Source organism: Rhopalosiphum maidis, chromosome 3 (genome assembly GCF_003676215.2).
Source record: "Rhopalosiphum maidis isolate BTI-1 chromosome 3, ASM367621v3, whole genome shotgun sequence".
Lineage (NCBI taxonomy): Eukaryota > Metazoa > Arthropoda > Insecta > Hemiptera > Aphididae > Rhopalosiphum > Rhopalosiphum maidis.
In genome coordinates, this window is record NC_040879.1 from 24063452 (window position 1) to 24207630 (window position 144179).

Below are 144179 nucleotides of genomic sequence, written 5' to 3' on the forward strand. Positions count from 1 at the left end.
TACATCATCACTCTCTTATTATTAACTATTCATTTCCTTACCTTCATATAAATAATCTGATACATCAAGAAATTGTATATAATGAGAACAAAGCTAATTACAGAAAAATTATTCTCAAGTTAAGTGCTATGAATTGACATAATATTTTTCAATTTCACCATGTATTATTATTACTATGTATACCTCTGGAATCATTTACTGACTTTGGAACTATGTTTGATTCTAATCTATATTTTAATGAACACATTGTTAAAATGACCAATAAAGCATCCAAAATCTTGGTTTCAATACAGAAACTTGTAAAAATTTTAATAATTTAATTGCCCTTAAAAGTATTTATTTTGTATTTGTCAGATTTCAATAAGAATATGCGTCCTTTATTTGGTCTTCTAATAACATAGAGGTAACGAGTAACTCATAATCTTGAAGCATTTAAATTTAAAATTGATTGTCCACGACATTCAGGTTATAATGGTTTATTATCTTATTTTAATATACAATCGATAGATACAAGGAGAAGTTTATTTCATATTCATTTTTATTAAAACTATTAAATAATTCTATAAGTTGCCCTTATTTACTGGAACAATTACATTTTCAAATTAATACCAAATTTATCAGAAATCAAGAAAATCAAAAATGTTTCTAAAATTATATACCTCAAACTATGTTCTTTGTTCATTAAATGTGGATTTTTATATTATTCTTACCTAATTCTATTGTATCTGTGTTACGACACAATTATATAATGTATATATTGATTTGTAAATAGAGCTTTTTCCGTCAATAAAGATGATAATAATAATAATAAAAATATTAATTTAATAAATATAGGTACATCCGTGTTATCTTGAATACCAAAATTAAGTAATAAAAAAAATTATATGTTTGTTTTATATTATTGACTTCTAATTAACATTTAATTAATAACAGTAATAATTCTAGATTTAAATTTATTCTGAAACATGATCAAATGTAATAAAATGAACATTTAGATAATATCTAAAAAATTGTTTTAAAAAAAGAGTATTTATTTATTTAACTTAACTCAACAAACTTAAAAGAATATACAGTATATATAAGAGCTGATTATAATATTATAATACATTTAGTTAATAATTTTTTTGAGGAGGTAATCAGGTTTATAGATCCATTAAAAATCTATTAAATAGTGGATTGTTTGCAAGGTTTTGTAGCCAAACAAATTTAGTCAGTTATAAATATAGAAAATTGTAAAATACGATTATACAAATTATAATGGTGAATATACATTTATAACTAGATTTCTGTACAAAGGAAGTTGAGATACCCCAGATGATTCTAACAGGTAGCATTGAAAATATTTGGGTAGCCAAGATAACATGGAAGTATTTAAATATAATATGTAACTACCAATGATATAGTCATAATTTAACGGTATTTAAATTTTTGTAACTTAATTCCAAGTTACAAATACATTCAAAGACTATTTAAATTCATAAATTGGTACAGCTAATGATTGACAATCTAAGTACATTTCTATCCTATAAGAATAATTTTAACATATAATTTGTGTAAACTTTTAGAAATTTTTCATTTTAATTACTCATATTGATATGATATGAGTGAAATCATTCTTTTCTCAATGCATGTCTTGGAAGTTATATTAATAAGTTATAACGGACATCCAAACAGATTTTGAATTTTGTATTGACAGTTGAAAAAATGTAATTATTTATGTTTAATCTTAGAACTGTTCTAAACATTATCTATATTTTCTCCACGCAAAGAATATTGAAAAGATTTTACGGTGCTGCAACAATTATAATGTAATTGTAGTCCATGGTATTGTACTCCATTACATATTAAAGTTGTTAAGAATCTTTTATATTCAATATACAATTCATGATCTATTTTACGTAGACCTAATATATTTTCTTCACGTTCCAATACTTTACAATCATTGGTGTGACTTTTATTGGTATGTTAATTCTTATTGAAAAAGTCTATTAACAAAACTTATAGTATCTCTTGGTTATCGATTCTATTTTAAATATATTTTATTATTTCTGTTTTAATTAATTTAATTTTTCCATTTCAGATCTGTCCACAAGATAATATGCAGATGAATGCAAATACTACTGCAATCTTGTTGACACAAATATATGGTGTTATCAATTCAAGTTATATGTGGCACATAAAAAAATATTGAAGTCAAAAACACCTCAACTGAGAAAACTGTATATGAAGGTGTGTGTATCAACAGTGAAATACACACAGAATCGATAACATAAGATATAATTATAATTTTTTTAAGATTTTAACAAATTCAAATTTGTGTAACTTGATTCCAAGTTGCTGACACATTCAAAGACTATTTAAATCCATAAATTGGTACACCTAATGGTTGACATTCTAAGTACATTTCTATCCTATACGAATATTTTTAACATATAATTTATATATACTTTTATAAATTGTTAATTTTAATTATTCATATTGATATGATATGATATGAGTGAAATCGTTATTTTCTCAATACATGTCTTGAAAGATATATTAATAAGTAATAACAAACATCCTAACAGATTTTGAATTTTGTATTGACAATTAAAAAAAATTGATTATTTATGTTTAATCATAGAACTGCTCTAAATATTTAAATTTTCTCCATGTAATCAATGAATACTCCTTAATAAGTTAATAATAATATAAGAATATGGTATAAATATAATAAAATTATAAAAATGTGTTTGTAGTAGTTAATTTTTGTTTTGATGAAAGCAATAATGTATTAGATCAGGGATGGCTGCACACGGGCCTTGGAAAGTTTTTTGGCCCGCAAGATTTATCAAATAAAAAAAATTTGGTTTTACGCCAATAGAATATTGTGGAATGCCCACGGGATCGTAATGTATTCTCTAAGTGGCCCGCAAGATCATTTGGGTTGGCCACTCCTGTATTAGACTATTAGATTATCAAGCTAATCAAAATAGATAATTGGTGCATTTCAATATGTTCTATGAAAGATCAACTTACCTAACATGTAAATTTAATAAATTATAATTGTATATGTACAGTGGCAGCTTAAAGAGAGTATATTATTAGTATATTATTGGAGTTAAAGGTCCATCAATAAACCACATTTCTGTATAGTGTATAAGCCTAAATATATTTTTTTTTAATATTAGCATAATAAAATAGTTATTAATACAATAATACATACTTGAATTTAGATATTACACAGTGTTCTAGAAAACTAGGTTATACGACTAATCTTAGAGTATTAAATTTATTGTTATCTAAATAGCTACAATTAGTATATGCATGGTCGTTTGCTATTATTTATATCAACAAACAAGACAACACCTAGTATAATAAAACATATAACTAAAAAATCTCCTCTTAAAAATTGTCCTGAATGTAAATATTATTTTGAATTATCAATATATTTTTTAATGGTTCTATTTAATATATTGTTATTGTATTGAAAGTATTACATTTTTATCCATTTATGTCACTTCAGAATTTCACTATTCCACAAACAATTTTTTATTTAATTAATATTCACTATTATTTACAAATTATATAAATACATTATAATTTTATAATATAGTCAGCATATTCATGGCAATTTTTAGTATATAATCATCTTTTTTTCTGTAATGATTCTTTAGAAGATGCCAGCATAGTATTTGTTATCTCTCTCTAACCCAGGCGCAATATAGTAAATTATACGTTCACAAAAGTGACTAACCATATTAATTTCTCAAATTAGAGTGAAGTATGACCTATTATAGAATTTAAAGTTAAGAACATTATCTAGAACATTTCATAAGCGTTTTATTATATTTTTATTTTAAAGCGAGTTATGAGTTTTTTAAGATATTTAAACAATTTACAATTTTAAAATACTCATAACACGCAATGTTTTGCGTGGGTTAGAGAGAGAGATAACAAATGCTACGCTGGCATCCTCTTAAGTATATTTAGAAATAGTAGTGCTATACTGCTATATATAATCATATGAAAAAGTATTAGCTAGGAGTATCTATATTAAATAAAATACTATAGTCTTGGTCATTGGTCAAAGTATAAACAACTGCTCTTAATTGTTATATATGATATAATTTACATATTCAATACCCCACAAATTAGTTATTAATCATGAGATAAGTATAGTAACACTACGGAGTGTTGTTAAGTGTTTGGATACACTTATAAGTAATAAGTATACATATTTAAATAATATGTACTTTTATTATTAAATAATTTTATGTATAATTATTAATTAAGCACACAAAAAAAATATATTTTAACTCGAGTTCAAATATACCAGTATTCAGTATACCATGTATCAGTCTTAGTAAATGAGAATTGGTAAAAAAAATTGCAAAAAGTTTTCCTCCCCGGCGGGGAATCGAACCCCGGTCTCCCGCGTGACAGGCGGGGATACTTACCACTATACTACCGAGGACTGTGTTCTGATCATCGAATTATACATCTTTTCAATATATTTGTTATACCTACATATTTTGTATATTTATTGTTATATATACAAACAAACTAACTTTGTTTTTCAATATCGTACATTTGGCTTTTCTAACTAATGGACACGTAAGTAATATGTATGACTAGGGCATGGAGTTAGCTACAAATTGCATTATTCAGAAAACACTGCTTTCAAAGGACATAAAAAATCTGTTATTTTGCATATTTTTAAACAAAGTTGGGTACCTATAACCACATTTTGTATAAGTATATTTTAAAAGAACGAATAACTTTTTATAAAAAATTACCCATCATTAACAGATATAAATCAACTACACCGCTGAAAGAAAATATTTAAATACCTAAGAGTTACATTTATTTAGCTTTATCATAACATTTTTATTACATGTGATATTTTTACTTTTTCACTGTAATATTATTATACATATGTTGATATATATGTAGGTATACTAATACCACTCTACCAGCTAAGATTCGCGATGGCTGCATAATAGTCCCAATAAACAAAATTGCATGTTGTCACGCATATATGTAATATAATGCAATATAATATTTTCCATAACTATTTTATACATTATACATAGAAACTAAAAACCTTAAAAAATAAAAGTATACAAACATTTTTTATAGGCCTCTAAATAAGTTCAAATTTTAACAAAATTACATATTTTTTTTATTTGACATTTTTAATTTATTTTAAGATGTTATGGTATTTATACTATGAACATATTTTTACTGTTTTATGGTATTTACAGAAAGATATTATTACATGTTGACTTATACAAGTTGATATTATATGGTATTATGGTATAAATATATTCTATTATCATAATATTAAATACTAATAATATAAAAAATGCAATATTTTTGGGAATATTATTATTAACTTACTGTAATAAAAGTAAAATAAATGACTAATACAATGATATATAATTGAGTTCAAATTTAATAACATACCCATAACAGTGACCCAATCAACATAAATATACAGCAAATCGGTACCCACTTGTTTATCTTTTTTTATAGTTAAGTCTAGAAAATTTAATACTACAATATTTCTTGTAAGTAGCTTATTCTGAAATGGGCTATTGAGTCCTTGACTCAAAAGCTGATAAAAATAATAAATAATATAAATATAGATACAATATACTTTTATTATGATTTAATATTAATAATAAAATAAATGCAATGTTTTTTAAATTGAAAAAAAAAATTAAATCACTCTAATAACCACCATACTTTTAGAAACAAATAGATCAACTAGTGGAGACACTTTATATTTTATATTAGGGGCATTACATAGGCAATCACAATTGTAATTATGGACACTGAGTTGCGACTATATTATCCGTGTCATAATTTACGGACTTAAATATTTGATTTCGTTATTAATATTCGTTAATGTTGTTATTATACTTGATATTTTTGTAGCTATTTTGACCATGTAGTAGGTAAGTAGTACCAATCAGTACAACAAGCCAATGTCGCTTAATAATATATTAAGTGATAAAATAATATTTTGCAGTCCATAGTCGGTGACAGCGACAATCACCACCGTTACCATTTATCATTGCCACTGTCACCATGACTGCAATATTTATTTCGCTGTGATCTGCTTGGTTACCTACTTCTTCCAGTTCACTAGACACCAATGTACCCGTCATTTAATAATTTAAATGATGACTAAAAACTAAAAATTGCAAAATATAAGTTCAGTATTTTACTATACTAATACGATGCACGTACATATGTACATTATATTTAAATATAATATATTTATAATTTTAGATGTATAATTAACAAATAATAAATAAAAATCAATTTAATTTTAAAACTTATATGATAAATTATTAAAGAATAAATAACTTATATTTATTCATTAGTTGTTACCTATAATAAAAGATTATTTTTTAAATTGTTTCTTGTTAAATACCTATATTTTATCTCCAGCATTATAGTATTTCATATGTCTTGTTATTAAGATGATTCTTTCAAGATATTAAAACTTGAATTACTCATCTGAAAAATTCTCACTAGAGTTGATGATATAACAGTACTGTTGTATTTAAAAAGAACTTGAGTTATAGCAGAATGGTTTTCAAACATACAAATGTTTTTTTAAAATTTAAAAAAAATCAATGGTCGGACATAGGAAATATTTTAGAAATTCTCAAATTATTTTGATTTGGTAATGCATTGCCCATCGGAGAAATATGTAAAATTGATTTCGTGTAAACATGAGTTAAATTTATAATCACTCAAATATCTATCACTTTTATAAATTGCTTCAGTAGCTTCTTAATAGTAGGTATTATAGAAATCATAATAACTAGGGCTGGGATTAATATGTAATAAGAAAAATTTTAAATTATGTTAACGTGTAAAATTAAAGTAAAATTCTAAATAATTTTTGAATAATATCCAATTAATTGTTTTTAATTTCTAATCAATTTAATTTAAAAAATATAAAATATTAAGATATTTTCACAACCATGCGAACGCAAGTACTGACATTGTTGAAAATTCCTGAATATATTTTGTCTAATAATTGTTGACTATAAAGTATAATTTAAGATCATTAATTTATGGTTATCGAACAGAAACAATAAACACAATACAATACAATACAAAAAACAATCTGCCCTTTACGAATGCGTTGACGAGACGACCACCGGCTGCAGATATACGCCGTATATATTAAGAAAGGCAACCAAAACTTCACTTTACGATGACAATACGACCAAGACGTTATACGAATAATTTCAGATGACGACGAGCAGATTAGTTTACAATAATTCATACATGGACGAGAACAGACAAAAACTATAATTTAGTTATTAGTGAGGGGGGAGGGGATATTTCTAGTCAAGTTTGTCTGCTGCAATTATTAAAATACCACAAAGCTTACAGAAAATCTGACATAATACTTAAAATGAAAATAATATTATGGAAGTCGACGGTGACTCGACGTAAAATCGTACCCCGGAACAGAAATGCTTATATTTTAAAAGAAGATTTTTATGTTTTTACATATTTTTTGTTGATAGTGTGCGGCTTTAATTAGATACGTTTTTTCAACGATTTATTTTCTTATGAACTTAATATACAAAATTTTCACCACGTAAAAAAACATATTTCAAGATTAAAGAAGTTTTATACAAAATAATACATTTTAGGAAGTCAGCATATTGGGGTTTAATTTGAAGGCTGCATACTATTTACGTCCCAAAGATATTATCTACGAAAAAAGGTATAATCCGAATTGCGGCCCGAGTTTATTTTGGGTACAGACGAGTTGCGGCCCGGGTTTTTTTAATTCTAGATAATTTTTAATCTTCACTGATACAATATATAAACACAGTATAATGTAGATACCAATAAGTACACCTTAGTCGTCGCTTTACTACCGCTAAAGACGTAGGTATCGTCGCTTTTCTGTTTTAATTTATTTATAATGTCGAATGACATTTTGAGTGAAAAAAATTGCACTTTATTTGTAATCGATGAGTATAAATTTCGTTTCCATAACAATTTTATAAATAATGTTAATCGATATTTCTGTACTAAAAAGACTTGTTTTGCATATTATATTCATTTAAATAATAACATATTAGAAATACTATGAAACGGTTAGAAGAAAACCAAATTGACATACTTGAATTTATACAAATATTATCATACAAGTTTTTACTAGTGCCATAATACCCACAAATTTTACTAAATTATACTAACATTTTTAACTTCAATAAATATCATATACGTTTTTACCAGTGCTAACATAAAAAAAAAAACAAACATAATTTTTAACCTACTATTTACTGATGCGCTACAGACAGTCCTAAGTCTGTAATCTAAAATGTGAAGGAAAATTAAGCTTTTTTAATTTTAATTTACATATTTTAATGAATTTAATTTTAAATTTCGGCAACAATTCAGAAGAAATTTTTATCGCGAAACGAAACTAGAAGCCACCCAATTTGAATATTTTATTAAAAAAAAATGCGATTGTTTCCAAAAAAATGCAAGAATATTTTTGAGGTCAGTTTTTATCCTTAACATAAAATTAGTTTTTATTTTTATTATTCCTAACATGTTTTTATTATTGTTTTTTAAGTTGATGAATGTTAATTTTAGGTATATATAACCAAACTATGGGCTACAATCACACATGTAAAAAATAATTAATCATTATACACTAGACCATCAGTATAATAAAACCACAGTATAGATTTAATATCTTATTTTTAAGATAATAAACGCATATAAATCCGGTTTCTACTTAAAATAATTATGGCTCGTAGTCAGGAAGCTCTATTTTATCCCAGATATAAGTAATTTATTTTACTATTATAGTATTATGATTTACGGTAGGTTAATTTCATTTATTATGCCTATATATTATGTGTAGCTCAAAATGAGTCAAAATATTTTTAAATTATACAATGCATAGAAAATACTAATATAAACATTTGGTAAAAATTTTTAGTATTTCGAATCACAACAAAATAAGAATATAAATTTTGTCAAAAACTAGTTTTGTGTAAAAATTCTCGTTTTTCACTAAATTTATTTTTGTTTATTTTTTCACATTATTTTGAAAATGTCGAGAATTTCGACCTTTCAAAAGTATCTTTTTATTAAATTAATTCTCCTACTAAAAAATGTATTTAAGTTGAAAATTAGAGAATATTTCTGCTATAAAATGAAAGGTTGGGTATTAACGAGCTATAATAATATTAAAATAGAGTTAAAAAGTTACGAGTACTTTTAAGTATTAATTAATATTCTTACATAACCAGTTTATTTGTAAGTAACTTCTAACTGAACGATTATCATCGAATTTTTTTAAAAATTTTTTCCTAATATAATCCACAAAGTTGTTTATACTAGTGATTTGGGCATTTTATATAAATACAAATTGTTTTGTTGGATTTCATAATTGAATTTAATAATAAAAAAAATAAAAAATAGAAATTCATTTTAACATTTATATATATTAATATTTTTTTGAAATTTTAAGATCTATTTTGAGTTAATGATTTTTAGTCAAGTCGAATTACATTTTATTTTAACTAACTTGCACTTTTTTTAAAATAAAAAAAAATATTTAACTTTACTAACCGTATAGAATCATAAACAAAAACACATACACACACACACATACAATATTGTAAAATATATTGATTACCAAATGAGCATATAAGTATTTTCTAGACACGAGGAACTTTTTAAATTCAATATATACTAAATAATTGCTATCCAATTTGATATAAATAAATACATAAACAATTTTATACCTTTATTAAAAATAACATTGAAGTAGTTATTAATAAAAGCGCAACAACAGGAAGGAATGGCAATTATTAATGATAGAATCCTGCTATACCAACGGAAAGTGTTCATAATAAATTATTATTTTCTCATAAAACGTTAATCTCTGTTAAACCGTAATGTTATTATTGAGAGATTTAAAATTTACATGATCGGGTAAAATTGTAATTTTCTATAGAAATTATGTCAGGTTTTATTTATACGTGCAATCACCACTTTAACAGCTTATATAATACGTCATATATACATCAAAATTTATAAACAAAATTTTTGATTATTGAACTTCCGCCATTATAAATTTTATATGCATTGAAAACATTTACAAATGATGTATTTTTCATAGATACTTATCACATTACATAGTTACACCTTAGTATAGTAACAGCAACAAAAACCGTATAATACGTCTTATATTGTAGTACATTCTAATGGTGATGTAAGAATAAATATCTTTATATATCATATCTTTATGAATAAAAAGAAATATATACACATGAACAATTATAGATATTTTTCGTACGATAGCACAAAGACTTGACGATTGTATAACAAAAATAATTGTAAATAAAATAATACATATGTGTGCATTATATAACGACTAGATGTGAGTATAATAATGAATTTTGGTTCGCGCGAATCGTGATTTAAGCAGCTCAAGTCTCCGCCTACCCAAGACTCGATAATTATACGTTATTTTTATTTTGTCCCGAGGACAGCCATTATTATAGCTCATCGTGTACGTACATTATTAGACTTAGGCAGTCGAGGTTGCCGCCACACGCGCGGCCTCAGAAGACGTTAATTTTTTCCACGGACAACCGTTTTTGTGTGCTTACTGCAGACAATCTGTCCCGCCGATGTTCGCCGACTCGTCGATACGGCGAACCTTCAGCAAATCACTGTCTCAGGGACATGCGTTTCTGTGCACGTGCACGCCATACAGTCCATATTATGGTACATTCCGCAGTCTCGGGGCACGTCGTTTCCACCCGCGTGCATACTTTGTCGTGCATGCGTGTGTAAAAGGCATTGCAGTTTTCGAATGTTTATTTCCACAAGATGAGTACGCGGTTGTCAATTCATTAGAAAGGCCGATCTGGTGTTACTATAAATACACACTACATGAAAATGATTATTCTGCGGGTGGCATAATTCAACTCCTGGGAAATATAAAAAACAGAAATTTACATTTTGAATTTACTAAATTATTAGTAAAAGCATAATATAATTTGCCAAAAGTCTGGTAATCGTCAATCCATTTAAAATCGTTATATTTAAATGTGGGTTTTCGACAATAAATACTAAATATATGATATATGATAAATCTAATCGAATAGTATGTACAATTTTTTTTTTTAAACTTCAATTAAAAAAAAAAAGATTATGAAATTTAGATTTTTAAATTTTTAAGATATAGAATAGAAAAAAAAATACTTATACTTAACGAAAATCAACTAAATCACTTAAATATTAGTCGTAGTACGATTTAGCAGCCTATAGTATTGATGAGTTATTTTATTAATTTTCTATTGTCATTAAAAACTTAATTTTAACTCTAACGTGATTCAAAGAGGGAAATATGTTAGGCAGATTAAAGAGCTCAACAAACTATTAACATTGGACATTTTTAAGAATACCGGGGTTCAAAATGGCAAGTTGCAACTCTATATGTTACAAATAAATAATATAGGTCACTTCGAAACATTTATAAAAATAAATTTAATAAATTATTTTCGATTTTATATATTTTTTATGAATTTTTGAACATTATGACGTTCAATTAGAAGTTTTTTGTACTACAGAAAGAAAATCCGCATTTAAATAATATATTGATTTTCCACGAAGATAATAAGACTAATAAGAGTTATACGGGACTTTGGGACGAACTAGGTAATTTTTATTTTTTTGTTTTAAAGTTTTTACGCTTTACAAATAGAAAATTAAATTTTTATTTATTATACATTTTTTACGCAAATATTGACAAGTATAAAATATATAATATCTAATTAATGTTAAATACATTTTTTTAGTATGACGAATTTCTTTCAAGATATAATTTAAATAAACTTGCATTATATTTATCATGTTTGCTGAGACCGTCTTCTGTAAAATGATGAAAAACATTTTTTCATTGCCCCTACCCTCTTTTTCCAAGAAGTTTTGCCATATGTATTTCGCCAAAATAAAAATTATACGCGAAAAGCGTATTTAGTTTAAAATAATCGTATATTATCCTAGAAAAAATTACATATTTACCATGTAAGTCCGTGTTATATAGTCACAAGCTGTAGAATCCAGAAAAATATTCACATGGTAATGTTACAGACTTTATAAATCCGATATCTGAATCTTGCGTGACATTTATTAGTATTAGTGATTATTATATTAATACGGTGGTAATACCACTAATACAAACAGTTTTTAAGGAGTTCAATATAGGCATTATGTTCTACGTTTATATATTTTTTTTATAGATATTATTTTATTATTAATCAAATTTAATTAATTTATAGATTCACAATGGTGGTAAAGTTTCTGTAAGTAGTCCGAGGAAATTTATATGCTATAAATGCATAAAAGAGATTTCAAAACATTTAATTTTTATTTTCAATAATAAATTACTTTATTTTATATTAAATTGTTAAACACAACTTTCTGTTTATTTTTAAAAATGTGTTTGATAATATCAATTTCACAAGATAAATCCACCATAGATCATTGAGTAAAATTTTTCTCCGGTTACGTTAGGTCTTATACATATTAATATTACGTCACCACTCACTATATTATGTAAATTTATGTCGTACCGGCTTCACGAAATCGATTTGTTTTTACACTTTGTAAAATACAAAAACGGTCTCTTTTTCATAATAAGTGACTTTGGTTTGATATCGTGGAAATTTTTTCAAAACGTTGTTATTTACATAGTAAAATAATATATTCACCGTACACAATATAATTATTGTTGAGCACATATATTAGTTTATGTTGGTTTCAGGACTTCTTGTATTTGCATATTTTTTTTTGTAATGGTTGTAATAATTATTCTTAGTTAGATAATACATTTGTTTTGTGAAAATTAAATTAAATTACAAAATTTGATTTTGAATAATTCCACATATTTCGTCATATTTTAGGAAAAGAGCTTATATTATTTGAACATTTATATTGGGATATTTTTTAAGCATTGTATTATTCTTATAAAATATGTAATATAGTCGGTTAATACTGAGATTGGATTACGTTTAAAGAACAAAAATACCTAAAATAAATTATCTTTACACAAGATTATGTCAAGAAGTATCTCTACACTAATTAATAATAAATTGTTATTAAATTGTATGAAAAATTAACTATCAATACGTTCCGTGTTTTGTGGCGATTGTTTTTCATATCTTAGTCTAACGCACGGCGTTATATAATTAGGAATTACTTATAGCTATTTATAATTTAATATATATATATTTATTTTATTTAATTCGAATATTTTTTTTTTTAATTATAAATAGTTTGAAGGATCGAGGTCGTTTATAATATAATTTAATGTGAATATGCAATTAAATAATTTAAATAATTAGAGATATAATAATTGAAGAATAATACATAATATTTGAATTATACATCAGTGTTTCTTAAAATTAACAAAACATTAAATTTAAAACTGTCATTACTTGATGGAAAAAAAATCTAATGAGGAGGTATTTTATTAGCTATTTTTAGTGCACGAGCGTAAAATGAATCAGCTCTAGATTTATTTTTTCAATTATGGTATAACAAATAATTTTTTATTTTTATAAAAATATGAAGAAACGTAAATAAATAATATTGTACCAATAAATATGGACAATTAATATTCTCATTTAATAAATTTAATCATATACATATATTACATTCGCCAATTGTCTTCTAAGGAACAAGAAATCTAGATAAATTAAACACTGAACAATATGATAAGCTTCTCTACAAATAAGAATATTAGTGATATTTGCTACTCACTTTACAAAATCGAATTGAATATCTTGAAGATCATTGATATAAATTGATAAATTTCGTGACCAAATTCTAAGAAAAAACGTACAAGGAACAATATAAAGTTTCTAAGAAATATATTAATTAAGTTATTAAAATTTCGAGTATTTCTGTTTATGAAACTAAGCATCTTGTATGATTAAATGATTTAAGTAATATTAGCTTATGATTAATTTTAAACGACAAATCATGTCCAAAACTAATACCCAAATATTTCATAACATAAACTCTATTTTATTATTGTTGATTTTATATTTAAAAATAATTGGATTTTAAGAGCGAGTAAAGGAAGTAACCTTACATTCTATACTATTTAGAGGTAGATAATTCGTTTTACATAATGTAAAAAACGAAATAAGCGAGAAAATTCATCTGAAATATGAAAAGATAATTTAACAATCTAAGAACGATTCAAAAGATTTGATGATAATTAGGATATTACTGTGTATAACTTGACGTATCTTTACATAAATACAATTTAAATGAATATAATATTATTATTTAAAAATGTTTATGGTATTAAAATAATATGACTTAGATGAATAATAAGATTAATTTTTGGTGATAAATGCTTCAAGTTAGTTGGTTTTGAACGTATGGTGATTTTTAAAATTCACTTTTATAGTATTAGGTCAATCAAAACCTTGCATGTCCGCGACAAATAAAAAAATTACATTCGTTTTTTATAACAAGCCCTATTTATACAATAAAAACGTTTTAATTACGGTAAAAGAAAAATTAAATGACCTAAAAGTAGTAAATTATGTAATTTATAGAATATTTTACAAATAAATTAATTACAACACTATATAGACAAGCAAAATATTTTTACTCACGTTATTATATTTTGAAAATTGAAAATTTTAAACTACCCATCTCTTGTAAAATTGAGTTTATGTGACTTACAATTTTTGTTGACCTCTAAGTAATTATTTTTATAAAAAGATAGACTTCACGAAATGGCTATGACATATTATATACTTACATAATTATGATAAACATAAGTAGAATAGATTATTTGTAAATTTTTTATGTGTTAAAAATGTTGCATTTTCTTACTAAATACTAACCACATTAAGGTAAGTATTTATCAATTATATTTACGAGTATATTAACTAATAAAAGGACGTTCCGATAATTAATTAATGGAAATAAACTAGTGTAAAAGGTATTATAATATATATACTATTATTTTTCAAATTAATTTTAATAACAAAAAATTAGAACTATTGCAAGTATGATGAAAAATAAAATAGAACCATTTATTATTATCGATTAATTTTTTAGTTTCTGAACGGAGTGATTAATGTATTGATTTTACAACGATGTGTGTTTATTTTTTTATTTTTTTTTTTTTATGTTTGTTATCACGTTTTGGAATAGTAGGTAATAGTGCTTTGATTTTTAACTTAAGCCCCTCTTTGAAAAGGAAAATTCATCTAGTTGGTACTTTGGGGTAAAAAATTTCCAGTAGTTTTCAAATGCGTCAGGAAAAACCCTAAAAAAGTAACAGAAAAACGGGAATTATTACGCATAACTATTTTTCGACAAAATCGATTTTTTTATTTTTCTGTAACTCAAAAAATATCATTGTAAATACTTGAAATTTTTACTAAATGTTTATATTAGCAGTATATATTTATGAATATATTTTCAAAATATTTTGATTTTTTTAAAGCTATTTATAAACAATTAAAATTTTCGATTTTTTTAATTTTTTTTTTTGAAATACCGATAAAAAAAAATTGGTATTTCAAAAAATCTTTAAAATTTAATAGAAGATTAATATAAGTTGAACTTATCGTAGTAAAAAAAAAAAAAATCAAAAATCGTTCGTCACAATTTTCGTTTATAAGCTTTTAAAGTTCAAATGTTTACGAAATATGTCAAAATTGCGAAAATTTGCAAGGATTTTTAAAGTTGAAAATTCATAACATTTTTGTGATTTATACCTAAGGTTAAAAAACTCAACACAAGGTTTTTAATAACTTTTTTTTCAAATAACTGTAAAAAAACTCCAACGTCAATATAGAAACAATTTTATGAGCGTATACAATTTAATTTTTTAAGTAATCGCGTAAAATAACGATATATCCTAAAACGATTTGAAATATATGTTGTTATTCAAAAAGTATAATACGTAGAAACTTATAACTTTCACCAGTAGTTGAGAAAAATAAATATAACAATTAAAATATAGGTAATAATATATTATGTATATCCCCTAGACTGACAAATCATCTTTGTTCAGAATCGTTTTTCATATACAATGATACCTGTCACTGCATTCAAATTTAACAAATCTATTATAGTGACCTAATCTCTATTAAAACTCTATTATATAGAAGAGCTATACCCACTTTCTCACCCTTTTTTTTAAATTTAAAAGTCAAGTATTAAAAATTGAAGTAATAAACAATGGTAATACATTGAAATGTTTATTCATTTATTGTTATATTTATTATACAATAAGTGTATTTATAAGAAATAGGTGTTACTTATTAATATTATATAGGTAATATATATTATATTTATAAATATAAATATATGGTCGAGGACTAACCTATGTTGGCGCTGAATTTTGTATATTACCATGAGATTAATCTTTTTAATGAGTAAAAAAATAGTCCAGTTGCGCATGCTCTTAGATATCCTACTATGTGCAAAAATAAAATACAATTTGCTTACCGGAATGTGTGATGTCCTTCACCTCACTTGTATATAATTCTAATTCTCTTCATCGGTTCATTGGCTTTAGTTGTCGCAGTATAATACAATGCAATTTTAATTATTTTTTTTTATATTATCGATATTCATGATTTATACAATTTACATTCGTTTTAACGGGAAAGTATATGTTTTTTTATGTTGTGCACTTGTTTGATTAAGTATATTTCCTATTTTTACATTAATTTTCCAAGGATTCCGCGATTGTCCAAAACGGGCGACCGTCGGTGTTCTGATAAAAATGTTCATGATATAATCTATTATTTTAACAAAATAATTTTCGTACACAACGTGGGCGAAACTAATAGTTTTGGCCTCCGTCAAACTGATTCACGAATCACGAAGGCGGTTGTCTCCGCTGCCCCTCAAAGAGTCGGCCACTGTACGATATATCACAACGTTTATTGTCGTATGCCCTGAGTATTGAATCATCATCATTCGACCATTCTCTATACATTATTGTTTTTCATTTTTTTTTTCGCACTAACGAATCATTCATATAATTTAACTTTGCATTTTTTATTTACACCTGTTAACGACTCGAAATCATATTATATTAATTTATGACCTCAACACATCTCACTAACTATAGAGATTTATGTTAGGTATTATAATGTGTTATGTTCTTGTTTAATGTTTTATAATATGTTTAAATGATTAAATAAAAACGTAAGGCATGTTTAACACGATACGTACTAACGTACTCACAGTATAGTCTATATATATATATTATATTATTATTATATTTTATCATTATTGCATTATCGTGGTTCATGACACGCACCTATTACACACGGCTTTATTTTATAAGCTACCCACATAATATTATTATACAACACGCGGGTTTCACGTAGTCATCATATTTTTTTGTGGAAATGTTATGTTTTTCTGTAACAGATTTGGACATTGCATTGTGAAATTTCTTCGATAAGAGTCGTACCGGCTAATAACTAACAAGTATAATATCAATTTATTATGACCTAATTTGTAATATACTGGTCATCGACCTGAACAAATAACCTACTAATTAAAACTATACATTTTAATAATAGCGAATTATAGAAGATAATTTGCATAATAGTATACAACTAATAATATTATATAATAATAATAATAATACTATAATATAATTACCTATAGACGATTTAAATTTTGACCCTAATCATTTCTTTATATTTTTATACAATTACGCGTATTTTTGATTGATCATATTATGTTGAAGTGCGGAAAACAATTTAAAAAGTTATAAAAAAAATCCTTATACATAACTATATGTAAATAATTAAAAAAATTACTGTTTAATATGCAAAAGAAATATTTAATGAATGAATTGGTCGTTAATAGTAAATAATGTGTAAAAAGCAATAAATATTTTTAATATAAGTACACGTCATCTGCTTAAGATCATCCAAATTATTACCTCATGTATAATAATAATAATAATAATAATTTAATTTTTATTTACTTAAAATATTGTGATGCAAAAAACTTAAACCTAACAAAAAGCTAATAGGAATAATCGGAATTAGAATAGTTTAAATAATATAAAGTTAAAAAAAAATACATATATCTATAACTTTACATGGTTTTTATATTTTAAGTGTACAGTGTTAATATAATACATTATTTACATTTATTTAGTTTGAATTCGTTAAAAAATAACTATAATATTTATTATTGCCATTTTTTATGTTTCCACTTTTTTCCACTTTTTAAGCAAAATATTTTTCTTGAATATAAAAAAAAAAAAAAAAATAGAATTTCAAACTAGTACAGTAGTCAATAGTCAATATTATTAACTATCATTTATTAACGATTAACAATAACAAATGAGTATTTAAAGTTTATTTATCAGCGGCTTGGAGTGGCACGGATCCAACTAATCCAAATGCTAAACTTTGATTTATTTTACAAACAATTAAATAAAACATAATTATTTTTTTATAAAAAACAAAAATACGATGTGTAATTAAATTCAATAAAAAACTCTGGAAGTTAAAAAAAAACTTGTCTTGTAAATATTATAATATCTATGTACAAATATTATAAGAAAAAAATAATGGAGATCAAGATTTATATGACAACTATATAATATGGTAGGCTAACCTTGTATTAAAATGTCAAGTTTTCGAAAGTACAATTTTAAATTTTATCAAAATCTGAAAATTATAATATATATCATCAATCACCTTCGTGATATGAATACTTTTAAATGACAGTTTATATTTCTTGAATATAATTAGAGTACAGAAAACCGACGAGTCTTAAATTTATTTAATATTTATACATATTATGAATTATGGATTACCTAGTATTAGAAATTAAAATATGTCAAATCTAAAATCTGATGACTGATAAATACCAAAAAGTATATAAGTAAGTATAAAACCTAATCTAAATAGTTTTTAAACGAATAAAAATAATTACCTCATGATAAAAAAAACAACCTTTGAATTCTATTTAATATTTATAAAATTAAAAGTACTGTTAATAATTTATTTATTTATTATTTATATACAGTAGGTTAAAATATATATATATATATTTAAATCACTTATTAATATTATATTATAAATTATAAATTATAGAACGGTGTGAATCATACTCAAGGCCGTAACTTAAAGGAGGATCCTTTAGGAGTCCCTCCGAAATTTTTAAAAGTAGAAACATTTTAGTGGTGAATATAGTTTATTGACAATACATTTTCAGTATTTAAACTAAAAAAAATTGTTGAACCCCCAATATTTTTTTTTCAGTTACGGCTTTGAGTATAATTACTAAATTAATAAATTAAAACAAATCGAAATATTTTGAAAATTGTATTGTGTATATAGTACTTGTTTAAATAATAATATATAGGTAGTTGTCTTTTTAATTATTAGAAAAATACCGAAATCGTTGTTTTTCATTTAAATAAATTTGTTTCCCAAATTATTAACTAGATTTACTTTACTACCAGAAAAAATATTTAAGCTAAAAATTGTATAGTATTATTATTTATTTTTACTACTTAAAAAGGTTATTACAGACGCAATAATAAATGATGATAAAAAATAAAAAAATAATATTTTCTGATAAACATAATATAATTGAATTGTATTATCTATGTATACTTAAATAAAAATGTAAATTGGAAAATATAATGTAATGCGTAAATACTAAAATACTTTATGTAAGTATAATCGTCAGCTAATAACCATGTACAATCAAACAATAAAAAAAAATAATAAATAATAATACTTAAATATTCATTTAAAAATCAGAAAACATTTGGATTTCACAATAACATAAATCTAATAATAATAAACAATAATCCATTCAGTGGATACTGTATTATGTTTATTTATATTAGGCTCATTAGTAAATAGGTTTAAAATCCAGTTACATCGTCGTATTTTTATTATTTAAGTATATACTTGAAAATTAATTAAAATATCAATTAATTTTACATTTAACATTTAACCATCAAACTTATGCAATAAATGATTTTACGATGTTTGTGTTTTTCTGAAATATAGAAATTACTCTATTATACTTACTTTAAGTATTCTATTTACAGGCCGCACAATTCAGCTGCAATAAATATTATGCAAGTCAAACTAGGAGAAATAATATAATATAGGACTATAAGGTTTCAAGAACGTTAAATATATACATAAAATATTATGATAAAAACGATAATAACCAATAATTTAATGACAGGAATTAAAAAAAAATCTGGAAATGTAAATAATTATTTTTAAAATGCATTTAATTTCAATAACAAAATAAATTATCGCAATAATTATATTGTACTATAAACAGTCTTGTTTAAATTATTGAGTAATATTGTATGTAACTTGATGACGTCATCTCAATAGTGATAATAACTTTATTGTTCAACATTGTTTATATCCCAGTAACTTTATATTTTGCCATTTTGGCTGAGTGTATTAATTTAGTCATTATGCCGAGTTTGTTCAACAAATATTATATATTAACCTTTTTCACGTAATGTATCTCTTTTGGCCAAGATCAGATAAATTTGCAATAACACATGATTTTATGTTCAGATGTCAAAAGAAATAGTTCTGTCGAGCATTATTATAGTTACGAAATTAAATAGTTTTATTTCTAACAATTAGACATCTATATTAATTTTGAAAAATTACTGGTTTCAAGGTTAAAAATATGGATTACTCATAAACTATAATACAACGAGATATAGTATAAAAGAAAAGCGATAAATAGGACAAAAAAAAAATGTTAAGATTTATTTTTGTAACCTTTTGGAGTAACTAATATGCTTCAATGTTCAACTTTAAAAGTGTTTTCTAATAGAAAATTGGATTTATAGTCGATACTTTTGGATAAGTTAAAAACAAAAATATTTATTATTTACCGTATAGTTAACTAAAACAAAATTACTGAAAAATGGTAACGTTTACGAAATATCATCTTTGACAATATCACTATAACAGAAAATTAAATAACTAATAACAATATAAAAATATATCATTTTATTTGTATAATAAAATATTATTAAAAGACGTATAATAGGTGGTCTCCGTTTAAGAGTTGTTTTTAGTGAGGAATTACTGATCATTAAATTAAAATTAAACTATTTCACACATCCATTAGACATTACAGTATTCAATGGAATGTATAATATTTGACAGTTTGACATCCTCTACGCAACAGAGCGAATTTCCCATTCTTTTTTCAGACATTTTATTTGTTGTGATAAAAGCCACTATATTTGTCTTAACCATATAAGCATCTGAGTAAATAATAAGTTAATGGTTTTATTTTTATATAACCGATTTTGGCAGTTGACTATTTGTTCAGAACAATCATTAACCCAAATATAAGTTAGTAAGTTCATTATATATTTATACATGAAGTTTTGTATTAACTTCCTAAAACTATGATATTATTAATATTTTTTTTTCATAAAAGATGTCTATAGTTTAGTAAACCATACTAACGGTATTTATAACATAATGTGACACAATGTTATAACAAAATTATTCATTTTGAGGAAACTATATTACTGAGTATTAATTATATTATACTAACTATTTTATTAACAATAATTATTAATAATCGATAAACAACTGATTGGAAAACTAAAAATGTATACACAATTTATTAGTAAACTGTTCTTATTTTCAGAAAGAATAAAAATATAATTTACCTAGCATAAATAAAATATTAAAATTGTGTTTAGAAATCGTCGAAAAAGTTAACCTCGGTTAAACTATAAGCTTAAATACATATAAAAATATACAAATATGTATTTAATTTTATTAACTTACTTACTTCAATAGGTACTAAAAATTACTACCTATAAATAATAAAATAGACTAGGTGCGAATAATCGGTGCTAGTGGAGGAACGCATTTTCCTATGGACTATACGGACGTAATGTGTATCATTGTATTTTGTAGTTATGCGTAATTGTTCTAAATAATATCGGAAACTATTATCCTTCGATCGTATGTATACGAAAATAAAATAATAGTTATAAATATTATAATACACAAATCCTACAGAAAGTACTAAGTATGAATAATTACGGGAATGGGGCATAATATAATGTGGGATGGAATCCATGGATTTGTTTTTTATTTTATAATATTTCTATATATTTTTATTACAAATAGATGGATGTTTGGTAAAGAAAATATAATATTATTTTTTGTCATCAGTTTATAATTGGGGGCGTATTTAAATACACCTTTAATCAATATTTATTAATCATTATATTATTAATATATATTAATCAATATTAATCATTCTATGTTTAAAACTACGCTTACGATAAGTATATACCTGTGGGCTGTAGTTTACGATTACTACTATTGTGGAAGTTATTCGTAGACTGTGGTACCAACAACCATACTGTTGTTTTATGGTTTATTTTATGTACATTAACATAGGTTATTGGTATATTATTATAAGGTAACTATTCTTAGGGTTGTGAGTATAGATAAATACATCAATACACGAGTACACAATCTTGTATTGCATTTTCAAAACGTGGATATAAAAAAGAAAGTTTTTATGAATTTTTTAACTACAAATAGTTTGCAATTATTTACGGTTTTAACGAATTTCATCAAAATTTTAACTTCAAATACGTATACAAAAAAATTATGCATAATATTTATTTTTAATATTTTTTTATAGACACATGAAAAACTTTAGTGGGATCTTGTATTAAATTTTAAAGAATTTTGACTCTGAAAATTTTTTTAATAAAATGTATAAAAAAAAAAATTTTAATTTCTCATGCCTATAAATAATTCGAAGGATATTACAAAAATTTGAATTTATGGTATATTAAAAATGATAGTTTGTACATTTTTTTAAAGAATTTCAAATATACCTATAGTAGTTATTTTTCATCAATTAATCACTTAAGTAGGTAGATACTTTAAATATACGAGATTTGATATTCATAAGTTCTAAGAAAAATTATGTATCAGATTTAATAAAACTATATTCAATGTTTCATCATTATTCGCAAACGCAAAGATTTAGTACAAAATTTATTTTGATATAATAATAAATAATTTATGATTTTGCAAGCATTTATAAACGTTGTAATAAATTTTTCTGTTTCTTAATGCTAATTATGTTTTAAATAAAAATGGTTGCAAGATTTATGATTATAGTGTAATATGTATTGTCACATTTATATCATCCAAACATCTTTTAAATACAAAACCGCAAAGCCGGATAATAAACTATATAAAATATAAATACGTATACCAGAGATACAATAATTTCATGAATCTCATCATAATGATTATTCAGTAAGAAACTTTTAAACGATTATACTAATAATACATTTAATAAATAAATCGTTTTATAAGAATAATATAAAAACATAATATAACCTATAAATAAGCGACAATATAATTTTTCATTTAATGATATAGCGGGTAACATACGTTTGGAATACCGACATTTCTGGCGTCGTTGTCTACATAGATATACAAATAACTGCTTTTAATAGATTGAATGATGAAGCTTATAATTTGTGCGTTTAGTCCAAGTATTTAATTGATACGACAAAAAACAAATACGTATATATAGATAATTATTATGTTTACAGGTTTTCGAGTAGGCAAATTAATTAACACGATACTACAAGATGATATTATGTCCGAGGTAAAATAAATCGAATAATAAATTATAGAATTATTCATCTATTTATTATTACTGCTGTGCCGTTCCGTTTATCTCAGGGATATCCATAAATAATATATATCAACACATCAAACTTTAAAAAACAATCGTGTGGTGTTTTTTTTTTTTTTATAAAGTGTTATTACAATACCGATGTACACACCGAGGAAATGTATTTACTCTAAAATAACCGGTTTACAAATTGAATTACCCGCGCAGATGATGAGGACGAAAGAGATTAACTCATTAGCGGTATAAAACATGTTGTATTACCCGCTTTTAGCTTTGATTGATTACAAAATAATTGCTCGGAGGTTATGAAGAAGAGATGGCATGTGTAACAACAAGAGTAAACTGGATACGCGATATCTCTTCACTTGTCACGGCACAGGATTACGTTACTCGTGTTTTAATTGTTTTATACTAAACCTACACGAATCAGTTCAGAGCGGTGTGCCGGAGCGTGCCGAGCGCGGCTAGATAACGCGTAGAAAAACGTGCACGAGTTGAGATGCCTTCAACATAATATATTATTGTTAGGACTGCGTGTAGTTTTCGTTCGAGATGGTACCAGAGGCACGATATAATTTACTGCGAAAAAACCTAAAATACTATTAAATTATATTTGTTTATATGATTTAAAAAACATAACTAGTGGAAACTATTATACCCATGGACAAATGCTAAATAATTGTTCGATATTAATTGAATTTAACCCGTAGGAAATACACATATGAAATTACTATTAACCACCATACGCACTACACATTCTACTCTGTATATAATAATATTATACGCGGTATACTATTTTTATGTTTGGCTCGGTTCAGTAATGATAAACTAAACATTTTGTGAAAAAAGAATAGCAGTAATGGATTGATGTAAATCAATAACACGTAATTGATCTGAACCACAGAGTAAAATTGGAAACGCATAATTTTTTCGATCAGTACAGATGTATAATACGAGTATAACACGATAATTTATATTATTATTATAAATCAACAGTTGTAATATTGTTCGTTTATAAGTATATAGTGCGTTCATCGAAACTATTACTATTCTCTATATTTTACACACATTTTTGATTGATGTACAAGAATTTTATTACATTTTATTTTACGAAAATTAGAGGCAAGTATAGTAATTTGACGTTTTATTTAGAACATATTATGTTTATAATTATTGATGAAACATAGGTCATAGAACAAAATACATGCTTAAACATACTTATAATAGTTTGAATACTAATTTGTTATGATTTTAAAAGTAAAATGTAAAATAATTCAAAGAAAAATTATTTTTTTAATTTTGAAAATCTTGATTTTAAGCGAAGCAACGAATGTATCTATCAGTTTTACAACTATGTGTGTTTTTATTAGTTGTTTTTGTGTTCACTATCAATCATAGTCTTTTAGAGCAGTAAAAAATGTCATTATTTTTCAAAATAATTAGGAAAAACAACAATGAAAGGACACAGGCATTTTTAATCAACTTTTTGACGTAATGAATTGTTTTAATTTTATTGTAATTTAAAAAAGGAATAACTTCAGTAAAGACTTATATTTTTCATATTTTGGCTCTTTTTTGTGTTTTTATATATCATATAATATTTTTGATTTCATTTAGTTAATTTTAAATTTTATTAATACTTGATAAAATTAATATTTGTAAGTAAAAAAGGCAGTGAATTTAATTTATTTAATAATAATTAAATTATTAATAATAAAATAATTATTGTTATCATTCAATGCCTATGACCCTCTGCATGAATATTTATAATACAATATTTGGACGTGTGGTTTAATGACTAAAATAATGTATTTAAAGTTAGTACTATTCTTTAATGATTATTGATAATATGTAAGTTTAACAGTTTACATGGCCATTTATTTCAGATGTCTGATAAAAAAAATAAATATAGCAATTTAATAGCAATGAAAATAGAGACATTAATAACACGACTGTAGCTGTCTGTGGCAATGCATTTGTTTAAATAATATAATAATAACATAGTTAATAACATAACACTGTGAATAATAAAACAGTAATATAAATAATAAGATTAGCCAGCTGGCACAGTTCAAAAATAATAACAATCTTTGGCTATTTAGTTATGTAATAACAACTAATAACAATTTGCAAACTGGTTCCTTCATTGAAAGGAGTTACTGATGCTTTTCAATGTTTTGAAATTGAACTGATTGTGATAATTAAATGGTTAGTGATACCAAAGTGTTCGATTGACTGACTGAATTATAAATTTCTATGCAAATCAAAAAAAAAAAAACAATATAAAATGAATATTTAATGCCCATACAAAAGATAACCTAAATAACTTAAATCTAAATGTGCGATTGAGTTCTGTAATAAATGGTAATTAACAATATAAACTGTAATCAGAAGGCTTTACAATTCAGGAACTTTGAAATATTCTTCATCTTGAAATTTTGGTAAATTGCTTGACTACTGAACATTTGATTTCATACCGGAAAAATTATGGATAGCTATAAATACAATTCAATTTCAAGTTTATGTAGGTTTTGACTACGAGCACTAAACGCCAGTGAATGGGCGGTAATGAATCATAATCCTTTAAATCTCTAAATGTCCAACCTGTACGTTGGAATAAACATCATTCTATCTTAACTTGAAGGCCTACAGGACTACAGCTGCTGTAGGAATATCTTGGCTTTGTTTAATACTGGAACGATTAAACTAAAATACTATTTATATCTGATAATAAACTGTTCTTAATCATGCATATTGGTGTTGGTTGAAACAAGTCTTTAACAGATTATCACACTGAAATAGATAATTAACAGTTTTATTATTAAGAGATTAAATTTGTATTCGAGGTTACCCATATTCCATATTATTTATAAAATATTAATAAAATAAGGTAAAACTCTAATTATTCATTAATTATTTTAGTAAACACCTTGCAATCATGCTAAATATAACTTTACCATAGATTTCAAAGATAACTTTTATATTAGATAAAAACATAAATTTGTTGAAGTGAACCGGTAAATCGTTTTGTTTGATGTTATCTTAGTATATAAGGAACCGTATGGTTTTAAGCACAAAACAATGACAATTTGTATTATTATTAAGTATATATTTTACTATTTCCATAACGAAAAGAAACATCGATATGACTGTAAAGCTATCAGAACTATCGGAGTGTCAGACGTATCATATAATTAGGTTTAAGTTTTAGTTCTTACGTGAATATTTTTTGGATTCCAGTAAGAACCACTTAGTATAAACTGTTTACAGATTAAGTATTAAAATCGGATACCTACTGATTATTTTAGTAACTTTTCAGCTAGAGTACTTCACGTTTCTATGTATACAAAGTAATATACTAGACATGTTCACAATCGTGTTTCTTTTAGTGTATACATTTAAATTATGATGTTTGGAATTTTTAAGTATATTTAAAAAGTATACTTTCAATTACGTATTTTAAACGTTTATCTAAATAATTTGTAAATAATTATGCTTTATCAATTGTAAAACAGCTAAAATGTTAATTGATAATTATCAATAAGTTAGATGACTCTGTTAGGAACACTTTAAAAAAAATAAAAATAAAAAAATGTTCATCCCATTTAAACAGTGTCTTGAGGTGATGTACTCTTCTTTTTACAAAACCGAAAACACCTGGCATTTGCAAAAAAAGTTTATATCACTCGATTAATTTTTTTATTAATATGGAAATATGGTATTTATATAAACTAAGAACTTAAAAAAATCAGAGTTTTCATAAATTAATTATTAATTGATATACGGAGAATAAAAATGTTAAGGGGGGGGGGGTGGAGATCACCGTATAGATTTTGAAAATCACCGATAAAACTCAAAGATTTACCCTCAGATTATGGAGAAACTATTTCATTTGTATATTTTTATAATATTGATGTTTGTGTTCTCTAGATGTGCACATATAGCTGTTGACGTCAATTGTCTACAGAGAGATAAAAAACATATTATCAAACGAATAATTAATAATAATAACTAATAATCTACTCGAAAGTCGAGAAATATATACGTAATACGTATATAGATATATCAATAACTATATATACGTAAATCTGCGTTCATTAGTTTTACGTATAGATAATATGTCATATTTACATCGAAGAAACGCGATGCGGTCCTATAATGACTAAAGTTTCCAGTTTCTTCTGTTTAAATTTGAAATGTTACATTTTAAAATGTAAAGAAGGCATTACTTATATAATATCGTATTTATTTTCGGGCCCCTGCTGTACTGCACATAAATACACACAACACACGCATACACTTACAGCAATACTTACATATACATGCTCAGGGAATAGGGACATCGAGTTTCTGTGCGTTTACTCGTGTATGTATATACCACTGTACGTCTCCGATATCTTGAACACCTTGACTACACATTTTGTTTTTGTAATCGTCAAAGATTTTAACTGCAGCAAAATCGATCGACTTTAAACACGTCAGTTAGGTTTTTATCTAATGTTCATTATTAAGTATACTTTTAGGCTATTTTAAATTGTAAATTTCACCATACAATTGATATAAGACGCGAGACTTAATATTGTTTAAATACAGAAGACGCATCACATTAAATAATAACATTTATTCTGATTGAAAAATACTTGACGCGCCGAAAAAATCTATTTAGGTATTCGCAAATGATTTTGATGGGCATTTGATAAAAAAAAATAAAAATTCCCTGTATCTGAACGCACAGACACTACGCAATCACCGCGCCATAATATAGTTAATTTAGCATAGTTCAAGATTTTTTATTTATACAAATGCAGAGAACGTATAAAGTAGACCGATCATCGATTCATAATTTTACGACATTTTAGTATATTATGATCACCGTCAAAGCATCCGAGTGCCAACTTATCTAACTTCCTTATTCAACGATTTTTTACTTATTTTGATTCCATGATAACTTTATCTTTACCTAGAACTTTTCTGTAACTATAACTCAAATTTCTACGTTTTTTATGTTTTTTTTTTTTTTTTTTTATAAACAATTTTTAGACAAATAGTAGATGTAATAACAATTATTGGCGAGGCGACGGCTGATGGTCGATAACTGCTTCTCGCTTTCAAATCTGAAATCACATTAGTCGTTGGTATGTATACGGTTAATAAATGTTTAAGTAAATAAATTCAAAATGTAGTCTTCATTCTTTATTCTTTAACTCCGTGAAACATTTTTAATGACGTATAGAATGTAAATTGTAGATAGTTCCATCTGAATGTTTTATTTTTTAAATAAATATTGCCACAAATGTTTGATACCACATTATTTCTAATCATTTTTGAAATTAATTATTATAATAAGATATGTGGATACAAACGTAAATATGTCCATCGATTACATTACATTCAAAACAACGATTTATGTTGTACTGAAAATCGAAATAATAATAATAACGATTTTGTCGGAAACCGAAACCACGTTATCGAGTCACGGACAAACGGCTAATCAAACGAAAAACATGTTCGTGATTTCGCTGACCCTACAATATGCCTACAGGTACGTTGTGTTTGGATTGGCTCCCGAGCAACGGTTCAAGTATAAATATGACAAAGTACCATACATTATTCTTTACCCATATTTTACGTTTAGGTACTACTGTTGACAGTCAGCTGAATATAATAAATCATCACAGTATTTGACATCATAATATAATTACGGCGTGCAAGTTGAATATTTTTTAAACTTCGTATCGCGATATAAAAAAATAAAAATAAAATAAAGCTGGTGATTAAAATTACAATAATTACAATTATTTTCATAAAAAATAAAATTACACTTATATATATATATATTTATAACGCAGTGAACAAATTACGTTTAAGTGGATATCCACTGTACACAATTTTAGATTTCATATAACATATTATTATGCTAATGTCTGAGACCGTTCACTGCAGGGGATGGCACGCAGGAGAGTACTCGCCATCACGGCATCACCCCACACAACTTTTCCTGTGCTACGCAGACCATCATGTACACTGCAGAGCTTGGCGAATATCTGGATTGTGTCCAAAATGTTTTCGTGGCGCCTAATCAGTGGCACGTCCAGGCGTTCTCGAATCAATGAATCCGGGACGCGACTACACATGCGAATAAAAACAAACAATTCGTTTTAGTTAATTAGTATTGCTAGTTATTGGTAACACATATTATGATAAGACTAGTAAGCATTGCATTACGATTGATAACGAGTTATTATTTATTAATTAATTATTAATAACGAACTTCAAAATATATAACGAACGTCAACCATCACAATAAATGGATAATGATTATTCGTGTTCTCCGATGAGCCGTGAGGTCTTTATTTGCGTGGGGCTCTGTACGACGGCACGGTTTGTCTTGACTTCAATTATACCGGCTCTGCACTACACATATAGTGATCATTGAGTGATAGGTTATTATAATATATTAAAGATTTAAACGCATGTTAGATTGATGGTGTGTAGAAGTAGATAGATTGATTAGATAACAGACAGTAAGTATAAATATCAAAATAATAAATATTTTCTTGCAAGAAATATTTGCTTTGTCATAATTATTCTCTCAGTATAGGTGGGTAGACGCTTTAGGTATCAGTACTGAAATTATGTGTATGAAATAATAATAATAACATTATATTTATCTTATATATATTTTATTCAAATGAATTATAATTTTATGGTTGATGAATCAGATAAAGTCTGTGATGTTGTATATGATACAATAATAGGTAAATTGTATTTGTCTATCCATCATTTTAATATTTATAGTCAACTATTTTAAATCGTGATAATATATAATATTGATTAAATAGTGTTTAAAATAAAGTGGTATTAATCTAATATTATTATAACGACTACTTATGACTTTAAAAATTCGTTATCGGTTTTTTTTTATTTCGATGAAAAGTAAGCTATAATTATTTTTTGATAGTACAATATTATATACATTTTTGTATAATAAGCATTATTGTTGGTTGTTATTAATTCGAAAAAGATACTCGTTAACAATTGCAACTATTTATTTTTAATTAATTAATTAATTAATTTACATTTATTAAATACTTAACTATTTTTACTCAACTGCATTGTGGATACTGGATATAATATAGTCGTATAAGTTTATACATTTTCATTTGAATTTAAAGCTACAAAATATAACGTTCGTGTGAAATAATTCGGCATAAATAATAAAATAATAAGTGGATAAATTATTTAGATGATATATAATATATTATATGGAAATATTCAATTTTTTGGGATTTATAAAACCTTTTTTGTGAAAATTTGTAAAAATTAAATACTAATTTTAGCCGTTTTAGGCGATTCTTTCTTTTTGAATTACTTTTTTTTTTTAAGAATTTTCAATTATATCGTTCAATTTAAACTTTTTACATACATTTAATAAGTTATTATTAATTTTTGTTAATATATTTTTTTTAAATTGGTTAAACGTATAATTTTTTTTTATTTTCAATAAAAATTGAAAGATTCTTATAATTTTTTTAATTTTGATTTTAAGATACATTATTGGGATGTGTAGTGAATTTTATACTGTATTTCTTTTTAGGTTTTAAATGGATTTTTTTTTAAAGTTTTTTATTACATTTATAAATCTTAAGAGTTATGACGACTAATTTTAGCAGATAATACATATTTTCAAAAAATTAAAATTTATTTAAAAAACTCTCATTTGTAGAAGACTATAACTATCTAAATTATTACTTATCGACTATTAACGTTGATTATTGAATACGATTTATTTTAAACGGTGTATTATTATTTTGACCATGTAATAAATAATCACTCCCTTCAAATGTCCAGCGATGTTGAGTTTACTGAAAAACAGTTCAGAAAAAATAATGACCTAAGTACTTAAACGGTAATTTTAATAATTTTTTGTTTTAATACCATGTGCCCTTTAAACGCAAAAGCCAATATATTTAATATATTTATGATGACTTTATCGTTATTTTAACGATTATTACTTTATCATAAATACAATATATAAATATCTTTATTATTTATTATTTATGGTAATATTGTCTATTTTATATAGACTATACTTACTATTTTTATTACAACCTATAAACGTATGCAATAATAAAACAAAATACTTGCCTAACTAATTACATTTTAAATATTTTTAACAGAAAGAAAAACAATCAATATAATAAAATTTTAAAATATTCAAATTTTTATGCCATTCTCTTATAATAGTTTTGAACGATCAAAGACAGGTGATTTGAACGTACCTATTTATATGATTCATCTGTTTATTATAATTTATGATTTATAAAATTAGATCCATATATATATTAAGACATTAAGTATATTATAGTGATTGTACAAAATATTTTATTATATTTCATAATTTAGAAACTGTATTATACACTGCTTATACATATTTCACGCAATATCATACGTACCTATATTCGAACTATGATTGTTCTTGTAATATCAACGTACGTGTAAGTCTCTAAATACCGTTTGCCCCAGGCTCCTAAAGTCCTAATCCTTCCTTGGGTGCGGATGTACCTACTTATTATTTTCTATATATACGAGTATATGACTATATTACCATATTATCTATGTAATTATATTGCGTAGTTAACCGCATTTATTTAGTGTAGGTACATATTATTACATATTTATAATTAATATTGTGTTTTCGTATATTAATATTATAGACATACCTATGCATATCTGTCATACAATATAATATATTATTAAAGTCGGCCGCACAATACGTGTAATAAATTATGTTAAATCGTCTAAAGATTTTATACTAAGATATAAGCTGCGAGTTCTACGGATAATACCGTACCTACGTTATTTCCACTGCATAACTTTTTTTCATTCGAACATTCGATAGACGACGAGTTGGTTATTTTGTATTTAGTTGTGATACGTGTCATAAGTTTTTCATTGCAGTTTAAATAATTTATACACGTTAGGTATATTTTTTTTCTACATCAGGACTTCGCAAATCAATACATATATATATATTGTATTATAATATAATAATATATATTCAAATATTATGTCGTGAACGATGATGGTACCTATATTATACCCACTCCTCCATACGTGACCGTTAATATAATAGAATGTCGATTCGTCAAAATATATAAGTATATTGTACTATCCGATAGAGATATGTTCATACCTACCGCGCGTTCATATCATTATGTTTATTACATAAACAATAATTACAAAGTCTGACACTACTGTCAAAATAAGAAATAAAAGAATTCCTGGTGATAATTAGCAACACAGTTGTGTACACCCGTCATTAAACTATAGTACAAGCGTCGATTATAAATAGTGTTAATTAGCATCAACAAGTAGCCGTGCGTATATTATTAATTATTACAGGTGCACCACGACGTCCGCGCCGTATAAAAATCAACGCATAATAATAACGATATACTCGCTTATATAATACGCGTAGGTACAGTGGAAGTCATTGAGAAGGATAACAGTAGCATTTTGTAGTTTTACGGGCTGCTTGGTGCTTTTCATTATTTTAGAATATCATTATGTTATTATTTGTTACAGTATTAAACATAATAATATTGTTATGGAGATTGTACTCGACTACGCTTATAACCGTGTGTACAACGATTATAATTACGTTCAACAGGTATACAACAACAGTAAACGTACCAGCTAATCAGCTGAGGTATTTGAATATTTCCTTGGTCGATTGAAAGCGCGTGTACGTGCGGACAATAATTATTATATTACAAGGAATCGTAGTATGCATGCAGTGCCTACAATAACTGCGAGTTTATACCAATTGCAGCAGGAGGTACCTCTACCTGCAACTATTTTATAATCAGACTGCTGTTTATAAAATATAGATATTTTAATAATATTATACTATACCAGCGCCTACAATATGATACATAATATTATACTTGAATATTATAACGAAACGTACCATCTATAATAACCTTGCGATCGTCGGCTGGATATATATAGTTGCGGCGCGTCGACGAAGATTTTTCGATTCAAAAGTGAGACTTATATAATATAATTATTAATCACGTAGGCGGGCCTACGTAGATAAGCAATACATTATATTTGGGCGGTTGGCGGTTCAATATCGTTCATCTAAATAGTCAAATGCCGTAGTGTCGCGTAAGCGAATAACGAATATTGCGCTTTTTCCTACCTATTTACGTATTACTGTATAATTATAAACGAATTTGACGTGAGCTCGACACACCGCGCTGGATGAAACCTGTCGGCGGCGGCACGACGTAGGTCGGTAGGATGTATATGATTATATTCCGCTGCAAAAACAGACCTTCGATACACGATTCGAACGAACACAATATCGAATAATGTTAAATCGAATTAAACAAGCGTAGGAATATTATTCCGTTACTGTGCAAAACCAGATTTAACGTGATTCAATGCAATCAACAATAACACACACATACACGTGTAATAACGCACACCGATGTAAAAGCGTCCGATTTCAGCGCGCAGCTTTGAACGCTTTCTCAACTCGACCAGCGACCGGCACACACATTTTATTGTTTTCCGTCGGCCGAAATATATATATACATACCTATATATATGTGTGTGTGTGTGTGTGTGTGTGTGTGCGCGTGTTAAGCGCGAGTCCGGAGGATGGAGCCGGCGATGGACCACAAGTTACTCGTGACCGTATATTATAATATATTATAATTTTTTATCGCACGAGGCCTAAAAACGGTTTATTATACGAAAACTTTATAATATATCGATTAACCTCTGCAGTTCCTCCACGTCATCAGTGAAAACGTACATTATTATCACACTGCGGATAACGACGAGACTGCTTATTATAATACGCGAGTATTAAAAAAAAAAAAACGGCATAAGAACACGTTTAACCTACTACCTACACCAACAACATATCTAATACTAAACACAGAACAGACATAATATGACGTGATGTGCGTTCGCAACAACGATATATTATTACGATTGTCTATACGATAATATAACGATAATACGCGCCATGCTAATTTTTTCGTTATTCTCGTCCGATTTCGGTGGGCGCATTAAACATATCTCATCACGTACCTTATCAGCACGCGCGAATTGGATCGATTTTTCGTCGGTTGCACAAGTTTTGAAATCACAATCGTACGTGCAGTGTACGAATTGTATACGCATATAGCGGTGCGATTTTCAAGAGGAATAAGTCCCGAGCCAAGCAGCGGTGACCGTCAAGGTTGTTTAGAAAAATATCCGTCGGTTCTCATCGAACTCACGTCCGAGTAACCTCCCCTAGGTCGTATCCGGTTGCACGCGGTTTGATTGTGAAACGCGCGAGCTGTTGTCGGCGGCGGCGGTCTGGTTTTCTGCCACGATCGTCGTGGTCGCGACCTCCGATGTCCAAGACCTTCGTGAAATTGAACAGAAAAAAAACGAGCGCGCGCGCACACGACAGCGCACGCTTGTTACATCTCTCCTGTGCGTGGTTTTTAAATTTTTTTTCATCGTATATTTTCGAGAAGGGGTTCCAGAAGACCGGATAGTGGGAGTTTGCTCGGTCCGGCGAGTCGTCGATTCCCGCTGTCCTACTGCCGTTAACATTGTTATTAATCATACTCGCGTAAATGATATGATATGTTCTCCACGCGCCATCCGACCGCCGGTTATTGATGAAACATAATATATACTGTTGCCCACAATAAAACGGATCGTGTAATACTATTATTTACATTATTTTCGTTCGAAGTGATTTCGGCGGATCGTATATATTCATAATATTTGCCACGGTGCGCGTATCAGCGTCGGTCCACATTCGCTACGATATAACCATACCCGTTTATGTCATATCGTTGTAAAGATCCATCGTACGCCGATGATCTATCTTCCCGAGTTATATAACATCGATCGGTATCGATCGCCACCGTCGCCGCCGTAACGCATCGTCGTAGTATCCTGCGAATCCGCGAGCCGTCTCTCGATCGGCGCGCAGCAGGTCCACAGCGGGGGCGCACTTTAGAACATCGATCGATCGGATAAATACACACATACCCAGAGTAACGGAGACTTGAACGCGCGGATCGTAATCATGAGGAACTTATTCAGCATGCTCGGTTTGTCGTACACGCCTTCCAAAGGCGACGGCCGGCGCGCCAGCTACAGCGCCGTGCCCGCCGATCACAGGAGACGTTCGTCGGCGGCCCGGCGTCAGAGCTATGGGGCTAACAGGCGAAAGAGCTTGGACCCGGCAGCGGTTCTTGGCCGACACCTGTTCGACGGCCGCCTCGCCGATCCCCGGACAAGACATACGTGTAAGTACAAATCACTCGACTTGCTAACATGTATAGTTTCCGTTGTAGTATACGATATTCTGTCGTAAATACGGTTCGTACATTATTTATATTATAATATACCGACGGGCATATCGCAGGGAGCATGCATGTTATCGTTTAAATGTCATAGCGAACGATACTATTACATATATATATATACCGTCGAATCGCTATAGCTCGGTATTGAATGTCGGTGCGGAAATATATTATAGGTATACTGCAGAAGTCAGTATATATAGACAGAGACTTGATCGAGTATTAAGGAAGGGGAGACTTAAGTTTCTTTGGCTTAAATTTAAACGGCTGACAACAAATCTATCTGATATTAAATGCTTATATACCAATATAATCGTCAAACGCGTAGTTTTTTTTTTTTTTTGGGGGGGGGGGATTATAACCTCTTAAAGCGCCAAACTTTCGATCGACGATCGCTTTCTATGAGAAATAGAAACTTGAACTCGTGTATCATAATTATATCCCTGTGGTCTTTGGAATGTTTTCATTGTCTTTCGGTTCCGTCTTCTATAGGATCCCAAACAAAATATTCTTCATATTCTTGTTACAAAAATAAATATTTAAAATGTTTAGGTGTGATTAGTTTCGACGCGAACACGTAATTGCGTCTTTGCGATACGCCCTGCTGTATGCTTACACCATAACTAGTGCCTGGTTTGCGTTTTGTTTTGCTTAATTTTTTTTTTTTTTTTTTGGTGCCCAGTAACTTAAAAACTTACCAAGGTTTATGGCAGTATTGATACAGGGCGATGATTATGATCTATGTCACGATGGTGACCACATTCCACGTCTAGATTGCCATTATATTATTGTATATGGCCCGTAATAATTTGCGTTTTGATATAATTATTTTTATAGATGTTTTCGAATCCAGATTTAAATGCGATTTCATTTTATGTCATCGTAAAAATAAATCGCTTTTCATCGGTTGTTCGCGATCGCTGTGATTATGATCGTCTATAATAATTTCGCAAGCACGATCATACGAAAGTGTTATCACGCAGGTTGGATTTGTGATAAAACGGTAATATAATAAGACAAGAAGTAAAATAATAACCATATTATGCACGCATATTATTACCATCGTTTATAAATATGTGTCATCGCGTAGTGTAGTATTCGTGATAAAACGGTTCGCAAAACGCACAGCTGGTTTACCGGAAGTTTAATATGTGACAGAGCAGGTTTTTTTTTTACAAAATACGTCTAATATGGCATTAAGCTCAACTATGTTATTATTATGTATATAAATATGGTATACGTATAGGTACAATATGAATTAACATAAACACCAAACACGTATAGCATTTTTTTTCTTTAGTCCTCGTTGGCGGTTTATGTTTTCACTTTACGTGTATATGCGTATTGTGGCCTTATAACATTATAACGATATTGGATTGTTTTCGTCAACTTAAAAAAAATCTAAATGTAAACGAGTAACCTATAATTTCTATGTTATAATTAATTTTTACGACGGTAAACGACGTTTAGGATAATACTGTAACTATAAGTATACTATAATATTGTGTGATGCATAAACCATGAAATGGTACAACGTACAAACCACGTATTATACACAGTACTTTTTCGTATACGCGCGCGAGATCAGAAATGATTTAAAGATTAAAATCAGAAAACAGTTTTTAAAAAAAAATTAATAAATATATCACCTTAAAGTTTACTCGATAATGGCCTTGGCATAACAATTTAGGGATTGACAATTAATCTATATAGTCTACCTAGTATAAACATATATAGCGATAAAAATTTATCAGTGATTTTTAGTTAAATATTATTTTGGTGAGACAACTATTACTAGTATCAATTTGTCGACGATAGAAGGGGGGGGGGGGGTAGCGAGACATATAATGATATTAATATGGTAAGCTTTTTATAGCTTACAGCTCAAAAGAAAAAAAAAATGCTTTTTGTATAACTAGAAGTATTGTAAAATATCAAACTATCAAACATTTATATCTTATTTTTTTATTCACTTAATATTCGTTAATCGTTATACAGTAACTGCATATGATAATGATCTCATCTAAAAACAAAATATTTTAATTTGAACGATCGTCTAAATATTGATAGTGGAGTAGAGTAATATTTTCATCGTGTAATAATGGTGAACAACACATCTTTATAATACAAAAATATGTAAATTTCAAAATATAATTGCATAATGAAATAAAAGCAGTTAGGTTTAATGGCACAGTGAAACATATTTTTTATAAGTGATCAATCACTGATATACCACTGTGTTTATTGAAAACCATAATATTGACAATTGAAATAGTATGCATTTATGAATTATTCAGTGGATTTTATATTATTTGGGAATAAAATGTAAACATTATACTATTACGCAGTGGTCGATAAAAAATTTATTATGAAATTAAATGTGAAGAGCGTATACTTATAACAATGGCCGAAGGTTTTAAATTGAATTCGTAACATATAATGTAGTGATGTAGTATTATTAAACTAGTGTACAAGCAATGTTAAAACTATGAATTTCTGTAGAAAATTTAAACTAAACATTATTTAAAACATATAAATAAAATAAAAACCATACAGGTTTGCATAACATTATGTTATTACAGCATAGCAAAGTCTGTACAATAGGTAACACAAAATACTAATGGACTTCTAAAGCTGTGGATTGGTATGTAGACTACAGTACTATACCACAAAAGTTTGCTGGCCAAGTTTATGATTTTGAACTTTTGATAATCAGTAATAGGTAATCTGAATATTCTAAACGAAACGATTCTATAATCATGTACATAATATATACCCGACCAAGTAAACAATATTATTATTACAATATTACAATTAAACGAATTCATTATAAAAATGTCGTTGTTTGAAATGTTTAAATTAAAAATTCCGTACGCAGTGTTATATAACAAATGAATCGATAAAAGTGAAAACTATAAGTAGGTCAATGCCCTTTTGATATACAGTTGAGAAAAATAATCAAAATGTCTAATACGATTTCGCGTTTGCCTCACGTGCGTATTTTTCATGTTGTTATATTGTTATCGGAGTGAAAAAAACAACCTGCGATAATACTACACACACACACACACACACACACACACACATTTACTCAAACACTCTATATTATAATAAAAATTATTTCTCTCGTAGAAAATCTGATCGAATCGTCATACATCAGTTTTCTGACGAGATTATTATGTATTATTTTACTAGACGATGTTGTCGTAAATATATAATATTGTCGTCGGCTCTATCACACTTCGATCTATAAGTACATAGATACGTTTAGGTCACCGGCATTCCGGACCGCATTTCGCGTCTGTATTACATTGGGTCGCGGCGGCGTAGATGTGCTGCGCGCACATAATAATAACCACATAAAGCCGGAAATCGCAAGACCTTAAAATAGATGATATTATTGTGCCGATGCCGTGTGCGTTGTCATGCGAACGGGTAAATTATAACGCACAGAAAAATTGTGAACTATCGATAGGTATGGTATAATTACGCGAGAGGTATATAAACAATTTGTGTCGGGAAGTAGTTATCAAACGATGTATAGCCAAGACCGGAACATCGGGCAAGGATAGCTTGTCCCGTAGACACGTGATTCAAGGCAGGCGACCGTGGTATTCATATACTGTGTACGGGGGACACAGTGATTAGTATCACTCCAACTTCATAATAATATGCAACATATTATATTTTATAGAACGACAGAGGTATAGTGTCGTTAATTTTTAATTTTATTTTCTTAGAAAAAAAAATATATAACCTCTTTCGTTCAATACAAATTGTGATTTAAAATATTCCGGACCAGTCAATAACATAGTATATTATAATATTATTACAAAATATATACAAGGGGATTTTGTTTTCTTACAGTAAAAACTATTAATTTTTAATATTTAAATTTTCTATGAGTGGAATATATAGCAGACCAACGTTTTGGGGAGGAACCCATTGCTACTCCACTCCGCTCATCTATATTTTAAATACTTATTATGGCGGGCTGTACTTGTTCGTAAATTCCATGTTTTGTATATTATACCAAAATAATAATTTTAGTAAAAATATAATTCGTTTAAACATTTTGTTCTGTATAATGATTTTAATCATGGTAAAAAATATGTATATTTTTGAAAATGCCGAGATAATGAATATTTTCTGTCAAAATAAACAGCCAGTTTACCTATATGCATAGTTCGATGCATAGCACTTGTGTGTTTTATTTCTAGACATATTATATAACATATTTTATAATATATCAACACTGCTGCGCAGTCCTTGCCGTCCAAAATGTTATTGCTCATTATAAATACAGTAGCTGGTTAATGTAATATTATACATCACAGGACATTAGCTCTTAAAATATTCAACTCAACCTTTAGGTATAGGTACTATATATTATAATAATTGGTCCGTAACACTATTTCCTCGGTAGATATAATTAATTCGTACATACGTGAATAATAATTACTACACAGATACATTAAAGTCGCATAATCAGCGTGACCTAATTTTATTCGCGATAATTATAATATTATATAGCTGTTTCCAATCGACCGATATTTGTATACGTACATTTATAGAAACGACGTAAGACGAGCTATGATTATGCACATACATAATATACGTATACCCACCACCCAACGCGATCTGAATGTTAAATAGTATAGTGTAATGTTCACTCTCGATTAATTTTACTTTTTAATAACGCATACTACTGGTTCTCTGTTGTTTACGAGAAACCGAAACGTCTTATAACGACGAAATTACACGAAGTAGCGGTTGTAAAGGCTGCACGTTATTTTATGTACGTGATGCATACACGACACATTTTATAATTTGTTTGTTACTTATAAACGCAAAAGTTTTTTTTTGTCGAAAACAACTTAATAACCAATACAATATTATCTACGATAATATCAATAAAGAGCAGGTACGATTGTAGACTCTTAATATATAATTTACCGAAATTAAAAACCAACGTACACTCTCGATGTAGAAAAAACAATGGGATAAACTAATTCGTTTTAAATGGATTCCATATTTGTCACATTAGTAATATATACTAATATATATATTATAGTTATTGTATTTATGTATTTATAAGTACCATTTGCATTTCAAGCTAACTACGATTAAGTCAAGTATTCGTAAATTTTCATTAAAAAAAAAAAAAGTGTTTGTCTTAAAACGAGCGGTTTACTTGTTTCTACAAATTTCTTTGTATAAAATATCAATATTGTCGGGTAAAGCTTCTACCTACAGTGAGGTATGTTACTATTTTCCATGGGAAAATATTATATTATTAGACATTTGGAGCTTATTAATACAATTATTAGCTAAAATAAATACTATTTCATGTGGATTCAATAAATAAATATCGATGTTCAAAATAACTACTATATCTTTAGTGATCGTAAACGTACTTTGTATTGTTTGGTTAATTTAAAATTGAAAATTACATATTATAATATTTATTATAACGTACTAGTGTACTGCCTATGTGGATATGTGATTTGCCACGACGTGCACTTTTTTACGCTATATAAACAAAGATACTAACAACAAGTAGTCAAATAGGTACTTACCAAATCGTTCATGACAGAATTGCTTAAAATACGAATTCGTGTGGATATGGTGGGCGCGAGCTATCGATGGTTATTATTTGGCAATTACCGATCGGTATTTACCGAGTTGTCTATAGGTGGCATAAGAATTGGTTCCAATGAAAATTTATTTTTTGAAATCATTATCATTCATTCAACCAATATCGACATTCTAGTGGCGGATCCAGAGGGGGGCGATTGGGGCGATCGCCCCCCCCCCCGTTCTCTCAAAAAAAAAAATAGTTTAAGTCCCTGATTTTAGTTTTTGACGTAAATATACTTCAAGGGTAACAAAATTATAGTGATATATTTTTTTATTACTATTATCTACTATAAAAAATATTGTTTTTGTTCTGTACGAGAGACGAGACTGTGGAAAGTAACATATGTATGTGCCTAAATAAATACTTTATCAAAATTAATGTATGCCCTTTAAAAATCGCCCCCCTCCTGTTATCTTGGTCTAGATCCGCCCCTGCGACATTCTCCCAGTTTTACACATACTTTAACTGTCTAGAATACCTACCTATCTATGTATAGTCAGTCTTATCATAGCAACCGTATAGGTATGTCCAAATTTTGGTGGCTGAAGCGGCACATCAAATTTTTAAACCAGATGACCTACTTTTTTAAAATATACATTATATATACTTGTGATATATATTATGCAGTTATAATGAATTGATAACAATTGAATAAAAAAATCAAAACAATCTGTACTGATTAAGTCATCTTTTTTTTTCTAAGAACATAACTTTTTTGGAGATACAGTCTTCCGAGGGGATCAGTGCCCTAAGTGCCCTGTTGTAAACACAGGCCAATGAATCTTATATGTATATTATGCATTATAAAATTACAAGAAATAATCTATGTCATACGTATTTGAAAATTATAATAATAATAAAATAAGTCAATAGTCATTTTTTTTAAATCCGCATTTTTAAACCTATTTTTTACGTAGTATTTTATGTTTCCACTCCCATTTTAACATACGCACTTAAATTACAATAAATATAGGTTCGTGTGACTAGCTGTTGTAGATTAACGTTGTCATAATACTGATGAGTTATAAACATAATATAACCGCAATCTATTATAGATATAATGTTCTATTTATATTTCCATAATAATAATATTAGATATACAATTTTTATGATAATACGAGAACTTTCCCAGTCATCGTAAAACCTATTACAATTTCTCAAGCTTCCGATTTATTTGTACATAAAATGGGAATCAATTTATTTGAACTACAGTTGTATGATGATAAGCAATTTTTATCGGGAACCAATTTGTACACTTTATTTGACCCGAGAACAAATTCCGTATTACCCATTAAGCGAATGAAATGTTACGCGTGATATTAAAATTATTATCTTAGGTATATATAGGTGATTTATAATAATATATTGGAAATGAATATTTCACGAGATAGCTACTTAATATTTGTGTTTTATTATTGTGTTGCGCAATTTATTATGTAGATATAAAAAAATCAGACACCGTTTTATTATTAACGTGTACTATCTGCTAGCTACCTATAATATTATTACCTATAAATTTGTTTGCGGTTAATGTGTTAAATATAGATGGTCGGTATACAATACGTAAACATTCGAGAACGTAAAACGAAGTTGGGTGCCTATATTATTAAAATGTATTGATGCCATCGTCATGACTCATGATATAAGAAACCAAATTGTACATTTTAAAACATCTATATAGATTCAAAGCTACAGGGCATTAAACTTAAGCAGGTAATTTAATTTAATGCGTAAAATAATCTAATCTGATTTCTGACGCATTAAAAACAAAACCTTTGTGGTTTTTCTTATTTTACCGTAAAATGGCAACTGGATAGTAATAAATAATTAATTAATACAGTTATATTTCTTATTAATCCCTTACTCTTTTTGTGATGTACGGGTGTGTAGACATAAATAGTACCTAATAATTGATTAATACACTTTACATTTGAAAAAATTGGTTTTTAAATTTTTGTCTTAAATTAAAAGAAAAATTAGCTTCTAACGTCTTTGCTAATTTAAGTTATTATTTTCACCAAATAATTTATAGCTAAATGATTTAAAAATTTCGGAAATTTCGGAAACCAACTTATATTTCAGCTTAATTTCTTATAAAAGTTACATCACTTTAACTAGTTGAAAAAAAATTACCAACTTGCCAAGCTTTATATAGATTGTAAAAAAGTACTGATGTTTGTGAATGCGCGATGATGATTGGACTGATTGAAGCACTAGAAATTGTCAACAGCGTAATATTCCAATAATATAATAATTGTGACAAAATAATAAATTCTTAACAAACGTACTATTTATAGACTATAGGTATTTAATACTTTGTAAGTTATGGTGGTGTCTAACAGGAAGCTTGAAAATGCAGGAGTTCACGGTTGTAATCTTGTAGATTGGAAATTATTGGATTTAAACATTTAAAGAATAAATTATAGATACTCGCTCCCATGTTAATATAATAGTAGGTATTCTGTTAAAAAATGTATAGAAAAAATAATATTTTTAATCATAGTAATAATAGTCATTAAAATACAACTTTTATTTTAATTTTGTCCAGTCTATATTTATTAACATTAAAACAAAAATATACAGTAAAATAGGGTGATTAATGGTTAGAAAAACAGAAGTTTTTATCGCTAAAGGATATCTCTTAAGTAGTATTATTGTATTAAATATCTCAAGAATTTGAAAATATGATCTTTAAGAGGACGCCACACACGAATGTGTTCTGATGTTAGCTTTAATAATAGCGTTAATTTCTAGAAAATGTTCTTACTTTTAAATTTGATAATAAGTAAATTTACTTTAATATTAAAGCTAACATCATAAAACGTGTTCTTCTGAACGCGAATTTGCTATGATGTACGTTAGTAAGACAGAGACAACACATGCGGAACCAAGTATGGTTAGTCCTCTTAAGTATATTTACAAATTAGAAAAAAAAATGGGGTCGAGATTGTTTGGCGAATCACACTGTATATTCTGCATATTATAAATCATCCTGATGTAAGTACGTCAAGAGAACAAACCCGCCAACTTAAATAATAATTTTGCACATATGAGCTGAGAACTATATGTGAGGATAATACGCGTTATGTTATGATGTTTTTAAACTGTGTATTGAGTAGGCAGACCTAACTAATACAGCTTTACAGCCAACGATGATCGCGCACTGGTGGGTAATATTATAATACTACGTACCTACTACCTACCTATTATAATATACGCGTTTTATTATGATACCACATACAGACCGGGATTACCCATGACGAGCATGCGGTTGGATCAAAATTAAAATTATAAAATACAATCCGGCATTCCGACATTCCGACATCCGAAGAACGACCACCGCGGTACAGAGATGATAATTGTAATAATAATAATAATAATAATAATAATAATAATAATAACAAATTGCAGTCGCCGAGGCGGTAATAAACAAATCGACTCCACATAATAATTTACTTCGCTGATATTCACTATATCTTTAAGTATCGATACGGTATTTAAGTATTCGCACGAACAGTTGAGAGGACAGCAAAAAAGAAAAAGAAAAATTTAAACTATTGAACAAAAAAGAGATCTCACTGCACGAATACGAACTAGCGGTATCGCTTAGGTCTCCGCAAGTGGTAGGAAAAAAAAAATAACATACTTTGCATAATAGGCACAGGCATTTCCAAGAATGGGTCTGTCTCCGACTGACAAACGATTATGCGCTAAATTTCAAAAATGATAATTTTCAAAATAAAATTTAACACGAATGGGATAATACATAGCATTCGTGGTTGTGATTTACATATTTTCTTATACTGTAATAAATCGATGAAAAAAAAAAATGGATTATGCTTCGTTTATACTCTGCTTCGTATACAATAGTTGTAAAAGTAAACATCTATAATAATTTACTCTTAAAGATTCGCCTCAAAATGGTATTTTCGGTGCGACCACAATATCATATTATTATCTTAACGCGCATCGCAAATAATGCCGTATAAATAGTTGGCGCAGCCGACGCATATCTATCTATCTATGTATTACATTACCATATGTAAAACGCGACCTCGCGGGCCGCGTTGTTCAGAATCGATTTAGCAGTCGAGCTGTGCACTTGTAAATCGCACGACAATATAATATAATAATACATAATAATTATACGCTCGTTGAATACAAAACGCTATCGTCTCTCGCAATGTGATAACGCGCAGTAGCTATATAATACCTATATGGCCATATCGGTACAGTCGTTATGGATCGTTCTCGTAATAACATTTAATATTTATATATTATCTATACGATGTAAAGGAGTCACATACTATCGATTTTTATAAAGTTTGCGTCAGTCAGTTCAGCGAGATCTGCAGAGCGTTATTGGTTCACTTTAAATTATATCGCTAAATATGTTTGTTTTTTCCATTAGGAATGAGTGTCTATCAACGAATATCCTCTATAAGCGTGCAACGGACTGCACTATTTTCAATAAAATTTAAATCGAATAGATTCGTTGAGATTCTTCGGGGACGAGTATATTGAAGTATATACTTTCTATCTCGAAATTCGACCTTTTTATACCAATCTTTTGACCGCGTTAAAAATCTTAATTGTTCGTTTTTGCGGACGTAAGGCACCTACGCGTAAGCTGGATAAACTGATTTTAACACACAGTCATTATATTTAGACATAACAATACATCGGACGGTGAGCGCTGTATTTTTGAATAGATCGTTTTTTCCCCGAGCAAAGTTACGAAGGCATTGTATTTTACATATTATAATATAATATGTATTATAATTATGTATGTATACTGAAAGATTCATTAGTTCATTACTAACACACAAGACACTCGACTTTATTACTATTACACTCAGATTATGTGTTGACAGCACTTGTTCCAATTTCCCCATTTCCCGCTTGATTGCGTGCAAGCTCCCCCAAAAAACTTCTTTAAAACGCCGGGCCAATATAAAATTTTAAATTTGTACATATTATGATCATATACATCATACATGATAATATAATGTATCGACTTATAGAATCTGAAAATGAACGGCCAAACGACTGGGGACTGTGGCGTACTACTCTCGGAAGAACGATCTATGGAGGTTGTCTGTCCCCCGACCGCATTGACTTAAATCTCATTGAAACGACAGATATAATCACCAACACGTATACCACTTTATTACATATTATCATTTGTCGGTATCTCATTGTTAAATCATCAATTGATCTAACGATAGTTATTGCGGGTGACGCCAATTATTTTCTAAATTTCAACTTTAACTATTACTGTATTGACTATTACGATTTGTCAACTATCATTTCAACACATAAACACATAACTATATTTTAAAATGTCTATTAGTTGACAAACGCATGAAGTCGGTAGGTACCTCAGAAAGTCGATATATTACATTATAGTTATATAAGTACTCTTTATTTAAAAAAAAAAAAAAAAAATCATGACTTTGACGATTTTATAGGAACGATGTGTGGTTGACTATTGATATTTGAAATTTTATTTTATAAATTATATAATAAATATTCATCACATATTAATGTATTTTTTGTATATATCTACTCGTATACTTTGAGTTATCAAATTTCTGTCCTCGAAAAATCTCTTGTGAACACTGATTCGGGATGCCGTAGACTTCTTATAATAGGATTCCCGCAATAACGCCATCATATAACGTATATTATAATATTATACCGTTTCATTCACACATATATTTACTTAAATTTATTCAAGAAATATGTTACCACTGTTGGATGTGGCGCATGCATATGAATAAAAAGAAACAGCTTAACACTCCGAAAATTCTTAATTATATTATTAAATAATTAATCCCATAGATACGAACCGTATTAATTATTATACAACATCGATGCCATCAAACGTAGCGCGTTCTGATGAACCGACCAATGACGACAACATCGGTTGAAAGAGAACCGAATACGATCTTGATAATAATTAGGTATGTGTATTATATAATGAGCTATTGTCTAACAATGGTTTTTTGGTCGGTTAAACACACGCGCGTTAATTTCCCTAGAACAACGATGAGAACATAAATTAAGGTTATTATTAAAATCAAATGTCATTATACGAAAAAATCCTAATCTAAGCGCCATTAAAGTATTTTTTATTTAACGGTGTTTTTACATATTATATTCGTCATGAGATATAATTTTCGTCATATTATTGGAAAAACTACACGGGTTACGTCACGCCGAGTTATACGAGTTATACGCCGAGTATTATATATTTATATACCTACTTGATAATTATTAATTACTAATTGCGATAAATCAAATTCGTGCGCGCATCGTATCATTATGAAATTTTAATGTGATTCAGATGTTTACTGAAAACGAGGTGTTTATCAAGGTTTGTTTTGTACCGAAAGTAGGCGTACAGGTTTTGTATTACTTTCGTGTAGCCACTATACACTATATATATATTCACTGCGGTTTTATGAGATTCATTCGTACGTCTGACCGAGAACAAAAATCTTCAAAGGTCACGGTGGACATTATACCATATGATTTAATATTTACATATTACATAGTGTTCGACTGGCGACAGTATATACACGCGACGGTCGACGATGTGATTTATGCAGTGGCGGTGACAATACGTATTTTGCAGGGACGCGAATCGCGTGAGATATATGAAAATAAAAAACCGTTTTCCCGGTGAAATGAAAATACCTTTGATAAATAAACGATAAATACAACAGCGGGGTACGCCGTATTTTTCGGGGGTAGGTTGATGACAGAAGTTTGTTTCGCGTCACTTAAAATTTTCAAACAGCTATTGTATCGTAACGTTCTTTATGCCGAGCTCGCTTTATATTTATATACGATATGAAATCAATCGAACTTAGCTATAATAAGCAGGACGCGAAAACATAAACACCTTGACACACGCTGTGTAGGTATGATACAAAAATTGCACTTTTGTTGTGCGTTTTGAATATATTTAATAATAATAATAATAATATATTAATAATATAATAATATTTTAATGTGCGTACACAACATCAACACTTATTTCGTGATGCATTTGTTCAATTGAATAGCGTGAATCGCAAAACGCGTATAATATTCGATTTTCCAAAAAAAAATGCTTCGATTCGGAATCCGATTTCTTTGGTATTATGTCGATGACATTGCAGTCGAGTCGATCTTAAACTATATATTATATCACCGATGTCCGACTTCTACGGTATTTACCGAGCATGGTCGTAGTTCTATCAAAGGTATTTACCAGAGAATGACGACATGTCGTATATTGTCTCGTTTTTTGCCGAATTCTAAACGTCATTATTTGTTATTACATTACACATATCGTAACTTAATGAGATGATACACATTTTAACGCTCGCAGGACGAACACAAATATAAAATATTGTTTTGATATAGCGAGCTGTTTCCTAAACTATTAGATATGTTTTTAAGTATACATATATTAACACAGGTGTAGCGTTACAACTTCATGCAAAACTATTAAACAGCTCCGCGATGGTCAACAGGAAATTATTTTCGAGTGTCTACTTATTTTGTATTTATAATGCATGCAGATAACTAATTTCATTAATTATATTCTTTTCAAATATTTGAATAGATTAATTCATTTTTAAATAGAATGGTATATATATATACAATCTATTTAATGATTATATATAATATTTATTATATGTTTTAGATTCAAAACATTTATTAAATTAAAAAATAAGTGTTTAATAAAAATCGGTGTAAAATTTTGATACAATGCACAACGATTTATTTATGATTTGTAAACACGTTTTATGATAAATATATTATATTGATTAATTTTGAATTTCAACAAAATATTATACACTGTGGTGTCTTGCCGTGACGGTGGTCTATAATAGTAAAAAGTGTGTGTTACGCACTAATAGTTATTAGAAAAGTAAAAACGTTCTCCCTAATAAATATTTCACCAAATAAGGGAAATTTAAAAAACTCCTATCAAAAATTATTTTAAAATATACTCATTGGATAGGCATAGCCAAATAAATGTTGTTTTTATTTTTAGATTTAAAAATGAATTGTTTTGAAAATCCTAACTTAAACAATATATATATTATAATATCTATTATTTTAGTTTGATTTATTTTATTAGAGAGAAAAATGTTTGATTTTTAAATTCAGTTGATTTTTTCAGAATGAAAATAAAGCGAAATTATATTTTAATTTAACCCAACATGATGTTTTGGTAAAATTATGATATTCAGCTTTTAACGGAACTAGTGTTGATTTAATAATCTGAACCTCGGAAAATTTGTTCCATGCGTACCTAAAATGTCAACGTATAATTCATTAAACACATAGGTATATAGTATACATATCACCAATAGCATATTATTAAGGAATATCATACAATTTAATATAACGCAATTTTCTAAATCATTGCATATTTTTTTTTTTTTATTAACACTTGTATAGCTCTTTTTATTCACACGAGTTTAGATTAAAAGCTAATAATTGATTATCCTCGATAATACTATTCACAGGACATTTTTTTTAATAGACGATTTAGCCTATACACTCACCGCAATAGGATATATATTTCAACAGATTTCCGATAACTGGTTTTTGTTGTGTTCTTACTAAATGTTACTTGTAAGACTGACACGTGAATCCGGGACTGTGAATTTATGGAATTATGCATGGTGTTTTGGTCACTTCGTTAAAAATATTATAAGTTCAGTTGAAATTTGTATTACATTTATTACAAATACATGATATAATATGCAAATGTGATAATGAATTTTGCCTATACCTGACTTCTGCATACCAATTAAGGTTTTGAACATATTTGTGCGAGTCGTACGTTTATGTTATAGGTGCTTTATATTTTTAAATATTCTTTGAAAAATATTTTTCAGATATTATACTACAATAATTTGTAGTTTTTATTTTTATGGTTAACCTGGCAATGGCTGTGATGAATATAATATTAAATAATAATTTTGACATCCATGAACTCGCCTCCCCTTCCCTTACACATGGTCGGTCAATCTTTAAACTTGTATGAATGTTTTATACATCAAATATAACAGCTCTGTTAGGTTTATAAATTTATATTTAATTAAAATGCAAATAAATTGCATGTACGTATATATATATAATAGGTAGAACAAAATTATGGAATACATTTATTTAGGCACTTAAAACTGGCGGTTGAAATATACAAAGTTATTACATATATACAATTTTTTTATCAATTATTTGATGTTAAAATCCAAAATATCAACGTAAAGAGAACTAATAAGAATCGAGTAAATATTTACGGTACGCGAAATTGATATCTGCAGTGATTGCCGCTATACGCAGTCATTTTGTATTTATAATAATAAATTATTATTAATAACATCAAGATTTTTTGCTATATGCAATGACCTCATTATATTTCAACAATGCGATGAAGTACTATTATGTAACCTTACTTCTGTTAATGGTCATTTAAGTATTTTTTAAATTGCTGTATTTTACATACTCATATAATTCGATTAAATTTCATAAAAAACTTAAAAACCTGAAATATACACATAGATTACAATATTATACCGTTAAGTCAATTTAATAGAAGATTCATTAGTTACGTATTGCACTTTATTCAACCTAACCAACAGTTTTTCTTGGTCGTTGTTGAAAAGGTTTTATATAATTTGTCGGGACTTGGTTCATCGTATTACAATGTTTAAAAAAGTGTCGCGCTCGATTTGCATTATATCAGTACTTATTAAAGACATTACATAGATATCAATGAATTGTATTCGGAACTCAAAATAAGAAAAAAGAAAATTCAAAGTTTTTACGATACAATTATTAGTAATGCAGGAAATATATTATGCATATTTTGAATATTCTAAGTGCATTAAATTCATTGTTCTGATTAATTTATATTGATTATATTAACTGTTCATCTTTTAACATAAAAAACGGTAAACACTCATCATACCAAAAACTGCTGACAATTTTCAAAACATTTGTTAGATATTTTATTAATTTAGAGATATACTATCGATCCTAAGAATGTGTTATTACTTAATACTTTTTAGTTTTCAAATTGAAGCATTTATTCAATATGTAGCTAAATCAAAGTGTCATATAGTTAATGAATTGCTGTTTTAATGTTTCAAAACATTTTTTATTTAAAATAGTTAATCGTTTCGCGTTCGTCACTTGATGATAAAATCCTCGCATATGATAAATACTTTATTATTTATATATATAATGAGTTTTGTGCGTGTTACATTTGCCTATATAATTATACTGACCTGCAAGGTCACACTAGTGATACAGGTTAAATAGTATTTGTTTTTGACTAATGACAAATGCTAATTCATTTCAGAAGTAACAAATATAGTTTTTTTTCGTTGTTCAAAAAAGATAATAAGTTCCGCACAACTGATCAATATGATTGACGGCGTTTGAAGTGACCATTTATGATATTCCCCAAAATTTCAGTCTACGCTTTATATAGTACGGATTAGTTTACGTTTAATATTAGAGTTATGCCAAGTAAATAGTACATAAAGTACGAGTTCCACGATCCAAAATGTTTTAAATAAGAATTGTATATTATTTTCTTCCAATAATATAATTTTTAATATAAATTATATGGAAGACGATTTTTATAAAACATTTAAAAAAATTATGTTTTGAGCAATCCTATCTCTATATTTAAAATTAGAAAATTAAAACTATGAATAGTTAGATATTTTTTTAAATTGTATTTTTAATAATATAATTTGCTTACAAACATCGGTACCATAAATTAAACAAAAATTAAAAATTGTATTTATATGTACATCTTCATTAAACTCCGCAAATAAATTATAAATATTAATAGGTACTATATGTCTTAACATTATTAGAAATATTAATTGATTGTCAAGAAACATTTACAAAAAGTAGAAGTAAAAAATCATAAAACTTTTAGCTTAGAACTTTTCTAATGGAACTCTATTATAAATATATTCAACATGACCACGATTTAAAGTTAAATTTGTATATTTAATTACTTTTTGATATGTAATGTAGTTAATTAATTTACCATTTGAATTTGAAAAAGATGGTTAATAGTTATGTCGTCATAAATAACTTGTAGAATTTTAATTTTATAAATTTCATTGCAATAACAATTTTTCCAACTGGTATAGTTGTATTATTGTACTTTATTCCTAGATAGATAATAATTTTCTACATTTTTTAAAAAAAAAAGTTATCCCAAACCCTTCTTTGTAAACAAGTTATTCTATGTCATAAAATACCTATCTTGGGTAATTTCCAAAAACCATGAAAATTACCACCATCAGAAAGTCAAGATTTATATTCAAAATATCTAGCATTTCATTGGGCCATTACCATATTAACTATTTATATATTATCAATCGTATCTTATTAAATTACAGTACGTTTACTAACTTAAAATTAAAATCAAAACAAATATGCTGCAAAATTAAAAAATATAATTGTTTGTATATTTAACCTGTTTCTTTTGATTACCATAAATATCATTCGCTACATTTTTAATACTATTAGATAACGATAAAAACCATCTATTTTAAAAATTGTAATTATATTGTTCGAATAAAGATTTAAGATTAAAATTTAAAGCATTTAAGTTAAAGCACTCATTTATTTAAGTCACTCGATATAGTTTTTAAATTAACAATTAATAATAATGTTACTAACATTTTGTTTTTGGCGGTCACTCGATGTTCAAAATTAAATAATATTTGAACGAACCTATTGTCAACAAATAGTTCAAGAAAAATTAATTAAAAATTAATATAAAGATAAAACACCAGATCTGAAAGAAGTATCATAATATTTTGCATGACTATGTGCAACCTTCGAAAAATAAAACTTGTGGACAGTAAACTAATGTCTAATACCATATTCTAAGCAATAGTAATATTGTTTTTCATTTATACTTATAATATTATTTAAAATTAAATTACCAACAAATTTTGGTCTCATACTAGCTAAAATTTGAACAACAATTTTTGATGAAAAATAATAAAACTGTAGTCATGTATAAAAATCAAACACAGTAGTGAGAAATAACACAATAATGATACAACATAAGATTCAACGCATTGATAACTAATTTACTGAAATAAAATTGTACTTTATACCTTCGTGTCACGTTGTTTATTGTAAGATTGGGTTTTTATCAATTTGTACCGATACACATGTAAACACAGATAAAATGTGTGTAATAACTATATGGATATACAATGAAGATGTTGAATAGTTATATTACAATGGATATAAAATTGAAATATTTTGAAACACTGACGTATTATACAACTTGTATTCGTGTTGCAATATAAATCCGCTTTTACGGGGTTTTATATAGGCAATTTTAATACAATGTTCAGAATAATTTTTATTTTAAATACTTATTAAAAAGTAAATAACAAATCGTATCTACGTAATTATCCTTGTTTGTTAATGTGTATTTTATTACGAAGTTTTAATAGAAAAAAAGGTATTCTTGGAAAATAGTGATTATCACGGAAAGAACCAAAAAGGTATCGAAATCTAATCACAAATACAAGAGAATTTTTAGATTATTTTTATTTTTTCAATACCATTTTTAATAAGTAATAACCTTTTTCCTATGATATGTGTCCAAAAATTAAAAACTTTATTTTGCTGACACTTTTTATAGTGAAAGTTTAGTTTTTTCACTAGGATTTTTATTTTTAGTCCAAATCATTGCTACCTGATTTTTACAAACAATTTATAGAGTTTATTAAACATCAGTCACTATATCATCTCAAAGTCAAAAATATACAAGAAAAAAAATGGAAAAAAATTAAAACAAGCGTTTACAAAAAAATCCCCACTAAAATACATAAAATACATTTTCAAATCGTAGTCATATAACATACATTTTCTTATTAATCTTTCAAACTAAAAAATTTGAATAGTCAAGCACAAAAAAAAATCAAATGTTAAAATAGTACTAAACTGCTTATTATATTATATAAATGTATATATTTATTACTTATCCTTACCTGTTTTATGACATATGACGTGATTAACGATTCATTTATTGGTCGTGATGCAAAAGAACTATATTTTTTCGTATTTCTCTATGTATAATTTAACTGTCGTGAGCTCAAAAAGTGCGCCAAATACAATTTATATATGCGTGAACAATTCGCAATACGTATATATCATTGACAAGATCGAAAGAACTGTTGGAACATCTACAATCTGCTACACTTCATTAAACGCAATAAAATGGCTTTTGAGTACATAATAATATTATAATACGCAATACGAGATTTGAGAAACAAAAAATATCACCAGTTTTGCGTTAGTTAATAAAATAAAATATTGTCGTGTAAACTTACCATCAACAATATGTACGAAGGATTCTAAAAAATCATATTCTAAGCTGTACAACAAGTGCAATGTAGTCCTCTCGAAAGTCAAGAGTGGCCAGTGCGTCGTATAGTACGAATCGTTCGATTTATTACCAATTGCCATTTTAATTTTAACTTAATAGTAGTCATACACAAAATTGATGTTTATTCTTTGCGTTTCAAATAATCTTTTAAAAATAAAAATACGTCATACATATCTAATTTAAAATTATTTTCACTAAAACACTTGTTTATTATAATCACTGGGAAACCCCGGTATCCAAAAAAAAAAAAAGCGTTCGACATGTCAAAAATACGAAATTAATTGCAGCAAAAATGTCAACAGGAACTCTTGACCGGAGGTCGCCGAACATAATATTATCTTCGAAGTACATGTACATAATTCTAAGGTTGTACCGTTATCGGTTACTATAAGCTGAACGTCGATTAGGGTATATTCTACTTTATAATCCGGACACTGTATCATACACCTGTCATACATTCGAGTTAGTGAATTAATAAACAAGCGTAGTAATTATCGGATAATTACTATGACATATTGAACAATTTTACATAATCGTTGTGGAAATCGGACATTCGGAAATTAATTAACACGTAACATGTAATGCTGAACGATTGAGGCTGAAAAAAAATCGCCATAATACGTGGAAACTTCGAGATAAGTACTGCAGTTGTGAGGTTCCGCCGCATAATTAAATTATCGTTAAAGATGGGACACCGATGGGACACCGTACCGAGATCAACAATTTTTCTATTCACGGCTACGCCCGTTAGTGATGATATAATCGATCCTTTGGAAAATCCGAAACACGTCACAGGCAACGCGGTCCTATACGTATTTCGCCGGAGATAAAATAAGTGTTCGCAAACTCGACACAGTCGTCGTCGACAGTGCGCCGGTAGCGGTGTATAGCAGCCAACTATAAACGAGCGATTTGTATGACTGTGCTTGTCCATCGTTAAACGTTCGGTAAAAAAAACATATACACAGAGATGCAACGTACAGAACAATATCAATATAATATACCCGACGGATATGTAACGATACGCTTAGAGGCGGACGAGTCGTACATACGTCTCATCAATTATTATTACATAGCACACACATGTTGGGCATGATGTCTGTTGTACGGCCCATCCCATTTGCAAGTCCACGCCTTCACCGTTATAGTAAAAAAGTCACACGAGTGCACACACATCGAGTCGGAAAATAAAAATAAATAATAATAATATTGCCCGGCGGTACAGGTCGTCGGAACGTTATACGTTGTATTATAGGCGCGTCGACCATTTGTTATTGTCACACACACTCACGGACGCCGCGCGATCACCTACGGGACCATCGTTTTTACACGAATACGCTTTGCCGAATAAACAACGCGCAGCTGTCTGTGTGTTTGTGTGCGCGCGCGTGTGTTCAAAATAATAATAATAATAATAATATGCATATGACCGACAGAAACGCGTTTACTTATTTTCGTGCACGCGGCACGAATAAACTTGAGGAGGCTATAACATGTCTTATAATATATACTTACCTATAATACGCTATGCCATATTATTTCGCCGGTATTAAAATATTTAGTTTTTCTAGAATTGCAGGAAAAAAATACCCGTTGTAGCGGCATAATATTATATTGTACACAGTGATGGCATTGTATTCGTTATCTCGTAATTTAGACAATATAGAATAGGCGGTGGCGTATATAGAACATAATTCCTAAATTCCAATTAATTATACAATCAAAATCAATGCCCGTACCGACCATACATTTCGGGAGGGGTTTTAACCCCTACCTCCCACCCTATAAACGCCACTGAGAATAGGTATATATTAAATGGTTTTTTCGAACATTTAATTTTTTGAAGGGATTTGAGTTGCACGCAACGTAGGACCATCTTTATTGCTTGCCTTTATACTACACGTATTATAGCTGTTATCGTGGTTTATTTTTTAAAAATTTCAAGTGCTGATGGATCACGAGCTTAAACAATCATCACTTACATTAACAATCATCTTAGCCGCTAATTTACATAATATTTAATTTAGTTTATGAAATTAAAATTACAAATTGCCATTCAAAAGTGAAATATAATAATACTTCATTATTAGTCATTATTGATCACCAAATGACACGATAGGAGGTCGGTGAAAGAAATAAGAACTAGGTAGGTATGTAGAAAATGTTAAAATTGCATAAATACAAGTATCAACAATTTTCTAAAGAGACAATTTTGAAAAAAGTCAATAGTATTCAAAGTAATGAGTTAAAACACTTAGAACTATTTAAACTATATAATCTGCAGTATGCATATCACAATATTTTACTATAATTATCTAAATAACCTATAAGACTATAATAATATATAGTATATCGCACGTGTGGTGAAAGTCAACGACACAAAAATTAAACTCTCCGGACGAGTAAGGTAATAAAATCCAGCGATGTTCCGAAGACGTTGCAAACTATTATTCTACATTTTTAGAGATGACAACAGGAAAAATTAAATGATAATATCGAAATTATGCTCTGATCACGTCGTCCGATTAATTATCGACTAGAAATGTCAGAAATAAAAACGACATACAATCAAAAGGGGGGGGGCGAGAAACTGCAACAGTTCACAAAAAAAAAAAGATTTGTATTCAAGTATACCTATAATAAAACGCGCGATATACGTGGAATTAAACAGTTAAAATTATGCTGGTATTTATCGACACGAAAATCAGTTTTTTTCGCGGTGTACAATATAACACTCAAACAGATATTATCAAACATTTCGACTGGATAAGTCGATGGGATATTATAGTCAATATAATAATATTATAATATATTATAACGTACCTATTGGAGCTCATTACGAAGTATCTGCTATAGTGACGACTGATAAAACTGAACGATAACTTATAAGTGTACACGGAGAATAAAGACTTTCGGCACAAAACAACGCAATATAATTATTATCAAAATGAAGATGTACAGATAAATAAAATTGAGCCTTATAATAAATTTAATTATTTTAGTACACAATTTTGATACAAAGTTTAATAAACAATATGACGTATGAGATACCTATACGTTTTATTACAATCTGCTATAGACACTAGACAGTAATCCATAGGTAATAATTTATATAATAACACTGCATAAACGTTAGGTTTTTGAATTTGCAGGGTTTGGGTTTCATATAAAATTATTATTTCATCCATTGATGACGGTTATTTGTTTTGTTTTTGGGGCATTAAAAATATCTCGAAACGGCTATTAGTTGCACATAGGTAAAGTAATAAAAAAATCACTGATCCTCCTCTACTGCAAAAGTTATGAATGTATACCAAGACACCAACAACAGAGACTGGTGGTGCTCAGGCTAGAATTAGTTCAATTATTATACTATACTGTTTTTAATTATCGACTTTTTAAAAATTAAATTTAAAATCTAGATTAACACGAAAACGATTATATAATAGTAATTTCAATGTCTATATATGTCGTCAAGATTAATGTAAAACATTATTATAGTTCAAAATAATATGATATATGTATCTACTAATTATAACTGGTAGGCAATGTCTGCAATATATTTATCCGGATTTCGTAATACCACTTAAGTTATATGAAATCTAAATTTAGACGGTGTTTCACTAAACGAAACCGTTGCTAATCAGTAATCGATGTCTACATTAGCGTTGTACGTGTTTTCCATATTAAATAGCACGCAGAGAAACGGGAAAACAAAGCTCACGGCAGTCCACGCTGTAATATTATTAATAGTGTATAATAATATTGATATACGATAAAAGGTAAAATATGTTGAAAACATTGAAGATAAATTTAAAAACATGAATTATATGAATTAAAAAAAAAAAAAAAAAAAAAAAACAATAAGCGCTATGTAATTTTATGAACTTAATTAAAAATAAGAAAAAAAAACCGATTTTTCCACTCAAACTCATCAAGCTATAAACAAAAAGTTTTCTTGTCGAATGGTTTCTCCTTTTACAGCTATTGGCGATTTGTATTATATTATAGGTTAGGTTAGTATGCTTTGTGTATAGGCTAAAAATTAATATGAATTATTTATTAAAAAAATTTAAAAAAAAATAAAATATGAAATTGAACTTGAGGCGAAAGGTATAACAACTACTATATAAATAATGCACAGAATTTATTATGTTAATCGAATATTTTAAGATTTGTAGATTATTATTTATTATTATTATTTTTTTTTAGGTGGAGAAAAACGAATAATGTATCATATAATTGTTTAAAATGATTTTTTTAAGTAGTAGTTTAATGTATATTATATCGACCAACGCTGTACCAGAGATGGTGATTCAGCCCCCCTCCCCCCGAAAGGTTAGGTTAGGTTTTATATTATGTGGCTGTAATAACCTATACAATATTATAATAAAATTAGAACAAAGTTTTTTTGCTTAAAACTCCTCCCGAAATGTATTTCCAGTTACGGCCTTGATATTGACCATTATTTGAGGTAAAAGAAATTTTTCAGAAAATGTAATAGCGTAAACATTAGGTATAAACATTTTATCGTATCTGGTATCGTATTGGTTAACTCATTAATAATTAATATATATATATATATAGGAATTTCGTTCAATTAATTCATCATTATAATAATAAGTACGCCCTAGAGCTTAGCTAAGCTTAAGAAAAACCCTTGATGAAATTTACAGCATAACCGTACAATAATATGATATACATAGTCGATGTAATTATAATAAATTATTTACACCATCTTTGATGAGTTTTAATATATTTAATTGTTGGTCGTCTTGTCTTACCTTAGTGAATATAATGATTGATGTCTGATAGAGGATTTTGGGGATACTAAAAGATTTAAAAATGTGTCATTCTTATTTATTGTAATACATAAATTATAAATTAGTGTCTCTTGAATAAAAATAACTACCGGTTAACTCTTTGTAAAACCATAAAAAAAGTAATCGTACAAGCAAGTCAAACATTTTGTTATTTAAAAGGTTAATCATTTAACAATCAATGCATAATGTTGAATTTTAAGTAATTCTATATGTCTATATGGAAATTTTTACATTCATGATTTTTTCTATGCGTAAATTTACATTTTTTTTACGTTTCTCATACATTTCTGGTTTTTTTTAATAGATCCTCTACCTTAAAAATAAATTATTCCGCATTTCAATACATAAAATACTGTGGATTATTTTTGTCGACGGAGGTAACCACACAAGTATCCATTCATGTTTTGGAAAATTTATATACAGCGTAACTACTACTATACTATTACTACTACTACTATACTATTACTACTATTACTACTACTACTACTACTTACGATCAATAAACGCTAAATTTGTTTATTATCGTTTATAGAATACTCACAGATTATTGTATAATAACTAGATTATACGACCGGTGGCATTGGCGCCTAATATGGTATATTATTACAATATGAAAACAACGTAGAGCAGTGAAATGACTGAAAATTGAAATGGTTATCGTTTAAATTTATCAGTTATATTTACCCCTCATATTATAGAAAAAAATGTTTTTATGATTTTATTACATTTATTTAACGTATTGCATTTCAATATTTATTTACTTAACGTCTAACGATATTATATCGACTGAAAGTTAAGTTTGATCTTGATGCTTACCCATTAACAGAAAACCTATATTTCACGCGATAATAATTACCATTTCTTTTAGATATTTCAAGCAAAGCATTTGAAGTTAAATGATCAAATTTATCCCATACAAATATTTGGTTTTAAAAAAGCTATGCGATAATTTTGTGCATAGAATTTTATTTTATAAACTATAGACAAGAAATCTTATCTAAAAAAAATGATGCTTTAAGTATTCATTATTTTTGTTCTTCCGACATAGTTTACCGTTTACCGCTAAAAAAGAAATAAAGCTAAAATACAAAAGTCTAAAAAATGATAAATATTTAAATAAATATTTTAAAGATTATTTTTTTTGTTTAACAAATAGCCAGTGTCCCGTGAGTATTAATTATTCATTGTGATATTTCCTGATATATTGGAGATATCATAATTATGTTTTTTTTTTTTTAACTCACATGAACAAAGACTACACGTATTTCGTATTTTAATAAAAAAGTAATTTCTTATTTAATTATTTAAATACAAATTGAAGATAGCAATTTTGTAAAATATATCTTTTTGAAAATTTTAACATTTCAACATTTTATTTTCATTGGCATCGTGATTTTTAATATTATTTTAGTTTTGAGAATATTTTTGCATTATTATACAGACATGAGCCTGCGGGCTATTTGTTTGACCACACTGATACTTATATAGGTAGTATTAAATAATTCACAATTTTTCTCGAAACTAGAAAAAAAAGATTAGAAAAATAAAATGTTGAAACGTCAACATTTTCAAATAAATAAACTTTACGAAATGGCTATCCTTGATTTTTTTTTAAAAATAAAATAAAAAATTATTTTTTAACAAAACATTAAATTAAATTAAAATATAAAATACTTGTAATACTATTGTTCCCATTGAGTTTCATAAAATAAACAAAATTATAATATCTCCGTTATTTTAGGAGATATCGCAGTGGGTTTATCCTCACGGGACACTGTATGTCTGTATATTCAAGGATTATATCAAGAAAGGAGAGGATAAATCATGCTGTATACTTTGGCTATTGCCTATTATATATCATACATATACCTAAAGTAATTTAAGTATGCTCGATTCGACTACGGTGTCTGTATATTAACGCTAAATTGTCCAGTATAACGTCTAGAATGAGACAACACATTAAAACATTTTAATACCTAATACAAGTCATTTCGTTCCCATCACGATGAAGGTTTCCGACGAAAAGATGTTTTTTTTTTCATTATCAATTAAAGTCAAAATGAATTATATCCTAGGTACCTACTTCAAAGCAACTGATACAACGATACAATGCAACGACCGGTCTCGATGTGGATTTTTTTTCTGCACTACTATTATTGTGCCTTGTACATTTTCATAAGTAACTATTATGATTTTTATTTGTTTTTTTGCTATTATTCGTGCATATAGATACTCTGCAATGACATCCCGTTTCTCCATTTAAAAATTGTTCGATTCGCAGTTGTAGCCCGCAAATTTATTCCTTACGGATTTCAGGTTCCTTACGTTCCTACTGATTTTTCATACATTATTATTACTCATCACAATTATACACAAGTACCTACAATTATCTAAGTATTATATTTTTATTTTCATAAGTACTTTAATACAATTATATGATACATAATAGTTCCAAAACGTGTTTTCCGCGTTAATTATGGCCACCAACAAAATACTGTTTTGGTAATTTTGTTGTGATTTACGAATATGAGTTGAAAATCATAATTACATAGGAAAGTGGTATCTGTACAGCTATGTCTAATTTTGGTAAACAATTTTGTTATTTTATTTCTTTACCAGTGATGACGTACCTATCCGTAGTAAACATATTATTTAGTTTATTTTCTTTCTCGTTTCTTTGTTATCCATTACGAATAACATCGCTTATAAATTATAATGTAAGTTCGTTCCTGTATTATAAATGCGGGTGTCGTCAGTTTCTGTGAAAAAATTACAGTTCCGTTTTCCGCCAGATTAAAAAAAAAGTCATTCCTTTTTCCTCCAATTTTAAATTATTATTATATTATTTTTAATGTTTGAGAACCTCTTACTGTCTACCTATATTTTATCACTAAACGCTAATAAGGTGCTTTAGGTGTACTGTATTTAGATACTGCTTTTTATAATAATATTGTTTTGTTAATTTTACCTACCTATATGTTATTTTTAAAAACTAATATAATTCATTATTTGGTATTTATATACCATAAATATGGTTATAATATTATAACTATTATATATTTATATATGATAAAAAATATAAATTTAAAAATTACCGTATTTACTTATGATTATGTATTGCATATCGATTGTTCTGATAACATTTTGCCATTGCTATTGAAATTAAAATCACATTGATAAAAGTTTAAAAATAAATGAAAGTAAAAAAATATAAAAAATGTTACCTACCTATTATAAGTATAAACGTATAAATTAATGCAGAATACCGAGAAAAAATATGAATAGCTGCAAACGTAAACAAAATGAAAAATTAATTGCAAAATACCAACAAGATAAAACCAGCAGATATACGAATTCATAAAACTGCTATTAAACCATTATGTTAAAAAATAAGGTATAAATAAAAAAATCACTTTATACTAACTGCATCGATAATAGGTACATACATATTGATTAATAATATATAATTAATAAAAATAATAGAATAACAAACTAATTAGTGGTGACTATAATATTATAGTTTTTACTAAAAAAACAATCACTTATACCAACAGCTTTTTTCTTCTATTAATTGTAAAACTTTGTACAATATTTTTTTAAGAATTCAAGATTTCGTTTAAGTGGGTGATACTAAAACTGGAAGTACAATAGTTTATTTTATTTTGGTATTTAATAATATTTTCGACTTGTCGTTTTCCTATAACGTAAATCATGTATAAAATATTAAATATAGGTATACGCGTGAATCGAGTGACGTTGTCAATATTAATTTTATACTGTAGATTATAGTTACTATTTATAACGACAAAAAATATAGTATAAATACACTAATTCCTAATTTGTAAGTTATAAGTTAATGGTTATTTATTAAGTACTGAGTTGATTGAGTTATAATTGTATGGTACAAGATAAATAATTAAAAGCTCGAAAATAGAATATAAATTATTATGCGAGACCATTATAATCTGAAATAAAGGTAAATCATATCATCGAAAATAAAATACTAAAATCTATAAAATTCATTATTATATTGTTATTCATGGAGGCCTAAAAAATAATTCAAGATTGATCTCTTTATTATTATTAGAATAATTTTTTTTTTAATTCTACTGTATTTCAGGGCGATTAGAGTTCCTTAAATGTTTTATTTATTTATGGGCAATCAATGAAACTTGTCTTATATAAAGCAATAATTTCGGTATCTCTTATACTAGATAAAATGGGTATAGGTATAGACAAACACTGTACCTTTAGGCATAATTGAATATCAACGTATATTGCATGCTATGATATAATATTGTTGAAGTATGTTTTAAACTTACAACTTAAAATCTACACGAAAGAAAAAATTCGTCGGTCATCGCCTCGAAAAAATCGATACAATCTCGTCACAACGAATTGACGGTCTTGTTTACGAGGGCGTGTGAACTCGAATGTCCGGCGCCAGAGAGGCAACACATCACCTGTTGCACCTCTTATCAATATAATATCTAAACGCTACCAACCTTATCGGCGACTCGTTTTGACTTCCGTGTGTACAATATAATCCACTGCGTCGTTTACAAGTATTAAGAAATCGTTACTTTATAAATAGCAATAATAACAACAACAACAATAATAAATAATAATAATCGTTCCCATGTAAATACACACGCACACGTACACATTATCGTAATATTTATTCTGGTTATTCTTATATTACAGTTGTAGGTTGAACACGAAATCATACTTTGACAGCAAGGCGTGTACAGATGCCAAAAACGTAGTGTATACCTATATTGTGGCTATAATACAAATCCTCGCGTACAAGAGATGTACGGGAAATAAATCCAAACGTCCTTTCCGAATGCTTAACAAGCAAAACTGTAAAACAAATTCTCTGGGCTACGACGACAAAAATACGTGTCAACCTGTTGTCAATGTAATCATATGTATGTGTACTGTGTGTGTGTGTCACACATCGTGTCTACGATACCTACGAACTATGCATAAAGAAGTTTTACCATATATTTATATATGCTTGTCTACAGAGACTAGTTTAATCGTATGAAAATTTTAGTTGTCTGGTTGGTGCAGTATCGACGGGGGGCATCTATTATGGTTATACTATGAATATCATACTAATGCATTACAGCCTACGAATATTTTTTGTTGTCATTTGGAATGCACTATATGTACATACAAAAAAATGTTAAGTGTCCATTTATATTATGGCTTAGTTACAATATTATAGCACTAAAGTTTTAAACAAAGTGTTTAGGATCCATTGGCCGAGTTGACAGTAATTCAATCGTTGGATGACGACAGGGGGGGCCACATTATGCCAATTTTCGGTTCAACATTATTTCCACTCCGTTCTTTAGGATAAAATATATAATAAGCTACGAGTTACAACCGTTTTAGACGTTTTTCTCTTGAAAAATAAATAAAATTACAATTAAAGTGGTTGAACTGTCAAGGCTCTTTTTTAATTTAATATTATAATATGTATTTGCTAACTAATGTTTAAACATTAAACTCGTCAACGATCATCTTGACTATTTATCGGCATCGCAATTAATTCACCAATGCATATTTTACTAAATATTTATTACGTATATATATATTTGAATGAAATTTTTGACATTGATACTACCTGTTATTTAAATAACTATAGTTTTTTTGGTTTTAATTTTAAATTATTAAGTGGAATTCAAAAAAACCATTTAAAATACCACAGCTAAAACAAGATAATATTATGTCTAAACTTATTATTTTTTATTGTGTGTATCGCATTTCGTAGAGATTTAATTACATCCTTTATTTCCAATAGTATAATATGTTAATTTTCCAATTAAAGCACAGTTTATTACTTATCTTTAAATGATTAACTGTAAAATATTAAGGTAGGTACTTGGCAAATAGCCTGCACCACACATACCCTCGAATAACTGAGTTATACTCCCTATATATGTATGCGCTGTTGTTTTTTTTGTGGGACGTTTTAAGAAAACCCATTTATTCTTTAGAAAAACGTAATTTTTATAAATACTCTATAGTATATACTCTAAAGTGATTAATTCGGTAGGTACTTAAATGTCAGTGTCAAAATGAATTATTTGCTACCTACGATAGGTATTTTAGAGGGTAGGTACCTATAATGAAATTTCACTATTTAAATGGTGAAGAATCATTTTATTATCATATTTTATGCATTATTTTACAAAGAAAAAAAAAATACAATTTTATTAGCTGATCCTCTGATTTTCCCACAACAACTCAGCTGGTATATTATTTACAGCTAGGCCCTAGCGGCGTTCAAGATTTAGACATAAATTAGTTTATAGCCGTCTGGTCCAAAAAGCTCGACGGACTGGGACCGATCCGTGATCGTAGGTTTTCCCGGTTGATCACCATTGTACCATAGGAGTATAAGGTATACATCATTATAACAGTACGTCGTATTAAAATATTATACATGATATATCATATATTATGTATGTATAATACCTACCGGCGTAAAAGTCTATTTGTTGGCCGCCGATAAATACGTGGGCGGTGTATAGACCTCGCGTACACGAAATTACTTGTACGAAATAGGTATGTATTATGGTGTATTTCACAGCGGAAACGACGACACATCGCATAAATTTACTTTGTTTTTCTCGAACATACCTATTAATAATAATATGTATATAGGCGCATGCGGACATGCTACACTCGCATATATAATGTACACTGCCATGCCGTTTGGGTCGTCTTGTATATATCTATATTATATATATATATATATACTATAGAAGTATGTACATTATATATTATGTATAACATATACGTTCGATCGCGATTCGCAAAAGAGGTGGTACCGAACAAGAGATTGGCCGAATGCGCGTATACCGAGGTTGCGGTGACCGTGTGGTGGTGGTATACTAGACTTGCTTTATTACCGTATTGTCCGAGCGATTGCGGTGTCGACGACGATGGCAATGGTGGTGGTGGTGGTGGTGACTATTGCCGCAGTGCCTAAATACACTCGACTGCAATCCGATCTGGTGGAATTGCGACGGACGACCGTTGATTGGCGGCGGCGGCGGCGGCGGCGGCGGCGGCGGCGGCGGAATATACGTAAATCATGGTCGTCATCGAATTCGCGGAGAATGATCTGAACGACTCGGTCTAAGCCTTTACGGTGCCATTACGATAATTATAGTAATAATAACAGGTAAACCTCGCCGTAATACGCGCGTAGTGCCGGGCATTCGGTCCGATTCGCATCGGCCGCGCACCGTTTCGGCCGAAGGCCATTTCACGAGACGCACCGACGGACTGGCCGACGTCTCGTCGTCATCGGGCAGCGCAACACCACGTTGTACACGCACGCGATTCGTACGGCATCCGGCAGCTACTGCAGTGTTTACACGCGCACGCGTCAGTCGACGTTTAGATGATCCCGGGACCAGTTAACTTGCCGATAGACGCACGCGGGTCTATTGACAATTTTTTTCGTCTCCGAAATTTTTACTTAGCGTTTCCACCGCACCCCCGCCGAAAAGAGTTTTCTCGATTTTTCATTTGAATTTTTTTTCATTCGCCGCGAGTTCGGCATATTATTATTATTAACAAAAATATTCAACACTTATACATTCTACCGCTATTTATTGGAGGTGTAGAGGTATAATACCGCTGAATATAATATTTTTTTAATATATCGGAGCGCGGCGCGGGCGCTCGTGTAACGCACGCCGCCGAGACGACGGAGAAGATTTTTTTCGCGATCAGCATAGACAATTTTTTCCGTTGACAACGCACTGCGGGAACCACGAAATATTTGCGAAAATAATTATCGTATGCGTAATTATTGTTATTATATTATACGAAAACTATAGTCGACACTGCCGCCCACCGACGACGACAAATTACCGTCGACCGTTCACGGATATACACCTGGACGACGTCGTACGCATATTATAGACGATTGTCATAGCACCGATTGTATTGTACAACGCACGATGGTCATCATGAAAAACCTAACGATTTTTTTGAAACGTTTCCGACACGGTAAGTGCACGATGAGACGATATTCGATAGCTTTACAACAATAACAATCAAAATATGTACCATAATACGATGCGCTATATAATTACGTGACGTATTATGCATGTGTGTACTGATGTTCACGTTTAAATCACTACATAATATTATAGTGTATTGTTATTAATGCGTCGTTATTCTGTGTCTGCGAAATTAAAAAAAATTGAATAAATTTTATCGAAGACAAACGGGTTGTTTTTGTTTCGGAAATACATAAAGTCGTCTAAGATGCTACAGGTCAATCATTATTTTATTTAATTAAAACCATGCAAATTCTACTTCTTCGATGTTCGAAAAAAAAAAAAAATTAACATTGATAGTTTATGTTAATTATTTTTTTTTCATTCATTGCATTTTTTAACCGTATTTAATAACACGATAATCATTAAATGAGTATATTCCTATAATAGATATGTTCAGTAAACATTACATCACATATATTTTCAATTATTTAAAAGTATTGAACACACACAATTCATAAAATAAAAGTTAAAATATATGTACCTAAATTATTTATCAATCATACGAATTATTATACATATTTTGATGAGTAAAATGATTGATAATACGCTTTATATTTTAAGAAAAATAAATAATTGTATTAATTTTTGTACGAACAATGAAAATATTTATGTTTAAACCATATTGTGTTTTATCTTAGCCATTGTTCTTTCGTATTTACATAACTTAGATGTATAATAACATTTTATGTATAATCTATACTCAATAGTAATAAATATATGTGCAAATATTTTGAATATAAAATATCTGATAGGTATATTTCCTATATTAAATATAGCTATAGCCTATAGTATTAAACAATTTTCTTAAAAAACAAAAAAACCGCTAAGATGTTTTCTTTGTGATTATAGGATTTTTTTATCAATAATTTAATTTATGCTTGTAAGTAAAGTCTTAAAATACTATTAAATTGGCAATGAAAAATGTAACAAGCGATCACTGAGTTCACAATAAAACTAGATTTCATTCAATAGACATTGATCGGGAGCTTTTTCTATTGTTTTAAAAATCGAATGTCAGGGTTAAATGTAATGATAAAAATGAATAGAAATTATAGCTAGACAATTTATAGTATGATCCACAAATAAATTGTTATTTGACATATTATATTTATATTAACTTTACCAAAACAAAGCATTAGATAACCCAAAATGTATACCAATTCATATGATATTGTATAATATAATACAAAACAGCAATTGCTACACATAAAATCCTTTTTAGTAGAATTATACAAGTTTTTTTTTTATTTATTTAGCTATAAGGAAATAATATTTAATTATATAACTTAGTCTATATAAGATGGATGTACATGAAACTATAAAATAAACACGAGTTTGACACTCGCAGTGATATAACTTTATAATAGCATATTAAAATATTATTATATTATATAGATAGGTAGGTTACTTCAACCTTGCAGTTAGAATGGTTACAAATACGTCTTATTATTGACCACTTTGTAAAAATAGTAAATACTATTGAACTTGAATGCATTTTCAAGTTAGACGAGTACTTTCTGTTAACTAATACAATAATTTAAAACATGGTATTAGTGTATTGTTTATTTTCATAATTTATTAAAAAAATAACCAACAAAAAACTTAAAACTATCATTATAAAAAAATTAATTATCTGAAATTTGAAACAACCCGTTTTTTGTTTTTCATTCAATATACAGTGTTAATGTAACATAATCCATATTAAATACAAACATGCTAATATAAAATAATCGTAAACCACGACTGCATGAATGAAATAAAGTATAAATGTAATAAATTCGACTTAAATGTAAATACTATTTATTATTTTCAACTAAATTAATGGTATTCATTTTAAATTAATGAAATTATATATTTAATCATATTTAATTATATAGCTTATTCATTTAAACGTGTGTATATGTATATAATATCATGTTATACTTAATTATTTTTATATTAAATATAACAAGTGGTAAGTCTGATTCAATTTAATCTAACATTTTTTCTGTGGATTAATCAAAATATTATTATATTATATATTATACAACTATAGAAATTAAAAGTCACTGTCAGTTTTTCAATATATTTTTTAAAAAATAATTCTTCTGACGTATACACTTGTGGACATGATCGCGTTTGAAAAATCAAGAAAAATATCATGATGTTTTTTGTTACACAAATAAATACAAGTACTATTGAATTATTCTTACATATTATAATATGTATCGTAACGTTTTTAATATTATATATATATATCTGAAAACCAGAAAATTTAGATGCTTGGAACTTCCGGGGGTCTACTATTTGATCTTGACCCATATGATTTATTACTTGACTTGTTATCAAATTATAATAGAAAAAAACTGCAACATTATAAGTTATTAATTTTCATATACTAATACACAATGTTATTATTATTATTATTATAAATAATAAATATAAAATTGACGTTATGATTTTTGAAATAAATACCTAACACTAAAATCTCAAAAATACGTCAAAATGATTTTTGTTATTGTACAGTTCCTATTCTATTTAATAATACTATAAAATTATAATTTATATCATAGCTAATTCAATCTTTAAAATATATTATCTAAAAATTGCCATTGTTTTAGTTGTTATCAGAATATATGTCTGTATGGTTATAATTTTACAACGTTCTTACAATAAACGTAGGCTAACGATTTTATAATTTTAAACACAATATTCATGGAATCTAGTTTTGATTAAATAAAGTATTAAAATTATCAAAATCAACTTTGAATAACGTTGAAAAAAAAGTTCACCTAATATCTTTATGTATAAACATCACAGGCGTAATAAAAAAATTGATAATTATTTATTATAATTTACAAAGTTATAACTATAACCAATTTTGCAAACAATGTAATGTTTACCTAAGTTATTTAAAATTCAAAAATAATTTTTAAATATTAAATAATTAAATAATATGCACTTGAATATCAACAATAATAACATTATAATACATTTGTTTATTTTAAACTATCGTGTACCTTTCTACTGGGAATTTAATAATTACCTAAAATACGTAAGTACTATTTAATAGTTGCAGCTGTTGTCTAGTCATAATAATTAAATATTTAAAACTATCTATATAATTTTAAGTAACCATGTCGTAAAAATATGTCTCGAAAACTTTTTGATGTATGATTTACAGCAGTATTGTTTTAGATAAAAAATTAAAGACAGTGTTTGAACATACACTATTATAATAATAACAAGATATATTATTATTATACATAATATTGTGTTTATATCAGCTTATTCGTTAAATGTAACAATTCTATATCGGTTATTGAACTGTGTATTAGTCGTTTACAGTGATGTATTTTTTTTATCTGAAAATTTCGTTTTGTTATTGAGAATAGAAAATCTTAAAGATTGCATCCTTCTGAATCGTGAAAATCGAATACAAACTAAATTTTGGTCAAATTATTATATTTTGATAAGATCCGGTCGAATAATCAAACACTATATACTACATAGGTATGACAATTCTGTAGTATGCACGGTTGGTTGTATTGAAATATTTAAAAAAAAAACAAAAACAAAAATATGCTGCAAATCATCACCGAAGAATTAAGATTAGTTTAAAAATATGTAAAATAATAATAATAAACGGTGTTCACTCTACGCTATCTATTTATTTTATGACCTATAATACTACATTTGCCACTATAAAACTACGATAGTGATCATTGATAGAGATTTAGTATAATTAATAGTATAAATATGTATATACCTGCAATACCAATAATATAATCCTTCATAATATATTTGTACCTAAGTTAATTAATTCGTTTTTTTTTTCAAAGGCACGTTTTTTTTTCATTTATATATTTCAATATTTGATCTATGCCTATGGTGTTGTAATAATAATAAATTATTTGTATGTGCAGAGCCTCCCTTTTGGTTAGCATATTCTTGGTATGTCACTGTCCCAAGTGTCCCTCTAATTATGATATATCTATAATATATGTATCAAACAAGTTTACACTCCTCAAGATGAATGTCATAGTAAATTCAATAACAAATTGCGGTTTGCTAATAATTTACATTTTTAATACACACTGATATAGAAAATTAAAAATAGAATTTTATGTAAACGTTTTAATTTATCATTTGAGAAATATACTTACATAGAAATAATGTTCTATTCATGTAATATTTATCAACTTTCATGTCTTCTTTACTATTCATGATATTGTCCTTCAAAGAGTATAGATAATTATTATTCTTTTAAAAAAAAAATCACTTCCCATATTATTTTTGAAAAATTTAAATAAAACAGAGATTTCTTATATACGTGCAAAATGAGAATAATATACACAATCATATTAATTATAGGCATATTTAATATTATTTAGATAAATAATAATGTACAATTATATATGCATTTAATATCTGTGTGATACAACACTTCAATTCTGTGTATATAATAATATATATTAAATTATACGATAACGAATAAAGGTGTTCTAAAAACCGAAGACTTATTATTATTTGGTTTTAAGGATGCGTGTTTTCGAAGGTGAAAATATGCGTGAAACACATTTAATCGACATTTAATATCATTATTGATATTCTCAAAGCGACTTTAGTGCGTGGCTCTATTAAACATAATAATATTATTGTTCTATAGTACCTATAGAAAAACCAAAGAAATCCTTGTGTGTTTAATGAGTAGCTTTGTAGTTAATGAGTTTATATTAAAGATATTATATTTATTTGTCAGCATTTATTGATATTGGCTGAGTTCATAAAACATACAATACTATATTAGTTTATTACACCCGTAAGAGTGTGTATAGATATAGTTTACGTGTGCTTTTATTCTCAATCTCTCATACCGAGCTATCAACAATCTTTCAAAAATATATGGGCGTCACCAACAAAACAATAACATATATAGGTATTTAATAAAATTGTATTATTTATTATTTTCAATTTTCTGTTATTATTAAAACAAGATATCAATATACTTAGTTTGGTTTCTCAAAAGTCGCGATTAAACAATTTTCATAAATCATTATTCTTGATTTAGTATTTTGGTTAATTTTGGGCAAACATGTTGTCCATCGCCCCATCAGGCTTATGCATAATATTATTTTGCACCAACCGTGTGTCCGCATGCATGTTCGTTTCGATTACACCACTTTAGTCTATGACTTGTATAGTTTTACGAAATCCTTTGATTTAATGCTAATTTGTGAATAATTTTATTGAAATGTTAAAATAATGTATAATGTGCGATGTACGTTTCAATTTTGTTTTTTTTATAATGTATATACTCGTCATATAGGTACTCGCTAGGCCGAAGGTCAAATGGGTCAACAGAAAGCCCCGCGCACACACTCATTCACTGATATCAGTCTGCGATCTTATCGGAACGCTAAAACTATAAGCACGCTTCTGTTTATCGGTTTTCTGCGCGATTTCTTGATCGAAACACGCCATATTAATAAAATTAATAGATTAAATGACTAAAACAAATAAATTGAAATCGTAGGTACCTATTCAAAAATTCAAAAATACCTACTTATTGTTGAGGGGAGGATAGAACGAGAGTAATGATATAATTTTCGATAATATAGCGCATTCACTATTTCAGTATATAATTATAAAATATAATTTGATTATAAAACAAACCTTTAAAAAACTTGAATGTGTAATATCATTAGAAACGATAAGCACGCGCATTGCGCAATGATACCTTTTAAATTGTTATTACAAAACTAAAAATAAAGTCATTTTGTAAATGTGCTTATGATTTCGACAACATTATTTTATCAACATGATATTAAACAATATTACGGGCGGCTGAAAACTCGAGGTGATGGGGGGGGGGAAACCCATTATAACTCTATGAGCCATTGACATGTAAGCAGGTACGTATATTGTCTCGCTCGTACGATCGATGACCGGCGCTATATAAAAACGATTTAGACCACAGCGGTCTACTACAGCAGTTGTAGTAGCGATTACGATGCGCGCCCGGGATTAAAGCTCGATCTCTATACACGCGTGTATTGATATTGCAGCATAACAATCGTATAACGACCTACACGCGCGTAGCACGATTCCGTATATTCCTAATCGCATTATCGTTTTATTGGTGTCTAACATATTATTATATAGGTTTGTATATACGTATCAGTACGTCCCCCCGACCCGCGCGATGTCGTTGAACTGACCGACAAAAGTTATTGTTTATTATCATCATTACACAGTTTATATACAATTATGACATTTGGTGTATTATATTATATCTATGCACTTTATACGCGGACTATTTACCTTATCGTTTTCGGTCCCGGTGAGACAATATATTTTAAATTTCGGTTGGTCACTATAAATGTCTATATAATTTATGAATATTTAACGAGTACATATAAATATATAAATATTCATGTATTTGTATAATATTGTTTATAATTATACACGAATAGTTTCGTACATTAAATAGGTATACGCCGTAGTCGACCGGCTTTTCACGAAAATTTCAACTATTGCAGGTACTTACTTACCTGAATGTTAAACAATTTTCTACGCGATTTTCTAGACCTGTCTTAACATTATAGCTGTCAATAATGTTCTTTTATGCCATAAGACGAGCGATGTGTGTGGAACTCGGTGGCAAATCTGTCTGGTGGAAATCTACGAGAGAGTAGTATTCTCTCATCCAAACATCATAGACCTTTGCTTAATTTTATTTTATTTTGTCGGTGAGTTAAGTTTATTATCCTTTGATGAACATGTTTGACAAAAGCGGAATACCGCTATCCCCAAAACCACTCAAAGTGATAATACCTAACCGTAGCGTCATTTCGTTAAAAAAAAAATAATATTTGTTAATGATTTTCCAGTTTTATAATAATAACGTATTCAAAAAACGATGGGAAAATCGAAAAAAAACATTTCCATACATGGACACATGGTTTACCTTTAGCATTGTTTTACATACATAATAACATAAATACGGTCTCAAACGTATCAGACTTCATCATTCAAATATATTACCCGTTGTATATAGAACCCATGAGTCTTCCAAAGTTTTCAAAACGCATATATTATATTATGTTCGTGATCTGTGCGTATATACGTTTGCAGAAACGATAATGGTATGCATCCGAGACCGAATATTGCCTACGGGCGCGTATGGTTATTTTATCGCGTGTCGTCCAGCGGTTTTTGCGCAGTTTATAAATACAAAAATTAAAAATTGTTTATTGCTATTATTTAATATGTTTTTGTTTATAATTTATACACCACGATTTCGCACATGGATTCATGTATATACACATTCTCCCACTATCCCCTCCTTCACTGCCACCACATCAAAAACGCAACGCTGCCGCCACTGAAGTGATTTATATTCATATTTACCATACTGTCCACTACTGGACAAAACGATACAGTACATATATTGTGTAGGTTAATCACGTCCTCCGCTGAACCATTTTTGGAAGTGAATATTTTATAGTATGATATTCTGAAAAATCCCGAATGCGTGAGCGCTTTCAATTTACCCATTTTATAATACGCACGTTTTACGAACACCAAGACCTCTGAACAATAACAAGACTGCTCGAATTCGACTAGAAAATACTTACCAAAGCGATAGTTTTATCATCGATTTTCGAATTCAACATATTAACCATTGAACTCATTTTTTTTTTTAAGTTGAACTCATAGATTATGTACGATATTTATGGCTAACGGGATGACAAATGACGACTTTCCTTCTCATAAATTATTAAAACAATAATGTCTGAAATACTTTATATCCGATTGTTAGTTTTTAGAATTTTATAATGAAAACATTTTTTTTTATATAACAGTTCTAAAAAAACTTGAATAGTACCTTAAAAAAAAAAAAAAATTCAAGTACTTATAAAATTCAAAAAATAAGTTTATTTACAGACGTTTTTTTTGTTTATTTTAAGTTTACACTTCTTGTAAAGGAATTCATTTTGATAACAATAATATAATATATATTATTATTTATAAAATGTCGACATGCTTATGTCATAATATTAATATCTGAAATAACTCAAATGCAGCTGAATTTTCTCAACCTTGGCTGTCTGTTTTGAACTGGTGTTTTTACAACACTTTGATATTTCGAAAACACTTTTGGTACTTGTGAAAGTAATCAGATAATATACATATATATATATATACTTCGAAATAATGAATATGAAAAATTAAACAAAAAAAAAATAAATCCCACTATAGAGGGTGAATATATTTTATAAACAAAACCCGTTACCAAATGTGTGGTTTGGCTAAACGGAAATTTTTGAATTTTTTTTTTTTTTTAAATCGTGATGTAGGTATACTCATAACTCATAAGTGTAGTAAACGCACCCTTAATCCATACGATGATAATTATTATATTATGACCTCTATAATTCTGATTAGTTGCGCTGTCCAAAACGTATAGAGTTATAAGTTTATAACTTTATAAGAGATATTTACTCACAGTCCGAAGGGCAAACGGTATTACAAGCCGCTCGGTAGCTGTAACCGCGACCGCAGAATTCGACGTATATAATATTACATGTGTAATAGGTATATGATGGAATTCTGACACGTGGTGACATTGAAACGCGGTTTGATCTTGATCGGCTTGTAAGAATTATATTATGTCATGGTTTATAATAATAATATATGCATATGACGGCGTGACGCTCATGTGATAACAATAATCGATTAAGGTACGTCTCGACTAGGTAAACAGTGTATGTTATATAATATTATAGTAGGTATTATTAAATTATTTATATTCGAGTAAAAGTATACAAGTATATCATTTTTGAAAACAAAAAGATTTCCGTGATTTAATTGTTTACATTGTCTATAGAAAGTAATCAACGGATAATAAGTAGCATGTTCACAATACCTAAATATTTTTATACTGTAGGTAGTCTAAAAAAAAAATGTTCATTAAAAGACCATTTTATTTTAATAACGAATAAAGTAATAATACAAATATCTAATTTTATTTTTAAAACACAAATGACGCTTAATTTTTATTTTTAGACCAAAAATGTTCTTGTTTATTCCCATAGCACATACCCACACATACACATAATAATATACGCTTAAGTGCAAACCGTGCGTCAAAATAATATGAAGTAAGAAGGAATTTTTTTTATTAAAAAAGACATTGATTTTTTGATGCCTGGAGGAATGCCAGACTTATATTCCTGCAATTAGTAACAGGTTTTTCTAAATATACTTTTTTAAAACATTGGAAATTTAATTAAATATTGCTACAAGTTAATTTTTTTTTCGAGTTTTTATATAATAATTTTTGTGTATTCTGAAAATATTTAAAGTATTTCGGTAATTTGATAACTTCTTTGACTGACCAAAGCTGACCAAATTAAAAAAATATGTTGTTTTTTGTATGAACGAAAATAAATTATGTCGTGTATAGGTATTTAGAATATGTCTGTAGATAAATAAAGTACAAAAATATTGGTACTACATGTAAGTGAGAAATAATGGAATATTAAGTTTTAAGTATATATATTTATTTACGAATTGGATAGTTTTATCAATACGACAAGAAACTTACCATAATAAATATACAATTTACAAAAGGCTCAAAATAATAGCTCGTTGCATTTAAAAAAGTAAACAAACATTGAGCAAAATTTAAATTATTTAATTTAATAATATTTCTATTATAAGCTAGTTTTATGCAATAAATTATTTAAATATATGCATAGTACATGTATTTTTATTCTAATGTGCAAAATATGCAATAATAATAACTTATCCATAGAACCTGCATCTTATAAAACGTTTACATATGTGTCAGTATTATTCTAAGTCTATTATAGAGGAACATACATTTGCATAAAAATCCCGATCCTATATAAACAGTAATAATTAAGTATTAACTAATAAATAATAAATTAAAAATGGGTTCTAATGTGTTAAAACATTTTATTATTTACTCAGAAACTTGTAGAAAAAGTCAAGCGTTTTCATGTTAACAAAGTTTTATTTTACATATAATTGTACGTTACAGTTTTTCATTAAAATTCATTTTTATAAATGTTATTTCATAAAAATTCATGTTTTCGTATTATATTATATGTATATTAATATTATAAATATTATTAGCCGTAGTTTGTGTTATTTTATCATTATCGTTAAGCTTAAAACTTGATATAATATGACGACACGACGTAATAAAGATAAGGAATACCATTAGATACCAATACGACTGATCAAAAAAAGATGACATTTATACTATTTTATTTCATAGCATAGATCACCACTGTCGATAGGAAAGAATTTAAAAAATATTTTGGTCATAATAGTAAATTTCAATAAAATAAACATTACATTGTGCCTATGTGTGATTTATAGTTACCTACGTATAATTTATAAAAATAAACTAAAATTTAAAATTTGCACATTTTTATATTTTAATTGAACGTTTTACGGGTACTTTTGCACATAATTCTTAAATAATAACATTGATTATCTATAGTAGTACTATAAAAAATTAAAATAATCATAACAACTAAACTGTAACGTATTGATACGACATACGGCATAAATCTCATATACAATGTATACTATATATTATATACGATGCATTCATCTATGATTTTATCGTGTACCACCTTAGTGCTGCGGCATGTAGGTACTTCGAAATTTGTCGTATGGCTATAATCTATATGACGTAGGTTCATAGATAGTTACTCGGGTATTACGGAGTAGATTTGAATTGTTTTAGTTACCTTTAAAGATAGATTAAAACGTACGAGTATAATAAAAAAAATAAAAAATATTTTTTTTTTTTTGTGGTGGAGATTTTTTGACCTGTTTCTACTTAATAACGTAAAAGTAGCCAATAACACAGAAGAGGTTAAGAACCCCCGAACTAGACACACACTGTATAAAAAAAAACGTGCAGCGTTCTAAAGGTAACATGTTTTGGATAGAGTATATTAAGTATGTTATAATTATTATGGGCCAGTATGAGTAGCATTATACGCCACGGCATGCATAATATTATACACAGCAAAACCAGTTTGACTGTATCTTGTACGCCGCAGCTGTCGCCAAATGCCAACTATATCGTATATAGGGTGAACTCGTTTCGTTTCGTTGGTTTCAAAAAGAAAATTATATTTACAAGTTTACAACAATAGCAACTATATACTCTATTACCTATGGCTGATTCAAAACGCGTCGTGCATTTTTTTCGATATTTTCTCATTCTCGAATTCCCGAGTAAGATACTTTTTTTAAATACGTATTGAATACCGGATGAATGAGTCTTTCTGATCAAAAGAACGTGTATATAATATGATATATATGTGCCGAACGGATAAGTACATCCTTCAACTCGTTATACTGAAGAAAGCTGAAGTAGACTTTAAATGCTAGTAGAAACGTATAGGTGACCAAATGTAAAAATATTCTAAAACAAAATTTGATAGATCCCTACCATATTTTATATATTTTGATAATAATAATAATAATAATAATAATTTAATCACGAAATTCTCGTTAGGGTTCTTTGCTAGTCACAAAGTTCCTTTTGGCAAGTGAGGGGGGGGGCGTTTGTTTTATGCCCAACACATTATAAATAAGTACCTGTTTTATTTAAATTGTTTTTATTTATAACGAATATTTTTGATTATATTTTATAATTATTATTTTTTATATTTCAATGATTATGTTTTAAAGTCTATAACGATAGCAATATTTTTAGAGTCATTACGTATTTAAACATTTACACAAGCCAAGAGGTCCCTGTACCGTAAAACCGCTTCTGATTCCAATAATCTATATAATAGACTCTGTTAAAATATAGAGTATAGATTTGTAGTGTACCTATTGTGCGGGTCATTCTGTACCACAATTAAACATTTGCACAGCAATGTACGTCCCATATGGTCGTAAAATAAATATAATGCAATAACGAGATTTAAATTAGATTCTCCAACACATTAAATAATCGTTGAGCACTCGATCGAGTTACAATGCATACGACTCATGTTCGGCTGACCTGTGGAATACAGCAAGTTTTTCCTTACCTCGCGACATCCGGGTTTTTACGTGCGTCTATATTATTATAACGGGGAAACAGCATAGTGACGTAGTGAAATGTATATAAAATAACGATAAACGATGTATATATACGCAAAAGCGGTTTTTCGAGTCGTCTATATTCTTCTCTCAGCCGTCTCCACCGGTTTCGAGTTCAAGTTCACGCACGCGTTGTATTCGCGTAGACGAATCCATGATGAAAATTAGGTATTACTTAACTGCAGACAGACACGAAATGCGCGCGCTCGAACCATTAGCTTGTATACGAAATGCGCTTAACGTGTCTGCTTGTAGACATATAAAATCGTAATATCGAGTCGGTGCGACGGCGCTCCACGCCGGAATACATTATAATATGTAAATTGTGATGCGTGCATTATGTGTAGGTAATAATGGCCGGATAGATCAGTAGAGCGCTATAACACGCCCTCTCTAAAATGTATTTGGTGACTCGCGTTTACATTATAAATTATAATGAATACAAAATCGTAAATATTACGCGATTTTTGACGATCCCGCAATACATTTTCGAGATTCCCGCCATTCCCGGGGTGCTTACTACTTCTCCAGAGTCAAGACTAAACACGCCAAAGAGGTCTGTCATGTTTGATAATGCTTTCCTCACCATCCCGCCAACGGGAGAAAAATATTATATACACTTGCTCCTATTCAAAAGTTTGAACGTAAATCTATGTATTGAAGTGGACAAGAAATAAATGATACAGTTCAATTTCCATGCAACGAACTATCTATTAAATAATTTTTATAACTAATCCAAATCAGAACCACAATTATTTAGTTCTATTTAACGAGATTTTGTAATATTAATATAATGTGTATGTACATCTTTTAAAATCCATATATATATATATATATATATAATATAATATATGTATACTCGTATGTGGTTAGGTATAGCACTATAGAACAACCATTGATCACGTGATAAAAAAAAAAACCGTTATCAGTCTGCCGATGATAGTCGCTACTTCGCTAGTCTAAATGATAACTATAGGTATATAATCAACAAAACATCAACGGTGTTCATGATTTTGTCAACCGTGTTTTAACCATACTATAACTGACCACTCGTCTCCTCCGCCTTCGCCAGCCCACCATTGATGTGGATACAAAATCGCTGCAATTCAGCTGTATAATATTATAATAATATTATATTACATCGGTCAAGCGTTGTAACATAACGAGTCGACTATGCGGAAACAGTTAATGTTTGTATACGTCATATTGAACATGGATATAATAATATTATAATGTTATAATAAATAAAACAAGCCCAGCAATTATTATTTTCCTCGTATTCAGAAACACCCATACAGTTGTCCACTCGTCGGAGGTTTAATTTAATTTATATTATTATTGTTTATTAGTCACCGTATTGTAACAGAGCTGACATCGATGGCCTTCCCGGGTGCGAACTGTTTGACCAACAGCACACGATATGTACTATTCGCCCAGCTATAATAAGTATCTATTATAATATAAAATATTATTATACATATCATATATGTATACAAATGTATTACGTCGTATGGTTATCGACGCACCGGTACCAAAACCGCAAACATTCTAAGTACTTATATATAATGCACCATAATGGCTATTATAGTATATACGAACGCTGCTGTGATTTTTTTTATAACCGCGGTCGCCGTGCTTTAATGGCCGTGATCTAAGTCTGGGCGTGGTCGAAACGAACAAAGCTCGCTAGTAATTTTTTAGGAGTACATTTTAGCCGTATTTTATCCATTTCGATGTTCACAATAGTCCTCCGTCAATGCCTTTGAAAATCGAGTCCGTTGGCCCTGCAGTAGCATCCCGCTGAATGTAAAATCTTCGGTTTGGAAACGGTGTGAAACCAATTCTCAATAATTTCAAGTTTCGTACCATACCCATAGCGTTTTCGAGCAATAATTATAGATATTATGTGAAACATTTTTAAAATATTATCGTCATTAGAAACCCTGGAATGTTTATCGATTCTAAATACTATCTACGGAGTTGCAAATTATTAACAATCATCGAGTGCTTCTCTAATTTTCTAAAATAGTCGAATATGTTAAATCCGGGCTTTTCGAGTAGGATATTCCAGCGATTTTTAATAATTCCGTGGTGCTATATGCAGTGCTTGGAACCATTTTTCACTTGTTGCAGTGAATCGTTACGACGACATTTATAATTCACAACTAGATTAGATAGACAATTGATTCTATACGTTATAGAACTTAGAATATATCCGCATGTAAGGATTTTCATAAATAATGTTGTATAAAGTCCTCAATTAAAAAATGTTTTTAGTATAATATAATATACCTAAATATATTAAAATTAATATTCGTAGTACGTTATTACGTTTCGGACTAAAAATCAAAAGGTATTTTTGAAAAAAAAAATTACATTTGAATTTTAAGACAGTTTGAATAGTTAAAAATAGTATGCTATGTTTATAAAATTTACTTAGATTGGGAAAATTAGAAATTAATTATTTATCACCGTTTACTACAACCGGGTGTCAGTGTATATTTATCTATTAAGTAATTATATAATATTATTATATATAGTGCAAAGTACTACTTTGACTATAGACATCAGGAACCATCATCTAATAATTATTACAACTAAAAATAGTTATTTAATTTGCGTAATATATAATAATTACTAATTATAGTTTGTTATGAAAAAAATATTTACAATTTATGAACGCCCTAAAACTAAAATAGGTATATTTTAAATATTTAGATTTTTATTCGTTATATATCGTATTTATCTCTAATTATGATAGCAACAATTTTTCATTTATAACACTGTATATGTAAAGTACTTTGAAGATAATATTACTTTATTAATACATATTATATTGTTTGTCAGTTCAATTAGATACGCTTATAATATTTTTATTTTTTAGATCCTAAGTGGAATAATAAATGTACAATTATTAATTTTTCAGTACTTTTCTTAATAATTGAGAAAATTTTTTTATAAAAAACGAGAATTTGTACGCTAAATCGGTTTTTAACTAAATTGATATCTTTATTTTGAAACTTTTACCAAATAATATTTATAAACATTTGAAATTCATTTTTAGACTAAATTACTTATTAAGACGATCATAATTACGTGCCATTTTTTTTATAATTTAAAAACATTATTTATGGAGACTTAAAGCATTTATGTATATTATTACTTTACGTTACAACATAATATGTAGAACACAATTTTAAGATATTACCTATTTTTACTTAAATATTATTTACACTGTTTTACTCAAAAATTAATAACAAATAATAATTTAATGTTAATAATATAATACCTAAATGCAATTTTGTCATTTGGGTCTTCGTTCAAAATCGTTTATCGTATACAATTTGATATATCTATTATAGTGATCTATCCGAAAACTTTTCTACTTTTTTTTTTAGATATTTTTTAGATATTTTTTTTTACTTGTTTTATTTAAAAATTAATTGAATTCTCTGTCCAACGGTATTGGTCTATATTTCATTTTATTTTTTACATTTTTACACTGACTTGAACCGATTTAAAAGTCAGCGCTGATGTTATATAAGTACTCAAAATGTAAACATATTTTGTGTTTGTAGTTGTTGCCTACTGTTGTTATATTATTGCATACTGTTGTGTGCTTTGGTCAATTAATAATAACTAATTTATACAAAATAAAACAATGAAGTAAAAAAAAAAAATGACGCATAATAAATTAAAAATAATAAATAATAAATACGAAACTGTTGTTTCATCAGTTCACCAAACAAGGTTGGTCATAATATAAGTGCAAGTGCGATATTAGCTTCGGATTATATAGCTTAGAGGACTCAGATGAGTTATTGTTATCGTGTAGCGGGTGGGTACGATGCCTTGATAGGTAACAATTATTATTTATGATAGATTCACAATTTACATATTATAAATTTATAAACCACTGCAAAACTGCACAATCTAATAACCAAACTGTAAATAAGTTCCGTAAGATTGCAATAGAAAACAAATTAAAAAATCATAATAGTAGTACATAATAATAGTTGCTCAAAATATAATATACCTACGTTAAGTATTCTAACTCAGTTAATGTAGTACAGATATTTAGAACCGTTGGAATAATTTCTGTAATCAAATTACAAGCATAACATGTAATACAATTACATATTATAATATTATAACCGTTTAATATGTGTATAAAGTACATTATTATGACTTGTGAGCAATTGTGATCCAGAATTGTATAGCAATTACCGCCTCAATGTAATAACACGTTTAGCGTACCCACGTGATATCTATATAATTTTTTGATAATCAAGTACGAGTACACCGCTATAGACTCATACTTAATAAAATTTTCACACGTCATGTATATTACGTATAATGATTATTGATATAGTCATGGTTCATGATTCTTCTACGTATCACAGACGTCACAGTGTATGTATCTATCTAATTAATTATTTTTATTTTTTATGACAGCTAATTTTAACTTATCCTTTTATAAATAGCTACTGGATTTAAAAGCCCTAAAACGATAAAAAAAAATGCTCTAAATAATGCCGTTTCAATGATGCACTTAAAAAAATAAAATTTATAGGCACGTAGTTACGCAAGCGATAGAAAAATAATATTTTAACTTTCAGCATTTTCAACTCATTTTTATCTTCTAAACTATATAATAATAATACAAAAATAACACTAATAAATTGTTAGTTTTTATAGACTACCGTATTGCAATGCGCATTGATATCGTTTCTCATTGTTTGTCCTATGTATGCAACCTTGTTGTGTGCACATGAAACGACCTGTGATAATAATACTAGTAACGAACCGTTTTAAATATTAAAAAAAAGTATATATATATAATATATATGTGTATACATTCGTAATAGTAGTTTACTTACGCTTTTTATTTTAATGGCTTTTTAAGTCCTATTATACGATTGAGTACATATCTACTTTGCTAAGTAGGTAGGTACCTAATGGTAAAGCGATTAATGCTACAGGTGAGCAAACGAAATAATAAAAATCATGTTAAAGGATCTGTTATACCTACAGTAACATTAATTTAAAAAATTTAAAAGGCTCTTAAAACACAATACCTGCACATTTGCATATTATCATGTTATTTAATCTTCCTCAGACACAGTATTCTATTAATTTATAAAACACAAGTGCATCATATTGTGTAATGACGTATTTTCCATTTCAGTTATTTTCGTTTCAAATATTATAATAATTTAATCGCTAAAGGTTTATACACTTTTGTGTGTGCGTTTACACTATTATTGTTCAACATCTGCAGAAAGCAGGTAAATGCATCTAAAATTCAATGTATGTAGACATCGTAGACCATAAAATATAGTAGGTATATTATATAAATAGGTATATTACTATATTATAAGTTTGGAAATATAAAGACTTAAAGTACTTGCTTATAGCTAATGCCCACAAGGTCGGCTCTAAGAATGAAAAAAAGGGACAAAATTATTATGTAAGAAAAATATTGCTTTGCTGCTTAATACCTTTCATATTTCTATATACTGGTGCCTGGTTCGTCTTTTATTTAGAGGTATGGGACGATGATTTGATCTCCTAAAGGAAGTAGCTAACTACACCGTGACTAATAAACTAAATTCAGAATAGATTTTTTGCCTTAATGGGATTTATCTTGAATATCACGTATTTTCTAAGTGAATAAAGGACTTACAGTTAAAATGTAAGTTCTTGACCTGGTTTATTTAGAGGAAAGACGTTAGATTTTCAGATTTTCGGTACTCTTTTTACATAATATGGGTATTGTTAAGTCGCCTGATAATGCCCTATATACTTTATAACTACACTGTAATCATCCGAATGCCAATAAAATCGGATCACATGAATTATTTTTTATTGAGCTTCTGAGACAAACCAACGTTTCAAAATATGCACCTTTGACAACCATGATGTGACAATATTCGTGACAACAATTTTTTCTCATCTGTATCGATCAACCACGTTTTACCACTTTAAATTTCTCTATTAATTATATTTTATCATATGTTTGTAAGTAATTGTTATTATAGCCGAAAGTCGTTCAAAGTTTTAAATAAATTAATCTATTGCGTGGAACATATTTTCTCAAATTCGATGGGCTGAAAATTCGAGCGCGTTTGTGCCAGTCTGTGTTGATATGCAAGATTGATATGATTTCACGACCGTTTTGTAATACGACTTACTATGAAGACTCTATTATTATATTATACGCTCGACTTGCGCCACTGCGTATTTTATGATGCTCGCTGATGTAGGCAGGTAATACCTACCTACCTATCCCGCAATCATTTGAACGCGATTATGTTGAAAGTTAGATTTTTTTCCTACGCCCGTAAAATTCTATCATATCTACGCAGTCCATAAATCGTACGAGGAAAAAAAATATTGCACTCAATTTTACTGTCGAGTATTATTGTAGGTAGGATAGGCAAGCATTAAATTATATAATATTATTACACGTCTTATAAGAATGACTACTATGTCAACGTTGTTATAGCATAAAACGTTTAGGATGTGAAGTGAATACAAGCTGAAGGTACCATATATATATATAATATTCTATGGTTTCAAAGTTTTAAAAGTTATTATATTTTATAAACTTGATGTATCTAATCGATTTTTGTTCGGTTACATTTACTAAAGAGTAAAGGTACCTAAAAGTATTAGCGTCTTACAATCATTCGTTGTTATTAAAAAATAATACGGTTGAAAAAACTAGATTTTTCTTGTTGTACAGATCATAAACCGATAATATTGTATTATTATAACTACTTTAACGGTCTATAGTTATGTTTTTATTAAATCTTACCATTTTTTTTATAGTTATTACTTTTTTCTATACTTAACAGTTAATCTCATTTACTAGATCAGTGGATTTTGTTTATATATGTGCCTATATCTGTATATTGTATATAGACTTAAGAGTTAAGATACTTAGGTTAGATAATATATTATAATAATAATATAATAGTAGGTACCTATATAGTGTGCATATAATACAATATAAAAAATCAATTAAATCAATGAAGAAAGTGTTACAATAATTAATAATAACCCTTAAAAATTATGATATAATATATAATTATTATAATATTATAAACCTTATAATATTTGGTTCGAAAAATAAAATTGTTTGCATGACCTCATGTATAAATATTTTCTTGATTTTGGTAAATTAGGTTACAACTCGTTTGCACACTTTTTAAAATGTCCCGTTTAAAACATGAAATTTGTTTATGCAAAAAATATTACATAAGTAATCACTCCTATGACCTTTTGTGCATATAACGATTATTTTATTTTAAATCCGAAATCGTTTACTTAACTGTAGAATAGGTACTACTCATGTTTAAAAAAATTATTTCTGCGCGTCAGTAATATTTTTTTTTAGAAGAAGATACCTATTATAAACATACTTTAATGCGCACGTAAAAATATCTTTAAAATTTAAGTACAAATTATCACATTTTAAATTTTTAATCGCCACATGTTATTAAAGAAATTAATATCGACTTTTGAAAATATGCTCATAATTCAATCTTTTATATTTCCTTGATGTAAAATTGCATGTTATTTATTGTACAAATTTCATTTAGTCTAATTTTGGTTTAGTAAAATATAAAATTATAATTCATTCGTGGGAGCTTAAAAATAATAATGTCGAGGTAGTTAAATAGATTTAATATTAAAATTTGCCATATTTGTCACCATAAGATTACCTACATATTTTGAAAATTTAATAGTTATTGCTCCACCTGGCGGATTATATGTTTTTATCATAATATTATGTAGGTATTTTTACCAAATTCAAATTTTAACCAAACTATGTAGCCTGTAAAACCAAATGATGAACATCTAAGAAAAACGAATGAAGCTAAAAACTTTCCATATCTAACCATTTTAAAAATAAAAATGTATTTTTAAAAACGATGCGTAAACAAGTTGTAAAAATGTGGCGATATAAGTTGTAATTTTAATAAATTTATAAAAACTAGTGCCACCCGTAAGCTAATAACAAATTTCATGCCAGTCAAACAGTGTTAAAATTATTTTTAGTGAAAAATAACACCTGTCACCTATTACCTAAACCGTACTTCCAATACTAACGTTTATTATTTTAAGCCATAATAGATATAATATAGGTAATATAGCATTGAATGATGATTTCAGTATTATGTTTTTGTCATAGTTTTATAAATTTTAGTCATTTACGATTTGCATGTATTACGCGCGTAGTATAAAACATACTATTAATATATTATACAGTACCACTAATATGACGTTGCAGAATTACATGATGGATAATTATTTTTTTAATTTGTTTCCAGGTTTGATATCGTTGATGCTGATTGGCATTTCCGCGCTTGTTCTGGGTACGCTAATTGCCGTGTTCGATCCATTTCAATTAATACTCAAATGGGTAAGTGACGGTAGTCCGCGGCTATAGGCAATAGTCATAAGATATTTTATTTTAAGGACTTTACGATTCTATAGTTTTAAGTAAAACAATACAGTATAATATATTGTCACACGTTTTAATAAAAAAAAAATTACCGTTTATCAAACGTACTAAATAGCCGGTCCGTGTATTATGAAATATAATTAAAAATGATTATTCTTATAGTATTATTCAATTCGCCGTGTGTCCGCTGCACAAAGCTGTCGCTCTCTCAGTACATGTACGTGTCTTCAGTAGGCTGGTAGTATTATTAACTTTGGTAGTACAATTATATTTACGCCGATTATAGGTACACGGTAAAAATAAAAAGTCTTCCTATTCGTCTGTATCAATATTTCTCTGAAACATAAACGAAACGATTAAACAGCAGCGCGCATTATGATGTGCTCAACAGATATTTTATAGATGTATACACACAAGGGTATATGTGCAACACATAATATATTGATATTCTTCAGCTTGCACTCGGGGTGTATCGTGAATGATATATGTAGATTCGGACGTAGAACTTATTTATGAATGAACTTTAACCATTTTTTATCAATGGTGTAATTATCGAGGCTTATAGCAATTTAATAGGTATTCTATGTACTTGAGCATATTTTAAAGATTTTTTTAACAATTAAAGTTAGATTTATATTATTTGTGATGTATTTTTTATGTTTAGAATTCAGTGATCGGCAATCGGCGTCTCGCGTCGCTTTAAATCATAGAACGACAATTTTTTTTTTAATTCATTTTATTATTTCATAATTTTAGACAGTAATTTTTTTTCATAGGAAAAATTTAAGAATGTAAAATTTTTATTTTTATCCGGCCCACGAGCTCTTTTTAATTCATGAATGTGGTCAGAGAGTCCAAAAAAGTTGCTGACCACTGGTTTAGATATGTACATATGTGCCTATTTTAAATTTGTATTTCTCATGAAACACTAAAAAAATGAAAACCACTCTTTTTCATGATGATTTTTAATCGGATGACTTTTTTGAAAAAGTATATCTAAAGATGAGCATATTTTTTGAGTTATTTAACTTTCTGTACTAATGTTAATGTCAGCGATGGCTAAAATCTACGGGGTGTTATTATGATTTAAGAATTTTAGCAATTAATATGTTAATTTAACTATTAATAACTTATAATTTATAAAAATGAATAATAAATGATTTAATATTATTTTTTTTTACATATTATATTAGTTGATAATTCTTTCAACTCATTTTCAAAGACTATTAACCTTGACAACATATTTAAATAACTCAGAAACTATTCATTAATTATCTACTTAATAATTTACAGTAAAAAAAAAGGTTGGTTCTCATTTAAAAAACATAAGTTTGGTTCACCACTGTATACTTCTTAAATGGCAAAAAAAATCTAAATAATTGAAAGAATCGTACTTAAGTATATAACTTAATTAATAATTCCAAAATATGAATTTTGAATCTAAAATATGAATAAATTAATAAAATGGGGATGTAGCATACTTAGTTAATCACTACACAGTACATTTATATATTATACGATACGCGTCTATGTACTCGTATTATACTCTTACGTATACTTTAGGATCTACGACGTGTCAACGTTGTATTTATAATAGAACATTTTAATGTTTTTATCGAATATTCTGATGATCAGAAATTGTATGAACGGTACCCAAACACGTTCACAATTTCACATACAATCGACTGCAGCTAAAACGCGTCTTGCATTTTTTTTAAGGTCAAATACTTATCTCCAAATCGACTATATTATTATTTCATAAATAATATTATAATGATCCCCATTGCTTAGTATACAATATATATAGAGGCGAACCGAGGATCATATTATAATATTTAGGCACAAATAATGCATTTTGTTCAGCCAATTTGAAAATTAATCTATGCTGTGAGTCATGTAAATAGTTAAACAGAAAAACCCCCTACTTCCCACTTCCGTTGAAAAAGTTAAATAGATATGAACCTATATGCCTCCGTCGTCGTTGAGTCAAACATGTTTTTATTTATTTCTTAACAATATTTCTTGCGGCACATCCGGGGATAACAGCGATGACCACGACCGCGACCGTGAACACGTAGGCAATACCTGTTCTCCAGCCACTTACTTATTCACCGGGGTTATCCCAATGCGTTGTTCGACGATCCGCGTCATAATATGGGTATAGGTGTCTATGTTATAGCAGTTATTATAAGTGGTACGAAGTAAAACAAAATTAAATAATAATAGCATTAATAGCCTTTTTTAACGTAGTCGTTGTTGCGATATAGATGTTCTTCGCATTATATGGGTAGGTATTTATTATTTTGCGATTTGTTTTGAAGTTAATCGCAAATGATTCGGGTCATAATAAAATCATAAATGCAGAAGCATAATAAAATATGCATAATTTATAGCAACCTATAATAATACTCTTTAACCACTGATGTTTTCAGTACCTACAGACGAGAAGTAACTCGTTTTCAGGTCAAAAAATTAATTGCTACGAGGCTATGACGTAGGCAGTTTAACTCTCTACTATTATACGGACCGTAAACCTGAAAATCTAATATATATATATATATACATATATGTCAAGAAAAAAAAAATGGATTCTTCATTTCAGAATTGCACCTAGATGTGCATAATTGTTTATATTCTATTTTGTATCTACTATTATACATAATACAAAATAACAATAATAATAATAATAATAATCGAGTTTCCGCGTGCTTAATTTATTCATAATCATTGTTTATTATGAATGTGTTGTTACTTACTTATAATATTCTTATAACTAACCACGAATGTTGATAATATTTTGTTTAAATAACTAAAATAATATAGTGCTATGACATTACTCTTTCTCGTATAGAGTAGGCATACCTTTTATTATGACGACCAAAAAAAAAGTTAATGCGTTTATAAATAACCGAACGTTATTAATTTTTAATTTTTACTACAGAATGGTTTTTTCAATAATATGAACATATCTTTTTATTATTGTATTAGCATTCATGTTTATTATACATTTATACCACTGATGTATAAGATGGTATAATTAAAGTATATAAATAAAAATTGTAGAATATTAAACGAAATAATAATTAATATGCATGTATATTTAAATTTAAATAGTGTATAAATGAAATTCGAAATTTGATATAGTGAAAATAAGTTATAATTCGCGGTAATTCAGTGTATTTTACTATTTTGTAATATATGTTCGTTCTTGTATAATATTTTATTTTAATCGATAGCAAAGTGATAACAATATTTGATAGCTGTACCTTTTAATAACACATTATTAAAATGTATAAATTTTAATTTTGAAATGACAATTTCATTCACGATTTCAAAAAAATCGAAAATACAAAAAAAAATTATATATTTTTACCGATTATCTGTATAATCAACTTGTTTGTTTATTCGTTAAGTTAGACATCGTTTCAACACGTATATTGTTCAACCTCCGATAATATTAATCCTGAATCAGATTATTGATTTCATTGTGGCAACGAGAATATTCCAGTACCTCCTAATATCTATGTATTTATTATTTTTATTTTTTACGGTAGGGATCGATAATAAATTTGATATTTAACAAATTCGTCAATAATCTGATACAATCCGATAATTTGTCCATATCGTCTAAGTATATTGATTAATGAACAACGAACTCGGGAAAATATTAATGTATTGTCATTGGAATTGTTTTTTTTTTAGAAACTCGTAATGAGCAAAGGTGATGAAACGTTCGAGATGTGGAAAACACCAGAAGTAGATGTTTATCTAAAAGTATACATATTCAATATAACAAACCGTGAAGATTTCTTGTCCGGGAGAGACGAAAAATTGCGGTTTCAAGAAGTCGGCCCATATGTCTACAGGTATGTTTTGAATGTTAAATTTATGTGAGAAACGTTTATAACAAATTGTAATTATTTAATTGTGTATTAAATAATTAATGAATTTATATTTAAAATTGTGAATGTTCAGTGGGGTCCATTATCTTCTTGAAGAATAAATAAAAATAAATACAATATAACGCCTTTAGGAGCAGGTATAGTGAGCGTATAGCATAAGAAATACTATAATATATTATGTTTGTGATGAAACTTATAAAATGCAGAAAATAAATTAAAATAATAATATATTAGATTTCTTATTATACTTTAACATTATTATGCTTAACGTTAAAATCAGTCTAACTTACTCATATAAAAATAAATCAATAATAGTATTATAATTTATAATAATTTTGTTAATTAGTTAAATTAATATATTAACTTATTATTAATTTCAATAACGATTCAAATACCAGTAGGTTGTGCCGTTGCATCGTTGCACACCATATTTTATTTTTCAGTAATATAATTATTTTTTAATATAGTTTCTTATCATTTTCTTTTTTTTGCGTGTGTACATTAATAGTGATGAATTTTACTCAAAAAAAAAAAAAAAAAAGGAACTGAAAACGATGTTAAATTTAAAAACCAAATGAAAATGTTTGTCGTATAAAATACGGAGAACTAATTTTAAGATTGACAATGACATAGTAGGTCCAGCTGATGATTTAAAATTTAAACAGTTTCTAAATAATGTATACAATTATACATATTATATAGTGAATTATTGTACAGACCGTTCCACCGTACTTTTTGCATTTTGCTTAATAGAAATTTACTCATTGATAACTTAACCAAAAAATCTTTACCTGTAGGTAGAATATATGAGTGTAGTGTGTTTGATTTATTATATTTTATTTACGAATAAAATTTTTATAAATTTTAAAGATTAATCATTAATGCAAACTTTAAAAATAATCAACAGAGCTATGTGTATAAACTTGTAATACAATTCGTTTTATTAATTTTTTGGACAGAAATTGACAAGTTCTTACTAAAAATTTATTTTAGACAAATAAATACATTTTGATTTTAAAAAGATTTTTATTCGACATTTTGGGTTTAACCAAATAACAGTACTTATAATGATAATATATTATTATACTTATTTATTAAAATGCTTGTATTATGTTTTCTGATATCTTTTATTTATGAATCTAATTGATTTTGAAAAAAATGTACATTTCATTTACTTTATTTGTATATTTATTTTAACTTCAGCCGTTTCTTAACTTGGCGGCAATGAACGTCAAAACATCAATGTTATTCATGTTATTCAATATACATTTTTATGTGTATCGCTAACGGGCAACGATTTTTACTTGAAACCTGAACAATTGATTAAGATCAAAACTAGTGATATACATGCTATACACAATCAACGTAAATATAGCGAGAGCACGATCGACATTATATGCGGTATTTACCTATAGATAGATTACATAATATTGATATTTATTTTTTACTTTTAAAGACTTTGTTATTAATCCAAACAATTAAAATGTATTAAATATACATATACTTTGTTATTAAAATATAATTACATTTATTTCTTTGAGCTTACAGTATTTCATTGTTTAGTGCTTGAGGAAATAAGTAATTCTGCCTTACAAATTGATACGTCACTCATGAAATGATATAACTTTATAATCAATAGGTACGCCTAAGTCAGAAGAAAAAAAAAATTGTAATAATAAAAAATAAGACAAAGATGAAAAATAAAAACAGGAAAATTAATACACAGCGTATAATTTTTACTCATTTTGCATTAAACGTTAATTATTATATTATATCAAAACTCGTCGTTGTTATTAACTATTTTCAGAAAATATATTATTTTAATCGCAAAACAATTTACAGTAGGTATAAAATGTGTTCTGTTTTATTGATGATCAGCGTATGGTAATAAGCTATATAATGTCTATTGCTAAAAAATATTCATGATATGGCATTAACCATATCGAAACATGCGGATAATACATGTGTACATATATTCAAGGGCGTCATTTCAGTTGTTTGATAAGTCCACCAAATTAATAGCAAGCCAAAATAAAATATTAACTAGGAAATTCATTCAAGTCGCAATTTACTAGTACTTATTTTAAACAAACAATTATAGTATAGCACGAGGTGTATTTTAAATTTTAAATTACCAACTACTATATCAAAAACTACAAAAATCTTCTATCAAATATACAATAATATTTATAATTTTTTTTTTCATTATTACTATTTATTCAATATTATTCGTAAGTTCATGATATTTTATCATTGGAGTTAATATAGACTGAATAGTTTTTATTTAACTTTCAATTAAAATAGATAAAATATTTAAAAAAAATTTTAACTATCGTTATAAATTTAAAATTTCTATAGAAATCAATATTATGAAGATAAAAGTAAAAATATAAAAATAGGTACCCATTTAAATGACGGCTTAATGGATAGAATATACGTATTTAGTATCTATACACATTATTTCGAACGATACAAAAAATATTGTTTTGATTGTACCTAGATATACGTGTCTTATTTTTAAAAATTCATATAAAGTAAGTCTATTTTAAAAATTTAATATTAACTGCTGGTTTCAAATAATAGACCAATAAACTAATTGCTGTAATGAACTACGTAAACGTCATAAACAATAATAATTACAATTTAAGTTTATGAAAATAATAGATTAAAATGTAATCTTTTATTATATTTCCTATTTCAAAATGTAATGATTATTTGTAATTTGGTATAATAATTCAGTGTATTGGATTTCAACGTAGACCATAATTTTGGTCAGTACAAATTTAGATCCGCGATTGTATAGCTTGCAAACAAACACCGAAAACGATGCCCCTGGTAATACTGATAAATAATATGTACAACTACGTAGATGTGCGAGATAAAGTGGGGCCATCAACTCATACTTTTCAACTTTAGAATATTTAATCTCGTTTACTTTAAAAAAAAAAAATAATGTTATTACGGTGCGTAACTAAGTGTTTTATGTTTTATGGAGTGATAAAATAAATGTATATATACCTATATTTTTATAAACATTATAATACATACACATAACTTAAATATCTATACATTCGTGTATTGTGTATCAATGAATTTGAAATACATACAATAATACGCAAATGATGTACGGATAACATCTTTGTTGAGACCGATTAGTATTGAGTCCTGATAGAGTCGATATAGGTTATATTTAAAAACAAATTTAATGAGATACCTACGTCCTACATATTTTATATTATAAACTATACCTATTTGAACTATATATTTGCGAAATGATGATTAAAGAAATAATTATTGTAAAATTATTTGAAACAGATATCAACATAAACGATTGAATGCGTTCAAAATCCATTCTTATTTATTAATTATAACATGTAAACGAACGTATATCTAATAGAAATAATTTGTGTTTAGTGCTCTCCGGGAAATAATTTTAAGCTTTATCAAATCGGGCGAGTAATAATTAATTCAATATTTGTTTAGAAGTCTAATTTAAATTTTCCTTGTCGTCTAATCGTGTTGCATCATTATTTATAAATTTATTATTATATACTACATAGTACATAAACATAAATTAAAAGATGTTGGTTTGTTTTAAATTTTTAACTTAATATTTAGATAATATTTTATTATTTTCAGCAATATCATAAATATGTAATATTTTTTTTTCTCAGTATGATATATAATGATGTCGTCTAATATTTATAAATTTAAATTTAAATCATCAAATAATATATTAAATGAGTATTAAATTAAATATACTCCAAGTATTGTACAAAGCCAAATGTATCTCTAATACGAAAATAAAATGATTTTTCTGTATAAATTTTATTACAATATTTAGTCATTTCCTATTATTTTTTTCTCGGTTTTTAACGTTCGTTTAAAAAAAAAATAGTGAATACTAGTCCTAAAATACTAAAAGCTGATAATAATTTAATTTGAATAAATATTTTATTTAAGTTAGGTATATACTGTAAATCATAATATTAAGAAAAAAGTATGTTATCTATGTATACTTACGTCTTACACATAGATAAAAAGAATTCTTAGTTGTTTAAGAATGTAACCATGTTTAAAAAATTATTGTTTGGACTTTGGAATAACTTTTTACGGTGGTAAAATAATGAGTACCTAATTTTGATGTGTAAACATAGGCAATATACAGATTTATCTTAAATTTTAATAGTAATATAAAAATAATTTTTAGATAATTCAAATTGAATTCATATTTCTTGGATTCTTTCAAAAAATGTTCTATTTTGTCTTAGGTATTCAATTTATTGAAATTCTTCTTCAGATTGATACATTGAAAGTTCCTATTAAATGTACACTACATATTAATTCTATAGATGAGATTTTTTATAAAAAAAATATTATTTACAATCTATCTTCTTTGCATAATAAACTAATAAGATAAATATAAAGTACTATACACCCCCTCCAAAAAAAAAAAAAAAAAATGATGTTATCATATTACTTTTGGCTCCATCCGCTGAACCCAATCGGCTTAAAATGTAATTGCAATTTATTGCTAGTAACACAAACACACATTGCTTGTATAGTATTATATACTTGATCCAATTAATACTTGAATGCCATAAACGCCGTATTTAGTATTGTTACTTGAACATTTTTTTCACTTTATTTCGACGCAAAAAGGAAAATAATAAAAAAAAATAAGTACATAAATGCAATGCAATCAATACCAATACAGACTATAACCTATTATCGACTGCTTCTCTTACGAAATGTATAAGTGTAATTTATTGTTTATAGAATTACATATTTACGTTTACGTACAGATAATAAGAATTGTGTAAGTATAGTTGACTATTGAGTTCAGAATTTAAGATTTTTATTATTTAATTGAAACCTGTACGCGAAATCGTGAATCTGAAATTTTTAAAAATATTGTTTACACGAATCTGCTAGTCGTTTCGGGATGTTCAGACACGAAGACTTTATTTATAATCTATATCTGCATTTGTCGAGGGATGTGGGATTTTATTTTCGTCGAAATCGAGAAGCATAATAATGTATGAAAAAGTGTAAAACGCACATTAATGTCTGCAATGGGTAAGAAAAGTTGCTTAACTGTATAAGAGAGCATTTACATTGTGTTGAATTTCAATTGCAAATTTAATTAATACACTACACTGGGCCCGCAATCATACGTATGTGGTATGTAAGCGCGTTTTCATAATAATATACTGGTCTTGAAAAAATACACACTTAAGACAAACCGAGCAAATTTAATAATCTAAGATTATATTTTAATGATACACGGTGTAAGTAATGTAATAATTATAGAGTGTATTTATGTATAAATAATATTTATAAATATTTCACAATTTTACAATCTAATATAATTATATCTAGCATCGTGCGGTGTTCCTTCGCAAACAATATACTAATAATTATCGAGTACCTACTATAAATATCTGTTATGCGCGTACTATTTTTTACTATTATATAAAAACCGTATAGATTCGTCTCGTGTGAATACGGATGCGTAAAATCACATTGCGGTGTAGGTAAGTCGTATAATAAACTTAATGATAATGTGCACCACCTGGCCGGAAAAGATTAAAAATAAATAAAGTTAAAAAAATAAAACCATTACCTACAGTAACTTGACATGATTATATAACATTATATTTTATAATTATAATACTTATTTTGTTTTATGCGCAAATTACGAATATTTGTACTTATAAGAAAAGCTACTTAGAAGTTATATAACCTGATAGGTATATGAACTTATGTATGTTTATTGGGGTTTTGCATCACGAAGGCAAACCAGAATGATTGAAACGCCAAAGCGGACGGTAGTACATTTTTTTTAAACGTAACACAAATATCTATAGATAGGTATAGATTCGAACTCTTAGTCGATTAACTTGTATAATAATAACTTATCCGCAGTAGTCGGTTATAGTGGGGGGGGGGGGGCCGCCGATCGTGAAACGTCAAAAAAATACCTCAGGCGGTAATCGAATTCAGGGACGCATCACGGAGTTTTAATTTGACGTAACAAAGCGTCTGAATATTAATAGCTACTATGGTGCATACTCGAGCAAATGGTCGAAATAAATTGACAATTTGAAAAAATTCGGTCTCTTTACAGTGATATTTTAACATCAATACTATTATTTTATGATCATTGAGATGATCGTTTATGATTTGTACACAATAAATCAATTAAGATAATTCTGTACACTTTGAGATATACCTGTGCATTACTCATTCTCTTTGTGTATTAAGATATATTGTGCAATAATATAGGAAAATTCCACTAAAGAAAATAAAAACTGCGTTTTTCGGTTAGGTTATTACTAGGTAGTTGACTAATTACCTAAATAATCAAGTGTGTTTAAATTATGAATTTCAATAAGTAATAACATTATATTATATTAAATATTAAATACAGGAGTTTAATGTTTTTTCTTTTAGAATTATCCTTAGTTCTTAATATTTTATTACATCATTATTATACTTTTTCATTTATGATTTATTATTATACTTAATATATTAGTTTCAATTTAGTAAATATTTTTTCCTGTAACATAAATTTTATGCAAATATTAAAATTAATAATTCTAAATTGATGTATAAATATGTTTATAATAAAATAAAATAGTATTCAGAATAAATATTTCAGGACTGAAAGTACCTAGTGTACCCCGAGTTTAAAAATAAAAGGTGATATTTACCATTTTTCGGTTGAAATAGTTTATTTCATTATTTTGAGGTGATTGTTAGTCGTTCAGTTCTACAAATAGCGTTTACAAGAAACAATTAACACTAGTAGAGATAATGATGTTTGGCTATAGTAGCTGTAGTTGCATAAATAAGAGAGGGAGCGTGCGTAAATGGGCTGTTGCCTTGCAAGGAAGGCCTGAAATAATACAAAGTTTTTCTTTTAATAATTTACACTAAACTATTATTTTTTTTTTTTTAATAATTCAAACAATATTTTTCTAAAAATGCATAAAATAATTTTGGTGAGATGAATGAACCCCTTCATACCTCACTATTTAATGCCTGGAAAGGAGGGCCCGTTGAAAATTTCGCTTCCGATCCAGCATTTAAGTTAATCACTGAGAAGCTACCATAATATTTAAATATATTTGGCGATTTAATTACTCATAATCTAAGTAAAGTATTAAGTATTCTTATCCGTCATATTTTGGATATCGATATTGATTATTGAATAAATCTAAACAAAATTTGTTAATAAGAAGAATTCATGCAGAGGCAAGAGTCCCTTTTTAATTTAATATCATACACTTGGCATATTATAATATAGTTTATAAGACATTTCTGGTATAAAACTGTTTTTATTATTATGCAGTATGCTATAATACTTTATTAGAAAAGAGATGCTTAAGGAATAATAAAAAAAATCTCAACCAAATGCAACTAATTTTACCTTTAAATTTTGAACTTGTTCTTGGAAAGATTTTATCACGCAGCAATATTTGGTTTGAAATACTTTTATTAACCTATATGGCTATATAGGTTTAGGCGTTATATTTTACTTACCTGTAGTTTTTCTAACCATCCTTAATAATTATTTATGCCGTTAATGCTTTGTAAATGACTTGTTTTCGTCGGTACGAGTGCTTTAGTATACAATTACCTTGTAAGTTGTAGCAACTGAAATCATATGTTAAAATTTGTGTTGGCATAATTTTCAATGTATATAATATTAAATATGTAATTTGAAAGTTTTTTTTGCAGTAAATCAGTAATTTAATGATATTAAAAAAAAACCAACAATAAAAACCAGTGGAAAATATTATATTTTTATTTCAACAGATTGTAATTGTGAATAATTTTGTTTCGCATTAATTTTCGTATAATGCTTTATTCTAGTATTGCACAAAATTCGATACATTTTAGACGCAGTCAGATATGTATTATCTGGCTACAATGCTACATGTGTGTAATAGACCTTCTATTTTGTCTAAATTATATTGGAAAAATTTAAGCTGGTTAACATTTTTTACTTAAAATAATTTTCAGTTTGTTGTGATTCTGATGAATTTTGTAAAACATACCTAGGTATTTAGTATCAGTATTAACATTTTGTCTTGAGTGTCAAAACAATAAATTATAATTATTGTGTTTTTTGTTTATTGAAAATCCTAAACGGATAATTTATGTAAATACTTTTTGAGCGTTTCATATATTCATACTTCCATCAATCATTTAAATCGGTATGTAGTTTTTGTTCGAGGGAGAGGCTAGTCAAAGAATATTATAATATATTATAGGCAGGCGTATGACGATAAACGCTGCAATACATATTATTATACACGATTTTATCATAGTTCATGAATATTATTTTAGTTATAATAGTTAAAGCATTTGAGGTGCTGATATGTATGGGTATACCGCAGGCATGTTTAATCTCTGACAAATGAAATATGGTCGTGTTTTTTTTTTTTTTTAATCGTAACTATTCATAATATATCAATCAACCAAATTGAGTGTAAGGTCGTGTAAGTTATTTATACTCTCGAGAACATCATAAAGACGTAGGTACCTACACTAAATTGATTTTCCATACGTTACCGTAAAAAATAATTATCATATATATTCACCATGAATAACGCGGATAAAAAATGTCCACCTCCATATCCTCAAAAAAATAAATAAATAAATATAACGAAAAATTGTAATGTTTTTGTAATAGATTTTATTTTTATATATGTAGGAGTACACTGAAAAAATTATTGTTTTTTATGTATCGATATTTTTATAAACACTGTTTGTGTCGGTAGATACAATAGTGAATAGAACATAATTTTTGATTAGTTTTGAGATGTATCGTATTTCCCTGAAAAATTTACACATCAAGTTTTAAAAAGTTCCTAAACATTTTAGGATGAATATATAATATAATTTTTCAAATATTGTAATTCATCATACCTATCATATATTATACCTAAACACTTTAAGATACCCATTTTAGGTTAATAATCTTGTGACATATCATTTTTTTTTTTAAATTAAGTCCTCTATTCATCTGCATCTTTTATAATTAGAGTTTCATATTTTTTCACTGATATTCGTGGTATATACTGTGAAGATAATATATTTAAGACGCTAAAAATGAATTTCAGACATTTTAATATCTCATAAAACCACTTTACAAAACAATAGTAAATCATAGTACTACACTATTACAATAGGCGAATATTACATTTTGTTTTTTAATAATAGTTATACTTAATGTTTATAATGATCATGTGACTCAATATACATACAGTATATTAATTATTTGAAACAATACAAAGCATAACTTTAAAACGGAATTTATTTATCGAGATTCCCTAGTCTAGTATTTAGGTACCTGTTACTAATCAAATAGTTATACTACGTGTGCCTTATTTGATGGAATTTGTAACGGTTCATTTTATAATATATGTACTAATTTTAAATTTTAATAAAAATATTTGAATGTTTTCAGGGAAAATTCTGAACACAAAAACGTAACGTTTAACAATAACGATACGCTGACGATGACGCCTGTATTTCCGTTGACATGGGTGCCGGAAATGAATACTGGTAGAGAAGACGACGTGTTGATATTACCAAACATAGCCCTTCTGGTAAGTTATATCAAGTATAAGAAAACATTTTTAACGACGCTGATCCATCGCCTATACAATACCGCTGTAGTCATAATAAATCATACTCAAATACGGACACTGATACCGGTCAAAATATATGTTTGGTGATCGATTGCCACCTTATGTCATAGCGCGGTAAAGTGTCCATATCATATCACACGTATGTCTTAATGATATACAAATAATATTATACTATTATATTATATACATATATTGAGGTACATACTCCATATTCGCTCGTTCTCGGTGACTATCCCTGTTATATTATCATGATAATATTATGAAACACTTGGAGGAAAATAATATAACGAAATGGTCGAATCGAATGATATGTTTTGAATGATACATTCAAATATAATATTATAAAAATACCGATAGAGCAATAAAACAAACCCATTTACATATAATTTACTCAAACCTCAAACACTTTATATGTATTCTAAATAATATTTTCGGTAATTAACTTAATAAAACGTAATAATATATTAACTTTATGTCGACCGTTGACACAAAGTTGTTTTAGAAGTAAAACCTTAAATTAATATCGCCTGCTGTAGTTATATCGAATTCAAAATTATGCGTATCTAACTATATGTATTTATATTAGTTAAATGCAAAGCTTTAACGAAAACGGTAGTTAGTCTACTTCACCTATGGGGTTGCATTAAATTATATATTATAATATGATTGCCATAATTTAACCTCGTTAATATTTTTATAATAATTATTATTTTGCGTATAATCACGCTTCTAATTCTAGAATAATATTTCTAAATTTGTTTTATCACTGTCTGTTTATAGAGTTTTGCCAGTGTTATGGCAGAGGCATCTTTGATTACCAGGATGGGTGTCAATCTACTTATTCGCCAAACGAAATCCAAACCATTTATCAGACAAACGGCTAAGGAGTTCATGTTCGGTTATGAGAGTGCATTAGTGACTATAGGCAACAAGTTTTTGCCGTCATGGATCGCGTTTGACAAGCTGGGCCTTATAGACAGAGTGAGTTTTAATATAACGTTCTGTATGAAAAAAAAATGAAGATTAAAAATAAAAACTGACTGAATAGACTAAAAGCAGGTATATATACTCGTATATTGACGCAGTTGAGATCAATTGTTGAAAAAATAGCAATCCCTAAAGTAATTGTTTTAATGATTAACAGGTAAAAATACTTTTTTTTAAGCTTATGAACTTAATAGCTAATAGCTATATATTGTGCATATATAAATAGATAGTGCATATACATATTAGTACATTACACATTGCATATATATACTACTATAGAGCCATATATACGCATATATAGTACTAAAATATATTACTCATAAAATGTCAAGCCATTTGTATATGACTTTCATTAACAAAATTAATAATTTATTATTATCGTTAATAACGCTTCTATAAGCATGTGGAGGATTTTTCGAGAGATATGTAAAATAATCATTTTATTAAAGATATCTCCTATCGAATTATTATCTACAGCTACACGGAATAACTATTAGTTTAACATGTTGCATTTTTGTTTAGGTTATAATTGCATAGTATAATAAAATAATATTTATTACTAAATCAAACATTTTAAGTGAGCAGATGCATAACCTGTTTTTAAGTCTTATATTAACGCTTTTCAAACGCATTCTTATCAAAACTTGTATAGAAAAATTATAAGCAAGTCAATACTTATCTTATTACTTATTAGGTTTGTTTTAAAATATTGAATGTTAGAAAAAAAAAAACTATTTCTAGTACTAGCATAATTTATATACATTAAGCTATTACAATTTTTCCCATTGTTTTGACATAAATGTACTTACTAAATTATAAAATATATCAATTAAAAGATTTAACTATTTAGATATATTTTGTTTTTATTATTTTGAAGTCTTAATACCTTTTAAAAATTTATTTTCACAACATTTTAATTAATTTCAAAACAGTATTGTTCGGAAAAATAAACGTTCACTATTTTTTTACTTTTTTATATTTTAAAGGAGAATATTTTTCTGAGAATTTCTATGAATAGAATTTGGATTTTGAACTATTAGAATTCAGTTGTAACTGTTATAAGTTATAAGTTATAAATATAAGAGTGAATAGTTATATGAGTGAAGTAATGAACCAATATTAACATTTTAAAAACTTATGACTAATTATTAATTTACAGTAATAATAGTATAATCATATTATACTCATATTAAAATATACCACGTATAATATAAAATTGTTTTCGAAATAACGATTGAATATGCTTAAGCGGATCACTTCGCATAATTGATTTTCAAGTTCAAGGTGTGCTCAAAACGAAATCCGTTACGCATTAGCTGAAAATTGCATAATTATTTGTTTTCATGTCTATTCGACTGAGTGGTCGGATGTTTCTTCGCCTCTTTCGAAGTATAATCGTGCCTACGTGTATATTATAATGCACGTGCATTATAAGCTATATTTTGACATGACCGCATAATTACCAGACAGGCAATTTTATCCGAAGTTTGGATTACCCGAACTGTGTGGATTATATAACAAAATAATATAATACTCGAGTTTATACATCCAGAAATTAATGACCGGTGATTAGTTCACATGAAGGATCCTGGTTATTGTTCGGTGCTGGCCTCGATTTGTTAAAATATAATTATTAATTATAATTCATATAATAAATCTCCGGGTTGTACTCAAACACGATTTTTAATTTATATTTGCTTGTAAAATAAAATAGCTCATGTGACATGCGCCTATGTACATGAAGCGTTGATGTAATAATATGTACTTACACAGTTTAACGTCGAAATTTTCTTAAGTATATAAAATTATTAACTATGTACCTATATAGTATATAATACTTTAAATTGATCATTCAAATAATAATTATTTTTGTGAACAAAAATACTGTAATACACTTTAATTATACGTATACTGTAATGAATAGTATAGAACAATTTAAAGCACATTCCGCAGTATTATAAATTTGTTCAGTTACACATTTTACATGTAGTTTGACTAGTTAATTAAGATAATATAATATTATGTAATAATAATAATATATATATATTAATATTATATTAATGTGTCGGTAAGTGACCATCCCAATGCGTTAAATTATAACTATCAAGTAAAAGAATCACTGATTACAATTTTTAAGTAGTTCGACATATGCTGTAAACGTTAAACGATATTATCATATTTATAATTTTTTCGGATTAGTTAGGTCATGAGTTGTGCTGTATAATAGAATAGGTTTATAAATCGTCGTCGGTTTACCCGGTTTAATATGGATAACTAAATAATATGTATTGAATTATTTTGTACGCAGTAAAAAATCATACCTAAGTGTTTAATGTATATTGGGCAATATCTTGTTTGAATATAAATCACTGCTGTTTATTTTTACAGCTGCATTTAATAAGAAATTCACACAACCGTTTCTTGACTTATGGTATTTAAGTATTTTATGAAATATTTTATATAACCGCATAGTTTCGATTTGCATACTCGATTCGGCATTTTAGGTTTAATCTTATTTGCCACATTTATTTATATGGTTTATAAATGGTTGTACGATATTACTTACGACATTTTTTTTCTCGCATTATTATATTATTACTATAAGCCTATAATGTTGCCACAATGTTTTTACAGCAATTATTATTAGGTTAGGTTAATGTTTGTCTGTTTGAATGCAATTCATATTTATGATTAGTATACAATATACATAGGTAAAAGGATTTTTTTGGCTTTTTTACATTCTTAACATGCCACTGTGCTTTATTATTTATGATAATAATATTATAATTGGAGCTTTTTTGATATAAATACTGCAATATTCCTTGATAGTAACGCAAAATAACATCAGTTAATACATAAATAAGTTGTATTGAAAGATTGCATTTTGTATTATTTTATTTTTTACCAATTGTTAATTATTATTACCTGCTATGATTATCGTAATATTAAAGGTATTTTGATTTCTAATTACTTTTTTAACATATACCTAATCATACTATATTTTCTTTCATAACGGAAGGACTGGAGTAAGTACCGGTACTCTATAAGCTACTAAAAATCTGAAATGTGTGTTTTTCCGAACTTTTTCTATTAGCCTGTAATCGGTTTTAAATTCCTTCGGTATTTCATCAAAATACTGCAATCAACGCTGTTATTTTTTAATGCGCATGACATGTTTTATTATTTTATACGTAGACATTTGTTTTTTACAATTCTTTTTTCTTTAATCGGAGATTTAAAATTATCGTTATTCATACTTTGTGTCACAGATGTATGACTTTACCGGTGACAGCGCAACGATATACACTGGTGCAAGTGACGTGTCCAAGTCCGGAACCATAGAAAACTACAACAGAAGACCGTATTTGCCTCAATGGCCATCGTCGCCTTGCAACAAAGTGACAGGTGCTTCAGACGGTACCAAGTTTCCATCAGAGTCAGACAATGGCACAGAAATGATGTTCTTCAGGAAGTCTCTCTGCAGGGCAATTCCGATGGTACGTACCACCCGTTGCGTTTGGATTGCTAGAGAGAGAGAACCCAAAAGTTATATTATTTATTTTTTTTTTTTTTTTAATAAAACGTCCCCACATTCGCATTAAAGTGTTTTTAACAACTCGTTTTGCGTGGGTAACAATCACTCAGGTTATAATTCTAGTCAAAATATTTTTACCATAAAAAAGTGGAGACTGACAATATAAAATATTTTAATTTTTCTACACTTTGATTATTTTTATTTTTTTTTACTACGCGATAAACACGAATAACACTCATAATATATTATATTTTGTATGAATGGTATTAGGTGAAAGCGAGTGAGCAAATGATACATGATGGTCTGCCAGTGTACAAATATATTTTCGAAAACGGATCATTGGACAACGGTGCTGACAACCCAAAAAATAAATGTTTTTGCCGTAAAAACAAATGTTTGAAACCGGGACTGATCGATGTCACCGACTGTTATTATGGTAACTAATATAATAAAATACTATGTCCGTCGAAAAAAGCATTGACTGTTTAATATTATCATGGTGATATGTTGTATATGCATACACGCTTACTCAATTGTTAACAGCTTTTTTTTAAAGTTAAAAATATCTATTTTTGTTTGGTCTTAAGGTTTTCCTATCGCATTATCTTACCCTCATTTTTACAAGTCCGATCAATCGTTATTAGACGCCATCGATGGAATGACTCCCGATCAAACGAAACACGAAACCTATTTTTTTATCAACCCGGTAAGACGATAATAATAATTATTGATGATTACGTTCCACATAAATACATAATTGTTGAGCGTTGTTTTCCATAGGTCGGAAACCAAACGCGTGCTATATTAATATTGTATTATTTACTATCTATTCTTTGTGTTTATATAGCAAGCGGGTATGCCCACACAACTGTACGTCAGAATGCAAATTAACATTGCTCTAGGTGACATATCGGATATGGCAAACACGGAACATTGCAGTAACTTAGTTATACCATTAGTTTGGACAGAGATTGTAAGTACATGTCCATTTATTTATTTTATGATATTATACTGTCACTATTTATATTGACTACGCATAATGAGAAAATATAAAATATGATAATAATAACACACTATTGTAAACAAAACGGAATAAATAATTTTCGTGACTAAACATTAATAGAAGTAAACCATTAACGAACGTTTCACATTAAAAATAAAAAAAATAATTGCTAGATAAGGCGAACGATATAAAATATTACGTTTTAATTTAATCTGATACAAATTGAAATGAATGATAATTTTAATAGGTTCACAAACAAAATGCTAAATTTAAATTGAACTAAAAATTATAAACACAGATAATTGGTTTAAGCTATATTGATGATGCTAATGAGATTAACTCACATGATTTTCCCGTAATTCTAATAAATAAAGAATTCTTAATAATATGATATCACTGAAAATAGGTCGATATAATACGAATCTAGTTATCTGATTTAAGTTTATCCACACAGTTTGGAATCTAATTGGAAAGTCAGTAGGTATAGCTTCAGCTTAAGTTCTTTTTAAACAAAATATTAAAAATTATTTATCAAATACGTAAACAAATAACTAATAAGTGAGATTTACTGCAGGTATAGTATTCATACAAAATAACTTTCCATTCATTATACCTACATTTATTATTTTGATTTTTGACATTTTTAAGTTTATTAAAATACTATGTACTCTATACTATATTTTCAATTATTCAAACTTTGTATGCTATTAACAATGTCTTGTTGTAAAATAAATTATTTCTTTTCAAATAAGAATCAACTTTTTATACTATAAATTATTAAACAGATGATTTTTTTTTAAACATTTTTGAATTTAAATGTAATTACAACAGATCGATTTTTTAATCAATAGTATTACACTTACTGGCATACTATATACCATATATACGTAATATATCGATTAAAATGTAAAACACGAGGTTAAGTTTGTTATACAAAGTATATAAGAAAAGTTTTTAAACAAATTATATAACTCTTTCTCAAAAATTTAAATTTATTTACTATAATAATTAGTATACTTACAGACATTAATTAGTATTATTTTTTGTATTTGAAAAATTTTAATTAATTTGCATAATAATTAGTATACTTACAGACATTAATTAATATTATTTTTTGTGTTTGAAAAAAAATAAGACCATTGAAATTAAGTGAAACAGTATAAATTTCAATTGACAAAATCTGTTCAAAAGATTTGTTCTTTTGGTCGTAAAAAAACGCAATGCAACCTTCAAATATTTATACATAACGTTTGACTTTTAAATTAAATTCCACACTGTACCCATTTACTTTATTGTAATATAACAAATATTATACATACATATATAAAAATCGTTATTTAAATGGCCTTCAAAAACACTATAAATGAAAAGATAATTAATAAACAAAAAGAATTCGTAAACTTAACATTTATATGGGATAACCTTCAAGTTTAATTGCGTATTTTTTTTTATAAAGAAAGGGACATATTATGAAAATTTTTGTTTGATTGTTGAAAATCCAATAAACTGTTAAATTATACTAACTCTTAGAAACGTGTGTACTGAACTAAATCAAAACCAAAAAAGTATTATGCGCAGTATCAAATTTTTGATTCGCTCTGGTTTGCTATAAATCTATAAATTGAAAATTAAAAATTTGAATTTTTAACCTAACCAAGTAGCTGCGATATAAAATCCATGTCGCTATATTAAAAATATTCAGCTTGCACGCGCCACAATGAAGTAAAAGTGTAAGAGATTTCGATTAAAAACGATGTCTCCAGGCTCGAAAAAATAAAAATAAAAACTGTCACGCATTCATCTTGAAGACACGTGCAGTACCATAAAAGTTTAAAAGAACAGCAATCGTCCGAAATTTGTTTCTAAAAAAAAAAAAAAAACGGTTTATACGGTCAACAACCATTCTGGCTACACGCGTGAGTTAGGAAACCAAATTTTTTGTCATAAAGAGAAAAGAACATTGACTATAGGTATATGGTACGTATATGGTATGTGATATCAGTGATAAGTATTATATAGTACGTATTTTCTTAAAAGTGATAAAAAACGGTAAAATATAATAAAGTTAACATCAGCTGTTAAAGCTCTTCTCATTATACTCGGGTTTTTCTGGTGTAACATGTTTGATAAGTAATTAATGTATTATAAATAAATTACATTATTTAAACATAATGCCATATCGACATCGCGTTGTTAATGATGAAAATTACAGAATGTAAAAACAGCGAATTATTAAACAATTATTATAAAACCCTATTGGCAGACTTGGGTAAAATACTTTTTAAAAGTATTTCAAATACTTTGTGATATGAGTATTCTCAAGTATTTGGAATACTTTATAAAAAGTATTCCAAATATTTTTTAAATACTTTTTTTTAGTAGATTTAGATTCTAATAACAAAAAATATATATTTTTTTCAATTTAGTGTTTATAAGTGAACATTGTCCAATTTATTCATTATAAATTATATTCAAATTATAATATTATGGTAATTCATTTAAGTAATAAAGTTGGTAACTTTTTTAGTAAAACCTAATAAAGGAACATTATACTCACAAAAAAACTATAAACTAATACTTAATTATAATATAATTAAAATTATTATAAAAATTAGTGTAATAATCGACTACTTTAAGCCAATAGCCAAGTCGCCGTGGCTTAAATAATAATAATAATTACAAATTGAACGTTTCAAATTGGAAATGACATTACCCACTAAAAATAGTATAAAACAAAATAATACATTGCTATAAAATATTTTGAATAGAAATGTACACAGATTATGTAGGTGCTTATTATATGGTTATATACCTACAAGTGCGAAAGCAATTTCTACGATAGAAGAAGTAATGAAATTATTTTTAGTGTGATTGAACGGTAAAAAAGTATTGCAAATACTGTATTTAGAATATTTGTAAAAAGTATTCGGAATACTACCGAAGTCTGCCTATATTGGCACAAACAAAACAAACGGCTTGTTTTACACAACTATAATCTTGTGCGGCGCTCCGTTTCGTGTTGCAGGGATTCGAAAAGCTGCCCGATCACATGCTGACCAAGTTCTTCGTGTACCTCCGGGTCGGCCCGGTCCTGTTCGTCGGGCTCAAGTACGCGCTGCTGGTCGGCGGCGTGGCGTTCGTCGCCCTCACCGTGATCGCGTCGCTGTTCATACCCATCGACGACGAACTCAGGTACCACAGCTCGTCGGCGTGGCGCCGCGAGAGCCAGACGCTGACCGGCGGCCTGCAGCGGGACGCGACGCCCACGATACGCGTGCCGATACCGGTGGCCGCGGCCGCAGCGGCCGGCAAAGAGATGAACACGTACTACAACTCGCTGTTGGACGGCGACGGCGCGGCCGCGGCCCGGCTCAACGACGACCTGTGCGGCCGGCTGGACGTGGTGCACGAGGTGAGGTCGCCCAGGGGCAGTTGCACCGAGTCCGAGTACGACGAAGACGACGAAAACGACCGGATCGTAGTCTGACCGCGGCCGGACGGTAACGGAACGCGAAAGACGTTGTTATAGTGTTTATAACAATTACGATCTGCAGCATTTTGTAATAACATCATTATATATTATACACTATTCACAGTTATTATATTAAACGTATACGCAATATAATATATAATATATCATCATCATCATCATAATCGAGCTGTACGATATGATATGTACATAATACTCGTGCAGTCGTGCGAATAATATATTATTTATGTAATAATAATAATATTTAATACGAACGCCATTCGAAGGGGCAAAATCAAAAAAAAAAATTCATAGTTTTTGTTCCGTTGCGTTTCGAAGTTTGCCATTCCTCGTTTTTAAACCGTAATATAATATTCTGCAATGTTTATTCCGCATACACGTATAATAAATATAATGTAACATGTATTATTATACAATATTATATCGATGCGAAAATGTGATAACCTAGGTCTAAGTTATTAAAATGTGATTTTTATATTATATTTTGCCATAAACTATACGGTGTGTATTATGCACTTTTCGGTGTCGGCCTCCGTGCGATCGGTATGTATATTTTATACATATATATATATATATATACATATTATTATAATTTATAATGAGTAAGTACGCGCGTTTGTGGTCAATCTCCCCATTAACTGCTCACAATCACCGGATAAAAAATTATACGGCCGTTTTTTGTTGTTGTTTTTTTCGTTTTTAATGTTCCGTTGTGCCTACAATTCGTTGTTTGGCGTTTCTCGGGAAGTTATACGTACTACGTGTAAACCGGTAACGCCCACCTTAAATTAATTTTTTATTATTATGCCCAAACAACAGTCGTATACATGCAAATACCATAACATGATATGTCCATCGATCGGCTATTATCTTACTGCTGTCGTTCCCATTCGACCTCAAATATATACAGCACTACTGATTTTATTTCCCGGTATAATACGGAACAATAATTATATTGACCGCAAACGAAAAGTATATGTATCGATCGCATTTGTCAAAAAGACCATAATTTTTTTATTTATATATAGTTATATATTTGACATTTGTTTTGTTTACATAAATGTGGAACATTCGATATATTAATATATTATATTATATTTTACTATTATGTATTTTTTTTTTTTTTTTTTTACTTTGGCTGAAAAGTCAAAAGTACTAATTTTACTGTAACGTTTAATTTAATATTACCTAGTATACCTATATACTGGCAAAGCCATATTGAAATGTATTTCTAAGGCTGTCATAAGTACATAAGTGTTGTAAATTGGATTTACTTGTACTTATCTAAAATAAATATAAATGGAAAAAAGTATTCTTCCGATTAAAACCTTAGCTATTATATTGCCTATGGTCTATAATAGTGCGTACGTGCACAGTTGACACTAAACCATTGATTTATTTGGATTAATGATGATTTGGAAACTCGAATGTTAAAATGCAATAAATTTTAACGTGTCTCGTGAGCAAGACATGTTTTTTATGATCACTATCTATATCCATATATATATATATATAGCTGGCCGATTAAACAAAGTCGGGAAATCTGATGATGTTGTGCGTATATAAGACTGCACGCAGCGTTAAAACACAAAAGTAAAAAACCAGAATCTATAGATGGAGTAATGGAGGTGAGAGGCCCGACTGTTTTTTTATCCAATTTTATTATAATAAACGTTATATAGGCTTCTTCCCATCGTTGTTAGCAGAATACTCGTTGTCGTCACGCGTCTTAAAAATTATTACAAAGTCGTATTGCCTATTCGGGCGAATCATATTATATGCAATAAAATATTGTTATGGGTACACGTTTTTTTTTTTACTATGAAACTCGTTCAATTGAGATATACTTAGCTACGTATTCTGTCATTATTGTTGTCACTATATATATTATATGGGTATACTGTATATACGTGGAAGTATTAAAAATAAAATAGTGTCCACTAATTATAGTTTGTAAAACGGATTAATTTAATAGAAATATTACTTGCTATGAAAAATTGTCATATTATATAATTTAATATGAAAATGTAGTATTAGATACACATATAATTTGAAATTAAACATTATACTTTATAGTTTATATTTATAAGATGTACCTAAGCTAACGTTGAATACTTCTTAAAATACTATGTATATAATAAGTGGGAACAACTATGATGTGTAATTTTAAATAACCGTTTTTTACCAAGTTATCTATTGTATACATTACGACAAAGACATAAGGTTGAATGTACTTATTTTTGTCGAATTGCACTTGGGACAGAAAAAGACTATATTTGAATTGAACTCGTTCTGATCGTTACATAAAACATATTTATTATTAACGAATATCAGTTGACATTCGGGAGAATAATATGTATTTTTAATATTTTTAACGTGGAATGTTTATTGTTTTTATTACGATGATCAGTTATTTAGGTAGTATATAATATTGCATATAGCTACAAGCTAAAATATAAAAGTACTATAGTTGGCTTTTTTTTCGGTTCGCTCACAAACTTTTGTGGTATTTGCTCTAGCAACCTAATAACCTTTTAAATTTTAAAAACTTTTTTAAACAATACAGAATCTTAAATACTCGTGTTTTAATTAATAAAAAGAGTTATTATTATTATTTTTTTTTTTGGTTACGAAATATTTTTTTATAGTACTAGCTGTATTACACGGCTTCGACCGTGTGCAGTTTTTGCTTTTTCAAAATGAACTTCTCAAATCAACTCACATTGCTGTGTATTAAAGACGAAAAACATTTATTTTATAACTTATATAATTGAGCTAATCGGTGACTGGTGTTTTACGCATCGGAACAATTCATATCTACACGCCGATAAAATACACACACAAAAAAAAGGTCAGGTTACAGGTAGCTGGAAACCTTCCGGAAGCCGTGCCGTACCTAATTCCCGTTATCGGCCGACTGCTATTGTTATTATTATATGAAATAGATATAAAAATTACATGTAAACATTTTATTTCAACGATTTCAACTCTTTAAAATCAAAATTTTGAAAATCGGGTGACATGACGACACTCAGACAGGTATTTGGAACAACTCTGTGAAAAAAAATTGGAAAAAATTTAAATAGCGTCGCACAAAATGGGTACATAAAAATGGCCTGTTCTTTTATAAATATAAAGATGAGAAATGTACTTGTATTTACTTTTATTTTTAAATTGATTATAACGAGTAAAAACGTTGTTATAATTTTAAATTGATCGACCAAATAATTGCAATAACTGTTAACTAAAATAAATGTTTAGAAGTTTTGTGGATCGATTGGATTGAGTGCAATAATTTAAACATTACCTACCTTTATTTTTAACCAGAATGCAATTCGAAGGTTTTAATATCTAATCTATTTTAAGTAGTGCAGATCGAAAATCCTCATATATATAGATATAGTTTTACAATACAATTAAATTTATAAAATGCCTATATATCTTAGCCCTTAGGTTCATTAATTATTCATTATATAGTTTTAACTTATTATAAATAGTCGGTATTTAGTAAATTATGTTAAACTTTTCAAAACGATCGAGATAAATACATCCAGAAAAAAATGTTTTATTATTAATGAAACACGACTAAAAATTTAATAGAAAACGGGTATGATTTGTAGCCTATGAAATTCACTCATTAAGTTATGAATATAGAATATTTTAAATTAATTAAATTCATTACACGTCAATTATATGATGTTTATCATAATTTTTATATAGTTTTATTTTGATAGAATGATGATATGGCATCTTTAAAATTATGACAAACAAATACTATAATCTATTATATTCGTCTTAGATTTAATAATATTGTGGTGTTAACTGCCAAGGTATTACATTTGTATTTACTCTTTAAAATAATTAACCAATATAGTTAATACTATGACACACAGTGTCATTTTCAGGAATATTTTTCTTATAATTAATTGAATCATATATTAATAAAAATAATGAAACTTATCAAGTGTGATGGACTAGTATAATTTTAATGAAATTGCTATCTTTGTTATCTTTACCATAATTTAATAATTTAAAAATAAACAATTAAGAAGTTTTGTGGATCGATTGGATTGAGTGCCATAATTCCAACATTACCTTAACGACAACCACGCCACGGCGAACAATGACCGACGACAGACGTTTGCTCACGAAGTTTGGATTCGCAGCAGCGATTGCCGACGGTCGAAGACATCAAAAACCGTGCTCTCAGCCCAGAATCGACGACAGGCGTCTCTGTGCGGCGCTTAGGCTACACCAATACCACAGGGTGTCTCTGTAAAATGTTGAGTTATTTTTCCAATCTTTGGCGGATAAGCAATAGTGAACTTATGAACATATAGGAAAGAAACGCAAATCCAGGCAGTACATCCGCGGTCTTACAAGGACCAATACTAGTACTCACTATCAACGGAAAATTTAATAAATTAAACAGAAAAAAATTATAATCCACACGGAATCAAGTGCTCGCCGGACAAGTAGGTTATTATATCTATGGGCAATCGATTCAAAATCGTATGTGATAGGTGTAAAGATGACTTTTGTTAATCTCATAATATAATCACGATATTTAAAATAAATCATAAAATAAAAATAATAAGGTTGTTGTGCGTGTATGTGTGAGGGTACGTATCTGGGGGTCGCTGATTTATATCTCGTAATGTGGTCCAGATGATTATTATTTTTCTTCACGATTTTCTTAAAATTATAATTAAAACGTTGTCTATATTATCTGGTATGTTGTGTCCGTGATATAATATGATATTTAACGGCGGATTATGAGAGGATTTTGATGATAGTACATGTTAATAATATTAGATAAGACATTAAGTTATACATAGTACAATTTAACATATATCGAAATAAAATGTTATATAATATATTAATAAATTTTATATTTCTATTATACGGTGTTATTCAGAAAGACGACTTAAAACGCTAAATTCGACACAAGTGCTATATCTGTGAGCTGCAGTTTGTCAGAAAGTCAATCATCCTGGCGTCGTTTATAATTCACAAAGACTTTAACGCAGTATAATACGTGAATAAGACGAGTGTGATTTTTTTTTTTAATCCAATTCTTTCCAAAATTCGTTTTTGAACGGAGTGTTGTGTCAACTGGTAAAAATATGCTACAGATATTAATCTCATAATATTTTTTTTCATAGTCCTATATAGATATTGCTTTTTAAGGGGATGAATTAAAACGCAAGATTTGGTACCAAAAGCTGAAAAGCCACATTCGCAAGATGTGCCTTTTGACACGACGCAAGAGCGTCACTCCATCGTCGCTTACAGTTCTCAAAAATGTAACGCAGTGTTCTATTTGGAAAGAAAGGGTGCGATTTATATTCTGTATTCACTAAAAATAAATCGTTATAAAATCAGTCACGTCTATTTGACCACGCTAGGTAGACATACGATACAGGTATTTAAATTGATTACATTAATAGGAATTATATGCATATCATAAGTTATACTATTTTCTATAATATCATTAGTCATTTTATGTATTTTAATATTATGTAATATTATGATCGTAAATTTCTCGTTTATAACAACGATGAATGAGTTAATGAGCATTTTTAAAAATATAATAAAAATAAATAGTATTTTTGTTAATTAGTATCGTTAAAAAAAAATTATTGAAAACCTTGGTATTAAATAAAAGCTTATGAAGGTTAATAATATATCTAAAATAATTTAAAAAAGAACAAAATGTTCTCTTTTCTATAATTAATTCAAATATTATGAAAATTTTATCGTGTTTAACAAATGATAAAATAAACATTTTGAGGAGATTTCTATTATTATTAGTTATTAATAACTTAGTTATTGAAATATTGTAATTTTTTTGCCTAATTTCTAATTTTTCATGATATTAACTTATTGACTAGAGCTAGTGATATTTGTCTTGTGATAAATTAATTATAAACTGCACTACTTTTTTTATATCTAAAAAAATGTTTTTTACACATCATATACTTGAAGGTAAATTCGAATTTTAATTTTAATATTTACTACATTATTAAATAAAGCGTCAGTATGGTTATCAAAATAAATAAAATTTTGATTTTATTTTGCAAAAAAAGTACAAAAAGTACAAAAAAACATACACATCGATGTTTAACACATCATTACAAAATTTTATTTTAATATTATAATAAAAATAGTATTATATTTTACATTTTTTTTTTTTGGATTGAAGTATAAATTTTTATTTTTTAACTTTTGTTAAAAGTGGTCGGTGTCGGAATTATGAGGTCGAAATTCCTTGAAACAGTTCTCTCCGTCACCGGCAGGTCGGCGTTGCCGGTGCCCCAATACATGCTGTTAGGAGATCAAAATGTGTCAGCAGATCTTTTCCCGTATAAACAACGCCCAAACAGACATCGCATATACAACCTGAGCTCCGAGTTGTATGACCAAAGTAATCGTTAGTACTCATTGTAATTGACGGCCGAAACTGCTGGTAGCCACCAAATACTTTGTTTTTGTTGTCGAAAACACTCAGTCGAATCGGAATAGGAAACGGTATTAACAGTATAAAAATTGGTCGAACCCAAACAAAACCCTATTATTTACAAACACTTAATACTATCATAATAGCTCACTTGATGTAAAATTATGTAATATGCTCTAAAAACCAAAAATTGCTAACTATATAGATATATGCACTATACATTTTTTAAATTTGGTTTGATGTGTCGTGCGATAGATTTCTAACTCAATAACCTATAATAGTCAAAAAACATGCAAAACGATACAACTTACGAAACTTTGCCCTTATCACTTGCAAGTTGAAGAGATTAAACGTATAGACACAATAAATTATATATTTATTTTTACTTTGAATTGTAATATTTCATGAAATTTTATTACATAAATTTTTTAAAAACTTTTGACTCATTGCTAACTTACTATAGAATAGTATACATACAGATAAGCTTTGTGGTTTCCAATCCACACAACAAATACTTCTTAAATTGAATCTAACTTCAAAATATAAGTCTAATATCTCATTTAATGTATAATTTCATCCAAATTTAAATTTTTTTTAAAATAAGTTTTTTTGGTTCTAATGAAAACTTCTTAATAGGAATATTCTTTTATATATTCAAGTCTTAGCTATAAAAATTGATTATCATTTAGATTTTAAACTATTATTTTATGATAAAATTTGCGAATTTACGGAATTTTCACAAAAATAATCACGATTGAAACTTTGCATGGTTTAAAATAACTCAACTTGATACATGATATTATTTTAACACCTATATAATTTAGAGTTCTACGGTTCTGTGTATTAGATTTACAACAAAATGTCTTACATTATTTTACTTTTTGTTCATCCCAATTATTTATAAAAAATATAAATAAAGCCTCTTCTGATACTCTCACTCAAATAAATTCACTTTTACACCAGAAAAAATTGTAGAGAATACAATGTTTAAACTGACAATACGTTGAATATAATGAACATTGAACATATATATAATTTAAATATATATAAATAAATGTTAATGAATTATTAAATTTTAACATTAGGTATTAAGTTGACGTATGAATTACATACCTATGACTTAATTTGAACAAATAATAAAACCACATTTAATTTATATTTTATTTAAAAATAATATGTACTTCGAGTTGTACTCGGTTATATTTATTTAGTGTCTTGTTGAATATTATTATGATCAAAATCTGTCACTGACACACCATCATAGAAAACAACAATTAATTGTTACAATATATATCTATCACATTACAGTTTAAACTTTGGGTTTTCGCTTTAACGCTTCGACTTGTTTTAGTATACCACTATATGCTTTGGAAGTTTCAACACTTTCTAATAGAAAACACAAAGTTTATTTAAGAAAACAAAAATAACTTTATTTATTATTAATATCAACTGTTCTATGAAATAAGCTATTTCCTAATTTATGCAAAATGATCTTTTAAACATAAATAAAATATAATAGTATTATGGTGTACTAAAATTAACTTTATCTCACTATATGTATGGTAGGCACTAACACACAATAATTTTTATATCGATATTAATAATTACATATTTAATAATATTAAAGAATTGGTATTTTTTTAAGTAAAAAATACAATTATTCATATATAGGTGCATATATTATTTTTTATTATTAATTTTTTAATTATCATTTACTTTTCAAGAAAATAATGGGCGAAATTATATTCGATCACGGTCAAATGGCTGTCGCCACTTAGCCGTTTATAAATATCGGATAGGATGCATTTATAGATCAAATACGGCTATGGCAATAATAAAGTGGGGAGAAATCCACAAGCTGATATCGCTCTGTTGTGTATTAGAGATTCACAGTAAGTCACTTTAATGTTTAAATTTGAATGCAATGACAGGTATCATTTTATGAGAAAATCAATCCTAAACAGAGATGATTTGTCAGTCTAGGACAATTAGTAGGATATATGATATTTATATTATTACCTATATTTAAATTGTAATATATCGTAATTTTACGCGATTTCGTAAAAAATTAAATTTCATGCGCTTATAAAATTATTTAAATGCTTGAAAAATTCAAGTATAAACAATGATTCATTTTTGAGTTACAGCAAGATCAAAAAATCGATTTTGTTAAAAACTGATTCTATTTAACTATTAATTCAATTAATTTTACTTATATAATCTCTACTTAATATTATAAAGAGTTAAGATTTGATTGTTTGTATTGAATAAGCTTCTAATCTACTGACTCGATTTAAATGAAATTTGGTACATGTATTGTTTAGACACTGAGAAAGGACATAAGAATTTTTTTAATATTAAATAAGAGGTTGAAATAAAAGGAGAAGATGGCACTGTAATAATTAAATAAAACGATTTTTGTTTAAGATTAGTTGAATGTATTCTACAGTTCTACATGGAATTTCAAATAAATAGTGATATTATAAAATTTGATGAAATTTTTTTGGCAATAATCAATTTAGTACAAGTACATATATAATAATGGAATATTAAAAATTATATTTAAAAGGTATAATGATAAAAAATGTAAATATAAAAAAAAAGAGGAAGAGTTTAAAATTATTAAATTAACTAAATTACACTGAAAAATTACAAATAATTATAATAATAAATCAAAAAATCAATAATAATAGTATACCAAAAATCATTAAAAGTGAAAGTTTTACATATAAGTATATCGTGCATTATAAAAAATTTGTGGGTATACTGCATGCAATTCGGATACAACCGGGGACAATTAATTCATAAGAATTAAATAATAATAAAAAAAGTAATTACATATGTTTTTAGTAACCTAGCAACCACATAGAAGTAACAAACGTTAATAAACAATTAAAAAGTACATATAGCTTTACAGTTTTTTTTTTTATAATGAAACGAAGCATAAACATTTAATATTTAATTTTACTAAATAAATAGTATTGATTTTTTACATTTTTTTTTTTTTTTTTTTGATTCAAATAAAATCATTTAATATTTATTAATTATGGTAAAAGTGGTTGGTGTCAGAGTTATGAGGTTGGAGAGAGAATTCCATGAAAGAGTTCTCTTTATACACCGGCAGGTCGCCTGTTCGGTCATTTTGCCGGTGCCCCCATAGATGCTCTTAGGAGACCGAAATGTGTCAGCACATCCTCTCCCGTATAAACAACGCCCAAACAGACATCGCATATGCGACCTAAGACCCGAAGTGTATGACCAACGTTATTATTATCAATGTAATTAACGGCTAAAACTGTTGGTAGCCGACTACTCGTCATACAAATTGCCAAATTCACATAATATCTACAGCGCTTGAACTGCCTAGTAAAGTTCGTTGTCAGAAACACTCAGACGAATCGGAGTAGGAACGGTGTTGGTGAACAATATATAAACATTGGTCGAACCCGAACAAAACCTTATAATTTTCGAACACTCAATAGTTACAACACTGCAATGCAGTGTTCGCCTGTTAAATGCTGTGATGCATTCATATGTGAATTGGACTGGCAAATACTGCATTGCAATGTTGTTAATACTCAGCATCCGAATGCTTATACGTTATACCGGCTTGGTTCAACTATGGTAACAATTGTTTGCCGCACTATTTTTTGGCTCCGACAGACCAAATGTTTTACGGGATGTTATTGAGCAGAACAAGACGTACTTTAGGTACTTGAATTTGGCCTAGGGCGACACATCAACTACAACCGTCAAGCCTAAAGTAACCACCGACGGTTACATTCAGTAATAACGAAACGTAGGCACACAAGTCTGAAAACAGATCACAAAACGAATGTCTATTCGAACGTTGTTTGTGCGTTAGAAAACGCGCTGACACCCTCCTTATCTCCGTGCGAAACCGATGACTGTAGCAAAGTCCGAGTGTGCTTAAGTCGATGATCTCAAATGTCAGTATTTAACCAGCACAATCCGGTTAGTAGATAACTGACAACATACAGAGCATTCATAATCTCACAGATTAGGTAGAGGTAGGTAAGTATATGTCAAGAACAGCAAATCCTATACAAAATATGTTAATAAATGTAAAATAGAAAATTTAAAGTATATTTACCAATATATATTGGCTTATCAAATTTGATTATTTTGTTTTCTAGTGCCACCGCGTTCAGGTTTTCGTTATAGTTGGTAGCATGTTTAAATGTCGTCTTATTAATAAGTTTTTGTAATCGTCTCTCACACGACACCAACTCCATCTTCATTTCCTTTCTTTTCGATTGCATAGTCTTCCCTGAAAAAGAAACTGTTGGTAATATAGTTAAATTGGATTAAGTAAAGTAACATACCAAATACCGCATTATTCATTAATTTGAAAAAATCTTTCTCAAAGTCGTTCTGTGCCTTCTTCCTCATCTCTGTGTTTAAGTTAATGTAATCCGCCAACCATGCAGACTGGCTAAATTCTAAAACTCTATGCACCTATAAATTAAGATATAATGTTAAAAATCTGTTTAAATCTTGTAAAATAAAAATATTTACTTTTTCAACTATTAACCCATTTTCAATTGCCTGCTGTAGGTTCCGGTAATGTATAATATAATTTTTCTTCTGCTTAAACGTTGACATCAATTTTTTCACCTTTGAGCCTGATGGTATACCGTTTTGTGGCAGTAAAGGCAGGTCATTATGTTTATCATGTAAATGTTGTGGGTATGAGACATCAATTTCGTATACTCGCCCTTTGTCTGACGTTGGTGACATCTCACTCAGTTCGTTCAAGTTGGATTCAACCCAATTGAAGTCACCGTATGGCATATACTGACACATAGCCCAGCCATAGAGATTATTACCTGTAAAGTTGAAGTTTGAAAAATTAATAATTAAAAAAAAAAAAAAAAAGTAAAATAAAATAAATAAATAAATATATTTACAGTCCTGGTATATCAACCACGATTTCTCCTTAGTTTCGTCATAGTCTGGGGTCTTTATATTATTGGCTTTGGCATGTCTCATGCTTGCCTGCACTAATCCACCACGAATACCTATGAAGAATATACAAGATTATTATTATACACGTATTTTTAAAAATTATATTGATATACTAACCATTCTCATACATTAATAACATATCGTAATCACTCAACAGCTCCAACTTTTTCCCGGTAAACTTCAACATCGCGTCAAAACTTAATCCTGGTGCAGTGAAATAATACGCCGCGTCCAAGTTGTATGTCTTAAGGCACACATCGCGAAAATTTTCAAGGACGTCCGCCAGCAGCAACACGTCGATTTTCAAGTACAGATCACTGTACTCGCCCAACGTCTTGCAACCGAAGTGGTCCCAGACCTCCTTTGCATGCGTGTATTCCTCTTCCTTTATTCCCGACTCGTTTAACGTGCTATAAAAGTCCCTCTTCCTCGGTAGTCTCTCTTCATCCAACCTGCTCCAACTATCTGTGTACTCGTACGGGTACACTCCCTTCCGAGTCACGAGCGACATATCGACTTTATTAAAAACTTTAGCGGTCTCTCTGAAGTTCTCCAGACCTGGTGTTACAAGATTTTTAGCTAGAGTTGATAGTCCTGATGCCATGAATCTAAAAGTGTCTATGAAACGGATTTGGAATTTGCTTGACACATATTTAGAGAATGATATGTATTTTTCCTCAGTGTTTGGTATTACTCTAATAGTCTGGGTGTCATAACCAAGTTCTGTGACTATCAGATGCGCGTCATAGTTGGACAAGTTATGGAAGTAGCACGGTACAAAAACGGGTGTTTGTAGTTTTTGGTTGCATACATTGCAGAGAGCTTGACGGTATTTTCCTGTGAGATGGCAATGGTCAGCTGTCTTACGATATAGTATCTCTGAAGGTGGGGTAAACTCGATTTTGCATAGATTGTAGTGCGTCGCTACTTCATGAACTTGTATGTCGTCTGCGGACATATTTATTGGAATATTCGTTTTTAATAACTTCTCTATCTTTAATGCTATTTCAGACACGGTTTCGACAAAATGTCTCGCCACGTCCTGTCGACTCTCACTTCCTCGATATAATGTTGGTTCCGTTGGTATATCATGTCTCGCTAATAGCTCTATCGGTATGTCATTGCTCGCCTTCACAATGAGTCCATAGCTCATCGCTTCATGTCTGTGCATTATTTTTGTATTTCCCCCCTTCTTCTCATCCGTCTTCATCAGTATAGTTTCGAAATCTGCATATATTACTATAGGATGTCTCTGAGTGTTTCTCCATGCTTCAAATTGCAGGCATTCACCTTCTTTCGGCATCACCGGTAATATTGGCTTATGTGCACCGCATATAAGCTTATGCTGAGTTAACGCCTCAAGCCTATTAAATTTATATTTATATCTTTGATTGTCAAAACTGGTAAAGCACCTTTTGCAAAATACGACACTCGCTTTATGTCCAGTCTTTTGAGAGCGTATAAGGCGTGAAAAATTCGAGATGTAGATGTAATGCGACCCGCTTTCGTCTGCTACCAACAACAGATCAAAGTGGTTGGCTTTCTCCTCATCAACGACACGTAGCGGGTACACCTCGTACGTCGGATATTTACGCGGTGGCTGAAACTTTTTGTCTAACCCATACACATTCACAGAGACAGTCGGGTTATTATATTCGAATTTCTTAACGTCGGATAATGGAGTTGGGAACGATATACCATTGAAATTGTATTTGTCCTCGTGTTGTCTATAATTTTCTCCTATACGGTTTACCGCCGGCCCTGTCACATGCTTGGCTAATACAGCCCACTTGAAGCACTGTTGGTCTACATTCTGAGGATTTATTGTACCCCGTTTTCTATCAATATACGCAGGCAGCGGTATGTATGACGACCCGTCCATCGGTGTGTATTTGTACACGGTCAACAATAGCCCATCTATAGATTCCAGGGTAAACCCGCTTCCTCTGCTAGTATAAGCTTCTTTCTCGGTCAATAATTTTATATAAGCTCTTTCAATAATCTCAGCAATGTTACTTTCCGAAAAAACTTCAACTGCTGATGTTTTAAACACCCTATTTTCGGACGAATTGGGTACGTTTGATCGGTTATAAGTAGCCTCGAGCTTTAAGCTAAATTTTATTGGATGTTGCTGCACGTGATTTTTCATCATGTCTGACAGAGCCGGTGTAAGAGGACGTAGAAAGTCGGTATAATTTTTAACATTATTGAAATTTTTTGTGAAATACCAGATGATTTTTCGACCCTCTTTACATTTTCGGTGGTATAAATGCTAGACTTTAGCATTAATGTGTACATTCCATAATGTATATCTCAATGACCATCCGGGATATTACAAACAAATTAAGAAGTATGAATACATTTATACGCCCGGCCGTGTTGGCGGATGTGTGTCGTTTGCTAATGACATGATATGTGTCTATGCTATTAAGTATCAATACATTAAATATACTAATTTGTAATAGATTATTATAGCGAATAACTAATGTCCAGGTGGTGTGTGAATATTTAATTGAATACATATCATTGTCTATTAATGTTTAAATATGATAACTGGTTGTATGCATACGTATATAATAACAATAATACAAGTCGCGCACGTACGCGATCGGGCGTCGGCGGCGGGTAGCGGTGGACTCGGGTTCGAATCCCGGTCCGATGAATAAAATTTTTTAATTATTTTCCTCGCGCGACGGCAGTGTTGATGGCGGCGGCCAATTGATATGGAAGAGCGGGGTAGCGGGGTATATCGTATACGTCACGGATCGGGCGGCGGCTCAGTTAATGAGATGATGAGGATGAGGATGAGGGATGAGGATGAGGCTCCAGAATCCCCTTTTACATACTACTAGTGCTTATTGCCACTTGTATGATTTGATTGTTTGATATATGTTGAATTCTATTAGACTTAAATCTGTAAAAAGGACAACAAAAACAAGTGTTATAATCGATCAGTGTACAATTTTAATTGATAATTTATAATTAACATCATACTTTTATTTATCTATTTTATAAATAATATTGTAATCGTGTTAATACTGTTAATACATATAGCCATATAGGTACTTATTATTACACTGCATTATGTTAATATACTAAATACTAGAGCACAAATTTCCTATAAATCTGTAGATTCACCATTGAAGAAAAACTGGAAAAAATACATATTCCGTTTAAAAAATAAAGAAAAATGTAAAAAGTTATAACAAAAAATTAGATAGATAAATATAATAGATATGATTTGACCAATTAATTATTAATGTAAATTATCAAATGAGTAAATCAAATAAAAACAGAACATTTTTTTTACAATTTTTCATATATATATATATTATACCTTATCCTATTGGATGCTATTTAATATGATTCAATTTCTATAATATACATGTATATTACTACATATATATAACCTATGCCTAACCTATATAGAACCAAAAAAACTTCACATTTTTTTATAAAAATTGTACGTTTAAATTTGGACGAAATTATACATCAAACAGTACAGATATTAATTACTTATTACTTAGAATTTAAATGTAATTTTAAAGTAGTTATTTTGTGGATTGGAAACCACAAACCTTTGCTATATGTATACAATTCTATAGTAAGTCAGCAATGATTCAAAAGTTATTAAAACATTTATAGTATTAACATTTCATAAATTATGACAATTCATGTAAAAGTGAATATAAAATATTATAGGTTATCGAGTTAGAAATGTATTCCATGACATATCGAACCTTATATCAAAAATGTATAGTATATATATTTTGCATATTTAGCAATTTTTAGAATTTTAGAACATATTTTTTAATTTCACAATTTTTAGAGCAAACCTATTTTATAATTTGTATTAAAAAATTAATACATACGTATTCAGATTTCCTACTACATATTTTTATATTATATTTTTCAAAATATCGATTTGACATTAATAGGACCCTACACCCGCATGTGATGTATTCTTTTTACAAATGTAAAACATAGCAAAAACTACAGTTATAACTAGGAAACGAAATTGTCATCACACAGGGTAAACTGTGACTGTGAAACACCGTTTTTATTGCTTAGATATCGTAAATAAAAACAAGTTATTAAAATTTAAAAATAATGAATTTTAAACCTATAACCAATTTTTTCGTATAAGTGATATTAAAAAAATAAAAACGATAATCACAGGCAATTTTCTTAACCATATTATATATCAATTTGAAGTCTTATAACTATAACAACTTCCTGAGTGGTTACATATTCCACGCAAAACAACTTTTGCCATGTTTTGACTCTTTTAACAACTGTAAGAAGAAGACAACACTTGCGGGTGTCTTTTCATCTTAAAAATGATGTTTAGCCCATAATGGATCATTTATAGCTATACCTTAAGTTAGTATAATATTCAATTAGAAGACGCTACAATTATGTTCTTAATAGTTAATACATTCTTAGGAAAATAATTTAATAATTATTGTAGATGTCGTAAATAGACTTGCCCGTAAGAAGTAATTATTATTGTCAGTCTCGACTTATACATCTAAAGAAACATTCAACAAAAATATTTATTTTATTCAATGAAAATTTTTAAATTTATTTATTAATTTAATTTAATTTCTTTTTGTTTTGATTAAAATTTAAAAACCAGAATTTTGTTACCGAATTTATACCTAATATTATCCTATATTATATTATTTATAATTTAATAAAATATTTGTAGAAATATAATTAATACAAATGTTTTGTGGAAAAAATTATAATTTTATATTTTTAAAGCATATTTGTAATTATTTATGTGCATGCGTATTGGTACTTTTTAAGAGCATTAAGTTCCGAACCTTATATAGTTCAGCTGTGAATAGTAATTAAACATAATCCATTACTAAATATAAAATAAATTACAAAAATAGCAATATAAATAATTATTTATATTACTATTATAAAAATATATCATAAAATGTAACAAATTAAAATAATTTATAAATTTTAAGTCATAAATTCTATAGAATTCAAAAAGTATACATAACATAAATAGTAAGAAAATAAAATTCAATAAATAAATACTTGTCGATTATGAAAGGTACTATTTGGAAAAAGAATTAAACGTTTTTTTTTAAATATTGAAATAATATCAAATGTAAAAGAATAATTTTACCAATAATATTTTATCCATACATTTTTTGTATTAGTTAAGAACAAAACTGTTTATAGTTAGTCAATCGTATAATTAAATATTGAAAATAATTCTTGGTATTATGTATATTGTAACTGTAAGTAATCGCAAATCCAATAAGCTAACTCATTAATAATTTCAAAAATAAATAATTCAAATTAAATAATTATCATATGTTTGTTATAACAAGGTTATACATCTATTTTATTTTTAAATTTACCTTGAGAGTTGTGTAAGGTGTCGAAGTATGAGCGATGAACGTTTCTTCGACAATAGCGAACATCAACAGATCCCGGAAAACTCTGAGTTCACTCCTCGGTCTAATAACAAAATTTATAATGATATTATATTACATTTTACAATATAATTTAATATGATTGTGTGCATATTTTTATAAAATTTAAATCGACAAGTTATTAACGTATTACGTAAAAAAAAAAAAAATATGATAAGCATTGAATTTAAACAAAATTAAAAGCAAATCATTCATATTCAATAATACAATATTAATAATTATTTACACCAAAACTACAATAAACATGGAATTTAAATAAGAGCTGGCACCGAACAACAATCTTACCTGTACAAAAATATGGACATGAAGCATCTCGTGTAAACATATGTGAAAGCTGTCGGCGTCTGCGTTATGAGGATTGAGAAAGAATTCTTAGAAAGAGTTCTGTCCGTCTACCGGCAGGTCGCCTGTTCGGTCATTTTGCCGGTACCCCAATACATGCTCTTAGGAGACCGAAATGTGTCAGCACATCCTCTCTCGTATAAACAACGCCCAAACAGACATCGCATATGCGACCTGAGCCCCGAAAAGTATGACCAACGTTATAATTATCATTGTAATTGACGGCCAAAACTGTTGGTAGTCGACGACTCGACATACAAATTGCCAAATTCACATAATATCTACATCACTTGAACTGCCTAGTAAAGTTCGTCGTCGGAAACACTCAGTGGAATCGGAGAAGGAACGGTGTTGGCGAACAATATATAGACATTGGTCGAACCCGAACAAAACCTTATAATATTCGAACACTCAATAGTTACAACACTGCAATGCAGTGTTCGCCTGGTATATGCGTTTGATCACAGTGGATTCCTCACTGGCATTCATATGTAAATTGGACTGGCAAATACTGCATTGCAATGTTGTTAATACTCAGCATCCGAATGATTATACGTTATACCGGCCCGTTTCAACAATGATAACAATTGTTCGCCGCACTATTTTTTGGCTCCGACAGACCGAAATGTTTTACGGGATGTTATAAAGCAGAACAAGACGTACTTTAGGTACTTGAATTTGGCCTAGGGCGACAAATCAACTACAACCGTCAAGCCTAAAGTAACCACCGACGGTTACATTCAGTAATAACGAAACGTAGGCACACAAGTCTGGAAAAAGATCACAAAACGAATGTCTATTCGAACGTTGTTTGTGCGTTAGAAAACGCGCTGACACCCTCCTTGTCTCCACGCGATACCGATGACTGCAGCAATGTCCGAGCTTGCTTTGGTGATGATATGAATAGTTTTCAAGTCAAACCTATGATTCTCTGTGAGGACAATCCGTGTTCATCTGGGAGTTGAACGTTGACGGTTACGAAACATCTGTCAGCTGCCCTTACTTCGATGATGGTTATACAGTCTCATCTGTTGTTTATTTTATAACCATACGTTTTATTGCAAATCGCCACTCACCCATTACTTCATATTACCACTTGTATGACTTGATTGTTCGATATATCGTAGAATGCTATCAGACTTAAATCTGTAAATAACACAACCAAAACAAGTACTTATATGGGTTAGGTAGACATTTAATATTATTATAGCGACGACCTACAGGAGAAAACATAAAATGTAAATATATTTTCCGATGTCTGAATAATATTGGTGTATTCTACAATACTAACACCTCGCAACAGATATAATGTTTAATGAATGTATATACCACAAATATTGTTGTATACGTAAAGTATTAAGCAATTGTTTCATACAAAATAATTTTTAGATTTACTACGTTATTGAAATTTCAAAATGGGAAAATTCGTTCATACCATAATCAAAAAAATAGCACTATTAAACATAATTTTAACATTTTTCACTAAATAATTTCCTACTTAATTATAATCTACTTATATAACATATTTTTTAAGGTATTGATAATACATAATAACTAACTATTTTTATTTATAATTACAAGATTTTGTCTATATTTTATTTTGTATAAAAATATAATTTAAATGTAAAACTTACATTATGATATGTTTACGGTGCCGATGAGTGAGCGATGTGTGTTTCCTCAACAATAACGAACATCAGCCGATCCCGGAATCCTCTGTGATCATTTTCTCGGATCTAATAACAAAAATCAGAATGACGTTAATATAGTAATTACTTTACTTTGTTCATAACGCAACGCCATTGCAATGAAAAAAATAAAACATTTAATAATTATACTTTTTACTTCTGTTTATACGCTGTAATATATAATATCAATGTGGATGTGCACACGCCAACAACGTACCTCTGGCCTGGAAGGTATAATGAATACTGATCGCATTGAAAACACGGTTGTGCATCTCTGTTAGTTATCGACAGTATTGGCGGCCAAGATGGTGGAAATCAATTGTTCGAACTCAAGAAAGCGCAAGAATGCTGTCGACTGTGAGATCGTCGCCAAACATCTGCCACTCTATTGTATATAGATATATATGTGTGAGTGGTTCGTGTCCACTATAGTTCGGACGGACTAAAATCGAATATAATTTTTGTTCAGCGGGGGTGTATGCATTCAAAACGGGCGTTCGTGGGTGTGTATGAGACACGTCGTGCTGATGATAATGTAGAATCGAACAATATACTTAGTGAAAATGGTCATTGCAGTAGGAAAAATCCTTTGTTAACAGAACTCGTACAATATGTGTACACGAAACAACCCCACAAAAGATAATGTTTTTATACGTCTTATACTTTAAGGTAAACTAGAATTTTATCAATACTACATTATTAACTAAAGCGTCTGTATGATTATCAAAATAAATAAAATATTGATTTTATTGTGCAAAAGAAGGTTCAGTGTATTTCGAACGGGATGAAGACCGCATACACGTTTTGTTCTGTGGGGGTGTATGCATTCAAAACGTTCACGTGTATGTACGTGTGTGTGTGTGTGTGTGTGTGTGTGTGCAAGAGTGTATATTACCTTTGTTCAGATGTATATTGTAAAATCGAACATTGTATTATATTATATTGTATTGAGTGAAAATGGTAGTTGCGACAGAAAAAAGCGTTACGTTAGAATATAATAAAATTCCTGCTATTCAAAACACCAATAAAAACCAATATTGTACTACATATTATTTTCTTAAAGTCACACTTTTGTATGTACAAAATAATAAATCCCAACTTAAGTCATAAAAAAAAGTCTTGTATGGCGTAGGTAGATATTTAATATTAAATTAGCGACGACCTACGGGAGAAGACATAAAATGTAAATATGTTTTCCGATTTCCGAATAATGTCGGTGTTATCTGCAATACAAACTCCTCGCAACAGATATAATGTTTAATAAACGTATATTCCAGAAATATTGTTATACAACAATATACTAAGTAAATATAAATACATTAAGTATACAGTTAAAGTATTTGTATGAGCTGCCAATGTTAAAATTTGCAACGTTATTGAAATTTCATAATGGTTCATACCATAATCAAAAAAATATCAGTATTAAGTATAATTTTAAAATTTTTACTAAGTAATTTCCTACTTAACTATAATCTACTTCTATAAAATATTTCCTAAGGTATAATTAATACTTAATAACTAATTAGTTTAATTTTTAATTACGTGGTTCAGATACTGAATTATTATCGATACTAACAATAATTAAATTCAAATTAATAACTTATCAGTTATTTATAACTACAAAGTTTTGTCTATATTTTGTTTTATAAAAAGAAATAATTTAAATGTAAAACTTACATTGTGATATGTGTACGCTGCCGATGCGTGAGCGATGTGTGTTTCCTCGACAATAGCGAACATCAGCCGATCCCGGAATCTTCTGTGATCATTTTCTCGGATCTAATAACAAAAATGATAATTACGTTAACATAATAATTACTAAAGTTTTTTTTCATCGTCGCAACGCCATTGCAATGAAAAAAATAAAACATTTAATAATTATACTTTTTACTTCTGTTTATACGCTGTAATATATAATATCAATGTGGATGTGCACACGCCAACAACGTACCTCTGGCCTGGAAGGTATACTGAATACTGATCGCATTGAAAACACGGTTGTGCATCTCTGTTAGGTATCGACAGTTATGGCGGCCAAGATGGTGGAAATCAATTGTTCGACCTCAAGAAAGCGCAAGAATGCTGTCGACTGTGATATTGTCGCCGAACATCTGCCACTCTATTGTATATAGATATATATGTGTGAGTGGTTCGTGTTCACTGTAGTCCGGACGGGACTAAGATCGAATACAATTTTTGTTCAGCGGGGGTGTATGCATTCAAAACGGGCGTTCGTGTGTGTGTATGAGACACGTCGTGCTGATGATAGTGTAGAATCGAACAATATACATGGTCATTGCTGAAGGAAAAATCCTTTGTTAACAAAACTCGTACAAATATGTGTACACGAAACAACCCCACAAAAAATAATGTTTTTTGTACATCATATATTTGAAGGTAAACTCGAATTTTATGAATACTGCATTATTAAATAAAGCGTCAGTATGATTTTCAAAATAAATAAAATTTTGATTTTTTTTTTTTCAAAAAAAGGTCCTGACGAGTATATAGATCATACTCATCGACGTTTAACACACTATTACAAAATTATTTTTAATATTATTATAAAGAAATATATTAGATAAATATAATAGGTACTCAATGTATGTCTTGGACTCGTGCACCAATTTACATACATTTAAGATAACCACAGAGTGTCGCTTATGTGGTCTTTTACATAATATATATTCTGGACGTGACACGTTTCATCGCTCGCAGTGTGAGTTGCTATCGGATTATAGGTTAAGTAAAACATATTTAATTAATATTTCATTCAAAAATAATATGTACTTTGAGTTGTACTCATTATATATTATTTTATATCAGAGTTCCCCAATTAATATTTTTGAAGGGCCACATTAGGGATCTGAAAATTTTTCACGGGCTATCAAAATTCTAAATACATATTTACATTATTTAAAAACTATTAATAATTAACAAAAATAATTATTTACAATAATAACACTTATGATGTTGTCGTAATAATATGTTTTATTTATCTGTTCGCCGAATACAATGTGTTCACGGTCTCGCTTCAGTAATGCGGCTATGTTATATATAGTGTCTCGTTTAACATTATTAAGAGGCTGCCAGCATAGTATTCGTTGTCTCTCTCCAACTCACATGCAACATAGAAAATTTTAGGTTCATAAAAATGACTGTAACCATATTAATTTCTCAAATTAGAGTGAAGTGACCTAGTATAGAATATAAAGTTTAGAACATTATATAGGGCATCTCGTAGGCGTTTTATTTTTTTTTTTATTTTAAAGTGAGTTTTGAGTATATTAAAATTGTAAATTTTTTACACATATTAAAAAACTCATAACTCGCTTTAAAATAAAAATATAATAAAACGCCTATGAGATGCCCTAGATAATGTTCTTAACTTTCAATTTTATGATAGGTCATTGCACTCTAATTTGAAAAATTAATATGGTTATAATTATTTTTGTGAACATAATATTTGCTATGTTGCGCGTGGGTTAGAGGGAGATAACAAATACTACGATGGCATCCTCTTAAGATCAAAATCTGTAACTGATACACCGTAATAGAAAAAACATTTAATTGTTACCATATACCTACCTACCACGTGAAGAAATCAATTTTGGGTTTTCGCTTTAACACTTCGACTTGTTTTAGTATAACAAGTATATTAATAGGTTAAACAATTTCTTAGTGAAAATGGTCAATGCAGAAGGAAAAATCCTCCAGAAAGAAAAAAAAATAAATGGCGCACTTGGACCTTGGCATGAGGAAAGTGCAAAATCGGCTGTTTAAAAATACTAATACTACTGTTATTTAAACGTGGGGCAAGTGCCTAAAACTTCATAATTGTAGCACTATAATACTACGTTTTCAAAGCTGTATTTGCCCAAATAGATTAAAATTTACAGCTACTTCAAACTTCAATTTTTTGTTACATATTTGGAGCAAACTACAAATAAAAATATAAAAATAATTTAAAAATCTCCCAACTTATAATTATTTATTTTATTTCACTCTCATATTAGATATTTTTAATTTTTAATTTTATTAATAAAACAACAAAAATATTTCAAAATACTTCATTGAGGTGAAATATAACTATGATATATATTTATATTCGTTCCCTATATATATCCAACCTACGCGTTTACGCATCAGAAACGACAGCAACGTATAATTTGGAAGTTTTGAATTTACTATAGTTCAGTCATTTTTATTAAAATAAACTCTGAAACTTATATGGGCCATAAACAATCAACTAGTCCATTTTACTGGTTTTAGTTTTTGTTATTTTTAGATATTGAAAATCATTGTTTTTTTTTTTTTTTTTTTTTTTATCAACTATACTAACCAAAAGTAAATTATAAATTAATAAGATTCTTTATATGGCATACCGCCTAATTATGAGTGCGAGGGAAACCCCCCTATAAGTAATTCATCGGGAAAAATTATGGAAAACGATAAAAGGTCCAAAAGTTAAAGCCCCCCCCCACCCTACTCGAAATAATTTAGCTATTTGCTTGTATAGGAATATTGTATATACGTGAAAAGAAAATCATGTCCACTATTTATAGTTTGGATATTAGATTAATTTAATAGAAATATTATCTGCTATAAAAATTGTCATATTAAACAAATTAATATATAATTTAGTATTAGATACACGTATAATTTAATATTAATCATTCTACTTTATAGTTTATACTTATAGGAAGTAGGTAAGCTAATATTGAATACTTCTTAAAATATTATCTAATTTAGTAGAAATAACTATGATGTGTAATGTTAAACAACAGTTTTTTCACCACGTTATCTATTGTATACATTACGATAAAGACATAAGGTTGAATGTGCTTATTTTTGTCGAATTGCACTTGGGACAGAAAAAGACTATATTTGAATTGAAATCGTTCTGATCATTACATACAAAATATTTATTATTAACAAATATCAGTTGACATTCGGTAGAATAATATGTATTTTTAATATTTTTAACATAGAATGTTTATTGTTTTTATTACGATAATCAGCTATTTAGGTATCATATAATATATGTTGTAAAAAGCTACAATTTAAAAATAATAAAATAAAAGTAACAGTTGGCTCTACTCTTTGCTCGCTATTCGCTCACAAACCCTTGGGGTCTTTGCTCTCCCAACCCAGTAACCTATTGAATTTTGAAAATTTTTTGAAATGATACAAAATCTTAAATACTCCTGTTTAATTAATAAAAATCGTTATTTTTTTTTTGTTTTTTGGTTACGAAATATTTTTATATTTAATGAGAAATTTAAAAATTATTTACTTTCATTTTTAAATTGATTTTAACGAGTAAAAACGTTGTTTTAATATTATAAATTGATCGACAAAACAATTGCAATAACTGTAACCCTATAATAAATGTCTAGCAGTTTTGTAGATCAGTCGGATTGAGTGCAATAATTCCAAAATTACATTTATTGACCTTGATTTAAATTAGAATGTGTTAAATACCTAACCTATTTTAACTTTTATGTAGTGCAGTTCGAAAATTCTCATATATGTAAATAAAGTTTAATAATACCAATAAATTTATAAAATGCCTATATATCTTAGCCTTTAGGACCATTATGCAATTTTAACTTATTGTTAACAGTCTGTGCTAAGTAGATTACGTTAAACGTTTCAAAACAATCGAGAACAACAAAAACAAACAATTAGGGAAAAAAAGTTAGCGAATAGCCGTTTGGAAAAAAAAATTAATTTTATTTTTTAACTTACAAATTAATAGAAATAGAGTTTAACATGTTTATTAATAATTCACATAAGTTTTTAATAATAATATTATGATGTCATAATTTTAAAATTTATTTTATCCTTTTGAACTATTTATATTTAAATATTTGAAACTTTTTACTTGATCTATGTTTTATTTATATATGATAACTAGGACAAGAATCTATATGCATTAGCATATTTTTTCTGTAAATTCTCAACACTGCACTATTTTGAAAGTCCACTTTTTACGTTGGGATGAAGGAAATGGTAAATATTTTAGTTTTTCTATTTTTGTGTATTTTAAACATACATTATTTTTTACATTTTAACAATACGCAAATAAATTACATATTTTAGTAATGGTGATTGATAAAATAAGTTGGTAAAAAGAATTTATATAGAAGTATACCATTTAGTGGATATTTAAGTATTGGTATGTTCAAAAAATAACTTAATTTTTATGCAACACATTATTTTATAACCTATGAGTTTATAACTCCACTAAAAATCTAAAGGATTATTGACAGTTTAATATATGTCATACGTAATTAAAAATATCATTTCAACTATAATATTAATTTTAACTTATCTAACTATTATGTTATATTATTGTAATAGGTTTAGGTAAAATCAAATTTCAGCTATCATATTTGTGCCTACTAGGGTCCAGATATTTATGTAATAAAAAAGTCAAAATATGTTAATATGTGTATTGTTGTATTTTCCAAAAGAATTCTTAGAATATGTATAAAAAAAATGATATAATTAACATTAAATGTATATTTTTCTTTCGTTTTCAGTCATCTGAAGAATTTTTTTGGTTAGGTTTTATAGATACATTTTTTACATTTAATTAATTTATGTTGTTGTTCATCAGTCACTTCTTTTCGACCACGCTAGGTAGGCATAAGATACAGGTATTTAAATTGATTACATTAATAGGAATTATATGCATATCATACGTTATACTATTTTCTATAATACCATTAGTCATTTTATGTATTTAATTATTTTGTAATATTATGATCGTAAATTTCTCGTTTATAACAACGATGAATAAGTTAATGAACATTTTTAAAAATATAAAAAATAAATAGTATTTTTGTTAATAAGTATCGTTAAAAATAAATTATTGAAAACCTGGATTAAATTATTATAAGAACAAAATGTTCTCTTTTCTATAATTAATTCGAATATTATGAACATTTTTCGTGTTTAACAAATAATAAAATAAACATTTTGAGGAAATTTCTATTATTATTAGTTATTAATTTCTGATTGATTCAGAAAATAAAACGTATCCAATATTGAAGAAAATTAATGTACAAACGCCCATAAAAATTAAACGTAAATTTCTAATACGTTTTCTTTATTTTAGGTTGAGACTTTTTATAATTAGATACACATTTAAATTACTGGTGTGGAAATATACTTATGTAATTAATTTTTTTTTAACGATTCAAATTTTGATAATATTTGTGAAAATCACAGAAGATTGTAAATCATAATATTATTATATAAGTTGATAATGTATGAGGTGATCAATGTTTATAGCTAAGGCTTGAACATTTAAAACAAGATTTCTAAAAAGTATTTATCACCAGAACCAAAATGCCTAAAAAAAAAAAATTAGGCATTGAAACAATAATTTTGTTTACTCATTTTGATGTATTTTAAAATATGTTTTCGTGTGGATTTAAACCACAAACCTAAGCTATATGTAACCAATTCGACGGTAAGTCAGAAATGACTCAAGAGCCATGTTTTTAATATAATATTTTAAATTCAGAACCTTTTTAACACTAACTGGTACAATGTTAATATTATTATTAAATTAGTAATTCAACATAGTTCAATAATAATATATATATAATAAATTATTATATAAGTATTAGTTCTAAATTCTATAGGTATATTAATACTTAAAATTTATATTAACATTAAAAATATAATTCTATAGTATTTTTTTTTTAATATAAAAATAATATTGCACGTATAGGAACAAGTGGCGTCCAAAAAAGCGGGAATCCTTTGTTTTGTCCGAACGAAAGAACGCGCAAGAATGTTGCCGACTGCGACAGTCGCCAACCATCTGCCCCAATATGTTATAATATTATGTGATCTATACATATGTATATACGTATATGTGTATGGTTTATGTTGAGTGTATTTCGGACGGGATGAACACCGCATATACCTTTTGTTGTATGGGGGTGTGTGCATTCAAAACGATCAATGTGTGTGTGTGTGTAAGTGTACAAGTGCACAAGTCTGTGTGTATGTGTGTGCAAGTGTGTATATTACCTTTGTTCAGATGTATATTGTAAAATCGAACATTGTATTATATTGTATTGTATTAAGTGAAAATGGTAGTTGCGACAGAAAAAAGCGTTAGGTTAGGGTATAATAAAATTCCTGCTATTCAAAACACCAATAAAAACCAATATTGTATTACATATTATTTTCTTAAAGTCACACTTTTGTATGTACAAAATAATAAATCCTAACTTAACTCATAAAAAAAAGACTTGTACGGTGTAGGTATACATTTAATATTATTATAACGACGACCTACAGGAGAAGACATACAATTTAAATATGTTTTCCGATTTCCGAATAATATTAATGTAATCTGCAATAAAAACACCTCGCAAAAGATATTATGTTTAATAAATGTATATACCACAAATATTGTTGTATACTTAAAGTATTTGTATGAACTACCAATGTTGAGACTTGCAACGTTAATGAAATTTCGTTCATACCATAATCAAAAAAATAGCACTATTAAACATAATTTTAACATTTTTCTTTAAATAATTTCCTACTTAATTATAATCTACTTATATAACATATTTTTTAAGGTATTGATAATACATAATAACTAACTATTTTTATTTATAATTACAAGATTTTGTCTATATTTTGTTTTATAAAAAGAAATAATTTAAATGTAAAACTTACATTGTGATATGTGTACGCTGCCGATGCGTGAGCGATGTGTGTTTCCTCGACAATAGCGAACATCAGCCGATCCCGGAATCCTCTGTGATCATTTTCTCGGATCTAATAACAAAAATGATAATTACGTTAACATAATAATTACTAATCTTTTTTTCATCGTCGCAACCACATTGCAATGAAAAAAAAAACAAAACATTTAATTATTATAAATATTTTTACTTTTTACTTTTGTTTATATTCTGTAATATATAATATCAATGTGGATGTGCACACGCCAACAACGTACCTCTGGCCTGGAAGGTATACTGAATACTGATCGCATTGAAAATACGGTTGTGCATCTCTGTTAGGTATCGACAGTTTTGGCGGCCAAGATGGTGGATATTAATTGTTCGAATTCAAGAATGCTGTCGACTGTGATATTGTCGCCGAACATCTGCCACTCCATTGTATATTATATTATGGTACATAGGTATATATGTGTGAGTGGTTCGTGTTTACTGTAGTCCGGACGGGACTAAGATCGAATACAATTTCTGTTCAGCGGGGGTGTATGCATTCAAAAGGGTCTTTCGTGTGCGTGTATGAGACACGTCGTGCTGATGATAGTGTAGAATCGAACAATATACATAGTGAAAATGGTCATTGCAGAAGGAAATATCATTTGTTAACAGAACTCGTACAACTATGTATACACAAAACAACCCTATAAAAAATTTGTTTATTATACATCATAATTTAAATATATTATATGGAAATAAATAATTACATATTATTTTATAATATTAGTAGAATGGTAATATTTTAGTTTAAATTATTATTATTCAAGTCTATGTACTTGTAATTTTTTTTATTATTTAATATTCAAATAAATGATGGGCAACATTAAATGATATTGTTTATAGTATAGTTATAGTAAATTTAAAATATTTTTATTATTTAAATATCATATTTATATAAAAATCTCTATTTAATTGTTTAGGTCTTATAATTCACTTATATATAAACTGAAATATTGCGACATGTGTCGTGTTATTATATATATATTGCTTTTTATTATTCGAAATTAGTTCTAAGTTTTAATCATTTAATTCTTAAACCTTAATTTATCATAATTTATAAGAGGCAATAATAATTATATTAATATTATTGATTAAATTAACTTTAATCATATAATATGCAATACAATATTTTAATGGGTACACTTTTTTTTATTATGAAACTCATTTAATTGAGAAATACCTAACTACATATTCAGCAATTATTGTTGTCACTATATATACATATAGAATTGAAAAAATAATTATTTTTATCAATTATCAAAAATGTGATTAAATGTGCAAATTAAAATAAATCTACTGTGATTTCTACTTGGTAATACAATTATTATTTATTATTATAATAATTAATTATAACGCCCATAAAAATTAAATGTAAATTTCCGATACTATTTCTTTATTTTAGGATGAAACTATATATAATTTAAAATCAAATTTCAACAAAGATATTGTGATAATGCATTTTCGATATTTTTTAATTATTTTTACATATAGTAAGTAAGTTATGTGCCTTTAGAAATTATACATACAATTTAAATGTAAACTTATTTATTTACATTATCACGTACAAAATTTCTTATTATTTATATTGTCTTGTCCTTTTTAATAAATTCAATAACAAAGAAAAGTGTAAAATCAAAAGATAAAAGTACAAATGTTTGAATATGATGTAAACGGATGATGTTTTTTTTTATACACAATTTAAGGGTTTTCGTTTATTCCTATTCAATTATTGCTGTGTTTGTATTACTGTTAATGTTTTATCTTTGAATTCAAATTTTCTAACTGTTGGATTATTATGATTGCTTTACATTTTAATTAAGGTTTGACATCATTGTATCTATTGAAATATTGTAATTTTTTTGCTTAATTTCTAATTTTTCATGATATTAACTTATTGACTAGAGCTAGTGATATTTGTCTTATAATAAATCAATTATAAAATGCACTATGTTTTTTATATCTATAAATATCTACTCTGTCCATACATATATATATTGTTGTGAACCCCTGTCTGTATGCTATACCCAGAATAGGATATAGTTATAATATAATATAATATAGTATAGTGTGTAAGCATATTAACATGTGAACCGATAGAGTCACACGGTTTTAGGGAATTCGCTGTGTGGACAGTTTTGAGCCCGAGCGAGCCCCTACCGTATCTCGCCGACTGTGTAATATTTAGTGTAGTCCTGGCAGACCATCGAGCAGAGCGTCTGTTATTTTCTTAAGGCTAACAATTATTCTGTGTAACTAATTTCTTTTAAAATTGATTATATTAATAATGTATTAGTGATAACTTAAACACGGCGTATTTATTACTAACGAACAAACTCGGTTGTGGAGACGTCCATAACATTTTTGGTGGCAGCGGTGGGATCCGTAGATTCCAGTTCGTTAAACAATAAGTTAGTCAATGCCGTGTAATTTTGAGTTAAAGTAAATCTATGCTTATAATATAATTAAATACAAGAAGAAAATCCGAAGTGTCCAGAAAATCCAAAACATCGAAGTATACAGAAACTCCAGTTTACAAGACGACAAGGAAGGGAGCCCGCAGTACCGCTGTACTCGTAGCGCCGCCCAAACTAATGGTTAGTAGCGCACGCACTCACACGAACGCGAATCCGTAATACGAGCATCACAGCCGCCGCGTCCGTTGTTCGTGGTACCGCTGAAATTCATAAGCGCGCACATACACACGCAAACGACGCATAATACACGCGCCGCCGCCGCCGTGTCGATAGTGCCGCCCGAACCGAACGACACTCACTTACGCACGCACGCATTTGCCGTGTAACTAGTTACGAAACCGGACGTCTGTGCCGCCGCCGAATATATATACATATATATATGTTATAATATAGTACCAGCAGCCGATAGCCGCTGAAAACACTGATATCCAGTGCACGACGCTCGTAATCAGCGCCGCCGCGAAGTGTAAACAAACAACACGACTCGCGTTAGCGGTTCGAATTCGTGATAAGCGTTAAATTTAAAAAATTCGCGATCGTTGTAATCGGTGTAAATACACGATCGTCGTTATCAAATAAATACGCGACCGTTGTTTATTAACGACAAGCCGTAAGCAAGCAGAGAAACCCACTACAGGGTGAAGTGGTCCCCGCGCCAGCAGTTTCGGGGCTAGCGAACGTCGATTCCACAAGCGCAGTCGAAGAGGAAAGTCGTCGTTAACATCCAAGGAATTCGAGCCAAGCCAAGCAAAACATCAGTGCAGATCATTTGAGCATCCAGTAGAAGTGTTAAAAAAAAATCAGTAAATAAAAAAAAAAAAACATGGCAAGGATCATTTTGACTGCACTACTGTAAGTAAAAAAAAAAATAATAAAGAAATAATAATAATAATAATAAAAAAAAAAATTTTGAAACCATATCTCGACTACACTCCGTACTGATCAATAAATACGTTTTTCTTTCTTATCTATTTTTTATTTTTTTTTATCATTATTATTTCTTTCTGTATAATTTAGAATCGTAAATCTGTAGTATTCTTGTATTAATATAATATTAATATCGTAGTTAACATTAGCATTAATTTATAATTGCATGTAAACATACACACATATACATAAATATAGGTTAGCAATTCGTTAAGTATCAACCAAGTAGATAAAGTAGTTAATGAGCGGAAAACGGGAAAACGGGTCGGATAGATCGTCCCCAAATCCAGATAACGAATCGAGTGATCCAATAACACCGCCAAGTCCTACCCCTCGTGTAAGTTTACCAGTATGATTCTCAAATCCAGAAAATCCGACATCCGAACGTTCTATTGGGAATATCAGTACTGATAACATCTTCATCAGAACTGGCGTACTAATAAACCATAATTCGGAGTTAATACATAACGTCTCCGTAACTTTGGGGGAAGTAGATACTGTTTTGGGGGAAGCAGAAAATCAACTCAACCTTAATATCCTAGACCAAACCATTGAAGAAAATCTTTTAAATCAGACTATACCCTCCCCTCCTCTTAACTCCAGCTACCAAAACATGAATCAAGACACTCAGGAAGCAGTTCAGACAACGGGTATTAACTACTCGACAAAGCATCATGGTAAATTCTGAAGGACAATCGAATACAGATACACAAGCAATATCAAATCCTCCAATAACTGAAGGAAACCCGAATCTATTAGGTATCCGATATTCATTCGGACCCAGTGAAGAGACAATAGGATTGGAGGCTGCTCTAAAACTCTTGCCAGGCTCGTTCAGTGGAGACAAGCAGGAGGAGTTAGAGATATTTTTAGAAAAATGCGAGTTTGCGTTGGCATGCGCACATGACCATGTACAGGCTCGACTACTCCAAGGAATACAAGTTAGACTGACAGGGAAAGCCCGTCAGGCAGTCAAGTTTAAGGAGATAAGACACTGGGCTGAACTAAAGGAAGCGTTAAAGTCTGCATTGGAACCGCAGAGGAAGACCACATATCTATTTTTGGAGTTGTATTCGACGAGACGGAAAATCGGAGAAGACGTAACTAACTACGCCAACAGAATTGAGCAACTCCAAACACTCATCATAGAGCAAGAGACAAGTGGGCACAGTTGGGAGGTAGCCCAAGCGCTAGGAACAAGCATCAAGAAGCAAAGCATCCAAGTCTTTGTAGAGGGACTAGGACCTTTAAAGGATTTCATAAAGGCGAGGAATCCATTAACATTAGACAGGGCCATACAAGCAGCAAGGGAAGAAGAACGGGTCAGAAACTCGCAAGAGGCAACAAAGAAGTTATATGGAGCGCCTCACCAATCCACGAAGAAACCCACTTGTTTTTACTGCAATAAAGCCGGTCATATGGCGAAGGACTGTAGGAGCAAACCGACGACGACAAACTTAAAACCTTTTTCCGCAACGGCACCAGTTAGAAGTATTCAACGTAATAGGGCACATGCTGAAAGATTGCCGTAAAAGGAATTATGTAAACTCCAAAAAGGAAGGCAACCAGGAGGAAAACCAGCAGCAACCGGCCGCCAGCGGTGGGCGCCCGGTGAGCGAGTTAAAAAACACCGGCAACGACAGATCCTCTACTTCAAAGCAGAATTAGATGAAGATCATCTAACCTGCCACATTCAACAGACCATCAGCAAAAAATC

General features: G+C 28.3%; 3 protein-coding genes and 1 non-coding gene across 5 annotated transcripts; 1 reads left to right on the top strand and 3 right to left on the bottom strand.

Annotated features, from left to right (window-relative positions):
* Positions 1-4384: 4384 nt before the first annotated feature.
* Positions 4385-4456, bottom strand: Trnad-guc. Its single transcript has one exon. It is a non-coding gene; the product is annotated as a tRNA-Asp (tRNA).
* A 30919-nt stretch (positions 4457-35375) lies between these two features.
* Positions 35376-112449, top strand: LOC113556187 (scavenger receptor class B member 1-like). Of its 2 annotated transcripts, none has more exons than XM_026960990.1 (10): positions 35376-36098; positions 88634-88725; positions 92470-92633; positions 102151-102292; positions 103115-103315; positions 106591-106818; positions 107127-107292; positions 107444-107562; positions 107704-107829; positions 110885-112449. In XM_026960990.1, exons 1-10 carry the CDS (start codon positions 35876-35878, stop codon positions 111344-111346), a joined length of 1923 nt encoding a protein of 640 aa, XP_026816791.1. In that variant the 5' UTR covers positions 35376-35875; the 3' UTR covers positions 111347-112449. The 2 variants fall into 2 exon arrangements, with proteins under 2 accessions (XP_026816791.1, XP_026816793.1); XM_026960992.1 differs by lacking the exon at positions 35376-36098 and adding an exon at positions 67362-68109.
* Positions 112450-121810: 9361 nt separating this feature from the next.
* LOC113557856 lies at positions 121811-124950 on the bottom strand. The gene is made up of 7 exons (XM_026963397.1): positions 124359-124950; positions 122916-123725; positions 122741-122851; positions 122349-122659; positions 122156-122288; positions 121924-122100; positions 121811-121871 (listed from the first exon to the last, which is right to left on the bottom strand). Exons 1-7 carry the CDS (start codon positions 124948-124950, stop codon positions 121831-121833), a joined length of 2175 nt encoding a protein of 724 aa, XP_026819198.1. The 3' UTR covers positions 121811-121830.
* A 5283-nt stretch (positions 124951-130233) lies between these two features.
* On the bottom strand, positions 130234-142879 carry LOC113557857. Its single transcript, XM_026963398.1, has 4 exons — positions 142685-142879; positions 139000-139101; positions 131965-132066; positions 130234-130335 (listed from the first exon to the last, which is right to left on the bottom strand). Exons 1-4 carry the CDS (start codon positions 142877-142879, stop codon positions 130246-130248), a joined length of 489 nt encoding a protein of 162 aa, XP_026819199.1. The 3' UTR covers positions 130234-130245.
* Between the last annotated feature and the right edge of the window lie 1300 nt (positions 142880-144179).

Bases quoted from the DNA above. Each gene is read 5' to 3' on its own strand.
- LOC113557856 (XM_026963397.1), bottom strand. From the start codon at position 124,950: ATGATGAAAAATCACGTGCAGCAACATCCAATAAAATTTAGCTTAAAG. The intron at 122,660-122,740 runs GTAAATATATTT...TCAACTTTACAG, and splicing joins GTGGTTGATATACCAGGACT to GTAATAATCTCTATGGCTGG. The intron at 121,872-121,923 runs GTAAATATACTT...TATTTTGTATAG, and splicing joins TGATAAGCCAATATATATTG to GATTTGCTGTTCTTGACATA.
- LOC113557857 (XM_026963398.1), bottom strand. From the start codon at position 142,879: ATGTTATCAGTACTGATATTCCCAATAGAACGTTCGGATGTCGGATTT. The intron at 132,067-138,999 runs GTAAGTTTTACA...TTTTGTTATTAG, and splicing joins CAGCGTACACATATCACAAT to ATCCGAGAAAATGATCACAG. The intron at 130,336-131,964 runs GTAAGTTTTACA...TTTTGTTATTAG, and splicing joins CAGCGTACACATATCACAAT to ATCCGAGAAAATGATCACAG.
- LOC113556187 (XM_026960990.1), top strand. From the start codon at position 35,876: ATGAGGAACTTATTCAGCATGCTCGGTTTGTCGTACACGCCTTCCAAA. The intron at 36,099-88,633 runs GTAAGTACAAAT...ATTTGTTTCCAG, and splicing joins TCCCCGGACAAGACATACGT to GTTTGATATCGTTGATGCTG. The intron at 106,819-107,126 runs GTACGTACCACC...GAATGGTATTAG, and splicing joins TCTGCAGGGCAATTCCGATG to GTGAAAGCGAGTGAGCAAAT.